The 144,179-nt window shown below is 41.4% G+C and overlaps 3 protein-coding genes and 6 long non-coding RNA genes across 12 annotated transcripts; 6 read left to right on the forward strand and 3 right to left on the reverse strand.

Moving 5' to 3' along the window:
- Positions 1–5,638: 5,638 nt before the first annotated feature.
- LOC138980660 (uncharacterized) lies at positions 5,639–6,619 on the reverse strand. Its single transcript, XM_070353569.1, has one exon. It carries the CDS (start codon positions 6,524–6,526, stop codon positions 5,639–5,641), a length of 888 nt encoding a protein of 295 aa, XP_070209670.1. The 5' UTR covers positions 6,527–6,619.
- Positions 6,620–27,776: 21,157 nt separating this feature from the next.
- LOC138979700 (uncharacterized) lies at positions 27,777–45,064 on the forward strand. The gene is made up of 3 exons (XR_011460102.1): positions 27,777–28,166; positions 42,131–42,354; positions 43,385–45,064. It is a non-coding gene; the product is annotated as an uncharacterized lncRNA (long non-coding RNA).
- Positions 28,182–31,620, forward strand: LOC138979701 (uncharacterized). Its single transcript, XR_011460103.1, has 3 exons — positions 28,182–28,736; positions 29,829–29,951; positions 31,311–31,620. It is a non-coding gene; the product is annotated as an uncharacterized lncRNA (long non-coding RNA).
- On the reverse strand, positions 42,377–47,047 carry LOC138979699 (uncharacterized). 3 transcript variants are annotated; one of them, XR_011460100.1, is made up of 3 exons: positions 46,036–47,047; positions 45,205–45,361; positions 42,377–44,997 (listed from the first exon to the last, which is right to left on the reverse strand). It is a non-coding gene; the product is annotated as an uncharacterized lncRNA (long non-coding RNA). The 3 variants fall into 3 exon arrangements; XR_011460101.1 differs by having other exon boundaries at positions 42,377–43,709; positions 44,733–44,997; positions 45,205–46,744; XR_011460099.1 differs by having other exon boundaries at positions 45,205–47,047.
- An 865-nt stretch (positions 47,048–47,912) lies between these two features.
- On the forward strand, positions 47,913–48,671 carry LOC138979702 (uncharacterized). Its single transcript, XR_011460104.1, has 2 exons — positions 47,913–48,047; positions 48,328–48,671. It is a non-coding gene; the product is annotated as an uncharacterized lncRNA (long non-coding RNA).
- A 7,138-nt stretch (positions 48,672–55,809) lies between these two features.
- LOC138980836 (uncharacterized) lies at positions 55,810–62,536 on the forward strand. The gene is made up of 6 exons (XM_070353717.1): positions 55,810–57,354; positions 58,123–58,538; positions 58,758–59,051; positions 59,343–59,600; positions 61,196–61,315; positions 62,437–62,536. The coding sequence occupies exons 1-6, from the start codon at positions 55,810–55,812 to the stop codon at positions 62,534–62,536; spliced, it is 2,733 nt and encodes a 910-aa protein (XP_070209818.1).
- A 9,121-nt stretch (positions 62,537–71,657) lies between these two features.
- Positions 71,658–78,476, forward strand: LOC138979687 (uncharacterized). Of its 2 annotated transcripts, XR_011460095.1 has the most exons (4): positions 71,658–71,955; positions 73,175–73,409; positions 74,134–74,278; positions 78,326–78,470. It is a non-coding gene; the product is annotated as an uncharacterized lncRNA (long non-coding RNA). The 2 variants fall into 2 exon arrangements; XR_011460094.1 differs by lacking the exon at positions 71,658–71,955 and having other exon boundaries at positions 72,764–73,409; positions 78,326–78,476.
- LOC138979686 (uncharacterized) lies at positions 73,856–81,747 on the reverse strand. The gene is made up of 3 exons (XR_011460093.1): positions 80,991–81,747; positions 80,203–80,253; positions 73,856–74,338 (listed from the first exon to the last, which is right to left on the reverse strand). It is a non-coding gene; the product is annotated as an uncharacterized lncRNA (long non-coding RNA).
- Positions 81,748–83,581: 1,834 nt separating this feature from the next.
- LOC138980837 (uncharacterized) lies at positions 83,582–84,739 on the forward strand. The gene has a single exon (XM_070353718.1). The coding sequence runs from the start codon at positions 83,582–83,584 to the stop codon at positions 84,737–84,739; it is 1,158 nt and encodes a 385-aa protein (XP_070209819.1).
- Positions 84,740–144,179: the final 59,440 nt, after the last annotated feature.

Raw genomic sequence — 144,179 nt, forward strand, 5'->3', positions numbered from 1 at the left:
CAAATTTACGTTTATCTTATTCTCCATCATTTGCTGATTCCAAAAACATATAAATATGTTATATTCGGATTAAAAACAAGCTCTGAAAATTAAATATATAAAAATTATTATCAAAATTAAATTGTCCAAATCAATTTAAAAACACTTTCATCTTGGTTTAAACAGTGTTTATTCAACAATTCATATGTATTTGAACATGATACATGTTACGGATCATCAACAAGCTCAAGCTTATGGTGGTGACCCTAACGGGAGAATTAAACATATGGATTACAATAACTTGCGACGAGACTTCGACAAGTACTTTCCAAACCAAAACAAATGAGAAACAAACAAAATGTGCAAAACATACATGTATATATATATGTATACATATTTGACAAAAAGCAAAGGCATAATGGAGACAGGACACGACAATAGAGTGGACAAAGAATATAAAAGGAAAAGAGAGAGAGGAAAGGAGAGGGCGAGAGAGAGAGTAAGCGAGAGAGAGAGAGAGTAAGTCGGGAGAGAAAGAGAGAGAGGGATAGAAAGAGGGAGAGAGGGAGAGAGAGAGAGAGAGAGAGAGAGAGAGAGAGAGAGAGAGAGAGAGAGAGAGAGAGTGAGAGAGAGAGTACATTAGTATACATCACAATTGCATATATATACCAAAAACAATCGCTATAACTTCTTAATTAAATTTAGACTTAGATTATCTATAATGAATGGGGCATACTGCACTCAAATTCGTTTTGCCCCAAGTCGGCCGGTTGAAATAATGTATTCCTGGACTTTATCAAAAACAGATTCGTTTGATTCTTTTGACAATCGTGCATCACCAAATAAGAGTGTTGCTATCGTAATTTGGTCAGTGGGGAGAGTACCTATTGTTCTGGTTCGGTCTCTATCGTATTGAGGGCAATCTAAAAGAAAGTGTTTTACGTCTTCTGATGCGTTGCCACAGGCACACGCTGGATTATTGCTCAAATGCCTATCGACTAGGTGCTGGTTTAAATCGGTCATGCCTAACCTTAATTTACTGTGAATCACTTGGACCTGTCGTTCTCCAATGTAAAAATACGGTGGCACAACTGGATCGTTAGCAGTTAGATATCTTTTAAATTGGCTTATGGATTCAGTAAGTTTGATTGCATCAGGCAAGGCATTCCACAAATGTGTTGTTGATGGGAAAAACGATGATTTATACAATTCAGTTTTGTACGGTGGAATCTTGCGTTCTAATGGGCGTCTCCTGTGATACGGGTTTTCCGCAGATACGAGAGGTGGGAGTTCAGCACTTAAATATGGGGGAACTTTGTTATGAACAATTTTATGAAATAATATTAATTTATGGCGTTTGCGTCGTTCAGAAAGTGTAGTAAAACCCGATTCTTGATATAATTTTCGGTGACTTGTTCCTCGAACTGTTCCAATAATAATTCGTATTGCCTCTAAGTGAAGACCTTCTAATTCATCTGCCAATCCGGTAGTGCAATTATCCCATACAACGTCTGCGTAATCAATACTTGGCAATATGAATGATTTATACATGTTTTCTAGGGATTTTCTGCTTAATCTATATTTATATGAGCGCAGACAAGAAATCAATAAGCGGCATTTGGCTACGATAGATTTTGTTTGGGACTCCCATTTACAATTATTTTGAACGATTACACCTAGGTGCTTGTGCTTTTCTACATCTTGTAATGTGATATCGCCAAACTTTAATTCAGTAAAATCCGGATTCTGTTGTCTGCCTAAATTTAATAATTCGGTTTTAGTTTGATTGAAAAGAACTTTCCACTTTTTTGCCCATTTAAAAATTTTACTCAGGTCTGAATTTAGAATCTCGGCTCTGAGAACATGATTTTCAACGGATAAATACATACTTGTGTCATCAGCGAATAATTTAATAACAGATTCAATATTTTTCACTATATCGTTAATATAAACGAGGAACAACGTAGGGCCTAATACTGATCCTTGTGGGACTCCTGCTGAGACGGGTAAATATGTTGACTTATTTCCTTTTAAAACAACTGCCTGTTTACGCCCAAAGAGGTAATCTTGGAACCAGATTAAGAGCCGTCCACGTATTCCGATTGCTTCCAGTTTCCTAATGAGGCCCTTGTGCCATACTTTATCAAACGCTTTAGATATGTCAAAGAATACGGCTTGGGTAGGAATATTATTGTCCAGAGATTTACACAAGTCATTATACAAAGAAATTAACTGGTAGGTGGTGGAATCTTTTGGTATGAATCCAGACTGGTAAGGCGTAAGAATGCTGTTGAGAGTTAAGTATTCAAATACTCGTGACTGGACACATTTTTCAAACACCTTTCCGATACAGCTTAGGAGAGAAATGGGTCGATAATTTGAACAATCAGTTTTATCTCCTTTTTTAAAAATCGGTGATACATGGGCTTTTTTCCATTCCATTGGAAACCTGCCTTCCTGGAGAGATCTGTTATACAAGAGGGTTAAAGCTTCTGAGATGTGCCTGGCACTAGATATCAAAATTCTGTTGTGCACCTGGTCGGGACCAGCGGCTTTTGTTTTATCAAGGTTTATTAAAATTGTTTCTACTTCCTGAGTACGTAGGATCACATCGTCCAAAACACTATCTAATCTGTCAACGTCAGGAGCGTTGTCATCATCATCTGGTAATTTTGACTGTTCAACAAAGAAATTGTTGAAGAGTGTTGCTTTTTCTTCATTTCCATAATGTGTTACACCATCAAATATTAAGGGTGGAATTGCGTCAGCGTTTGAACCTCTTTTCGCCAAGAACGATTTAACTAATTTCCACCAATTTTTTGTCCCGAAATTATTCATTTCTGATACTCGATCGTCAATTTCTTTTAAATATTCTAATTTCCGGGTTCGTATAGCATCTGTGTAGTCGTTGCGGATATTGCGAAAGGTTTCCCAAGCATCGGGTGTATCCAAACGAGCTGCTATTGTATGAACAACTCTTTTCTTATTCCGTAATTTCAGTATGTCTGATGTTAACCAGGGGGCATCGTTTTCACGCACAGTTACCGTTTTAACAGGCATACATTTCTTTGCTGATAATAATAAATTTTCTGAAAACGTCTGTGCTGCCTTGTCAATACAATCTTGACTCGCGATCTCTATCCAATTAACGTTCTGTAATTCAATCGTTAGTGCATCAACGTTTAATTTATTATAATCAAAAATAACACGTTTAAATCTATTCTCTTTCGGAATGTGATTTTTCAACTTCAGTAATGGAACTGAGTGATCACTACAAACTGGTGGCAGGACCAAGACCTCATCAACAATGTCCGTACTTGCTGTTAGAATCAAATCGATACAAGTTTTGGAAATTTCGGTTATTCGGGTAGGGAATTCAACCAATTGGTGTAAATTATTCAGAAAAATAATATCTAATAAGTGAGTGGAGGGATTATTACTGTAATCAGAATTAAAATCTCCGAGAACAAAATATTTGTGGGGTAAGTTGCCAACCGTTCTAATTGACTGGTCGACCAACTTCCAGTAATCTACGGTTGAATTTGGAGGTCTGTAAAAGGAACCAACAAGAATTGTCTCCTGATTCAATTTCGTTTCAATCCAGACAGCTTCTAAATCTTTAACATCTAAATCAGGTCTGTATTTGCAAACTAAATTGTTCTTAACATAGACTGCAACCCCACCGTGTGGATCATTTTGTCGATCTTTTCGTACTGGTAAATGAAAATCTTGAATACAAATTTCATTATCACTGACTGCTTCTGATAACCAAGTCTCAGACATGGTAACAATATCAAAGTGCTTCATTTCAAATTCTAAAATATCCAGTTTATGTCTTAGACTTCTCACGTTCATGTGTACGACAACCAATTCCCCCGAAGGCCTTGTGTCCCGAGGTCCAGGATTTAAATGCACATCACCAGCCAGCAATATTAAATTCAATATATGCAATAAAACAAAAACTACAGAGATTGCCATAAAAATAAATACACGACTAAACCTGTCAAGGGTACGTGTTATAGTAAAGTCTGTCTGGACCGGAGGACATGTGTTTGTTTTACAATGTGAAGTGGGAGTCAAGGAATTCAGGAAGAAAAACAGCATTAGTGCCACAACACAACCGTCATCACCTTGAAAGAAGAGAACTAAAAATGCCGGGATCTGTTCCTTATTCAGGAAGGATAATTTTCGTGAAAGTCTGTTTGCAGTGGGGCAAAACCCGCCGATTCTAGCCCTGTGACTTTGGACATGTATTGGCATTACGTGATAGCATCTTTGAAAAGTTTAGCATGTAGTCTGGGCCAGAAAGGCGGAATGCATGCCTGGGAAAATACATTTTTTAAGTAAGAAGTACAACATTCTCTGAAATACATGGTACAATAAGAAATATCACATCTCTCTGAAAATTCAAAACTCTGGGAATATTTGTGCAGACACATAGTATTAGACAAGGGACATAAGAAAAAGAGAGAGTAAACAACACAATAGACAACTTAGCAATGAAATATAACTAAATTCTAAAAGTTCTAAAAATGTAAAGAACACAATTTGGAAAAACAAGACTTGGTTATTACTGCGAAACTTTGCCTGGTCAAGGAGACGGCTTTGTTTCGCAACATATAACGGAACATTGGACATTAATATCTGAAGAAAAGACAGAAGAGCATGAACTTAGATGGCAGAGACTACATTTTCTGACGCAAAGTGGAGCCGCTGCGTATTTTCACATAGTTATGTCAGTGCAGCGTTAAATTCCTTTCCACATGAAAAAGGGTGAGAAGGACGAAAGAATATATAATGGTTAGCCACTCGATCGCTCATACATTAACGTTAGGGAATGAAAACTCGCATTGATACATTGTACATGAAACGCATAGCCACATACACTCAATACGGCAAGAACACATCATTTGCTGTTTGTCTCGCGACACGCCCTACAAAACACCAACGTACATGGGCGGCACACCGCACGAGGACTGAGTCGTACATTCCCCAGCAAGCTCGAGTGTGAAAAACGTGCCACGCTAGATGTCAAACACAGTGTCAGTGAGGGAAGGGGATTCCCCTATGGCAGAGGCGTAACAGGCATATGCATGTATCGTAAAATTAAAATAAATGCGCTCACGTGCGAGCAAGAACACACACACATACACTGACTCTCTCTCACCGTGGCACACATGCACATACACACGCTCGCAGTTCCGTAAAGCAGCTGTAATACATGAATCAGCACCAACTGTTGCCCACTGTTGACATCTCACATGATTGTACTGTTTGGGAGCAGTTTTCCCACACACAACAAGAGGGTCACTTCCATCCAGGTTAATACGTGACGGATGATACATGACACTCAAGCGAAGAATATACCAGCACACATTCGAAGCACAACAGGCCTTCCTAAAAAGCACAGGCGCACCATATAAACATCTCTCCCGGGCTACACAGATTCAAGGCACGATGGGGCTTCCTACCACAAAACAAGTTAAATGATGACGCCTCCCCCGGGCCTCACATGGCAGGATGGTCAAATCTATCCAGGAAATAAACAAACATGACACATGACTATTAGCGCCTCCTTCAGAAGTATCGACCAGCACAGATATGTATGGCACAATTAGTGGGCCTTTCTTGGGAACACAGGCGCATTATCGAGACAGATTTAGGTGTCTAGGACTTCCAGCTCGCGCAGGGTGGTGACTCTGTGGAATGCGTCGCCTAGGCTCTTGACGAAAATCACGCCGTCCCTGGTCCAGGTGTCGGTGATCTTCTTGTCGCGCTTTAGTTGCCTCGCCTTTGCAGCCACGCTAGCCCGCGTCCTGGTGAGGTCCTCGTTGATGAAGACCTTTGGTGCCAGCGCGGTGCCACGAGATCCAGGCGAATGGCGGTTCGCTGCTCCGGTCAGCACCGGCCAGTGGGCACTCGGGACCACCTTGGTCACGTTCACTTCGCGTAGCTTTTTCCTAGCCTTCATGATGGCTGCTTTGAAGCGGTAAGAGGTGAGTTTTACTATAATGGGGCGAGGGTTCGGGTCCGTGGGACTTGGCGGCTTCCCGATACGATGGCTCCTGTCGATAGCTTCGCCAATGTCGACCCCAATACTCTTCGCAATTGCTGTTGCGATGTCGTCAGTATTTTCGTGGTCCGACTCCGGGATTGGACCTATGCGGATGCAGTTTCGTCGACTATACTGTTCCAGATTGTCAACTTCATCCTTCAAGAGCAGAATCTCACGATCTTTCTTGGCGATTAGCTTTTTCAAGTCAGATATCTCTGATCTCATTTGGGCGGACACTTGGACAGCTACGGCCTTAGATATGATATCCAGCAGCTCTGGATCGCGTAGGGCTGATTTTAGTTCGTCTTTTATTGACATGGCTGCGCCGACGTCAAGTATGGTGCTGCTCAGAAACGCCTTGTCTACTATCGTGGCGTCCGGATCAAACAGATAGCTACTGTCAGCACTATCATCACAGGACCTCTTAGGTATTTCGTCATCAGATAGCGGTGAAGACGCAGGCCTCTTGTCTCGACCACTGGGCGTCGACATAGGTCAATTTCAATGTTCGATAGAATAACAGTGAGGTGAGGAATAACAGGTGAGACTCGGCGTATCAAACAGTACAGTACAGTGTACAACAAGCGCTAGTGCTGTTCACGCGAACTCACATAACACAATGACACACAACACGGCACACAACGGCAGTTCATGTGCAAGGCGTGCAAGGTGAAACATCACGCGTCACGCTTCACCGGTCTAGATTTAGACCAGGTAACCATAATCTTCGCAGGAGTGCAGACAACTTATAAAAGTACGTACATACATCAGGTAAAATGTTCCCTCATAGAAAAGTCAGACAGCTACTCCGGTCGTTTGCACAATATGACAACATGAATGTCCACAAATGTTGAAAAATACACTTAAAAGCACAAAATCCGCCACTGACCAGGCATCACTCAACCACTCGCCGCCATAGCCACTTTCATCTTATTCCTTGTCGGTTCCTGATTCCAAAAACATATAGATATGATATGTTTGGATTAAAAACACGCTCAGAAAGTTAAAACAAAGAGAGGTACAGAAAAGCGTGCTATCCTTCTTAGCGCAACTACTACCCCGCTCTTCTTGTCAATTTCACTGCCTTTGCCTTGAGCGGTGGCCTGACGATGCTACGAGTAAAATGGCATTGCGTTCAGTTTCATTCTGTGAGTTCGACAGCTACTTGACTAAATATTGTATTTTCGCTTTACGCGACTTGTTACATTTAGTCAAGTTTTGACTAAATGTTTTAACATCGAGGGGGAATCGAAACGAGGGTCGTGGTGTATGTGTGTGTGTGTGTGTGTGTGTGTGTGTGTGTGTGTGTGTGTGTGTGTGTGTGTGTGTGTGTGCGTGCGTGCGTGTGTGTAGAGCGATTCAGACCAAACTACTGGACCGATCTTTATGAAATTTTACATGAGAGTTCCTGGGATTGATATCCCCGAACGTTTTTTTCTTTTTTATATTTAGTCAAGTTTTGACTAAATATTTTAACATCGAGGGGGAATCGAAACGAGGGTCGTGGTGTATGTGCGTGTGTGTGTGCGTGTGTGTGTCTGTGTGTGTGTGTGTGTGTGTAGAGCGATTCAGACTAAACTACTGGACCGATCTTTATGAAATTTGACATGAGAGTTCCTGGGTATGAAATCCCCGAACACTTTTTTCATTTTTTTGATAAATGTCTTTGATGACGTCACATCCGGCTTTTCGTGAAAGTTGAGGCGGCACTGTCACGCCCTCATTTTTCAACCAAATTGGTTGAAATTTTGGTCAAGTACTCTTCGACGAAGCCCGGGGTTCGGTATTGCATTTCAGCTTGGTGGCTTAAAAATTAATTAATGACTTTGGTCATTAAAAATCTGAAAATTGTAAAAAAAAATAAAAATTTATAAAACGATCCAAATTTACGTTTATCTTATTCTCCATCATTTGCTGATTCCAAAAACATATAAATATGTTATATTCGGATTAAAAACAAGCTCTGAAAATTAAATATATAAAAATTATTATCAAATTTTTTTTTTCGAAATCAATTTAAAATCACTTTCATCTTATTCCTTGTCGGTTCCTGATTCCAAAAATATATAGATATGATATGTTTGGATTAAAAACACGCTCAGAAAGTTAAAACAAAGAGAGGTACAGAAAAGCGTGCTATCCTTCTCAGCGCAACGAATACCCCGCTCTTCTTGTCAATTCCACGTGCACTGCCTTTGCCACGGGCGGTGGAGTGACGATGCTACGAGTATACGGTCTTGCTGCGTTGCGTTGCGTTCAGTTTCATTCTGTGAGTTCGACAGCTACTTGACTAAATATTGTATTTTCGCCTTACGCGACTTGTTTTGATAAATGTCTTTGATGACGTCATATCTGGCTTTTTGTAAAAGTTGAGGCCGCACTGTCACGCTCTCATTTTGTGACCAAATTCGTCGACATTGTGGTCAAGTAATCTTCGACGAAGCCCGGACTTCGGTATTGCATTTCAGCTTGGTGGCTTAAAAATTAATTAATGACTTTGGTCATTAAAAATTGTAAAAAACATTTTTTTTTTTAAACGATTCAAATTTACGTTCATCTTATTCTCCATTATTTTCTGATTCCAAAAACATATAAATATGTTATATTTGGATTAAAAACAAGCTCTGAAAATTAAATATATAAAAATTATGATCAAAATTAAATTTTTGAAATCAATTTAAAAACACTTTCATCTTATTCCTTGTCGGTTCCTGATTCCAAAAACATATAGATATGATATGTTTGGATAAAAAAACACGCTCAGAAAGTTAAAACGAACAGAGGTACAGAAAAGCGTGCTATCCTTCTCAGCGCAAGTACTACCCCGCTCTTCTTGTCAATTTCACTGCCTTTGCCGTGCGCGGTGGACTGACGATGCTACGAGTATACGGTCTTGCTGCGTTGCATTGCGTTCAGTTTCATTCTGTGAGTTCGACAGCAACTTGACTAAAATGTTGTATTTTCGCCTTACGCGACTTGTTGTTACATTTAGTCAAGTTTTGACTAAATGTTTTAACATAGAGGGTGAATCGAAACGAGGGTCGTGGTGTGTGTGTGTGTGTGTGTGTGTGTGTGTGTGCGTGCGTGCGTGTAGAGCGATTCAGACCAAACTACTGGACTGATCTTTATGAAATTTTACATGAGAGTTCCTGGGAAAGATATCCCCGAACATTTTTTTTTCGTTTTTTCGACAAATGTCTTTGATGACGTCATATCCGGCTTTTCGTGAAAGTTGAGGCGGCACTGTCACGCTCTCATTTTTCAACCAAATTGGTTGAAAGTTTGGTCAAGTAGTCTTCGACGAAGCCTGGACTTCGGTATTGCATTTCAGCGTGGTGGCCTAAAAATTAATTAATGACTTTGGTCATTAAAAATCTGAAAATTGTAAAAAAAAAATAAAAAGTTATAAAACGATCCAAATTTACGTTTATCTTATTCTCCATCATTTTCTGATTATAAAAACATATAAATATGTTATATTCGGATTAAAAACAAGCTCTGAAAATTAAAAATATAAAAATTATTATTAAAATTAAATTGTCGAAATCAATTTAAAAACACTTTCATCTTATTCCTTGTCGGTTCCTGATTCCAAAAACATACACTGCCCAAAATAAGTTAAGGACCAAAAGCCATTTTTCGATCCCAACGTTGATTGTGCAAAAATCACACACATCGGCGACAATGACCCTCAACGCTTTGTGGTCGTCTTGACAGCTTCCCTGCCTTTGCTGTGACAGCAAAAACCGGCACTCAGACTGTGCCTGTATCTCTGTGCAGGCGAGCAAAGAATCCGCAATATTGCGAAAAACGCACGTGAAAGTAACCCTCCTGCAGAGCTCAGCACAGGTGATTTTTTCCCAATCAATCTTTTTTACGTCCTCTGAGAGTGAACTGTCGTCACCAAAAATGCTTTATAAGGCTAGGCAAAATCACAGCAGGCCACCAAACAACCATGCCCCCAAGACTTCATCTGAACCTTGTCGACCGCGGACGAGTTCTAGCCTGGGTTCAAGAGGGTATCCGGCTCCGAGAGATTGCTGCAAGACTTGGCTGCTCCCATTCCATCATCGTGAGGCTGCGGCAGCGCTTTCTGGCCACTGGAAGTGTGGAAACCAGACCCCGGTCTGGGCGCCCTCGAAGCACCACACAACGTCAATACCGCTACATCACACGCCAGGCGTTGCAGACCAGGACGACCACTGCCAGCACCATCAGACGAAGGCTTGGGGTGGCAACCAACACTGCCAGCACCATCAGACGAAGGCTTGGGGTGGCAACCAACACTGACATCAACGAGCAGACCGTCCGCAGCCGCCTTCATGACCAGACGCTGCACGCAAGGCGTCAACTTGGCCGCATTTTACTGACGCCACGTCACATGATGGCAAGACTGGCCTGGTCCACCCGCCATTTGAGATGGAATCGACAGCAGTGGGCCCAGGTACTGTTTTCCGATGAATCTCGATTCAGTCTGGAGCATGATCCCTGGATGCGTGAGGGAGTGAAGAGCCTACCGGGGAGGGTCAGTGATGGTGTGGGCTGGGATCAGCGATATGCTGCGTCAGATTGGGCCCCATGCAGTGCTACATGACGATAATGCTCCCCCACATCGAGCACGGCTTGTGGACGCCTTCCTGCAGCAAGTACAGATCAACAGGATGGATTGGCCAGCCAACAGTCCCGACATGAACCCTATCGAGCATGCGTGGGACATGTTGGGCCGTCGTGTTCGCGAGAATCATGCTCCACCTGCAAACCTCCAACAGCTGCTCGTTCTTTTTCAGCAAGAGTGGCAGGCCATCCCCCAGGCTGATCTGGTAACCATTGTCCACTCAATGAGGGATCGCTGCAACGAGTGCCGCCAGAATCGTGGGGGTTATACCCATTATTGAACTTTGGGAACCTGTGAAACATTGGAATTGACAATCTGCAAAGACTTGCGACTTTTGATTTTGACCCCCCCTTCACTTAAGAGACAGTAACTCAATTGTTTATGAATGGAATTCAATGCACTTTGGCGTGTTTGTTGTTGAATGATTTGACCACAACATATTACAAGTTCCATGTTTTGGGTTGATCGGTTTTTACGTAATTTGTGTTCGGATTTTTGGTCCTTGACTTATTTTGAGCAGTGTATAGGTATGATATGTTTGGATTAAAAACACGCTCAGAAAGTTAAAACGAAGAGAGGTATAGAAAAGCGTGCTATCCTTCTCAGCGCAACTACTAAACCGCTCTTCTTGTCAATTTCACTGCCTTTGCCATGAGCATGAGCGGTGGACTGACGATGCTACGAGTATACGGTCTTGCTGAAAAAATGCATTGCGTTCAGTTTCATTCTGTGAGTTCGACAGCTACTTGACTAAATGTTGTATTTTTGCCTTACTCGACTTGTTACATTTTCTGCACGCAATGAGAGTGTTGTTGCTTCGTTTTGCTGTTGCGTCCCTAGTAATATGTGTCGATGAACAGAATCAGGACCCTAACGTAAAAGAGTTCTGCGAACTGCACGCACCCATGTTTCAATGTATTGAACATTTTCAGAATTTAAAAACTAGCTGGTTTGTTGTTGTTCGATTCTATATTTTTCAACATGAGAGATTTCTTCTGATATTTTTCTTACACCCCAAGCTCTTTTAGTTGATATAATGCACAATGTGATCTTCTCTGTATCAGTATTTAACAAGAATGTTACTAAAAGACGCATATACCGAGCAAAGCTTTTGATTTAAGTTGCCCATCTACTGTGTACTTGCAAGACTTTCACTGTTTTCTTTTTATACTTTATCGAATACAAAATAGGCATTTCCAAGTTGTGTATGCACTTGGGTTTGTCCCGAAGCAAAATTATTTAGGGCTGCCGATCGTGGAAAAATATTGATACGAAGAACAAAATATTGCGTTAATATCGATACGGTTCTTTGTACCAATAAACAATTCTATTACTCGTCATAAAAAAGTAGGCAGATGCGTTTGAGGGCAGATCTTTTTGATGATGCCATTTATTGTAAAACCAGTTATCTGACTGAAAAGGCCATTTATTCCCCTACCATATTCAGAAAACAGATTTATATGCCGTAGTGTCTATACAGTGGAACCTACACCACAGACACCCCCCAAACTCAAATTCGCAAAATTAAAGTTCCCGCGCTAAAATCAACAAACAAATCAGAACAACTGACACGAAACATGTTCTGTATGTCATAAGACAGAACAATCACATATGCATCTAAAACAGCCAGTCTTGTTCTCATATCTCGTCTAACATGACGTGCAGTGTAGGTGTCAATCCTCTCAGAAGGCATAAAAGGCAGTATTTTTTAAGCCGTTTTAGCGAGTAATGATCCCGCAGTGGGGCACTGCGGTTATGAAATTAAAGGCCCCTCCTGTTTTTGGAACCGCAGGAGCTTTCTAGTTTGCTGTTAGGTAGATTTTTGGTTCCTCTTTCCTGTCATGCTCTCTTTTTCTTCATGAATTCTTTTCTTTTTTCTGCCTTCTTACTCATTCACCTGTATTTTTTCCAAAAATCTCTTCTCTTGCCGCTTGTCTCGCGATTCATGTATAGTTTAATCTGTTAGTGTTCTGATGTAAGTCCAGCAGTAGATAGGTTAAGCCTATTTTAACATATTGGAAACTGGTAATCTTCCAGTAGGTATTAATTTAGTTTTACTAAAGCCTGCTGGGACACAAGTAATGGGTTAGTGCATTTGTAAACAGGAATCGCTTGACAAGTGGCCCCCTTCATCCCCCCCCCCCTTCCTCGTCCTGATATGGCTCTGCGTAGTCGGCTGGACGTTAAGCAACAAATAAACAAACAAAAAGCGAGTAATAAGACAAAAACGGTACATTTCAGTAACTCTTCAATGCATTGCCTTTAAACTTTCAGTAGTTTGTGCTAATAGTATAACACATGTCGTAAAATACACACGGAATCTTAAGTCATTGGAGATATTAGGGCTGCTGCTATGCGACATGCCAGAACAAGTTTTTAACATAAATATGTACTCTGTCTGACTGAACAGAATTTGTTATAAAATAGCAGGCATAAAGAAAAATGAAAGCTTCAAAATACACTTCAATTTAATACATTTTCAACGTATATGGCTGTTCACAGCAACGCGCTAAAAATTCTCGGAAACTGCGAGTAAGCAGTGAGCATTGCTAGGCGTAGGCTGACAGTTGTGGTCAGCGTTCTGAATGAGTCAACTTCTTAAATATTACTTTCGCATTAAAATCCTTATACCATCCATGTCTGATAAAATATGTACACGAAATCACCGAAAGTTTGAAGGCAATGCGTTGAGGAGTTACTGAAATGTACCTATTTTTGTCGCATTACCCACTAAAACGGCCTCTAAAACCACCTTTTACGGCTTCTCAGAGCAATAACACCTGCACCATTCAGCATGCCATAATGTCATTGTTAGACCAGATAAGTGACCCAAACTGGCTGTTTTTGATGCCGATAAGAATGTTCTTTCTACTGACATGTAGAACATGTTCCGTTTTAGCAGTTCTGATTTGTTGTTAATTTTAACGCGAGAACCTTGATTTTGCGAATTTGATTTTGGGGGGTGTCTGAGTTGAAAGTTCCGCTATATTTATGAACACTACGTCATGTAAACTCAAACTGTTTCTGAATAAGGTAGGGGAATGCGAGGCCTTTTCAGTCATATAATTGATTTTACAATAAACGACCTCATCACAAAGATCCGCCCTCAAACGCATCTGCCTAATTTGTTTTTATGACGTGTAGTATAGAAGGCAGCAAATGCAATACGAGATCCGCAAAGAAGCAACAAAAGTTGATATTGAAACAGCCTCTTTAACAAGATCTAGGAAGAGGAACAAATCCCGGCTGAGCGGAAGGGGCTGCGGAGGAAGGGGGACCTCCAGGACTGAAGTCACAACCCTCGACAAACCATGATCTGATCAGTGTCAGACAAAGTCCTTCACACAGACTGTGCCAACAAATAAAAATACATATTGCGACAACCATCTTCCCCCAATTATAGCATTCATTCCCGTGTCATTTCATTCAAACTGCTACTTAGGTTTCGAACTGAGAAGGTCTCATCAGACAATCTCACGGCATGAAATCGAGAAGAATTCTCAAAATCCTAGGCAAAAGAGAAAAACACATTTCTATGGTAGACTCTCTGCATGGAAGACTAAGTACGTTTCTATTTAGGGGTGTCAAGTGAGCATTAACAATTGTATTTTTATTCCAACTGTTTTGATATTTTTCGCATTAAAACAGTTTTTAGGTTTTTGTTTTTTTATAAAGCCATTTAATAAGCATTGTTGTGAAATCTGTTTCATATATTTTTGACATCATGATTTTTGCGCAAGAATTTGTTCGAACAAGAGACAATTTCTGAGATCACTGACAGCAGCGTTACATGTGTCGCCCGATCAGTTTCGGGAATTACAGCGTGACTAAGCGGTTTTCAATCAAGACGCACGGGGTTAACCTAAGGGTAAACCTCAATTGAAAACGTCTTTTAAAACGGATCAAAAAAATATAATCTAACCAGTGTACACAGCAATGGTTGCTGAACAAAGGTTTTGCTTGATGTTAAAGGCACAGAGCCCCTCCCGTAAACCATCACAGATACTGTCAGGCATTTACACACAGTACAAACACCCTTCCATTTGAACGCTCACCAAACGGGAACATCCTAGGTGCCCTACGTAAAGAGCGAGCAATTTTCAAAGAATTAATTTTGCGGATTGTCTCAAAGACAATCAGAGTTCAGACCGTGGTGCGTTTTGGCGCTGGACCTAACTTTTAAAATCTAAATAATAAATTGACAGCTTGTTACACAAACATTCTTAAATCATAAAAGAATTCTTTTTTCATCAAGACAAGATCAGTAGGCCTACAATTCGAAGTTTTGAAAGTTTGAAAAAAGAAAAGCCCGGAAGCAGGGTCACGCAAGGTCGTGGTTCTCGTAGCAGACGACGGTTTATGCCTATCGCCAGTTCCTCTGAACAGTCAAAAGTCATCGCGAGAGTTCTTGTGAATAGTCAGAGGTACATTATAACGTGCTATTGCAGATAAGCTCACAGCGAGTGGCATTCAAATTACTAACTGACGACTACATTGTGAAAAAGGGAAACTTGATCACACGGGTTCACGATGGCTCAGGGGTAAGATAAACCACAAAACAATAAATTCTTTGAAAATTGCTCGCTCTTTACGGAGGGCACCAAGGATGTTCTCAAGCGGTGAGTGTTTAAATGAAAGGGTGTTTGTACTGTGTGTAAAAGCCTGACAGTATCTGTGATGGTTTACGGGAGGCTTACTGTGCCTTTAAAGGATTCTAAATTGCTTACTGCAAATTACTCCGACGTCAAATGTTTGGTTGAGACGCGTATACATCATAAAACGCTCAATCGTCCAATTCATTCCGTCTCTTGCTGTGTCAAGGCGTTTAAAGCTTATATATCCTCTTTTAATAGAGGCAGGAATCTATTTTTTGGCAAGCACCGTCTGTACCCCGATTCCAAGCTACACACCAAATGTCCACCCATAAGTACCAGAGATCTAATCTTAGTCTGAACAAACAGACAGACATACAGAATGAAACCTATTCACCCCGTATTATACAGGGGTGTAATAACCTGAACGGTAAAGGACGGCCGGCCTGCTCATTCCTAAGACTCGATCCTGATCAGTCAGGCGAGTCAAAAATTAAGGAAATCAAAAGTGATGCTTACCTTCTACTTGCAGGGAGCACTTGCTGCTTATGGTACCAATAGCAGCAGAATTATTATGAAAGCAAGAATAATCTCCGGCAAAACGTGTGTCCACTTCAGAAATCTCCAAGATCAAAGGAACTGCTAGCGGATTACTACACTGATAACCCCTTTCCGGCTTGCACGTTTTTTCCCCGTTGTACTTTGTAAAGCACACGAGGACTTGATCACCTGTTGGTGGTTAGAAGATTTAAGATGTAAGGTCATACAACAGTGCAGGCAGAGTAGAGAACAGGTCGCTTCCAGAATACAGAATATCTTTTTGCCCAAGGTTGCGAATTCGTTTTGACAATTGTGGCGCACAAACACAGACACGGACACACACAAACAGACACACACATACCAAATCAAGTGTCCACAAGAGGGAAAAGTATAAAATAACAAGTCGCGTAAGGCGAAATTACAACATTTAGTTAAGCTGTCGAACTAACAGAATGAAACTGAACTCACTGCATTTTTACAGCAAGAGCGTATACTCGTAGCATCGTCAGTCCACCGCTCGATGCAAAGGCAGTGAAATTGACAAGAAGAGCGGGGTAGTAGTTGCGCTGAGAAGGATAGCACGCTTTTCTTTATCTCTATTCTTTTTAACTTTCTGAGCGTGTTTCTAATCCAAATATATCACATCTATATGTTTTTGGAATCAGTAACCCACAAGGAATAAGATGAAATTGTTTTTAAATCGATTTTGGACATTTTATTTTAATAATAATTTTTATATTTTTAATTTTCAGAGCTTGTTTTTAATCCGAATATAACATATTTATATGTTTTTGGAATCAGAAAATGATGAAGAATAAGATGAACGTAAATTTGGATCGTTTTAAAAAGAAATTATTTTTTTTACAATTTTCAGATTTTTAATGACCAAAGTCATTAATTAATTTTTAAGCCACCAAGCTGAAATGCAATACCGAAGTCCGATCCGGCCTTTGTCGAAGATTGCTTGGCCAAAATGTAAATCAATTTGATTGAAAAATGAGGATGTGACAGTCCCAGCCAGCAAGACATTAGCGGCCGATAATCGGCCGAACACCCTTCAAAAAGTCGGGCCGGTGACGTCAAAACATACGACGCGGGTGTTGGCCCGACTAACTTTTGCAAAGAGGCAACGATGCGGCCGATAGGCAGCCGAACACCTGCACTATGGCGGCACGCATCCGGTCCGATGTTAATCGGCCCGATGACTTGTTTGACCTGCGGTCCGACACCTTATGCCGACATCGGGAAGATATCGATTTCAGCGGGAAGACATCGGGACGATGTCGGCATAAGGTGTCGGGCCGCAGGTCCAACAAGCCATCGGGCCGATTAACATCGGACCGGATGCGTGCCGCCATAGTACAGGTGTTCGGCCGCCTGTCGGCCGCCTCGTTGCCTCTTTGCAAAAGTTAGTCGGGCCAACACCCGCGTCGTATCTTTTGACGTCACCTGCCCGACTTTTTGAAGGGTGTTCGGCCGACTATCGGCCGCTAATGTCTTGCTGGCTGGGTGCAGCTACAGATACAGCAGTATGTACCACCACCACCCCCCCCCCCCCAAGTGTAACAGTGCAAAATTCACTTACAGCTACAGCTACAGCAGTATAACCCCCCTTCCCCCCAGTGTTACAGTTGCAAACAAACCTACAGATACAGCAGTGTGTACAACCCCCCCCCCCCCCCCCAGTGTAACAGTGCAAAACAAATCACCAGCTAGAGATACAGCAGTATGTAGAACCCCCCGCCCCTACCGCGTACCGCCCTCACTGTAACAGTACAAAACACACCTACAGCTACAGATACAGCCGTATACACCCCCCCCCCCCCCTCAGTATTACAGTATAAAACACACCTACAGCAACAGATTCAGCAGTATATACAACCCCCCAAGTGTAACAGTGCAAAAATTACTTACAGCTACAGCTACAGCAGTATGTACACCTCCCCTCCCCCTTAGTAACAGTGCAAAACACACCTACAGCTACAGCAGTATGTACAACCCCCAACCCCCCCCGCCACCACTGTAACAGTACAAAACTCATTTACAGCTACAGATTCAGAATTATGTACATCCCCCTCCCCCCGCTGCCACCACTGTAACAGTACCAAACATACAACACTCCACCCCCTTCCCTCGTGTAGAGCGCAAAACACACCTAGAGCTACAGATACAGCAGTATACAACCCCAATCCCCCCCCCCCCCCCCCCCTGTGTGCAAAACACACCAACAGCTACAAAAACAGCAGTATGTTCACCCCCCCCTCCCCCTACTGTAACAGTACATAACACACCTACAGCTTCAGCTAGTTACATCTATGCTTGGCGCTGGTGGACAATATTCACTTTTTTTTGGCAAAAACCGCCAGTTTTGGCCAAAAAAGACAAAGATTTGGCCAAAACAACCCACACATTTGGCCAAATAAAATAGATTTGGCTATAACTTTTTTTGGGCCAAAACTTTCTATGTAAAAGTTTTGGCCAAAACTGTTTATGTTAGCTAAAACGGGAGATTTGGCCAAACTTCTGCCACAAAAAGATTTGGCCAAAAAAAGATTTGGCCAAACAAAAAAGATTTGGCCAAATCTTCACTTTTTGGCCAAATCTTTTTTGTTTGGCCAAATCTTTTTTTGGCAAAATCTTTTGTATTTGCTGGCGCTGGTGGACAATATTCACTTTTTTGGCCAAATCTCTTTTTGGCCAAAACTTTGCTTTTTTGGCCAAAACTTTGCTTTTTTGGCCAATACCGCCAGTTTTGGCCAAAAAAGTGTGTTTTTGGCAAAATAAGTGAATATTGTCCACCAGCGCCAAGCAGCTTGGCGCTGGTGAACAATATTCACTTTTTTGGCCAAAAACGCACTTTTTTGGCCAAAACTGGCGGTTTTGGCCAAAACTGGCGTTTTTGGCCGAAACTATACTTTTTTGGCCAAAACTTTGCTTTTTTGGCCAAAAATGTACGTTTTTGGCCAAAAAAGTGTGTTTTTGGCAAAAAAAGTGAATATTGTCCACCAGCGCCAAGCAGCTTGGCGCTGGTGGACAATATTCACTATTTTGGCCAAAAACACACTTTTTTTGCCAAAACTGGTGGTTTTGGCCAAAACTGGCGTTTTTGGCCAAAACTGGCGTTTTTGGCCAAAACTATACTTTTTTGGCCAAAACTTTGCTTTTTTGGCCAAAACCGCCAGTTTTGGCAAAAAAAGTGTGTTTTTGGCCAAAAAAGTGAATATTGTCCACCAGCGCCAAGCTGCTTGGCGCTGGTGGACAATATTCACTTTTTTGGCCAAAAACGCACTTTTTTGGCCAAAACTGGCGGTTTTGGCCAAAACTATACTTTTTTGGCCAAAACTTTGCTTTTTTGGCCAAAACTGGTGGTTTTGGCCAAAACTGGCGGTTTTGGCCAAAACTGGCGGTTTTGGCCAAAACTGGCGTTTTTGGCCAAAACTATACTTTTTTGGCCAAAACTTTGCTTTTTTGGCCCAAAACGCCAGTTTTGGCCAAAAAAGTGTGTTTTGGGCAAAAAAAGTGAATATTGTCCACCAGCGCCAAGCAGCTTGGCGCTGGTGGACAATTTTCACTTTTTTGGCCAAAACTATAATTTTTTGGCCAAAACTGGCGGTTTTGGCCAAAACTGGCGTTTTTGGCCAAAACTGGCGTTTTTGGCCAAAACTGGCGTTTTTGGCCAAAACTGGCGTTTTTGGCCAAAACTGGCGTTTTTGGCCAAAACTGGCGTTTTTGGCCAAAACTGGCGTTTTTGGCCAAAACCGGCGTTTTTGGCCAAAACTGGCGTTTTTGGCCAAAAGTATACTTTTTTGGCCAAAACTTTGCTTTTATGGCCAAAACTGGCGTTTTGGGCAAAAAATATGAATATTGTCTATCAGCGCCAAGGGGTACTCAAAGATTTGGCCAAAAAATGAAGTTTTGGCCAAAACTATTTTTTGGCCAAAACTTTCAATGCAAAAGTTTTGGCCAAAAAAAGATTTGGCCAAATCTAAAACATTTGGCCAAAAAAGTGAAGATTTGGCCAAATGTTTTAGATTTGGCCAAATATTTTTTTGGCCAAAACTTTGCACTTAAAAGTTTTGGCCAAAACATGTTTTTGGCCCAAAACACACTTTTTGGCCAATAATGTACGTTTTTGGCCAAAAAAGTGTGTTTTGGGCCAAAAAAGTGAATATTGTCCACCAGCGCCAAGCATATACATCAGTATGCACACCCCCCCCCCCCCCCCCCAAGTGTAACAGTACAAAACACACCTACAGCTACAGATTCAGCAGTATGTACAACCCCCTCCCCCCCCCCCCCCAGTGTCACTGTGCAGAACACACATACAGCTACAGATTCAGCAGTTAGTATGTACACCCCCCCCCCCCAAGTGTGTAACAGTGCAAAACACACCACCAGCTACAGATAGATCAGTATGTACACCCCCCCCCCCCACCCCAAGTGTTACAATGCAATACACGTCACACCTACAGCTACAGATACATCAGTATGTACACCCCCCCCCCCCCAAGTGTAACAGTGCAAACCACACTTACAGCTACAGATTCAGCAGTATGTACTCCACCCCCCCCCCCCCCCCCCCAGTGTAACAGTGCAAAAATCACCAACAACTACTGCAGTATGTACCCCCCCCTCCCCCTACAGCTACAGAAGTATGTTACCCCCCCCCCCCTGTAACAGGACAATACACACCTACATCTACAGCAGTATGTACACACACACCCCCCCCCCCCCCCCACTGTAACAAGACAAAACACACCTACATCTATATTTACAGCAGTGTGTACAACACCCCCCTCCCCCACTGTAACAGGACAAAACACACCTACATCTACATAATTATACAGAATAAGATACAGCAGTATGTACTCCCCCCCCCCCCCCCCCCCCTCACTGTAACAGCAAAACTAACATTGAGAGCCAAAAAAAACCGAAATCACTAATTACTCGCTCCATCCGTCGGTTGTCCTCGAGTTGACGTCTGAATCTGATTGTCATTGCCAAGAGCCTGACTCACTGGCTACACAACTATTCTCACCGCCACCACGTGGCACTGGGACCAGCACTCAGATTGAGATCCCGAGGCGACATTCGTCTCGGATAACATATCATCAATGTGCTGTCCAACATTCCCAAAAATGTCTCTTCTTTCGATATTAACTTGAACTAAGAAAACAAATAAAATTCGCTCACGCGGGAAAGCAGCAGCCATTTGCACACTCAATCTTGTTTACCGTAAGGAAAGCTATTTGAATATTTCAGTCAAGTAAATGATGGCGTATTTTTAAAATGTAAAACTCATGATTTGAGCTCATGCTGTATTTGATTGCAAATATGCAAATAAAACTTACAATTAATTATCCTACTCCTATGTGAAAAAGTCAACAAATATGAATAATTTAGTTTCGCATTTGCATGGTCAGTCTCATAATGTCACGCCGTTGCTGGACCGACGCTTGAACAGGGGACGTAACAAATGTTAAAATAATGATCATCAATTTGTTATCTCCCGTAACTCTGCATAATTTTATCGACAGCAACATTGCGTCGGGCCGATGTCGGGGTTTATTACGTACATTTATACACAGTCAAACGGTATCGGCGCGACAACGGACGACGACACACGACATATGACGACGTCACCCGACTGAAATCGTCAGTCGGCCGACGAAAGCTTGCTAGCTGGGGTGCCGCCTCAACTTTTACAAAAAGCCGGATATGACGTCATCAAAGGTATTTATCGAAAAAAAGAAAAAATATCCGGGGATATCATTCCCAGGAACTCTCATGTCAAATTTCATAAAGATCGGTCCAGTAGTTTGGTCTGAATCGCTCTATACACACACACGCACAGATAGACAGACAGACACACATAGAATGTTGGTCAAGGCCTGCCGGACGGCCCGATCAAGATCAGCGACAGTTGTGGGCCTTGGGACCACCCTGTTGAGCTGTGTCTGGAGCAAGTCCCAAAATTGCTCAATAGGGTTCATGTCAGGAGATAACGCTGGCCAAGGCATCACCTGGATGCCTGAGCGGTGCAGGAGATCCTGAGTGGCCCTGGCGGTGTGGGGGCGCGCGTTGTCGTGCTGGAAAACCCAGTTTCCATGGGCTTGAAAAAAGGGCAGCACATGAGGGTGCAGCACCTGGTCCATATAGCGCTGCGCTGTTACGCCGTTGCCGGGTCCAGGACCCAGGCCTTGGAAGATGACGGGACCTAGCACCTGGTTGTGGCCGATGGCGCCCCACAACATGAGGCTGGGCCCACCCCAGGCGTTGTTCTCCACGACACAGTTGTCAGCATAGCGGTAACCACTTCTTCTCCATACCCGAACACGCCCGTCGGCATGGTCAATGCAGAAACGGCTTTCATCGCTGAAAAGCACGTTCTGCCAGCGAACATTGTTCCAATTGAGGTGGCCTTGCGCCCAATGCAGGCGTGCCTGTCTATGGCGCACGGTGAGGACGGGTCCCCTGGCTGGACGGCAGTTCCTCAGCCCCCTGAAGCGCAGTCGCCGGCTGGCCGTTTGCCTAGAAATGGGTGCCTGGTGTGTCCCTATAACAGTTCTGGCTGTTTCTGCAGCTGTTGTGAAGGGATGTGCAACATGGCTGCGGAAAATGTGCCGATCTTGCCTTGGCGTCGTCACTCGGGGTCTGCCGCTTCGCTCGGCATCAGCAGTAGAGCCAGTTATCACAAACCGCTGCAGGAGACGATAAATGGTGGATATGTGACATTGGAAAGTCGCAGCCACGGCTTCCGGCGTGTCCCCAGCCTCCAGACGTCCAATGGCTCTCTCGCGTTCAGCCGAAGTGAGTCTTGGCATGGTGATAGCGTCGAATGAGGGACTGATGAAACCTGTAACTTTGTGCCATTTTTATCCTCTAGTGATAGTGAACACCACTCACTGATCAGCTTTTGTGCTTTTGTTGCACGTGCAGCTGAACTGCACAAGAAAAATGTCTCCGCTAACTCGGGCTTTACGTGGATTGCAAGTGCGCTGATGCGGTAAAATTCACAATTTACCTTCCTCAGACATCGGTCTTGATATACTGGCTGCCAAAAATAACGCAACTTTTGTTAATCCAGAAAAAAATTATTTGTAAAATAAATAATATTTTTCGCGTTTCTTTTGGACGTCAGTATATACACCACGACTCTCGTCTCGATTCCCCCTCTACGTTAAAACATTTAGTCAAAACTTGACTAAATGTAAAAAGGACATTCACACTGCGTTTTTCTCGTGCATATCAAACCGAATGACGGACTGACCTAAAGTAAACACACACACACACACACACACACACACACACACACACACACACAAACACACACACACACACACACACACATACATACACACACCCGGAATATTTTGAAAAAAAGGATGCAAAATGGTGCAATCTGGTGCATTCTGAGGATGATCATTACCAGTTTCAGGCAGCAGATTTTGTCACTGATTAACACCCCCAAACAAAAACAACCCCCCAAAAAACACAATTTTTTATTTTTATTTTTTTGATCCGGAAACCCCAGAACCCCCCCCCCCCCCCCCCTCGTCCGCCCCTGCACACACATGCACACACACACACACACACAAGCGCACGCGCAGTCATTGATACTACGAACGTTAATGATATGCACCTATATATGTGTCAGGAGCACCCTTAGGATAGTGTACAACGAAGATCTCCCCAGAGTTACTATCTTCAGTAAAGTTGCAAATCACAAAAGCTTGTTGCCCTGCCGTGTAGTTACCAGCTGTACACGGACTTGCTCCAGAGGTTGTGCTAGCAGCCTGCGGGATTAACGACAGCAATGTCAGCACTCTCAGGATTTCCATTGTCGCATGGTTCAGTCTGAAAATGTGACACAAAAGTGTGAGAAAATTAAACTGAAACTGAACTTTATTTTAACTAAGGTTTCAGGCATAGCGTTTCAAGTGTACCAACACTATAGAATTACATTCACTACATGTGACATGGTCTTTCGTACATGACTACTGTCGTGTTTTTCCTTTCGTCACTCTCAGTCGCAAAGGAGACACAACGATTTGTGTAGGTTCTGTAGATTTATTAACAGCTGGAACAACGGTGACAATATCTCTCAGCACAGTGTAAGAAAGAACAAGTGCAAGACTGGTAAAGAACAACAATACGTGTGCGCAGCCCTACTTATATAGTTAATGGACATACGAGAATATTCGGGAAACATCGACACTAATCTGGTTAGATCTACACAGTTCCATCTGTTCGATGAGCGTCTACGCTTACGTCATGAGTGACTGCGCACTTAATCAAAGTAAGTTCCATAATGTTCTTTATCCTTCCATTCGATTCCAGTGGTATCTAGCGATCTCCACAACACCTCCCCACCTAAACTGATGCTACTCCTGAAGCATCAACAGCAAAGTCTCTCTGTGGGTTTGCGTGTTCTCTTTGACCGTCTTGGATTGTCTGGTCCATACTCTGGAACGGATGGAGTACCTTTGGGTTTGGTCTGTCTCCGAGTTTGTGGCACAGTTTCCAAGATCTCCATGGGGTGATCTGTTACAAGTTCAGAAACAGTGTCCACTTCCTCACCAGGTTCATTGTCTTCCTCAGTGGTGTAGCGTGGCTGTAGCTGTTCCCAGTGTCGTCTCCATACTGGACCATGAGGAATGACCATGACGTTGAAGCAGCGAGTACCCAGAGACTTCTTGATGACTGCTGGTACCCATCGGGGTTGTTTGTCTCGGCGAGGTCCATGGTACAGAGCATACACAGGATCTCCGGCCTTGTACTGTCTGGTTACCTTGACGACAGCTTTCAAGTCTGGAGTCATCTGAGACTTGGATGCCTCCTTGGATTGCTTGCCCTGAGCGATGTGGGCTGGCGAGGGCAGCAGAGTGTCGATCCTTTCCTTGTGGATTTGGCTGTAGTTCCTTTCTGCAGCCGTGAGAGTCTTGGACACGTTGGCGATTGGGCGCTCGCTTCCATCTGGATAGCGATGAAATAGGACTGCTCCAATTCCAACGTTGGACGCGTCACAAGCTTGTCCCAAAGTCTTGTTTGGATTGAAGTGTACCAGAACTTGATCCGAGGAAAGCACATTTTTCAACTGTTCAAATGCTGCCTGTTCCTCATCTCCCCACTTCCAGGGGTTCGCCTTCTTCGTCAGGCGGTAGAGCGGCTCTGCCATGCTGGCCAGGTTAGGGATGAACTTCCCGTAAAACTGAACTGAGCCCAAGAAAGACTTCAAGCTTGAGACGTCCGTAGGGGCTGGCATTTTCAAAACTGCCTCGACCTTCGATCCTTTGGAGATCCCTTCGGCCGATAAGGTATGTCCAAGGTATTCCACACTGGCTTGTGCGAACTCGCACTTTTCACGACGACATCTGAGTCCTTTGTCGTTCAGACGAGTGAGCAAACGTTCCAGGTTGCTCAGGTGGTCGTTGGCGTCCTTCCCGCTGACGAGTATATCATCTTGGAAGACGGCAACACCAGGTAGATCACAGGTCAGGTTTTCCATGATCTCTTGAAAGTAACCAGGTGCTGACTTTATCCCGAAAGGAAGTCGTTGCTGCAGGAGTACCCCACGGTGAGTGCTGAGGGCTAGCCTGCGTTGACTCTCTGGTGCCAGCTTGATCTGGTTGTAGGCATCAGCAAGATCGATCTTGGTGTATCCGAATCCACCTCCTAGCTTCTGCATCAGTTCCTCTGGGAGTGGCATTGGATGACGGTGATCTTCAAGCTGATCATTGATGCCCACTGAGTAGTCACCACAGATCCGTAGCTTGGGCTTCAGGGTGCCCGAGGTTTGTGCCTTACGAATTGGTACCGCTGGCGTTCCGTATTCGTTGAACTGGACTGGCTTCCAGACTCCTTTGGCGATGCCTTCTTCGTAGCCTTTGGCGAGGTCATCACGAAGAGCGAAAGGTACCGGACGTGCCTTGTGAAAAACCGGCTTCGCATCAGACTTGAACTTCACGTCCAGTTCGAAGTCCTTGAGACATCCCAATTCTTGTTTGAAGAGATTTGGGAATTTATCAGACAGTCTGTGACAATCTCGTTGCAGGGCAGCATAAGGCGCGTTGGAGGTCGCTGGATGCGTAGGTTTTGCACCCTCACTCTTAGCGTGACTCTCTATGCTCCTCAGTCCTAGAGCATTGTCCACAGAAATTCCCAGAGTCTGGATTGCGTTGCGTCCTAGCAGATTCAGATGAGGGATCTTGGTGACGATGTACGGAATTGAGCTTTGCTTACCAGTCACTGGATCCTTGGTTTGGCCCATGAAAGTTCCCAGCACGGGCAGGTCGTGCTTGCTGGCAGACTCGTAACGATGTGTGACGTCATCCAGCTTCGGTTTTCCTAGTTGTCTCCAGACCGGAAAAGAAACAAAATTTCCCGTAGTTGCGGTGTCCAGTTCCATGGTGAACTGTCGGTCCTGGATTGTTATGGGTACATCCAACCTAGGAGTATCTTGGGGAACTTCACCGAGGATCGCGTTGACAAGCTCTGCTTTCGTGACTCTCTTCACGGAAGCCTGGGAATGTCGTTCCCGATTCTGATGTTGCTTTTTTCTACAGACAGCTTCCAAATGTCCTGTGACGTCACAGTATCGGCATTTGGCGTCTTTGTAGGGGCAGTCTGTTGCTTTGTGGGCCTTTCCACATCGGTAGCACTTCCTGTCTGTGGAATTAGACTGCTTGTGGTTCTTTCGTGGACCCGTAGTCTTGTTCTGGTGGACCTTGTTGACTGGCATGGTCTTGGAACCGTAGACAGTTTCCTTGGCAACCTTCGCTGCGTCTTCAGTCTCAATCGCGACTTGGACAGCACGTGCGAAATCCAGCTCTGTGTCCTTGATCTTGAATAGAGCCTTTAAGACAGCCTCATTGTTGACAGAACATATGAATCTCTGTCTCAGAGCTTCGTCTTGTGGGTTTTTGATCGAAGGAAAGTCACAGGTAGCGGCGTCTTGGCGTATGCGCGCTGCTAACTCCTGGAGAGTTTCGCCTGGCTTCCGTTTCATGTCACTCCAGAACTTGAAACGTTCTCGCACTATGAAGAGTTTCGGGTCGAACTGTTCTTTCATGAATTTGACAATCTCGTCCATTGTCAAACTGTTGATGTCCTTGGGCGGATTTTGCTGAGTAGCCAGATTTGCCAGTTGTTTGTAGACCGTAGCAGTCTGATTCGTCAAGAAAACTTGAGCCTTGCGCTGCTCCGGTACGGAGTTGGCGACCACAAACGTGCAAAATCTTGACCAGTAGTCAGGCCACAGTTCCGATGTTGCATCAAACGCAACAAAAGATGGGATTGCAGCTGCCTGTGTAGTAATGGGAAAACGTAGATTCGAAGCACTCGGATCGTCGTAGCTTTCCTCCCTGGCAGAAGCTGCGGCACCACTGAACACTTTCATCATCATCTCCATCTGGTGCATTTGTTGCTCCATATCTTCCTTGTGCTGGCGTTGCTGTTGCTCCAACTGCTCCCTTAGAAGCGTTATCAGCTGCTCTGTTTCCGTCATTTTGCAGTAATAAGTCACTCCGAATAGACAAGGGAAGTAACTGTCGGCGACGCCAGTTGTCGTGTTTTTCCTTTCGTCACTCTCAGTCGCAAAGGAGACACAACGATTTGTGTAGGTTCTGTAGATTTATTAACAGCTGGAACAACGGTGACAATATCTCTCAGCACAGTGTAAGAAAGAACAAGTGCAAGACTGGTAAAGAACAACAATACGTGTGCGCAGCCCTACTTATATAGTTAATGGACATACGAGAATATTCGGGAAACATCGACACTAATCTGGTTAGATCTACACAGTTCCATCTGTTCGATGAGCGTCTACGCTTACGTCATGAGTGACTGCGCACTTAATCAAAGTAAGTTCCATAATGTTCTTTATCCTTCCATTCGATTCCAGTGGTATCTAGCGATCTCCACAACAACTACTTCTTCCGTACTGGTCAAGACTGATGGTCACGATGTAAGAAATGTTACAACTACAAGGATTCCTTTTTTTAAAGGAAAAGTCCAAGGTTTAGGGTCACTTTTGATACGTTGACACTTTTAATTCATTAACCACAATTGTATGTGTAAAAATGAACACAGAAGCCCCAAAAGTATACTTTGAAACCTTTTTTTGCTGTTCCGAATTGTTCCACCGCGCGCGCAGTCTTGGCTCATGACCTTTTGCACACGTGTTTACTACGTCACACACTGCTCGAACAAATATGGCCACTCACAGTATTTACAGCAGCGAGGAAGAGGAGGAGTACGACGGACCACGTTTGAGCCAGGCTATCGTTCTTCCTACCAGTTTGAACCACGGAAGAAAGACGAGGAAAGAAGGCCACAAGACGCTGCTCGTAACAGAGCCAGCATGCAGAATCGGCAACACTGACTGGTATGTGATTACTATTGTTGTCGCTATCTTCTATGGAACGCGAAAAGGGTCAAATGATCGATCAGAATGATCGATCACAATGATCGATCATTTTTGCGTTTGACCCTTTCCGCCACGCGCGCGGAAAGGGTCAAACGATCGATCAAAATGATCGATCAAAATGATCGATCATTTTAGTGGATCCGGTGTCGACAAAAAGTGTAACCGGAATTTTACCGGCACACAGTCTGGAGTTCACAGTTTCGAACTATTGCAAAAACAAAAATGGCGGCCGCCATGACAGTCTTTGATTTTGCTGTACAAAAAAATCAAATATTCAGCAGTCCGACGCATGAACCAAAGAATGATGTCGACAAAGAAGTTGAAACATTGATTGCGCTTTGGAGGGGGTTCAAATACAAGTCGTGAAGTGACCGGCACAGCTGATTTGGGACACGATCTACCTTGAGTCGGGAGATTTGCTATGAATACAATACTGACTACATTTCCACTTTCTACATCAGCGACTGTACAAATTTGGCTTGTACATCTTCCTGTCGCTAATTTTAATCGGTTTGGATCATCCAACAGGTAAGAGCAAGATTCATCCGTTGTGTGCGTGTAGTTTGCGTGTCCCACGGTGTGTGTGTTCGTTTGCGCGCCTCGGTGTGTGAGTGTGTGTCAGATTATATTGCAATAATAAATTTTTTAGAAAGTGAGAGCAAGGGTAGATCTAGATCTATGGGCCAGGCAGTACTGTCTGAGTGTCTCCGAAAGCGTGTTCAGTGTCATAGGAAAATAGGCCTACGAGCCATTGTGTAGTGGTGACGATGAAAGATACAGTTGTTGTTTTTCTGACAGTGACATTGACAATAAACGATCGTCAATGCATCAATGATTATGCACAGCAGCATCGGTTTCTTCAGAACTGCGCACTGTTGACTGAATTTCCCACGGTGGAGCAATGAACAGTAGACACTAAAACACAGCAAATCTAATGCATTGTTCACAGCATTGCTGTAGATCTATCTCGTTCAACTAACAATATAATGCAGTGAATGGCAAATCTATCTCTGAATAAACTGTTGTGATCCTTATTTTTAAACTGTAAATGCCATGGCTCACACCGCACTCCCAACATTAGAAGTATGTGTTCTAAGCTGAATGCATGTATAATTTGATATAGTAAGTGTGTAAAGCCAAGAGTAACACTAACTGGCCCAAAACAATTTTTTGTGTGTACAAATGAAGAAAGAAACTGACTTCACTTGAATCACTGCCACTGAAAGTGTGTCTATTGTGTATTTTTAGAAGGGTTATTCAACAATGACTTATTTTTCTGTTTAAATACTTGACATTTACTCTGCATGAACAGAGTCAGAGGTAAATTATTTTATTATTATTATTATGGTGAGCTTATATAGTGCGAACCACAAGTGCTCTCCGCGCTTTACATATTAATTTCTGCCGTTTGAAATGGAATTTTTTACAGACAGACAGACAAACAGACATTTTTTTACACACAATTTGCTGCTGTATAAACTATGATTGTGAAAGAGGGGATAAAAGAATCAATGTGCGAGTGGTTTAATTATAATACAGTTATTATTTATTGTTAATTAATTATTTTATGGTGATCTGAACAACGAAGTGACACCACTATTTTATGGTGATTTTTTTCAGGCCTCCTAAGAAACCAGAGGTGATGTGTGGTGAAGTGTTCATACAGCTCTTGCCTTCAGATATATGGATTCTGGAGAGGATTCAAACCGAGTGGGCATGCTGCTTTACAGACTACCCTGAAGAGTAAGTTACACATTTCTGTACCACTACCAAGTACTATACCTGCTTGTGCCTATTAAATTGTTATTGTAAAATTGATTTATGATATAAATTGGCACTGGTGATGGTAGTTTGAAGCTGTGTAGATGTTTTTGGCAGACTTTTGTACTTTGTGTTGTAAAGAGTCTATCTGTGTTTCACATTAGATGCACTTACAATCTAGATACATGTAGATACATTCAGCTATGTCAACACTTGTTACACCTGAATCTGAGAGTAGTGGCAGGAGATGCAAGTTTATTGACACAAAGACATTACGGCTTTGTATAAAATAAATTCTTACATCTGTATGTATCCTTGCATGGTACAATATGTACTATTTATACAAAATGGTACATAAAGCTTGGTTTTAGTTCTCTTTCTCTTCTCAAATCTTTTGCCACTATTCTTAAAGTAAATTACACAGTGTGAATGAACTATTGCAGTACAGGAAAGTAAAACAAAAATTCAAGATAAAATGAAATCATTACTAATTTACTGGAATTATTTTAAAGGCACATACAGTTATTCTTCCCTTGGCTCACCATCCTAGATCTTGCCAGGCTTTTACATGGAATAAGAATGAATCTGTTCACTCGAATACTTCTACATTCAACACCCTGGCTTCTTCCTGCTCAGAGTTAGATTTTGTTGTGGAAACCATTCTCAGATTAACAAACATGTTACTTCTTTTAGTGACTGTTGAGAAATTCGTTCATAAACAAAATTCAACTATGCACATAAAGCACTGACTGTCAGGATGTCAATATTTGATGTGTCTGGGTGAAGTTATGTTCCTATCCCATGTACAACTACAACTCTGGCCAGATCTGAAATGGCCAAAATCAATGGGATCAACACACATCCCCAGTATCTTCATCACTGGAAAATGTGGTGGGTTGAATGTATTTTAATTGGAAAAAAAGGCTGACAGGCGAGTGCTTTGGATCCTGAAAGTTCTGTTTTGGACTGAAATCGAGACACATTTCCCAATGAAACTGTATAGCGTTGATGCTGAAGAGCGAAACTCCGAAAGTGTGTGGGTTGAGGGCACACTTGTTTTTGACTAAAATCGAGGAACATTTCTGCCGAGCACAAAGTTCATACACGCACAGATTTTTTTTAATAGTTTAGATTACAATATCACACACACTATCCCCGATCCCAATAGTCATGTGAAGAGCAAGTGCATCCTCCTCCCCCCCCCCCTACACACACACACTGCTCAACAGTACACACCTTCTCCCCCCCAACACACACCCTCCCCTCGCTAACCAAAACTAACCAAAACCCATCCCCGTGAATACTGAACTTGCTCAGTTATATGTTTTCTTTATTTTTCAGGAAGGACCGCTACATTAGGGGAAGGCTGCTTGCACCTTGGTTCCTGGGTTCGCTGGGGGCGATGATCAAATTCAGAGTACCATCACCATTCTGTGCTTTTCCATCTGATTCGGCTGAGAATGCTTCCAGAGGTTTCTACACTACCCGTCATAAAAAAAAGTAGGCAGATGCGTTTGAGGGCAGATCTTACTGATGAGGCTGTTGATTGAAAAACCAAGTATATGACTGAAAAGGCCATTACTTTCCCTACTTTATTCAGAAACTAAATTGGGTTTTCATGACGTAATGTCTATGCAGTGGAACCTACAACACAGACTGAGACTCCCCCCCCCCCCCCCCCCCCTCCCCCGAATCAAATTCACAAAATCAAGCTTCCCGTGCTAAAATCAACAACACAAATCAGAACAACTAAACCGAAACATGTTTTGCATGTCATTAGACAGAACCAATCAAATCTGCATCCAAAACTGTCAGTTTTGTTCACATATCTTGTCTAACATGAACGCTATGGCATGCTGAGCGGTGCAGTTGTCAATCCTCTCAGAAGGCAGTTTTTAAAGTCGTTTTAGCGGGTAATGAGACCAAGAATGGTACATTTCAGAACTCCTCAACGCATTGTCTTAAAACTGTCAGTGATTTGTGCTAACACATGTTGTTAAGTACAAAACTGAGACCAAAAAATGGTACATTTCAGTAACTCCTCAACGCATTGTCTTAAAACTTGTCAGTGATTTGGGCTAACACATGTCGTTAAGTACACACAGAATCTCAAGTCATGTGAGATATTAGTTCTGCTGGTGTGCGACATGCCAGAACGAATTTTAAAAATAAAAATGTACCCTGTCCAATGAACTGAATTTGTAAAAAAAATTAGCATGCATTAAGAAAAATGAAAGCTTCAATGTACCTTTAATTTCATACATTTTCAACTATGACTGTTCACAGCGCACTTGTACGCACACACACATTCTTGGAAAATGAAAGAGCCATGATCAGTTAAGCGTGTCAGCCGTGAGCTTTGCTAGGCGTAGGCCGACATTTGCGCTCAGCGCTCTGAATGAGTCAAATTCTTAAAGATTAATTTTCGCGTTGAAATCCTCATACCGCCCATGTCTGATAAAATATGTACATGAAATTTAATTGTGTGGCGTATCTGTTATTGTTCTTGAAGATAACAACAAATTGTTTTTCAATGAGTCAGCAAAGACCTACCATCAATTTAAGAACTCTTTCTGGCATGTCAATTAACAGCAGACCTAATGTCTCAAATGACTTTAAAATCCGTATGAACTTTTCCACATGTGTTAGCACAAATCACCGCAACGTTGAAGGCAATGCGTTGAGAAGTTACGAAAACGTACCGGTTTTTGTCTCATTACCCACTAAAACATCCTCAAAAACCACCTTTTACAGCTTCTCAGAGGAATGACACCAACACCAATCAACATGCCTTAATGTCAGTGTTAGACCAGATATGTGAACACAACTGACTGATTTGGATGCAGGTTTTTCTATTGCCGTGCAGAAGATGTTTTGTTTTAGGCAGTTCTGATTTTTTGTCAATTTTAACGCGGGAACATTGATTTTGCGAATTTGATTTTGCGGGGTGTCTGTGTTGTTGGTTCCACTGTATAGACACTATGTCATATAAACCCAATCTGTTTTCTGAATAGGTTTGGGGAATGAATGGCTTTTTCAGTCATATACAGGATAAACCCAAAAAATGTAACCCTAAAACAATGCTAATAACTTCTACATCTGTTGACTGAATCACTTTATTTTTAAGGTACATAAACCGCAGCCAGTGCATGACCCTTCCACAAAGTGGACATTTTGTAGATCAAATGTAACTGGTCAAATGGTCTGACTTTTGTGCTCTATTTCAAAAATAAATTCCAAATTCGGCGGTCGACTCACTAAAACGAAGTTTGACCATGAGCGGTATCAATACTTACTTAATTTAAACCCTCCAGACTTTTAGCTTATATATTATCTGAATGTCTGAGTATACACCCCCTAGATCATCGGTGACCTGAAGAAAGCAGTTAGCTAGGTTCAGAGCAATCACTATACAGGAAAACTTTCGTTCCATTGACAATTTAGGATGTGTAATTTGGAACACATTTTTGAGAAATTGTAAATGTCGGACCATTCTACCTACAGACTCGGAACTTTGTAGAATGGTCGTGGAAGAACTGAAGTTCATGCACAACAACTTCCTCCGAAAACGGCGTATGGCTGCCTAAATGGCGGGGTAAAAAACGGCCATACACGTAAAATTCCACTCATGCAAAAACACGAGTGTACATGGGAGTTTCAGCCCACGAACGCAGAAGAAGAATGCACAACAACTATGAAAATATTTACTAAACTCAAATGACTGGAACATTAACCCCTTTGTTGTAAAGTGCAATGTCGCGCAATTTTCATCAATGAAATGCATGCCTTCATCCACAGGAAATGTCCTGATCTTGTATAATTGCTGTATTCAAGTCACTGATTGTCTAATGTTCAGACCTGGGAACCCATACGATTTCGCCGTATTTTGTACGCATGATTGTCTAGAATACTTTTCTTTATTTGGTGTTTAACGTCGTTTTCAACCACGAAGGTTATATCGCGACGGAGGGAAGGGGGGAGATGGGATAGAGCCACTTGTCAATTGTTTCTTGTTCACAAAAGCACTAATCAAAAATTTGCTCCAGGGGCTTGCAACGTAGTACAATATACATGTATTACCTTACTGGGAGAATGCAAATTTCCAGTACAAAGGACTTAACATTTCTTACATACTGCTTGACTAAAATCTTTACAAAAATTGACTATATTCTATACAAGAAACACTTAACAAGGGTAAAAGGAGAAACAGTCGTCCAACCAATATGGGACTCCCCCTAACCCGCGTTTGTTTGTTTGTTTGTTTGTTTGCTTAACGCCCAGCCGACCACGAAGGGCCATATCAGGGCGGTGCTGCTTTGACATATAACGTGCGCCACACACAAGACAGAAGTCGCAGCACAGGCTTCATGTCTCACCCAGTCACATTATTCTGACACCGGACCAACCAGTCCTAGCACTAACCCCATAATGCCAGACGCCAGGCGGAGCAGCCACTAGATTGCCAATTTTAAAGTCTTTGGTATGACCCGGCCGGGATTCGAACCCACGACCTCCCGATCACGGGGCGGACGCCTTACCACTAGGCCAACCGTGCCGGTCCTAACCCGCGTGGGGTGTCTAGAATACTATCCAGTGGAAAAACAAATACGACGATTAATATTCCTCGACTACTTTTCTTCACAGGCGCAACCCGAAGCAGATCCAGTACTTTGTCTTTGATTCATGATTACAAAATAGTAACCTTAATTAACAGTGCGACAGACGCGTGTGAAGCATGTTTAAATGTGGAGTACGCTCATTTAAAAATAAAATACAAGTTTGTTTGAGAATACTCCAAGTGCAAAACAGGGATTCCCAGGTCTGAATGTTGATTAAGGTATACTTTTGTGATTCGAATTGCCCCGAATGTTACAATCTTGAGCGCTTAGATCGGGCAAGTTTGGCTACCGCTCAATTTTAAAACCCGTACCGTTGAGTGGATCCCCGAAATTGGAAACTTAATTTAAAATTGCACAAAAGTCAGCCTATTTGATCTTCAAAATTGTCACTTTGTAGAAGGGTCATGCATAGGCTGAAGTTTATGTCCACAAATGTAGAAGTTTTTAACCTTTTTATGGGTTGCATTGTTTTTGGGTCAACCTGTATTTTTTTTTTTTTTTTAATAAACGGACTCATCATAAAGATTTGCCCTCAAACGCATCTGCCTACTTTTTATGACGAGTATTATAGTTGGCTCAGTGGCTAAAGAAACATTCTACAGGATGAATAAACAAACAAACAAATCTCATGATTCTCTATGTGTTTTAATGTGTGTGTGTGTGTGTGTGTGTGTGTGTGTGTGTGTGTGTGTGTGTGTGTGTGTGTGTGTGTTTTGGGGAGTTTGTTTTGGTTTTTAGTGAGAGGATGATGGCTGGTGGTTTGGATGGGGTGAAAACCCGAGTCACTGTGATTGTGGATAATTAAATTGTTGTTGTTGTTGCTGCTGTCAGTTTCAAGGCACCGTTCTTCTTGCAAACGCCAAGTTTGGCTTACTATTTTATAACTGCAAGGGCTCTTACATGAGGTTAGGCCATCTATACACTTTGATACATACCAAACATTTACATTCTGACTGGGTCGTGTGCAAAGTTGGAATGTTTAAATGAATACATTTAGCGGATTGATGCCAGTAGAAGTTAAACAAATTAATTGATCAAACATTCCAACACTTCAAAGTAAACACACGGGTTTTTGACAGCTGGTATATGTTAAAGTGGAGGGATGGTCTTACTCCACGTGAAGCCTGTCACAAACTCTGCCCAAGTCCAGCCATGACTTATTTTGTAATTCGTGCATGAGCTGGGTTTCGTGCGGTTTTGGCGTAGATGAGTGCCTATACAGTGACTTAGTGTGTGTCCGTGGATATGGACAGCCAATCGCGGGAGGGTATTCACGCACGTGGTGTTGCGTGGTGCGTGAACGAGTCACAGGCTCGAAGGTCACTGCTGTGTAAAACTGTGAAGGAAACGGATGGTTGATGTGAATGCTCTATCCGGCCGACCGGCGTGTTGATGTTTTATACAACCCCGGAGACAAGTTGTGTTCCAGCTGTCTTGGTGTGGCTTCAAGGGTTTCTACGGGTGGTCAGTCCTCGAACGGCAAGGTGTGTTGAAATTCTGTAGTTTTTCTCTCCTTCCGTGCTCAGGGTCAAAATTTGTTGGTTCGAAAATGTTTGTGTATGAGAGAGTTTTAGTTTTTTAGTTTCCTTGGTTGGTGTCATTTTATGTGTAGGGTGTCTGGGGTAGAAAGGGGAGAGGGGGAATGGGAAACGAGGGAAAGGGGGTGGACAGTTTTTCATTGTGCAAGAAGTGGGGAGAGCGAGTAGGCTGGTGGAAAGAAGAAAAGAGGTGTCAGCAGTTACTGCGAGTGAACTCATGTGTGGGAAGGATTTATTTTTATGGAGGGTGAATTTAAGGTAGAGAGCGTTAACTCCAGAGAATGAGTCGTGTAGTAGTTGCAAGTGCGGAAAATTGGACACGAGGTACGGGAGGTGTAAACGGGAGTTCACTGTCAAGCATAGAAGACGGGGGGTTGGTTTTGAATATGTGACGTCATCACGGTTAGAGAAAGAGGGAAGAACAAGGGGCCACTATGTAATATGACTTAAATTCATAAGGGGTGAGGGAATTGGCGTTGTTGTGAAGGGGCTGCTTTTGAATGGTTGGGTCAAATAATGGAATAGGAATTGTTTATTATGGGGGCAGCCATGTTGTATTGATTTTGTGAAATGGGAGTTGTAAATACTTTGTACATTTATATTGATGATGGTGTATTTACAATTGTATAAAAGTAAAGACTATAATTAGGTATTTAAGGGAGTGAAAATTGTAAGAATTATTACATAATTGGTCATGTTGGGACTCTGGTATTTTGATAATGATGGTGTGGTTAAAGTTAAATAGTAACTTTGATGAGATGGCCAGGATGGGTAATTAAGTAATTAGTTATGGTAATTAGTGAGTAATTAAGTAAAGAGGGAACTTTGTAAGTTGATGAGAATTGATAATTATGGGAAGTCAAATGAAGGAGATATTGTTGTTAGGAGAGTCAATTTATGGACTTTGTGGGTAAGGGGAGATAATTGAAGTATTGTTGGGGGAACAAGTAGTTATACTTGGCTTTGTTCCTACGACAGCGTTCAAGCACAGAAGTGTGAGCTGTGGAGCGTTCAAGCATAGAAGTGTGAGCTGTGGAGCGTTCAAGCATAGAAGTGTGAGCTGTGGAGCGTTCAAGCACAGAAGCGGGGCTGTGGGAGAGTCCAAGCCAGGAGAGACGAACGACATAAGAGACAGCATGAGGTTCCGGGTGCAAGATGTTTCCGGCTCTATACCCGGGATGAAGGCGTGTTAGTTGGTGGGGTTTTTTGACCACCGGTGTGTCGCAAGTGTGAGCTGTGGAGGTGAGGTGGCCCACCGTCAGTGGGTAAAGTGGTGGAAGGTGCTGGCATTCTATTGCCACGAGCAGTCTGTGCACAAGAATATATTATGGCATCTGTGTGCCTGAGTTATGCAGCTGTGGCTTCAATAAGCACTGTGACCTATAAGTGAGTTTAAATACATTAAAGACATGGAGATTGTGCAAGTTTTAGCGGAAACCAGGTAGAAATTGACTATTAATTAAATATTAGGTTAGAAATTTAGTACCAGGCCTGGTTAATTACATTTCAACGGGATTAATCTGGAGTGTCTTTATTTTTTCGAGCGACGTTTGATTTTGTGGATCGGCGAGATTTGAAACTGGACTTTGATGTGAAACGTCATGATCACTACGCACGAAGAGAAAATTATGTAGTGATATTGTAATTTGTTGTTATGAAGTAAGGTTGTTACGTGGTGGATTAATGTGAGTGTGTTATTGATGAATTAATGTTCGTACCATTTATTGTGTTGAAATAAGTGGAAGAGAATTGAGGGTTTTGTTATTTAAAGTTAAGTTAATTAGTATTACTGGTGGCTGGGCCTACTGGTTTCATGTGTAGCTGCGTTTGGCGTTGATCTTATGCATCAAGGTTGAAGGCAGTGTAGCAGTAAACGTCGGTAGTCCCTATCACGAGGTATTAGTGTAAATGTAAGTTAGAAATAATAGTTAGTTAATAAATAACGGGGTTAATTGATCACTGTAGGTGAAGATAAGCGGATTTTGAGTTGAGATAAATTTATAAAGAGACATCTTGATTTTTCGGGATTAGGGAATTAAGGTGGTAAATGGTAATATTTAGGGGTATTTACAGTTCTCGTAGTATCAAGTTATAAATTCTCATAGCCATTTTGTTTCGTTAAAACTTTAAGATAATTCTTCCTTCTTCATCTATCTTTTATTTTGAGCGATTGTGATTGGGTGTGAATGTGAATGCGGTGATGTCGTGTGTGTAAATAATAAACTTTGGTTTGAATGTTGCCTGGTTGTGGAGTCAGTGATTAGAGTAAGAGTGGTTGACTGTGTCTGAGTGTTTTGTACGTTAAAAGGTATTCCTATACCTCTCCCAAAACTTAGGGGAGTTACAAAGCCTGCATGCCACATCTGAGTCGGTGAGCGAAATCGTTTACACTAAGTATGCAATCATTGTTCATCATTATTATTGAAACGTTCATACACAATGACACAACAAATGTTGTCGGAAACTCGAAAGAACACAAAAGAATAAAACATGATCAATGCAGCAAAACGCGCTACTTGTACAGAGTGGGTTACAATTTCATTCCTTGTTTAATTTAGCCTTCACATTTCCCTTATCATATCTTATATTTTAACATCGTTCTGTTCTTGTCAGCTTGAAAAGTTTGTAGTTTTTACTCACGAAACAGGCCAGTCTTCTGAAGTCAGTGCAACATCAAAGCTAAAATTTCACACAATCATGAGATGCATTTTGATGATCAGCTCTACCATACCGAAGCAATGCATTTAAACTGGCGCAGATTAATGTTCAAATGATGTTCAAGCAACAGCTAGCTTCCTTATAGACAGAGTGTCCAAGTTACAAAATAGTCATCTCAGTATCCAACTTCATTACCTCTGTTTCTTTGCTTGCTTAGAAGAACTTCTCAGAGTGTTTGCGGCATTCATCAAACAAGATCATACACATTAAAATATTGTCACTTCCTACTCATTGAATAATGTATTCATTGTATCTAATTATTCACGTTAAAGACCAGCACACAATTGCAATCATTTAAATATGTCACTGACATAAAGTATTCTACCCGATCTGGAAAAAAAGCAGAAAATCATAAGTGCATGATTCAAGTCACTGAGGATGTCTTGTAATTCGGTAGTGTTTCCATTTAATCTTTTCTCTTTACATCTCACAATTCTTTTACTAGTTTATTTTGTAAGCAGAACACCAGGCCAAAACGTTGTTGGCTCCTTTTGTACCTATTATGACATCACACATTTTTAAGGATTTGTTAAATTTTTTTTATCTCGGCTCACCATCCAGAAATAAAACTACTCCATAAACACTCAAACATGTCTATTGAAAGACGAAAGAAGAGTGTATACTTGCATGTTTCTTGAATACAAGAATGAATGCTTGCATGTTGCTGTTAAATGTGTTCGTTCAACTTTAGCAGTAGGATTCCAAAAAGTATGTGTGTATGTGTGTGTGTCGAAAGAAGTGTTGTTATAATTTTGAATGCAGATTATTAGTTAAGTGTGTTTTTCTCTATATTGTTGTTGCTAAATTGTATTGTTGTACATTGGTATGAATTAGTAACATATGGAGGTGTTTAATGAAAGATTTAATTTGAAATAAATATATATGAAGGATAATGATATAATTACTCATGTGTGACTTCTTCAATGGTTTGGAAGTATACACATGCAGGTATGAGATGTGGAATGATCCTGAGTATATGGCTTCTGAAAATAAAAATATAAATAAGAATATGTCTTGTGATGAACACTAGAACCTGTAAACAATTAGTTACTTTGTTGAAAAAAAATGTGTGCATAAAATATGCAGCAGGAGTGTATTATCTGCTTAATTTTCAATCAATTCGATTAGCTTTTTGATCAACTTATAATTGCACATATGGGTCAAGCTCGGTTGCCCTACTCAGTCTCTGTACTGTACACAGATGTCACTGCACTTGGTGCTCTTTGTGTGCTAGCTAACTGGGAACCTAAGCCTGCAAATTAGATTATTTGGATAGCCTGAACGACTGCAGAGTCCACTTCTTGAAAAGATAAATTCTAACTTCACTCTCAACATAAACCACAAAGTACAATTGGGTTAAATATGTTTTGCTGTGGCATTACTGTTCATTGATGAAAAATAGCAAGAAAGATATCACTGTAAGCATGCAAGAACCCTGATTGTATATCCTTCTCTGCAAGCGTCTCGTGCTGTGTGCATTATCTGACCTGACTCCTTTGCTATCGTTCTACATCAACAACCAACCCGTAACTGATGTGGATGGGAAACAAAATTTCTCTCTTTCCTCTCTATCCCAGTCCCTCCCTCTCTGTTATGGTGCGCAATTTTGGACAGACATTGAGAAAAGCTCCATAAAAATAACAGTCTTGAGCAACAAAAACAATCTTACTACATTTCATTCAAGATTGCAACGTTAGTACATGTACACGTAACCAACCTTATGTTTTCTTAACTCTACAACAGATCTACACGTCAGATTTCGCGCAATATTTTTCCTTCAGCCAATGAAGGCACAGCTTGTTGTCTTGGTTTGATTATAAGGGGAAGTAAGTCATACGTAACTTCCGTTCGGTCTAGAACAACGTGGGTTTTTGTGTGCCAAAATCCGTGCCGTTTTGCAAAATAACAGCCGTAGCAACGTCTAATTGGTATAAATCTGTAGCTGCCTGATAGTTTAATGTATACTTGATTTTATCATAGCCCCTGTTTTGCTTTGCTAAGCTGTGTATGGCAGGAATGCGAAGTTTGCCGACGAGGTCGAGAGACTCAGTATCATACCTTGTATAAACCATAAGAAAAGACCCCCCGTCCATCACAAGTGACAGCCATAGGCCACGCCCACCTCGTGACGAGTGCCTGTGGTATCTAACACTGCATGCATTGTGAAACCGCGACTAATGGTACTGTTCATGTTGTTTCTGTAAAGCATGGTAAGTTTTGTGCACATGTTCTGCGCGAACTTAGAATCCGGTTTCATTCTAGAATGGACCGGGTCCAGGTTGGAATTCTAACCCTGCGCAAGTACAGGGGTGCCATTCTAGAATGAAACCCTTGAATAAAGGGGGCCGTAATGTTTGTAGATAAGACAGAGTTGTCTTCCCTTGAATTATCTCCACCTGCACCTTCCCTTTGATAAAATGGGGCTGATTTGTCTACCCCTGAAAAAAATCCTTTGGCGATCTTGCGATGTCATGTCATGTCAAGAAAGTTGACACTCCTGAGTACGCAATAAACAAAGGCAGACCATAGCAAGGGGGTAATGTTTGCAGGGCAGTTGTTTTTGTGATGAGAGCCGGTTGCGGCCGCTTGCAATGTCAGCGCTGTCTCCCTCTCGGAAATGTCCGGTTTTTTGACAATTTTTTTGACAGACAGACAGACATGACGGTCAGACCGACTAACCGACAGACAGACCAACAGAAGGACAGAGTGAGTTATAGAGCTGTTGTCACAGGTTTAAAAAAAAGTTGACATTATATCTTCACAATTCAGAAGACCAACTTCATGTATATGAATAAGATTAAAAGTTACAAGCGAGATCGGCAAAACACTGTCAGTCCGGAAATTTCCGTTCGTAGCGATCAGTGCTGAGTGTCTCTCAAAATCGTAATCACTTTCAGAACATCACAATCCCAATTCACGATGTCTTTGAGTAAAGTGTAAAAAACCCGAGAAAAAAAACCCCAACCAAACACACAAAAAACAAAAACAAACAGAAAATCCACATTTGTGGCTTTGGCTGTGTGATAGTCTAACTGAAATGACTATTCCAACTTGGACCCAAATTCCAACCTTGCGCACGGCCGATTCTAGAATGGACCAGCAACAAGGGTTTCATTCTAGAATGGCACCCCTGTACTTGCGCAGGGTTAGAATTCCAACCTGGACCCGGTCCATTCTAGAATGAAACCGGATTCTAAGTTCGCGCAGAACACATACATAAGAATCACCCGGTTTTTGTGTGTGTCTCCTATGTGAACGGGGCATGCTGTTATGATTACTGTTTCAGGTGTCAGTGCGGACATTGCTGCCGGATGCCAACTTCTGTTGAGTGTGTGTGTTGCCACGACGTCAGACAAATCAAACAGAAGGTAGAAGACCTGGAAGAGCAGGTATAGGCTGCATCACAGCACATCCTGGCTTTCGTACCGTGTGCCTGGACATCTACTGCCTGGAGACCGCATACTATGCGTACAAGCAGGACTACGGGCGTCTAAACTTCGATCTGCATGAGTATGTAACACAACACAAATCAGAAGATTATCATTCGGATATATTTGCATATTCTTACACTGACAAGAGAGTGAAATACCCTGTAGTACATTGTATTACACAAATAAACAGATCGGATACGTAAACTAGACACAAATACATCGAATCTAATTAAATCTTCATTATAAACATTAACAGTGGAAAATAACAGCAACTGGGAAACAATAGCATTTGTGTGAAATAAATACAAAACCTATTGTAAGACTGAACACCCACCCACAAACTTTTCAAGATACAATTTCATTGATGTGGGATTCTTCAGTATGTACACTTCTTACTTGCCGGTGTAGCACGATATTAATCCTACGAGATTTTTACTCCGGAGTAAAAAATTCGTACGAATATGTTACTCTACTCATACGTGAGAAAGTTACTCCCCACGACAGGTGTACTCCGATTAAAAAAAATGACGAACAAAATTGTAACTCCCCTGACAAATAATTAACTAATACATTAATCCACCCTATCCACATAATTATCAGTATGATTAGAGCTTGTTCATTTTTCTTAAGTTTTGACATCGGAAATGTACCTCATTGCTTAGAATGGGTGTGTAGCTGATGATCGTTGGTGAAAGCCTACAGTAATAGAACTTGGCGGACATTGGTCATAGTTCGATAACTGCCTGCATACAGTATACCTACATAACAGATTCCAACACAAATTTCTAAAGTGAACATGTCATATCTTTATATTTATGGATGAAGAAAAGGAGGTTTCCGCCTGACATTTATCGAAAAAAAAAGGAAGACATCTTCTGGAAGGTTTTAGATGCAAAGTTTCATGAAGATCTCAGCAATCATTTTCAAGGAATCGCTCCACACGCTTTCTATACGATTTTCGTATGAAATTGTAATCTATTTTCTTGCTACGGGTTATTGATATATAGATTTTAAATATTTGCCTATATTATATTTGTGACAAAAATGCAGTGTGTTCAATGTTATTCTGGGATTGCTTTACACCACTTGTTTCTTTCTTGCTTTCGCAGGAAATACAGATATGTCGCCTACAGGCAGCTGGTGCGATGGTGTTGGGGTTTTCTAGGCAAAAGCATCAGGGTGCCTCTACCAGCTTGTGCCGTGAAAACGATCAGGGACACTTTCCCAGACGGAGGAAGAGTGGGGTTCAAACTCCCCCAGCTGGAGGGAATCGTGTGACCCTGTGTTGAACAGCTTCCTGCATGGTGGGACGATGGTACTGGGATGCCAGGTGGTCTGGTACATGGTCCACATGATCCCACAAACTTAGTTCCAGGTTCCTGGGGCTGTTGGTGTACTCCCGCATCAGATACTCTGTGAGCCGGTCAGCATAGCCTGTGCCCCGCAAATAGAAATACAAATTAAATCGATGAATTTGACTCAAGAAATAACTGTTTGTGGTGATATGCATCGGTATGAATGTATAACGGGTACATTAAATATACCCCCCCCCTTCCCCCTCTTGTGTTACAACGTTCACTACCTTTCTTGGTTAAATGAACTGCTTGAAGTTAAACTTTTAGAAATTTACCCTCACTATTATATATTTTTCTAATTTCTAAGATTTGATTTTGTTACATATCTTTTTTAGGACATAGAGTGGGAGTTCCACTAAACTCAGGTCTGTCAAAACTTTTGCATCAGATAGTGAATTTATGACTCAGAAACATACTCATAAGGGAGAGATCATTGAAACTGAAAGCAGAGGTTATTTGTGGAATTCCCCAAGTCTTCGTGCATGCGAGTGTCCGACAAACAAAACTGTAGCACGTTCAACCATCTTGACAGAAGGAACAAATACCCACGCTTCCAAAGTAGGTTAGAACTGTTGCAGAGTAGTACAGGAAGGTTTTTCACACTATAACTACCACTCTCATGAAGTTTTTCACTTCAATTGAAAGCCCATGATAGTGGTACGATATCAAAACAGAAAAGCTTAAAAAACAATGATACTCGCCGGGATTATTGTCGCTTTTCTACTCCTCAAAAACTCAGCTAATATTTCGGCTGTCACTGTTTACAGTCAGGATGATTGTGGGCTATATTTATAATGTACCCATCATCCTCTGTTTCACCCCACCCCGTGTCATCCGGGTTGCTCCAAAACAACATTGTCTGCTTCAGGAGCAGACGACATAGAAATAGTATACATCACAATCACATACGGACATGATCTGTTGCATAAATTCCCTTTTCTTTCTTTTTATCTTTTTTTTTCTTTCGTGGGGGGTGGGAATGTTTACAACAATGTACATGAGATATAGCGAAATTCGTGATTAAGCGTGAAACGGGACATTGGGCATTTCCCCATGTTCAACTAAGAAACAGCGACAGAAGATTCATGACAAAAGCTTGTACCTTCCAGTGATAACTGTGTCACAGCTCTCCTCGGATTGGTTACTGAGTTCCCAGTCCTCGTTTTCTCGATCTGTCACCATTCCCTCCTCCTCGTCTGACTCGCTGACGGGCTCTTCCTCCATAACTTTGAAAAGATGTTCATGCACTGCTAGCGGTTGTCGGTTTCCTTTGGGTTCTTCAGGATCCGTCTGCTGGCAGAAGTCAACCTTTTTCATGTGAACAAGAGGTGCTGGGTGTAGGCCTACCTTATCATCAGTTTGTGACCCTTTAAAACAGAAAGAACACTTCATCCTTTGCAACTTTCATGCTCATAATAAAAACATGAAATTCTATATTTAGCGCGCATGTGCGTGTGTGTGTGTGTGTGTGTGTGTGTGTGTGTGTGTGTGTGTGTGTGTGTTTGTGTGTGTACATGTGTGTGTGTGTGTGTGTGTGTGTATCAATGTGTGTGTGTGTGTGTGTGTGTACGTACACCTTTCACATTGCTGTGGGTTGACTGTCTGTGCACAGGCAAATATTTTGATGACTGGCGGTTTTTCGTGACAGCGGCAAGTACAGCAGGGCTTGTTATGGAGTGTCCTTTTGTTCTCATCGTTTGCCGTTGGGAATCGTGACAGTTCCCTTTTCCTCTGGAAGTAAAAGAAGAAAGACACTTAGTCTAATGATAATTTGATTTGAAAGTATGCTTGGTCTGGTATTGTCTATTGACCTATTCAGAACATTGAAAATTGAAATACCCACTGAAAGACGTATGGATATTATCATGTGTGTATCCATGCGTAAGTTTCAACACATAAGCTGGTTTTACGTGTCTCAGTCAATGCAGACAAATCACATGCACGATTCTCACATCTCTCGTCTTTCAGTAGCAAAAACTGCACGCTTACAATAGATATTTTATACATAGTGAATTATAATTCAAGCAAACACTGTCAATGTCATGGATTTACATTTGGAGTTTGCGATCATATTTACCCCACGCTTGGCACATATATTGTGTAATGTCTCCACACAAAAAACTGACAACGTGTTACTCTTAATCTGCCGCGCCACCCCCCACCCCTATCACCCCCACCCGCTCTTGTTCCTGCCCAGCCCCCATTTTCCACAGCTCAGCTCAGACCGTTATGCAACAGTGTTGCCTGTGGCGCTTCGACGTCAATACATCATCTTTGTAATCCAGCAGTAATAGCCGGACCAAGACACACTAATCTGCACCAATTCACATTTGCTGCGCACCAATATGTGGGTGCATGGTCAAAACAAAAAACATCTACTACATCTACAATCAAAGTACACTGACCTTCAAGCAGCTTTGAACGGAGGGTACTGCCAATCGCGACAATACTCTTTTCGGTTGAAACCCCAACCTGTTTTGCTCAAAGTTGATGAAGTCGGTTTGCACGAAATGTTCACTGCAAATGAACCTGCTTTTGCCAGACACTTTTAAATGCGCACGCTTTAGCTGTGGAAACATCTCCCATTTCGATAACAAACTTAGGTTTTTGGTAGGAAATCTGTGGAAGGAAATGCCGCTTGTTGTTTGCGTGTTTTTGTAGTTTGCGGCTGCACACCTACGAGGCATTCTTCCGGACCCAGTTATCACTCTTACACATGTATGCATTCATGAACACCACGCTGGTTGAACCAAAACAAACACTGTGACGTCACAGTGAACCGACGTCACAGTGAACCAAAAATCACGTGACCACAACATGACCCCAGGCGGCTTGTCTTGGTTAGCCCACCAATAATAAATGTTCAATTACAACAACAACAAAATTTTTAATAATTTTTAAAATATTTTTCCTGAGATGTTTATAACATTTGGCATTCGATATTCAAGCTTTTGGAGATATTTCAAAACCTTGGACTTGTCCTTTAAGACATTGTTATTTACAGCATATTTCAGAAATGATCAGGCTATACATTTGTGTAGTTTGTACCAGATATGATTTCTATTTGGGCACAAAACTACAAGAAAGTGGTGAAATTGGCGGCAAAAAAAGGGGAACCCATAGATATGCTTACTTTGTGTGAATGGTGTGCCTAGACTTCTTATTTCTGTGTTGCTGTCTTGGATGTATAAGTTACAGCTCCGTCCATCCATGGTATCGCGTGATATTTTGTCGAGACTGGGTCAATGAATATGATGACGTCACTCGAGGCTCTGCCGAGAGTGACGTCATTATATTCTTTCACCCCGTCGAGACAAAATATCACGCGATACCATGGATGGACGGAGCTGTAACGTATATATGGCATGACCAAAGTAAAGAGAATTTGTCATGGGATGTGGAAACAAATCATTGGAAATTCACCATGGGCAATCAACCCAAGCCTAGAAGTTGTAGAACTATATTTTGTTTCAGTCTTGGCAAGGCCAGTTTTGTCCAGTTCTGGAAAAGACATAATGAATTCATTCACTCTGCTGAGACGAAAAAAACAATTCCATGGATGAAAACGTATAAGCTTATTATCCCGTGACGCATCAAAGCTAAAATTTTTTTTTAAATGTCACTACAACGTACAGATAACTTATAACGACATAATCGCCTTCACAAGACAGGAAAAACGCACACTTTGTTTTTCGTCTGCTACAAATCTAGTCTTGTTGGTTGACGGAGAGAATAAAGCTTCAATCGTACCTTCATCAACAGGAATAAATGCTCAATCCGCTGTCAGTTCGCAACTGAACCTTGTTTTTTTCTTTAACTTTTTGGTTAACATTGAAACGGCAATCCAAAAGAGTGTTTCAGCTGTTTCAAGACACAGGCTTAGCTCCTTCTTTTGAGTTGCTTTTCAGTATAAAATGACACCGGAAGCGAACAAATTGTCGCGTATACTGTCGTCACAAAAAGACGTCATGACAAAGTTACACGCAAGGCGAAAGAGACTTTGACGTCATTGTTACGAAGCGGTTTACTCGTATTTGTGGTAATGTGTATTGTTGTAAATAGAATAGACTATAGCGATGGTCAGACATTGGAAAGGGCTATAGGCTGCATACCGTCGCGTTGACCGCAGTGGAACCTTTGTGTAACTGACAAGGTTTTTCACGTGCAAGTAATGCAGGCGACAGCTCACTGGCAATGTCATAGCAAGAACGACTTTGTAAAATCAGTCGCCGTCAAGGAGCCAAGCTCGACTCATGTTTTTCGTAACACGTTAGCAGACGGGCTCCTGTTTTAGGTATCTGACTGAAGAAGGATGAAGACTGACGAACTTTCCCTATCAGCTTACATGATATCTTCCATTTTCATATTCATGCCAGGCCGGCGACTGTACTAAATGTTGGCTTTACACTCTTTTGAGGTATGTTTGAAACCGGTTATATTTTCATGTCATGTTGTCGTATGTGAGAAGAGTGACTGTTTCTGTGTTTAATGTTATTGTGTAGGCCTAAGCTATTGTGCTACACTGCTTAAACATGTGAGGGTTTTACGTAACGTTTTCTTGGCTTTAGAAAACAGGAATTAACGTGTAAATAATTATATTGGCTCATGCAGCTTAATATGTTGGACGAGTGAGTATTTTTATTGTGCGAGTGAAAGAAACTAAAGACAAGTTGATTTATGGACTATAAACTTTACAGTGTTCCAACTGGAGGGTTTTCATCGCCGGAGGCTGAACTGAACCAGTCAACTGCGGCTTGGTGTACATGACCATGGCATGGAGAGCTGGCAGGGTTCTACAGTTAGCCGCCGAGACGAACTGGAAGGATCAAGGACTACGTCAAGCAATAGTTGCGATGTCGTGAGGACTGGTGCACCCTTGTCAGTCGTCTGAAGGACTTACAGCCATACCAACATCTTGAGGGCCGAAAGATGGCAGTAGGGTAACGTACAGTAGAATACCTATTCGTCTTACCTGTTAAGCTGCTTTGTTTGAGCCAAAAGGTGTCTGCGTCTTGGACTGTAGAGTTTCTTGCGGTGTTGTCGGCCTAGAGTACTGGTCGAAGCCCGGAAATGATTTTGTGATGTAAAAAGCTTTGTAAACTAATAAGTAGTCTTGGCAGTGTCAAGATCCATTTAACACCAGGTTTTTGCGTGTGTGAGTGCGTGTGCGCTTGTGCCTTGTAAGCTACGGTAGCGGACAACTATTCAGATTACATTCAAGTCTGTAAACAAATACTAAATTTATAGAGTTGTGTAGAGGCATTTATGATTGTCTAAAAACCGGCCAATAAAGGACCATAACATCTGGCGCCCAATAGTGTTTGTTTGTTTGACCCTTTAGCAGTATTGTTTCTATCTCAAGGCACGTGCGCTTACACGGGTGTGAATGATTGTTTTGTTTGTCCTGTTTATCCAGTAACATTTTCAGATTTGATTTGATTTTTGATTTGATGTGTTGACTGGTATATTCTTGCAAGGCCAAGGTCTTACTCGAGTTTCGTTCATGATATTTTTTTAAACAGCTTCTGAACATGACCCCAGTGTATAATTCTTTTGATTTTTTGGATAATCTCTGATCGAGATTCAGAAAATTTCATCGTTTTTTCAACAATTCATTTTCTTTTGAGGAAAGGGGGTGATGTTACGAAGCGGTTTACTCGTATTTGTGGTAATGTGTATTGTTGTAAATAGAATAGACTATAGCGATGGTCAGACATTGGAAAGGGCTATAGGCTGCATACCGTCGCGTTGACCGCAGTGGAACCTTTGTGTAACTGACAAGGTTTTTCACGTGCAAGTAATGCAGGCGACAGCTCACTGGCAATGTCATAGCAAGAACGACTTTGTAAAATCAGTCGCCGTCAAGGAGCCAAGCTCGACTCATGTTTTTCGTAACACGTTAGCAGACGGGCTCCTGTTTTAGGTATCTGACTGAAGAAGGATGAAGACTGACGAACTTTCCCTATCAGCGTACATGATATCTTCCATTTTCATATTCATGCCAGGCCGGCGACTGCATGCACTAAATGTTGGCTTTACACTCTTTTGAGGTATGTTTGAAACCGGTTATATTTTCATGTCAGGTTGTATGTGAGAAGAGTGACTGTTTCTGTGTTTAATGTTATTGTGTAGGCCTAAGCTATTGTGCTACACTGCATGTGAGGGTTTTACGTAACGTTTTCTTGGCTTTAGAAAACAGGAATTAACCTGTAAATAATTATATTGGCTCATGCAGCTTAATATGTTGGACGAGTGAGTATTTTTATTGTGCGAGTGAAAGAAACTAAAGACAAGTTGATTTATGGACTATAAACTTTACAGTGTTCCAACTGGAGGGTTTTCATCGCCGGAGGCTGAACTGAACCAGTCAACTGCGGCTTGGTGTACATGACCATGGCATGGAGAGCTGGCAGGGTTCTACAGTTAGCCGCCGAGACGGACTGGAAGGATCAAGGACTACGTCAAGCAATAGTTGCGATGTCGTGAGGACTGGTGCACCCTTGTCAGTCGTCTGAAGGACTTACAGCCATACCAACATCTTGAAAGCCGAAAGATGGCAGTAGGGTAACGTACAGTAGAATACCTATTCGTCTTACCTGTTAAGCTGCTTTGTTTGAGCCAAAAGGTGTCTGCGTCTTGGACTGTAGAGTTTCTTGCGGTGTTGTCGGCCTAGAGTACTGGTCGAAGCCCGGAAATGATTTTGTGATGTAAAAAGCTTTGTAAACTAATAATTAGTCTTGGCAGTGTCAAGATCCATTTAACACCTGGTTTTTGCGTGTGTGAGTGCGTGTGCGCTTGTGCCTTGTAAGCTACGGTAGCGGACAACTATTCCGATTACTTTCAAGTCTGTAAACAAATACTAAATTTATAGAGTTGTGTAGAGGCATTTATGATTGTCTAAAAACCCAAAACGTCTTTGTTCTCTAATCACATTGCAGCTAAGAAATAATCAGTCTTGTGTCTCGGTCGTGTAGGTACAGAGTTTGCTTCTGCAATCATTGTGTTCGTGTTGATGACGGCTTCATAAGACAAATCAGCGAATCCATCGCGAGGAAGACGTTTATGTACAAATCACCGAACCCAACCCATTTTTTGTGTGCATTTTTCTGAAGAATAAACTGCATGTGGTTAATTTCATCCGTTTAATATTGCTGGGCCATCTGATCACAGATGAGGTCGCAGTTTGTAGGTTGAATCTATGAATCGGCCAGAGATAGATCTGCATTTCTGGTACGACCTTCCAGATTATCAACAGCGGGTTCATGGTCGGAATCAAGAGGTCAAATTTGCGTGGCTCCCAATCATTTCATAAAAGATTTCCATTTCCTTGTTTCTGCGGCTGCGCAAGTTATTTTGCCTAGGTCATGGCCGAACTTTAGGCCTACGGAGAAATATCGCTGGATATTGTCTCCCTAGATTAACAGAGACAAAGAAGGGAAGTCATGCTGTATCATGCTGTACATAATGGATCAATTAAACATAATTAGTATTTGGTATGAACGTCCGGTAGGGCATTTCCGCGTACGTAATTCGTTTGTTAAGCGTCACGGGTGCATACAGTTGTGTTCCACGATCAGCAAACTGTTGTTCCGTTCATCTTAGAAAAAGTGAAGTAAATGTGTCCATTCTCAGAACTTCACCCATGTATCATGCAATGCCGATTTTAAAGAATATGGTTGGTTCAGAACGAAACACGAACGCTCCGAACGCATCGTTTCCCGAAGGATGCACCCGTGAGGTTTCTGATTTGAGCATCATAAAAAAATCGAAAGCCGAAGTGTTATCCCTTTTCGATGCTTTAGGGTGATTCCTCGTGCATGAAATCCAATGATACTGACGGTTTAGTGCGCATATCCCTTTGCGCATATATCCACGGAAATCACCGAACATTGAAGAATCCACGGACATGTATCACAAAAAAGATACGAGATAACCGGATGTTTATGCCAGGTTTCATATGACGTCACGTATTATGTTTGCCGACGTATTATCTAAGTAATATTCGAAAGTCTGACTTCTGTAGTGGAATGCATGAATGGAGACTACCAAGCTAGTTGGGAACTAAATCCAAAGTTCGAAACTACTGCTCTAGTGCGCAATGCATGGCACGATATTTTCAAAAGTTCCGACCTAAGTTGGTGACTAACTTGCCCAAATTTAGCCCTCTTCCGAGGAGGACAAAATTCCTTAGTTTCGAACTTTTGCAAAAACTAAAATGGCGGCCGCCATGACAGTCTCTGATTTTGCTGTACGAAAAAATCAAATATTCGGCAGTCCGACGCATGAACCAAAGAATGATATCGACAAAGATGTTTAAACATTGATTGCGCTTTGGAGGGGGTTTAAATACAAGTCGTGAAGTGACCGGCACAGCTGATTTGGGACACGATCTACCTTGAGTCGGGAGATTTGCTATGAATATTGACTACATTTCCACTTTCTACATCAGCGACTGCACAAATTTGGCTTGTACATCTTCCTGTCGCTAATTTTAATCGGTTTGGATCATCCAACAGGTAAGAGCAAGATTCATCCGTTGCGTGCGTGTAGTTTGTGTGTCCCACGGTGTGTGTGTTCGTTTGCGCGCCTTGGTGTGTGAGTGTGTGTCAGATTATATTGCAATAATAAATTTGTTAGAAAGTGAGGGCAAGGGTAGATCTAGATCTATGGGCCAGGCAGTACTGTCTGAATGTCTCCGAAAGCGTGTATGGGAAAATAGGCCTACGAGCCATTGTGTAGTGGTGACGATGAAAGATACAGTGGGTTTTTTCTGACAGTGACAGTGACATTGACAATGAACGATCGTCAATGCATCAATGATTATGCACAGCAGCATCGGTTTCTTCGGAACTGTGCACTGTTGACTGAATTTCCCACGGTGGAGCAATGAACAGTAGACACTAAAACAAAGCAAATCTAATGCATTGAAGCATCGCTGTTGATCTATCTCATAACAATATAATGCAGTGAATGGCAAATCTATCTCTGAATAAACTGTTGTGTATCCTTATTTTTAAACTGTAAATGTCATGGCTCACAGTCACATTGCACTCCCAACATTAGAAGTATGTGTTCTAAGCTGAATGCATGTATAATTTGATATAGTAAGTGTGTAAAGCCAAGAGTAACACTAACTGGCCCAAAACTATTTTTTGTGTATACAAATGAAGAAAGAAACTGACTTCACTTGAATCACTGCCACTGAAAGTGTCTATTTTTAGAAGGGTTATTCAACAATGACTTATTTTTCTGTTTAAATACTTGATATTTACTCTGCATGAACAGAGTCAGAGGTAAATGCTGCTGTATAAACTATGATTGTGAAAGAGGGGATATGTCACGATCTAGTGACATGGATCAAGAAAGTGTCACTCGGTGGGGTGCCTTCTCTTGGTCAATTGCGACAGAAAGCGCCTGTGCGTGAGTCTGAGCTACGGCAGATTTTTGCTAACCATGCATAGCCGAGCACGGGTTTCACGGGGATGATTTCTGCTGTCGAAGCAGAACTCAGCTATAGCTGAACTTGATATGTGACAAGGTTAGTCACGTGTTTTCGTCAAGGTTGTCTGTGTGAGGACAAGAATCTAGACAATCGAACACTCAGCGCTGGGGAGGACGGTCGTGTCTTATATTTCCTGCGAGCTTTGATGGATTTCATCGCTTTGATTTCAATGCGCCGTTCTGCATGTACAGGAGGGGCTCCAGGAAACTTCAGTTGAGACCACCTTCTCTCTTTTTACATGCGGTCTGACGGACGGGTCGTCAATTTCTCTTCGCCGTGCGGGGATGGTTCTTCACCGCATAAAGTATTCGGCAAGAGGTTGAATGGTGTGTCGCTGTTGACGAACAGAGGCCATTCAAAGGAGGAAGCGGTTTTTGCTTCCATGAGAGTGCTACATTCATAGGCTTTTTGAGCCTTTCTTCATTTCTATCTTCCGTTGCTGCCCATCTGCGGGACGCTGTTGTCTGCGGGACGCTGTTTCTGCGGGACGCTACATCAAGATCGTCCGCGGAGTGATTTAACCAGCTAACCGGCTAACCAGCGACTGGGTGTGGCGCCTGATGCCTCCACTTTTCCCTGCTTCGTAACAACGCCAGCCGGCACTACATTCTACGGAGCAGTTGTGGAGACTATGAACTAATTACAGGCCGTCCACTCAGTGGCAAAACAAAGCTAAGTGCACCATGTCTTTGCACCCTGTTTGCCACCGTTGTCATCTTTTCTATTCATGATTACATTCGAGCGGTGACAACGTGGGGTGTGTGACACCTGCATTAACCAGCACTTTAGGCAGATCAGCTATACTTTCCTAGCTATACACGGGATCAGCGTGTTACTATAATTTTCTATACTTTAACTGGCATTTTTGTCAGTGACACATGGTGTTTACGTTTTGAACGTAAAAGAACATATTTTGAGTGAAGTCTCGAGGGAGGTGGCGAGTTATTACATTAACAGGCGTCTGAAACCTATACTTTTGTTGATTCTATTTAATTGTATGACTGCGAGAGTGGATCGTGGTGTGGTTAGTTAGTTAGAAGTAACTAACCGTTTCATAATCACCTTATGTGATATAGTGAAACGTGACACATGGGGGCCAAGCCGGGATTTACTCAGTTAATTTCCAACTGATAAAGACCCACCAATTAAGGATAACTAAGAGCAGATAATCTCGTCAGTGCTCGACTTATTTCTGCTTGGAGCTACCCTTTTTTGTATAGTTTTGATCATATACCACACCTTAAGCGATTCACATCTTGCAGGAAATGTAAATTGTAATTTGTGAGTTATTGTATGCGCTAACTGTGATTATTTCCCTTTCCTTTGTTTGTGAATTTTTGTTGTTGTGCGTTCAGAGTTTTCCGTTGCAGAGAGCTGAGCGGGGTCAGCGGATTTGTTATTCGTTTTGCTCAGTGTTCTCTACTTTGTTGTTTCGCATTCTGTAACAGGTTACATTTCTACTGTCTTGTTTTACTTGGATTTTTCTCCATATTTTGACTTTGTTGGAATGGGGGGGGGGGGGGGGGGGGGAGGGTCCGAGGACTGCTGTCCTAACCACGGCTGTGGGGAACACTTTGTTTCACCGCAAAAAGCAGCCGATAAAGTAGGCCACGGCTGTGGGAAACACTCTTTTTTTTTTTTTTTTTTTTTTTCTCTTTTTTTTTTTTTGACCTCAGTTGCATGCAGGGTGCTTCAACCCATATTTTTTGCCCGAGTTTTGTAATTTTTTTTTTTTAAGGCGGGGAGCATCCTTCTTCCTTGGTCTTTTTCTGTATAACATAATCATCTTTATATTATACAAAACATAAACTTCTGTCTAATGTTTAACTCTAATTCCAATAAAATACGTAAGTCTAACTTCTTCCCATACTTAAATTTTCCTATGGTCATTTTTGTTATCAAAATACAATAATTTATAAAGTAAATTTGATCGTTTTTTAAATTTTCATTCCAAAAACCAAATAATATATCTGTTTCATTCAAAGTTATATTATAATAAATTTGCTTAAAAATAAAGTCTTTACATAGTTTGCAAACGTTCCTCACCTCTTGACAATGAAAAAAGAAGTGGGAAACACTCTGTTTTACCGCAAAAAGCAGCCATAAATTAGGCTACGCGTTTTGTTCTACACCGTTTGGATTTTTCTTCTGCGTTTTCTGGTTGCTGGATTTTTGTATCCATTGTTTCATCACCGCGGGTTCTAGCTATAGCTGCGTTAGACTTACCTTTGTGATAAAGCTTTTCCAAACTAACTAAACGGCTGCAGAGGGATCTCCTACGAAGAGACTAACTTTCGAAACTTCTGGTAGTGAGGAACAGACAGAGCGAGATGCACGCACTAGAGCGCGTAGCTTGGTTAAACGCAAAGAGTTAGAACGGAAGGAAGAATTGGAGCGACAGATAAGGAAAGAAGAGCTTGACAGACAAGAACGACAGGCCGAACGTGACAGACAGGACAAGAAAGAGAAAGACGAACTTGACAGACAAGAAAGAGAACGAGACAGACAAGAAAAGAAAGAGAAAGACGAACTTGACAGACAAGAAAGGGAACGACAGGCCGAACATGACAGACAGGACAAACAGGCCGAACGCGAGCACCAGCTAGAGCTAGCTAGGCTACAGGCCGAGAAGGGTACACCTACTCAGGCTAGCGCGCCGACGTTTGTTACTGACCGGATGAGACTACCGACGTTCGACGATGACAAAGACGAGCTCGACGACTTTCTACGCAGATTTGAACGTTTGGCCTCTGACCAGCGATGGGAAGAGGATACGTGGGCCAGTCGTCTCAGCACCTGTTTAAAAGGACGCGCTTTGCAACTATACAACGCTTTGGATGACGACGAGGCGAGGAACTATCAAGCTCTGAAGAAGGCGTTACTGCAACGTTTCAACTTGACAGCCGAAGCGTACCGACGACGACTACGGAACTGCAAAAGACTGAGCGGCGAGCTAAGTCATCAATTTGTGGCACGTCTTAATCTCTACCTGCGGCGCTGGGTGGAGATGGCCGAGAAGAATTGGACCGTCGACGACCTCGCCGACCTGATTGTAATGAAACAGTTGATGTCCAGCCTTCGACCTGAGGTGGTGACCTTCGTGCAGGAGCACCAGCCAAAGACTACTCAGGAGGCGGCAAACTGGATCAGGGTTCACGAGGACGCCCAGGCGATCTCCGGGAAATCTTCAGGCCCACGGCCGGGCAAATCAGGAAACTCAGGTTCTTCAGGACCCAAGGACGGGAAGGACGATCAGGGACACAAGGGATCAAGTTCCAGGAGCGACATCCTTTGTTTCTACTGTAACAAGCGGGGCCACGTGAAAAAGGACTGCCATAAGCGACAGTCTGACCAGAAGGGCGTACATTTTGTTGGCAGTGAAGAGTTCAGGGACGTCACGAGCACTTGTACTATTCCACAACTCTGCGTTCCGTGCTCCAGGAAACACTTCCAGCCGCACTGCAACGTCTACGTCAACGGAGTGAAAGGCGAGGGTCTGCGAGATACTGGGGCAGACATGATAGTGGTTCGGGCGAGTCTAGTTCCGGCTATGGCCTACACAGGAGACAGTATCAGAGTGAGAATGGCCGAGGCATCTCACGCTTACGACATGAACACAGCCGTGATCAAGGTCGTAACACCGTTGTTCACGGGGACCATTGTGGCCGTCGTCATGGACGATCCTCCATGCGACCTGCTTATAGGGAACCGTGTTCAGTTTGTTGACGGCGTCACCAGGGAAGTTCCCGTCTATCGGTCTCCCGACGTCATTTCAGTGCTCACGCGGGCACGGGCGGAGCGAGAGAACAAACCTCTCAAACCCCTACCTGCCGTAAGAGCTACCCTGGGGAACGTGACCCCCGCGCTTCTCGCGAAGGCTCAGGAATCTGACCCGACATTAGCGACTCCTCGTGAGCACGCGAAGTCGGGGAAGGTGAAGCTGAGCAGGAAGCATGGGAAGTCAAAGTTCCTCAGGGAGAAGAAGTTGCTTTACCGCGAGTTCAGCAACAGAGAAGGATCTTTCAAACAGGTTGTCGTGCCTCGCGAGTTTCGCGAGGGTGTCATGGCAACGGCACACGACTCAATTCTTGGAGGTCATCTTGGCACCAAGAAGACCACGGACCGTGTGTGGCGCCACTTTTATTGGCCAGGCATCTGTACGGATATCCGACGTTTCTGTGCGTCATGCGACAAGTGCCAGAAAGTGGTTGCCAAAGGAAGGGTGAGGAAGGTCCCCTTAGAAAAGATGCCGCTCATCGACGAACCCTTTCGTCGGGTGGCAGTTGACATCATCGGGCCCATCTTGCCTGCGTCTGAGGACGGAAACAGATACATCTTGACCATGGTGGACTACGCCACTCGATACCCAGAGGCGATTCCTCTGAAATCGATCGAAGCTACGCGAGTAGCTGAAGCACTGGTTACCATGTGGTCCCGGCTGGGAATTCCATCAGAAGTTCTCACCGACAGAGGCACTCAGTTCACGGGAGGAGTGATGGCGGAGGCAGCACGACTGCTATCGCTGGAGCAGCACTTCACCACTCCTTACCATGCTCAGTGCAACGGACTGGTGGAAAGGTTCAATGGTACCTTGAAAACCATGCTGAGGAAACTAGCTCAGGAGAAACCACGCACGTGGGACAGGTACATCCCAGCACTGCTTTTTGCATACCGCGAGGTTCCTCAGGAGAGCTTGGGTTTTTCCCCATTTGAGCTGTTGTACGGCAGACAGGTACGCGGTCCCATGGCTATCCTACGTCAGGCTTGGACGGACGAAGAAGCTGACGAGGAAGTGCAAACGACAGCGACCTACATCGTAGAACTCAGGAACAGGATTGAAGAGACCTGCAAACTGGCTCAAGAGAACCTGGGAAGAGCAGCACAGCGTTACGCGCGAGGATTCGACCGCAAGGCACGGCCGCGCAGCTTCAAGATTGGAGAACGAGTGTTGCTACTTCTACCTGTCAAATACAACAAGCTACAACTTCAGTGGCAAGGACCTTTTGAGGTGACAGCAAAGGTGGGCCAGAACGACTACCGAATTGTGATGAACGGGAAAGCACGCCTGTACCACGCCAACCTGCTGCGCGCCTACATAGAAAGGACTGCCTACGGGGAGAAGAACAAAGACGAGAAGGACAAAGACAAAGAGACAGAGAAGGTAGCTGTCGTGATGGACGAGACAACGGAGGAACCGGGAGGAGGTCGTGTACCAGTTTGTCCGCTGGAGGCTAGTGAGACTTACACGGACGTGCACATCTCAGTTGAACTTGGGGACGACCAGCAGGCGGACCTGCAAGAGATCCTGAAGGATGCAGCACGTGTCCTTACAGATATACCACTTCAGACGCATCTAGACGAATTTACCTTCGACTTGCTGGAGAAGCAGCCAGTGAGGACGAAGCAGTATCCCATGCCTCATGCACAGAAGGAGGTGGTCAGGAAGGAAATCGCCGACATGACGAAGTTGGGCGTCATCGAGCCAGCGAACTCTCCTTACAGTTCACCAATTGTACTTGTGAAGAAGAAGGATGGACGCGTCAGGTTCTGTGTCGACTACCGGAAGCTGAACAAGATTACGGCGTTTGATGCGGAACCCATGCCTGATGTGGACTACCTCTTCAGTCACTTGGCCAAGGCCAAGTATTTTTCCAAACTAGACCTCACAAAAGGATACTGGCAAATTCCGGTTGCCGAGGAAGATCGCCTGAAGACTGCATTCACCACTCCATTCGGCCAGTTCCAGTGGACAGTCATGCCTTTTGGGCTACAGAATGCAGGAGCCGTCTTCACTCGCATGATGAGGACACTTTTGGAACCATTGAAGCGCGAGGACATCAGCAGTTTCATCGACGATGTGCTGATCGCGACTGAGACATGGTCTGAGCATCTCGACACCCTGCGCGACGTGTTCAGGAGGTTGAAGGACGGAAATTTGGGAGCTAAACTGTCAAAGTGCTACTTGGGATTTCGGGAATTGTCTTTCCTGGGTCATGTTGTCGGCGAGGGATTGCTCGTTCCAGAGGATGACAAGATCCAGAAGATTCGGGAGGCGGAGCCACCGCGCACGAAGAAAGAAGTCAGGTCTTTCCTGGGCCTTGCCAGCTTCTACAGACGCTTCATCCCGCACTTCGCCGAAATCGCACTTACACAGACCAACCTTACCAAGAAACTACAACCGACCGTTGTAGTGTGGACTGATGAATGCAGCTCCGCATTCAACACACTAAAGAGGCGACTCACCAGTCAGCCTATACTCCGGCTACCGGACCTGAAGAAGGACTTCGTGCTGAGGACAGACGCTTCAGGGAAAAGACTTGGGGCAGTGTTGCTTCAGGAGACAGAGGGGTTTTTGCACCCTGTTTGCTTCGCCAGCCGTAAGCTGACCTTGGCCGAGGCAGCATATGCAACGGTTGAGCGGGAGTGTCTCGCCATTGTCTGGGGCATCCAGAAGTTCGAGGCGTACCTGTACGGACGACCTTTCTGTCTGGAGACGGACCATCAACCTCTGCAATATCTTCAGGTTGCAAGGTTGGCGAACGCCAGACTTATGCGCTGGGCGTTGATTCCCCAACCGTACCAATTCACGGTACGCGTCATTCCGGACGCCAACAATGTTGGAGCTGATTTTCTCTCTCGGGCTGTAGAGGAGAACATGACTGGGAGCGAAACCGAGGTTTCGTCTTGAAGAGGGGAGGTGTGTCACGATCTAGTGACATGGATCAAGAAAATGTCACTCGGTGGGGTGCCTTCTCTTGGTCAATTGCGACAGAAAGCGCCTGTGCGTGAGTCTGGGCTACGACAGATTTTTGCTAACCATGCATAGCGAGCACGGATTTCACGGGGATGATTTCTGCTGTCGAAGCAGAACTCAGCTATAGCTGAACTTGATATGTGACAAGGTTAGTCACGTGTTTTCGTCAAGGTTGTCTGTGTGAGGACAAGTATCTAGACACTCGAACACTCAGCGCTGGGGAGGACGGTCGTGTCTTATATTTCCTGCGAGCTTTGATGGATTTCATCGCTTTGATTTCAACGCACCGTTCTGCATGTACAGGAGGGGCTCCAGGAAACTTCAGTTGAGATCACCTTCTCTCTTTTTACATGCGGTCTGACGGACGGGTCGTCAATTTCTCTTCGCCGTGCGGGGATGGTTCTTCACCGCATAAAGTATTCGGCAAGAGGTTGAATGGTGTGTCGCTGTTGACGAACAGAGGCCATTCAAAGGAGGAAGCGGTTTTTGCTTCCATGAGAGTGCTACATTCATAGGCTTTTTGAGCCTTTCTATCTTCTGTTGCTGCCTGTCTGCGGGACGCTGTTGTCTGCGGGACGCTGTTATCTGCGGGACACTCATTACAAGATCGTCCGTGGAGTGATTTAACCAGCTAACCAGCGACTGGGTGAGGCGCCTGATGTCTCCACTTTTCCCTGCTTCGTAACAACGCCAGCCGGCACTACATTCTACGGAGCAGTTGTGGAGACTATGAACTAATTACAGGCCGTCCACTCAGTGGCAAAACAAAGCTAAGTGCACCATGTCTTTGCACCCTGTTTACCACCGTTGTCATCTTTTATATTTGTGATTATATTCGAGTGGTGACAACGTGGGGTGTGTGACACCTGCATTAACCAGCACTTTAGGCAGATCAGTCATATTTCCTAGCTATACACGGGATCAGCGTGTTACTATAATTTTCTATACTTTAACTGGCATTTTTGTCAGTGACACATGGTGTTTACGTTTTGAACGAAAAAAGAACATATTTTGAGTGAAGTCTCGAGGGAGGTGGCGAGTTATTACATAAACAGGCGTCTGAAACTTATACTTTTGTTGTCTCTATTTAATTGTATGACTGCGAGAGTGGATCGTGGTGTGGTTAGTTAGTTAGAAGTAACTAACCGTTTCATAATCACCTTATGTGATATAGTGAAACGTGACAGGATAAAAGAATCAATGTGCGAGTGGTTTAATTATAATACAGTTATTATTTATTGTTAATTAATTATTTTATGGTGATCTGAACAACGAAGTGACACCACTATTTTATGGTGATTTTTTTCAGGCCTCCTAACAAACCAGAGATGATGTGTGATGAAGTGTTCATACAGCTCTTGCCTTCAGATGGATTCTGGAGAGGATTCAGACTTGAGTGGGCATGCTGCTTTACAGGCTACCCTGAAGAGTAAGTTACACATTTCTGTACCACTACCTGCTTGTGCCTGTTAAATTGTTATTGTAAAATTGATTTATGATATGTAAATTGGCACTGGTGATGGTAGTTTGAAGCTGTGTAGATGTTTTTGGCAGACTTTTGTACTTTGTGTTGTAAAGAGATCTGTGTTTCACATTAGATGCTCTTACAATCTAGATAGATACATTCAGCTATGTCAACACTTGTTACACCTGAATCTGAGAGTAGTGGCAGGAGATGCAAGTTTATTGACACAAAAACATTACGGCTTTGTATAAAATAAATTCTTACATCTTTATGTATCCTTGCATGGTACAATATACATGTACTATTTATACAAAATGGTACATAAAGCTTGGTTTTAGTTCTCTTTCTCTTCTCAAATCCTTTGCCACTATTCTTCAAGGAAATTACACAGTGTGAATGAACTATTGCAGCACAACACAGGAAAGTAAAACAAAATTGCAAGATAAAATGAAATCATTACTAATTTACTGGAATTATTTTTACCCTTACGCTGCCAATCAAAACTTGCGTATGTGCATTCCTGACTGCCAGGGAATATTGGAGTTCGGGGTGTAATAATTCACAAAAAATTCTAGTTCCAAACTGGCAGTAGGTAGGTCAGTAAAGCCTATGTTATTTTTAAGGGAAATTGAACCAAGAATCTGTTTTTAGTGTCTAATCATGGAAATAATAATTAGTTTGGCTTATAATGATGTTTAAATATGAACTTTTGAAAAATCAGTCCGGCGCATCTTCCGGTGCCTGTGGATCAAACACAGGTGGCTGTTTTGCTCGCTCCAAGAAAGGATTATAATCACTATCATCTACCTGTTTGCAACGAATCGTCCGAAAGAAGATCTCCCCCTTCCCCTGTCAGTATCCATAGTCATTTGCACCCCCTGTAGCGTCAGTCCGGCTTTGTTTTTTCCTACCGTGGCCCGGTCGACTTCCACCGTTTGCCATTTTGACGAGTCGAGATTTCTCTCCCCTATCCTGTCGCCAAGGCCGAAAACAGCCTTCAGACGCAAAACCGCGTCACCATTTATGTTTATTCATGAGAATGAGGTATCCTACCAAGCCATTGGCTGCTATTTTTGTGTCGGCAGTGACATCGCACTTCTGGAAAATCCCGGAACCGTCAAGACGGGTAAACCCGTCCTAAGGCGCTGCGGCTGCACAAGCGCAGGACGGGTATACCCGTCCTAAGGCAGGCAAGTGGTAAAGGCACATACAGTTATTCTTCCCTTGGCTCACCATCCTAGATCTTGCCAGGCTTTTACATGGAATAAGAATGAATCTGTTCACTCGGATACTTCTACATTCAACACCCTGGCTTCTTCCTGCTCAGAGTTAGATTTTGTTGTGGAAACCACTCTCATATTAACACATTGTTACTTCTTTACTTCTGCTAGTGACTGTTGAGAAATTCGTTCATAAACAAAATTCAACTATGCACATAAAGCAGTCACTGACTGTCAGGATGTCAATATTTTATGTGTCTGGGTGGGTGAAGTTATGTTCCTATCCCATGTACAACTCTGGCCAGATCTGAAATGGCCAAAATCTATGGGATCAACACACATCCGCAGAATCTTCATCACTGGAAAATGTGGTGGGTTGAATGTATTTTAATAAAAAGGCTGACAGGCGAGTGCTTTGGATCCTGAAAGTTCTGCTTTGGACTGAAATCGAGACACAATCCCAATGAAACTGTATAGCGTTGATGCTGAAGAGCGAAAGTGTGTGGGTTGAGGGCACACTTGTTTTTGACTAAAGTCGAGGAACATTTCTGCCGAGCACAAAGTTCATACACGCACAGATTTTTTTAATAGTTTAGATTACAATATATCACACACACCATCCCCGATCCCAATGGTCATGTGAAGAGCAAATGCTTCCTCACCCCCCCCCCCCCCCCACACTGCTCAACAGCACACACCTTCTCCCCCCAACACACCCTCCCCTCGCTAACCAAAACTAACCAAAACCCATCCCCGTGAATACTGAACGTGCTCAGTTATGTGCTTTCTTTATTTTTCAGGAAGGACCGCTACATTAGGGGAAGGCTGCTTGCACCTTGGTTCCTGGATTTGCTGGGGACGATGATCAAATTCAGAGTACCAACTCAACTCAACTCAACTCAAATTTATTAATCCATATGGAAATTATGTTGTAACAATACTCATTTCCAATCAAAAGAATAAGAATGCATACTAAACACAGTCTCACTAACGCAAACAGTCATCCGTCAAGTCAAGTCTGCCAACTCACAACTCACTCACACAGCAACAGCAATACAAATTAACAAAAACCATAATTCCAATAACAAAAAGACGTCCAAGAGTCCACCTCCACATCCACGCACACACAAGGTTTACAAAGCACCACATGTCGACTAGAACACCGCACATTTGGGCTACGGTAATACAGTTACTAAAAATACATACATTACAGATAACCCAGCAACAGAGTACAGTAATAATTATGACAGAGAAACATGATAGAGGCCTCTAACATGTGATTGGTTGAAAGCATGGATAGCTCTGGGAACAAAAGAATTGCGGAAACGTGACGTTCTAGCAACCATAGCCCTCAGTCTACCACTCCTGTCAATGCGTCGAGAGTCAAATTCAGGTTTCAGTGGGTGTGTCTCGTCAGCCAAAATTGAGGTCAGTCGGTCAGTCAGTCGTCTCTGGCAAACTGATTCAATGGTCTCTTGTTTCCTGCCTACAACAGATCCAGCCTTCTTGACTAGCTTTTCTAGCCTGTCACTATCCTGTTTACTAAGGTTACCCCCCAGCACACACATGCATATGTCAACACGCTACCAACAGTGGACAGATAGAACATTTGCAGGATGTCATTACGAACAGAGAACGATCTAAGCTTCCTTAGACAGTACATGCGCGTGTGCGCTTTCTTCAAGATTTGGTCAGTGTTGGCATGCCAAGACAGCTTGTTGTCGATCACTACACCTAGGTAGCGATAGCTTTCAACCTGTTCGACTTCAACACCAGCTATCACGATAGGCTTGTGTGCTACCTTTTTTCTTCTAGTGTCAAAAATCATTTCTTTAGTTTTTCCTGTGTTCAAGTCCAGGTAATTCTCGTCGCACCAGTCCACAAAGCTGCTAACTTCTTGTCTGTAGTGTGTGTCATTGTCGTCAGTAATCTGTCCTGTAAGTCCAGTATCGTCAGCAAATTTGTCGATGAAGCACGACCCGTGAGAACTCCTGCAGTCAGCAGTATACAGGGAGAACACTGTGCTTTTCACCATTCTGTGCTTTTCCATCTGATTCTTTCTTTCTTTGTTTGGTGTTTAACGTCGTTTTCAACCACGAAGGTTATATCGCGACGAGGGAAAGGGGGGAGATGGGATAGGGGAAAGGGGGGAGATGGGATAGAGCCACTTGTTAAGTGTTTCTTGTTCACAAAAGCACTAATCAAAAAATTGCGCAACGTAGTACAATATATGACCTTACTGGGAGAATGCAAGTTTCCAGTACAAAGGACTAAACATTTCTTACATACTGCTAAGTGCTTGACTAAAATCTTTACAAACATTGACTATATTCTATACAAGAACCACTCAACAAGGGTAAAATGAGAAACAGAATCCGTTAGTCGCCTCATACGACATGCGGGGTGCAGAGAAATAAGGATGTGGAAAAGAAGACTTTTGGTAAGTGAAATAAAGGTGATGGATCCAGTCAGGTAGAAATAAGACAACAAGAAAAGAATTGGAAAACTGCAGGGAATAGTAGGGAGAGTTTTCTTGGAAGGAAATATAGGTGAAAGGACTGGAAAGGCAGAAATAAGACAAAAGAAGAGAAGAAACAGAACCGTTAGTCGCCTCTTACGACATGCTGGATAGCATCGGGTAAATTCTTTCTAGTCCCAACCAATATGGGACTCCCCCTAACCCGCGGGGGGTTTCCATCTGATTCGGCTGAGAATGCTTCCAGAGGTTTCTACACTACCCGTCATAAAAAGTAGGCAGATGCGTTTGAGGGCAGAATGATCTTACTGATGAGGCTGTTGATTGAAAAACCAAGTATATGACTGAAAAGGCCATTAATTTCCCAACTTTATTCAGAAACAAAATTGGGTTTTCATGACGTAGTGTCTATGCAGTGGAACCTGCAACACAGACCCCCCCCCCCCTCCCCCAAATCAAATTCACAAAATCAAGCTTCCCGTGTTAAAATCAACAACACAAATCGGAACAACTAAACCGAAACATGTTTTGCATGTCATTAGACAGAACAATCAAATCTTTATCCAAAACCAAGGGCGGATCTGGGGGGGGGGTTACACGGGTTACGTACCCCCCCCCCCCCACCCCCCCCCCGAAAAAAGAGGTAATTTATTGGCTCAGGATGCACCAGATAGCTCTATTTTGCTTCTTTGGATAACAAAAAATTTCGGGGGGGCATGCCCCCGGACCCCCCTAGAGGCTTAGGCGCCTTCGGCGCCGTCAAATTGTATCTTCGCAGTCATTTTGTAACCCCCCCCCCTCCAAAGTGAATTGATCCGCCCTTGAAAACAGTCAGTTTTGTTCACATTTATCTTGTCTAACATGAACGTTATGACATGCTGAGCGGTGTAGTTGTCAATCCTCTCAGAAGGCAGTTTTTAAAGTCGTTTTAGCGGGTAAAGAGACCAAAAATGGTACATTTCAGAACTCCTCAACGCATTGTCTTAAAACTGTCAGTGATTTGTGCTAACACATGTCGTTAAGTACAAAAATGAGACCAAAAAATAGTACATTTCAGTGACTCCTCAACGCATTTTCTTAACACTTGTCAGTGATTTGGGCTAACACATGTCGTTAAGTACACACGGAATCTCAAGTCATGTGAGATATTAGTTCTGCTGTTGTGCGACATGCCAGAACGAATTAAAAAAAAAAATGTACCCTGTCCAATAAACTGAATTTGTAAAAAAAAATTAGCATGCATTAAGAAAAATAAAAGCTTCAATTTATCTTTAATTTCATACATTTTCAACTATGACTGTTCACAGCGCACTTGCATGGGTGCAACTCTGCCGGCTACACGCCGGCAGCCGGTTTTTGGTTTCATCGGCTGCCGATGTTTTTGTTCCAGGAGAGGTTGGTTTTTTTGCATTTTAAATACTAAAAAAGCTGGACCCCAACTTTTGCCGGTTTTTGGAATTTTCCAGGTTGCACCCATGCACTTGTACGCACACACACATTCTTGGAAAATGAAAGAGCCATGATCAGTTAAGCGTGTCAGCCGTGAGCTTTGTTAGACGAAGGCTGACATTTGCGCTCAGTGCTCTGAAAGAGTCCACTTCTTAAAGATTACTTTCGCGTTGAAATCTTCATACCACCAATGTCTGATAAATATATACATGAAATATGAGTATGTGGCGCATTTGTTAGTGTTCTCGAAGATAACAACAATTTGTATTTTCGATGAGTCATCAAAGACCTACCGTCAATTTAAGAACTCTTTTTGGCATGTCAAATAACAGCAGACCTAATGGCTCAAATGACTTTAAAATCCGTATGAACTTTTCCACATGTGTTAGCACAAATCACCGCAACGTTGAAGGCAATGCGTTGAGGAGTTACGAAAACGTACCGGTTTTTGTTTCATTACCCACTAAAACGTCCTCAAAAACCACCTTTTACAGCTTCTCAGAGGAATGACACCTACACCAATTAACATGCCTTAATGTCAGTGTTAGACCAGATATGTGAACACAACTGACTGATTTGGATGCAGATTTGATTGGTTTTTCTATTGACGTGCAGAAGATGTTTTGTTTTGGGCAGTTCTGATTTTTTTGTCAATTTTAACGCGGGAACATTGATTTTGCGAATTGGATTTTGCGGGGTGTCTGTGTTGTAGGTTTCACTGTATAGACACTATGTCATATAAACCCAATCTGTTTTCTGAATAGGTTTGGGGAATGAATGGCTTTTTCAGTCATATACAGGATAAACCAAAAAAATGTAACCCTAAAACAATGCTAATAACTTCTACATCTGTTGACCGAATCACTTTATTTTTAAGGTACATAAACCGCAGCCAGTACATGACCCTTCCACAAAGTGGACATTTTGTAGATCAAATGGTCTGACTTTTGTGCTCTATTTCAAAAATAAATTCCAAATTCGGCGGTCGACTCACTAAAACGAAGTTTGACCATGAGCGGTATCAATACTTACTTAATTTAAACCCTCCAGACTTTTAGCTTATAATTATATTATCTGAATGTCTGAGTATACACCCCCTAGATCATCGGTGACCTGAAGAAAGCAGTTATATATAGCTTGGTTCAGGGCAATCATTCTACAGGAAAACTGTCGTTCCATTGACAATTTAAGAGGTGTAATTTGGAACACATTTTTGAGAAATTGTAAATGTGGGACCATTTTACCTACAGACTCGGAACTTTGTAGAATGGTCGTGGAAGAACTGAAGTTCATGCACAACAACTATGAAAATATTTGCTAAACTCAATTGACTGGAACATTAACCCCTTTGTTGTAAAGTGCAATGTCGCGCAATTTTCATCAATGCACGCATTCATCCACAGGAAAAGTCCTGATCTTGTCTATAATTGCTGTATTCAAGTCACTGATTGTCTAATGTTCAGACCTGGGAACCCACACGATTTTGCCGTATTGCGTACGCATGATTGTCTTGAATACTTTTCTTTATTTGGTGTTTAACGTCGTTTTCAACCACGAAGGTTATATCGCGACAGAGGGAGATGGGATAGAGCCACTTGTCAATTGTTTCTTGTTCACAAAAGCACTAATCAAAAATTTGCTCCAGGGGCTTGCAACGTAGTACAATATATTACCTTACTGGGAGAATGCAAGTTTCCAGTACAAAGGACTTAAAGACCAACCAGAGTGCAAACTTTTTATTGTGCCACTGGAAAGGGCTTTATAACAGGACCGCAAAAATATAATTATATCAAGTTCCATCTCCTCCGATCGCGCGTAATTGGCTATTGAAAGTGCTCATTCTCACCTGTAATTAACTATAAGGGAAACAATCTTAAAATTTTGCCATCGCTTAACTCCCCTGGCTAGTGACGTCAAACGTGGAACACACTGAGCGAGTAAACATGGCGTCAGCGAAGCAGAGAGAGACGTTGCATTGCAACTCTCGTGTGAAAGCAGCGATTTCTTACATGCTGCTTGACTAAAATTTTTACAAAAATTGACTATATTTTATACAAGAAACACTTAACAAGGGTAAAAGGAGAAACAGAATCCGTTAGTCGCCTCTTACGACATGCTGGGGAGCATCGGGTAAATTCTTTCTCGTCCCAACCAATATGGGACTCCCCCTAACCCGCGGGGGGTGTCTAGAATACTATCCAGTGGAAAAACAAATACGACGAGTAATATTCCTCGACTACTTTTCTTCACAAGCGCAACCCGAAGCAGATCCAGTACTTTGATTCATGATTACAAAATAGTAACCTTAATTAACAGTGCGACAGACCCGTGTGAAGCATGTTTAAATGTGGAGTACGCTCATTTAAAAAAGAAATACACCAAGTTTGTTTGAGAATACTCCAAGTGCAAAACAGGGATTCCCAGGTCTGAATGTTGATTAAGGTATACTTTCGTGATTCGAATTGCCCCGAATGTTACAATCTTGAGCGCTTAGATCGGGCAAGTTTGGCTACCGCTCAATTTTAAAACTCGTACCGTTGAGTCGATCCCCGAAATTGGAAACTTAATTTAAAATTGCACAAAAGTCAGCCTATTTGATCTTCAAAATTGTCACTTTGCAAAAGGGTCATGCATAGGCTGAAGTTTATGTCCACAAATGTAGAAGTTATTAACTTTTTGTGGGTTGCATTGTTTTGGGTCAACCTGTATTTGTTTTTTTAATAAACGGCCCCATAAAGATTTGCCCTCAAACGCATCTGCCTACTTTTTTATGACGAGTAATATAGTTGGTTCAGTGGCTAAAGAAAAATTCTACAGGATGAATAAACAAACAAACAAATCTCACGATTCTCTGTGTTTTAATGTGTGTGTGTGTGTGTTTTGGGGAGTTTGTTTTGGATTTTAGTGAGAGGATGGCTGGTGGTTTGGATGGGGTGAAAAGCTGAGTGTCACTGTGATTGTGGATAATTAAATTGTTGTTGTTGTTGCTGCTGTCAGTTTCAAGGCACCGTTCTTCTTGCAAACGCCAAGTTTGGCTTACTATTTTATAACTGCAAGGGCTCTTACATGAGGTTAGGCCATCTATACACTTTGATACATACCAAACATTTACATTCTGACTGGGTCATGTGCAAAGTTGGAATATTTGAATGAATACATTTTGCGGATTGATGCCAGTAGAAGTTAAACAAATTAATTGATCAAACATTCCAACACTTCAAAGTAAACACACGGGTTTTTGACAGCTGGTATATGTTAAAGTGGAGGGATGGTCTTATTCCACGTGAAGCCTGCATGCCACATCTGAGACGGTGAGCGAAATCGTTTACACTAAATATGCAATCATTGTTCATCATTATATAAATTGAAATGTTCATACACAATGACACAACAAATGTTGTCGGAAACTCGAAAGAAGACATGAAAGAATAAAACATGATCAATGCAGCAAAACGCACCACTTGTACAGAGTGGGTTACAATTTCATTCCTTGTTTAATTTAGCCTTCACATTTCCCTTATCATATCTTATATTTTAACATCGTTCTGTTCTTGTCAGCTTGAAATGTTTGCAGTTTTTACCAACGAAACAGGTAAGTCTTCTGAAGTCAGTGCAACATCAAAGCTAAAATTTCACACATGAGATGCATTTTGATGATCAGCTCTACTGAAGCAATGCATTTAAACTTTCTTTCTTTATTTGGTGTTTAACGTCGTTTTCAACAATTCAAGGTTATATCGCGACGGAGCATTTAAACTGGCGCAGATTAATTTTCAAATTATGTTCAAGCAACAGCTAGCTTCCTTATAGACAGAGTGTCTAAGTTATAAAATATAGTCATCTCAGTATCCAACTTCATTACCTCTGTTTCTTTCTTTGCTTAGAAGAACTTCTCAGAGTGTTTGCGGCATTCATCAAACAAGATCATACACATTACAATGTTGTCACTTCCTACTCATTGAATAATGTATTCATTGTATCTAATTATTCAGGTTAAAGACCAGCACAAAATTGCAATCATTTAAATATGTCACTGACATAAAGTATTCTACCCGATCTGGAAAAAAGAAGAAAATCACAAGTGCATGATTCAAATCACTGATGATGTCTTGTAATTCGATAGTGTTTCCAGTTAATCTTTTCTCTTTACATCTCAAAATTCTTTTACTAGTTTATTTTGTAAGTAGAACGTTGTTGGCTCCTTTTGTACCTATATGACATCACACATTTGCAAGGATTTGCTTGCTAACTTGCTTGTTTCTTAATTTGTTTAATCATAATGATCGCTCCAAATTACATTCCTTCCTTTGTCTGGCACTCTTGTTCTTAACTCTCTCCCTCCCTCTTAGCGGTTTAGAGAGAAGGAGAGAGAGAGAGTGTGTTCGTGTGTGTGTATGCGTGTGTGTGTGTGTGAGAGAGAGAGAGAGAGCTAGAGACTGAGAGAGAGAAAGAGAAAGAGAGAGCTGATCTATTATGTCTTGATTCCCTCATTTAATTTTCTTTTGTTGTATAGTGTAGAACTTAGAAAGCTTCAGGACATACCCGTGGTGCGGTTTTATGGTCGTTTAACTCTTCATCGGTGAACCATGCAATTATTTCTTTTCAACGATTGACTCGGTCTCTGCTGACAACTCTAAACTACAAAACACGACTTTTTTCAGTTCAGAAATGTCAAGTCTCGCTCCCTTAAATTGAGACACAAACTTAAATACATCCATACATCATTGTCTGTTACAAAGTTCCAGCTTTGCTTTAAATGCACAATCATTATGAGGGACACGGACCTTTTCCCAGGACATATATATACCGACTGAGCCATCACTCAAATCTTCGACGACACTGACTCAGCCTGGATCTCCCCGGCCGGGCAGTTTTAGCTCTTGTAATGTGCGGAAGAACTGAGAGAAACGTTTGCGTTCCGCTTATGTTTGTCTTGTTTGATTGCCAAAATAATATTGCATCGATCAACCACTTTCGCACTGTTACCATGCTCCCATGCTGGTTTGTTTACCACTTTCGAAGGTGAAGAGTTCACCGCGCCTGCGCAGTGACGGGGATTTCCCTATGACGTCACCTGAAAGTTATGACCTACTCTTTTAGTTGGTAACTAAGTAGTCTCGACTACAAGTTCGCTCTCATGCATTGTAGACTGACTAAATCTTTAGTTAAAGGTCCTCGTCTACATTTTCTGACAGAAATTGAGATTTGACCGCTAAAATGTTTAATCCATTCACTAACACTTTCAAAAAAACACCCCCCTCCGATCAGAAAGGACGGAGCAAGTGTAGCCGTTTGAAAATTCATTGATGTATTCCATTGTAGTAGGATATCCTTATTTGGAACATAATCGTAGTAGGATATCCTTATTTGGAACATAATGTAAAGCGGAAGTTTTCAAAGTGCTCAACCACCCAGAATTCCTAGCGGTGAGCAGCCGCTGGCTTGACGAAAGTTCTCTGGTAAGTTCTTTTTATCAATTATGCAATACATTCTTGTCGTATAAGACTTTTAAGTGGCTGCAAACAAGGCTTCATTATGCAACAAAACAGTTTCAAGCAATGTGTTTGCTCTGTTCACGTACTGTGTTCGTCATTCGTAGATTTTAAATCTTAGCCGAGTTGACGCATTTCAGGGAACCTCTCAAAAGTCAGATTTACGCTTTCAGCATTGCACATCACGGTACTTTGTTTTATGGCGGTTTACAAAGAGGCTCTGCTTAATGATTCGGTTCAGGAATTAAGGAGTCATCATAAAAATAAAGCAAAAGCATAGGTCTAACGCTAACTGAATGTTTCGAGAGGCACAGTTCCGACACAGTCACAGTCCGACACAGTCACAGTGACACACGTACACTGACAATGAAATCTAAAACGCTTGCAATCGATCTAAATTTGTATTTCTGCACACACAAAACATTTCGACTACAAAATAAGGATCGGAATAAAAAAAAATGGTCTTTTCCAACAAGAGTCCTTGATTTGTGTGCTTTCATTTATCATGAGTTTACGCCGGTAGACTACTACCCGCAACATCGATGTCAGAATCGCCATTGATTTTCCTGCAAGACTGACTAACAACTACAGATCTAACTGAATCAGTTGAATCAGAGATCTAGATTCTCCGGTCGAATCTTAGAATGCAGCTGGTTTTTATTTTTGTATTTCTTAGGTCTATATGTGTGTGCCGTATGTGTATAAAATGTGCGTGTGCATGCGTATGTCTGTAGATGTGTGTGTTTGTGCGTGTGTGTGTGTGCATGTGTGTGTACGTAGATGCGTGCGTACGCGCGTGCGTGCGTGTGTCAGTGTGTGTGTGTGTGTGTGACATTCACGTGGTAGTACGAGTGATTGAGTGAATCGGAGTATCTGTACGTGTTTGTTTTCTTATACCTGATCATGTTTTCTTATACCTGATCATGTTTTAGACGATTCATGTATGCATTTATAGTTCTTAAAAATGCCAAACGTGTAACTCATTATACATTTGCCCCTTATGGCATAAATAAACTAATACTGTACTGTATTGCATGGTAGGTATAAGCCACGTATTTTATTCAGTTATGATTCATGTCCGTCAAGTATACGAATACGAATACGAATACTTTATTATCTCATACAGAGAAATTTGTCCATGTCTTTTAACAGTTTTGTTTTGTTGTTTCTTTTTTTTCTGCAAAAGCTGTCCATTTCGATACTCAGGTCGAACAAAGTACGCTTATCTCATGTCTCAACTCTGAGCAAAACATCGTCTCCACCGGTCAGAAGAGGCAGGGCAGGGCCAGCAGGTGCGGCAGTGTTACATTGTTTGTCAGCGCAATCGGGAATCAAGGACACAGAGTCCGCATGCGGACAGCAACTCAAGAAGCTGCCGCCAAGAGTTATCGGGAAGAAAGATCCAGTCTCTTAGTCTTACAGTGAGTTTGTGTAGTTACAAATGTAATGGTTTGAAGATTTCTTATCTCTGTTATTGCTTGAGTGCTTATGTTAATCTCAGTTATTCAAGTATGGGCTGTATATTGTAAATGCGTGTGTGTGCATATGAGAGAGAGAGAGAGAGAGAGAGAGAGAGAGAGAGAGAGAGAGAGAGAGAGAGAGAGAGAGAGAGAGAGAGAGAGGGGGGGGGGGGGGGGGCGGTGGTGACACACTATACTTCCGTTTGCTGTTTAAAAGGATACTTACAAAATCGACAATCCCATCAATCAGTCGAGACACAATTTATTAACAACAGAATTTTAATTATATGCCAACTTAGTTAATGCATACACTCTTACATACGTATACATCTGAATGCATAAAGCACACACACACAAACATGTACAAAGTACCCCCCCCCCCCCCCCAAAAACAAAACAAAAAAACCCCAGAAAAAAACAGAAAAAAAACATGCCACCCATTAAAATGCTGATAACTCATGAATTACTTATGCAACTTACTTCAAATTTGGTGTACATTGGCCTGAGATATGGAATGATAATTCCACAAAGTTTCATGAATGCCGGTCAAGTGCGCATGGCTTATAATTATATCTATATGCCGCTGGTTTCATAATACTACATCTACTAAAACAGATAAAATGGATAAAAATTTGAATGCATCACATTATTTCATGACAATAGGACTTTTAACTGTGTTGGTCAGAACATGATTAACGAGATGACAGCGGGGGAGCTAGCTGGTCCTGTCCAATGCTGAGCGGCTCGCTCCCATCCCCGGTTTTGGGCATGGCCTGCAGAGGATCCTTCCCAGAGGAGCCTACTTCAAGTGCAGCCACATGTCCTTCCAGGTGTGTTTGTCATCACTACCAAGATAGGTGAAGGGAGGTTGATAACCACCCGTCAAAGACCTGTAATTACAAAAATAGTACTTAAAAATCTGAAACAGTTTCAAAACTGTTAGCACACTGCTGTTAATCGCCATAAGTTGTGCATGACTCGACTATGATGTGCCGTAATTATGCATTAAAATTATGATGAAAAAACAACAACCTGAAAAGTGATGGGCGTGTCAGGATAGGGCGGATAATCGTTATATGAAATCTTTAGAAATGTGTCCTGTTTCAGTTATTAATCTTTAAATGTTATAACAACATCCTGGAAATTCACTTCGTAATACAAAAGTAGAAATGGCCCAGTCAGGCTGATTTTTTGGCAAATACAGGTTGACCTTAAAAAAATGCAACCCTCAAAAATGTTAATAACTTCTACATCTGTTGACCAAATCACTTTATATTTGGGGGACATAAACTTAAGCCTATGCTGCATGCATGACCCTTCCACATCTTGGCAACTTTTTTTTTTTTAAATAGCACAAAAGTCTGACCATTTGATCTACAAAATTGCCCCTTTGTGAAAGTGTCACGGTAGCTGAAGTTTATGTCACCCAAATATAAAGTGATTCGGTCAACAGATGTAGAAGTTATTAGCATTTTTGAGGGTTGCATTTTTGGGGGGTCACCTGTCACCCAGTCTTCTTCAAATTGGCAAAACAACACTGCTAGGCACAACAGCTGGAACAAATCAATTTGTGTGGGCAAAAAATGAGTTGTTCTTCAATTTGAGGTAATAATAAAAAAACAAACAGGGTCACTCTTGCTCACACAATCAAATCTGCATCCAAATCAGTATGTGTTGTTCACATATCTTGTCTAACATGGACGCTATGGCATGCTGAGCGGTGTAGGTGTCAATACTCTCAGCAGGCATAAAAGGCAGTTTTGAAGCCATTTTAGCGGGTAATAAGACAAAGAATGGTACATTTGAGTAACTCGCAAACGCATTGCCTTCAAACTTTCGGAGATTTGTGTTAACACATGTCGTAAAGTACACACGAAATCTCAAGTCATGTGAGGTATTAGTTCTGCTGTTATGCGACATCCCAGAAAGAGTTTTAAATATAAAGATGTACCCTGTCCGATTGAACAGAATTTTTTTTAGAATTAGCATGCATTTAGAAAAATGAAAGCTTCAATTTACCCTTAAATTTAATACAGTTTCACCAATGGCTGTTCAAAGTGCACTTGTTTAAACTCACACACACATTTTTGGAAAATGCTTTTTCAAGAGCCATTGATCAGTTAAGCGTGTTGGCAGTGAGCTTTGCTATGCGTAGGCCGACATTTGCGCTCAGCGCTCTGAATGAGTCAACTTCTTAAAAAAACTACTTTCGCGTTGAAATCCTCATACCACCCATGTCTGATAAAATATGTACATGAAATTTTAGTATGTGGCGCATCTGTCATTGTTCTTGAAGATTTCAAAACATAAAATTTGTTCAATGATTCAGCAAAAACCTATCGTCAATTTAAGAACTGTTTCTGACATGACAAATAACAGCAGACCTAATGTCTCAAATTACTTGAAATTCCGAAAGTACTTTACAACATGTGTTAGCACAACTCTCCGAAAGTTTGAAGGCAACGCGTTAGCGAGTTACTGTTAACCCGTGGTTTGTAAAAATGTAAAAACATTTTACAAATCACGTCGAACCTAAAACCGCGATTTGTAAAAATGTAAAAATATCGCATTCCACAAAGTAATGCATGCCTTTTATTTTTATTAATTTTTCTTGTTTAGAGCCTCTACGCTGAGTGGTGGGGGTGGTTTTAGTTCCACATCCCATGTTGGTGCAATCCCATTTTGCCACCGTCCCATTTTTTGCCCCATCCCATTTTTGCGACATTTCACAAGCCAAGCGTCGTTTTACAAACATGTCATAACAATAGCGCGACATCCCATTTTGACACCATATCCCATTTGGCCGCCATGCCGTTTCACCGCATTCAATTTCGCCCCCATCCCATTGTCGCGACATTTCACAAGCCAAGCGTCATTTTACTACCGTGTCATAACAATAGCGCGACATCCCATTTTGACACCATCCCATTTGGCCGCCATCCCATTTTTTATTTATTCTTCTTGCCAAGCCTCACTATACTACTATACTGCGTTATTCAACTAGGAAGACATGGGGCCCGGGTAGCTCAGGTGGTAGAGCACTAGACTTGTGATCGAAAGGTCGCTGGTTCGAATCCGGGCCGGGACGGACACGGGTCAACTTTATGCGCAGACCCAGAGACGGTATCCATCTCCCACCCCCATGTCACCAAAATGGCACGTTAAAGATCTTGGTCATTCTACCATAAGTGCAGATGGCTGATACCACCTAAACACGCATACATCAAAAGCCGTGAGGGCGTAAAAACTCGAATCGTATAAACCAATTCATGTCCAATATAGGCAATTAAGACCTGACGGACAATAAGCCCCTTATAAAAAAAAGGAAGACATTCCGTTTACGCCAAATCCCATTTTTGCCACAATCCAAAATGTCATGAAATAGGGATGGCGGCGAAATGGGATGACGGCATGGCGACAAAATGGAATGTGGCGCTAGTGGTATGACACGGTGGTAAAATGACATTTGGCCTGTGAAATGTCGCGAAAATGGGATGGGGGCAAAATGGGATAACGGCGAAACGGGATTGCGCCAAATGGGGATGTGGAGCTAATGGTACATGATATGGTGGTAAAATGACACTTGGCCTGTAAAATGTCGCGAAAATGGGATGGGGGCGAAATGGGCTAACGGCGAAACGGGATTGCGCCAAAATGGGATGTGGAGCTAATGGTACATGATATGGTGGTAAAATGACACTTGGCCTAAGAAATGTCGCCAAAATGGGATGGGGGCGAATTGGGATAACGGCGAAAGGGGACTAATAGATCCCTTGACTTTGGGGTAGTGCGACTCTGTCACTGCTAGCTTTCCACTGGGAGGAAGCGACCGGAATTTCCCAACGATGGGACCTCCGAGTAATGAAAATAAAAATAAAAAATAAAAATCTTAAAATTAACAGTAACAGAGTCGCGCTACCCCAAAAGTCAAGGGATTTCGTATTAGTCCCTTGACTTTGGAGTTGACAAGAAAATATCGGGCGCAAAAACGTGATTTGTAAAAATGTTTACCGTGATTTGTACAATTTTTTTGTCTCATTACCCGCTAATGCGGCTTTAAAAACTGCCTTTTATGCTTGCTGAGAGGATTGACACCTACACCGCTCAGCATGCCATAGCGTCCATGTTAGACAAGATATGTGAACAAAACTTACTGATTTGGATGCACATTTGATTGTTTTGTCTAAGAACATGCTAAACATGTTTTGTTTTAGCAGTTCTGATTCGTTGTCAATTTTAACGCGGGAACCTTGATTTTGCGAATTTGATTTTGGGGTGTGTTTGTGTTGTAGGCTTCACTGTATCGACACTACGTCATGTAAACTCAATCTGTTTTCTGAATAAGTCAGGGGCATAAAAGGCCTTTCCAGTCATATAATTGGTTTTACGATAAACGGCCTCATCATAAAGATCTGCCCTCAAACGCATCTGTAAAGTTTTTTTATGACGAGTAGTGTAGAACAATCACCATCTTGCACATCTGATCGCAAGATTATGCATCCCCTAAAAATTCTGCTATGTCTCCGGCGCATCAGTATCTGTCCGAAGTGTTTGAAAACAACTAATTACAACACACACACCCCCCCTCCCAACCTCCACCACCACCCCCACACCCCTCCCAACCTCCACCACCCCACCCCCCCCTTCCCACCTCCACCACCACCACCCCCCCTTCCCACCCAAGAAAAAAAAAGAAGAAAAGAATAAACACATTGATAAATACAAGGAGAAGGAAAGAATTAATTTACTTTTTTTTTCAATTGTTTTTGATAACAAATCTATTGCTTCTAGGTCATCATTATCAGGCCGATGATTAAACCAAAGCTTAGTCACGGAAATGCATATATGGACTAAAAATGACGTGTTTTTTCTTGCAGGACAATGGCTTGGACACTTATGGCTTCATCCTGAATCGGCAGAGCAGCGATGTATTCTTACATGGATGCCATGGACGCCTTCCACCTAGCGGGCACACAGATGGTTCACAAATCTACCCACTTGTATCTTGCATACCTACCCCCTCACTCTCAACCATTGCTCCTTCAGTTCTGTAGTAAAACATAGAGCGATCATTTCTGAAAATATTGTAAGCCATTAGCTTCTTTACTTCTGCAGCTGCATCAAAACACACACACACACACACACACACACACACACACACACACACACTTGATACCGATGCCACATTTCAAGTAATCGGGCTGCATGTATATTTGTTGTCTTCTGACACGGCTATGCATGCTAAAGTCCACAATCAGAATGGCAGGAGCTATTGGAAAACCCGTTTTCTTTTTTTTGCATTTTACAGTAAATACATTTTTGTCTTTGATCTTCAGGCTTCCATAACAGTTCTCTAAATGTCTTGAGAATACGCCTGAAACGTTACATGAACCAAAACAACAACCGAAAAACAAACGCTGTGCACAGGGAACACAAATATCGATGATAATCTGCTAATAATTTAGCAGGGAGTATCAGCCGGGACATTATTTATTATTCTGAATAGATCAACATTCATATATGCATCAAGTGTACTAATTGATCCTGCTAAATAGTTGTATTTGTTTGTGACTGATGCACTTTTTATTCACTTTGCACATGTATCACGTAAGACAAATCAAGGGAGGTAATTTTGCTCGGATTAGATGGTTCCCTCCCCTGATAACAAAAGCACACAAATTAATTTTCCCCCCCTTCTCGTATGTGTTATTCAGACGTTTTGTTGGTTTTTGTTGAATATTGATGTGAAAGGTTCAGTCCTTCCCGAGTAAACTATTCGATTTACAGTCTCAGAACAGACCAGGCCTGAAAAGACCATCGCTAAACACATCAACTAATCAGCCTGGGTGCAGTTTGTGATTGTTTTTTATTGACTGATTTGTGAACGAACTCAAGCAGGAATCTGTGATGATAACACATCAAAATAAATTATCACTTTGCGCATGAAGCAGCCAGGTTGTCGAATCTAAGTCTTTGTTCATGTATAATCTTGTCTAAATCTGAGATGGTGAGCCAAAAGCTTTCATGGGAACGACTGTGCCTTTCTGTGTCTCTCAATTTTTACACCACTTGCTACTCATGATTGCATGACACTAAGAACAGGCAAGATGTGGATATCGTGGTTTTAATGATACATTCGGACATACAAATGGTTACCGCTGTTTTCTTAGATACGTGTGATCTCTCTTTTTCCCCTGGTCCTTTCTTTTTGATGTTATTTAGCCTGAAGTTTGTTGCAACTATTGGTCCGCTTGCATTTGTTGTTATAGTAATTGTGGATATGTTATTTAATTTGTCTGTGTTCCCTTATTATGTTGTCACTGTCAGCTTGATGAATAAAGGCTATGAGAAAAAAAATGTTACCCTTCACTATTAGCTATGATACTAAATATTTCTGATACCTTGACCAAATACGATGTTTATTTTTGCGTGTTCTCGTTTTTTCAGAGCGAACACACACACACACACACACACACACACACACACACACACACACACACACACACACACACACACACACACAGTCTCTCTCTCTCTCTCTCTCTCTCTCTGTCTTTCTCTCTCTCTCCCACCCACACACACACACGTACACGTATACACACACACACACACACACACACAGTTTCAATGTTAAAAACTTGAAACAGTATCCCTGTAGCATCGATGAAGGTTGTGTACAGGAACATCATAAAAGCTTGCTTACAAACGGACTCGCTGTAATCGAATAAAACAGCTTTCGAATAAAATAGCTTACCGTTGCTTGCTCAAACTGCGGCTTCCTTGTCCACATTCCTGGCGCACAGATCTGCAATGTGCAACGTTACTGTTGAATATACACAATTTATGTTGAAGTCAGAGGGCACAGACAGACATATCCCCCCCCCCCCCCTACACACACACATACACACACGCGCGCGCGCGACTGCGTGAAGATGCACGTCACCTTATCATTTAATCACACAATGTAAAAACGTGGTGGTTAAAACTGAATAGTATCATGAATCTCTGAAGAGAATTTTTTTTCAACAGTCCTTTGTGTAAGGCACACGCAGATTGAATGTAGCTGAAGCCATACCGTAAAAACTAAGAACAGATCTATAAGATTCTAAAAAAAAATGTGACATTTTAGTTCTATTCATCTGGATGAGCTTGATCTGTCCATAGATGACGAGTTAGCGATACCGTCTGTATAGATCTATGATCTGTCCGAAGTAGAATCGGCCACTGAAAATGCAACTCCCCCCTCCCTTTCCCACGACACACACCACGACACGACACTAGCTGAGAAAAGGAAAAAGTGTGGAGGAATACATAATGTAAAAACCAAATCTAAAAGTAAGCCCGGTTTAAGATTTCAAACCGCCTTTGAGTATGAAATGTTCGGACGCGCCCTTTCAGCCTACAGTGAAATGGTAATCATGTACGTACAAGCTTTGTTTCAGAACTGTGAAACGTAATAACTAGGTTTGAATTCAAATATACAAGTAAAGTTAATGGAAGATCAAAGTAAAGGTTGGGTGTAATGTCAACAATTATACTTACATTCCGTTTCAGCATGCTCTTCCACAGGAAAAACTCCCAGGGCTTTGTCCTGCTTGCGATTTTGCCAAAAGTACTTTGAGCACACCCCCGACGTAACTTTCAATGAGCATCATAGTGTTTTTGCCACTTGCCGGTTGAATTTGGCGCCTAATTCCAACTTCGCTGCATCTCAGGGTTGTTTCTGGTCCCCCAAATGTACACATTCAGACCTATGCCGCCCTGATCGATCACAATTTTGCTTTTTACGTAACTGGCGCAAGATGGCAGACATCTTTGGACCATAAATGACTCTTTGCGCATGCGCCGCGAATAATTTGATTGGTCGATATTTTTAGGCAGAGCACATGGTCTCAGAAAACAGAAAAGTAAACATTGGAAGCGTGAGTCACGCTCCCAAAAAATAGAAACTTTTTTTACATATATGTTTTTTTCTGTAACTTTTTGCCCCATGGTTCATTCATCATCTGAAATAACTTTTTAGCGAAATCTAACCATACGATTATTGGAAAAAAGTCAAAATGTAGACGACCACCTTTAAAGCCGGTAAGTCGACTACGCGTAGCTCACTTCGCGATGCTACCGGAACTAGACTTCGTCGCAGTCCAAGGGAAGGCACTATGTCGGAAAAGAGAGTTATCTTTTCATGTCTTGGCGTCTCAAATGCGCGTTGTCTCGGCCAGCGCGTGGTGTGCTTCTTTCTGAGTACTTTACGTCACAAATTGTACTTTACGTACTTGATGATGACGTAAGTTAATGGTATTAGTGGGGCTCGTATGTTGCAGACGCACTAATCAATCATTCACATCTTGCAACAAACATCATACTTTGTGATATTGTTCCTTATAATTATTTAAGAGATTTCAGATACAGAGCCTTTTCAGAAATCGGTTTTTGGCTCACGTAAGTGTAGCCTATGCGATCGTAACTTTGTCTGTCTGTGCGTGCGTGCGTATGTGCGTATGTGCGTGCGTGCGTGCGTGTGTATGTCTGTGGTAGAAACTCTAACATTTGAAGACGTCACATTACATTGACGTCACATTATGACGTAAGAGGGTTAGACGTCACGCGAAGGAAGTACTGAAAGTCTCGGTCATTATTATTTTGAGCGGGCCGAGACTAGTGTACATGCAGACAGACAGATCTAGATCTAGTGTCTCGCTTTCTTGCACAGTTTCACCTATGCTCTTTCTGTGTGTGTGTGTGTGTGTGTGTGTGTGTGTGTGTGTGTGTGTGTGTGTGTGTGTGTGTGTGTGTGTGTGTGTGTGTGTGTGTGTATGTGTGACGGAGTGATTGAGTTTGTGTTACTGTTTGTCGATTTCTTACGTGAGCCTTGATGGCTTCGCCTCTTGTTTTGTTTTTGATAGGGAATAAAAGGCTGCATTTACAGCAGACGAAATTCGTACCAAAAGCGCTCAGCAGTAAATATTCCCAACTCAGCAAATGTAAAATTCAATGGTTTACCATGCACCAGAAGTTGTCTGCTGATAACACATGCATGACATAAATACGCTTATGGGTATTTTTGTGTTCTGATATTTAATTTGATCGTTTTTTTGGCTCACGAAGTGTAGCCTATGCGATCTTAACTTTGTCTGTCTGTGCGTGTGTGTGTGTGTGTGTGTGTGTGTGTGTGTGTGTGTGTGCGTGCGTGCGTGTGCGTGTATGTCTGTGGTAGAAACTTTAACATTTCCGAGTCTATGTGTGAGTGGTTATCCAAGACTATGGATAAAGCTCGCATAAGATTACGTCACGGTCAAAAGTGTTTGACGTCAATTAATGCATCATGACGGCATGCCTCCCTGTAGTCTTTCTCTCTCGCGTGGTGTGTGTGGTCTCGGTCATTGTTATTTTGAGCGGGCCGAGACTATTTGGCAGTCGTGTCCCTGTAAGTAGGCTACATGCAGACACAGACAGATCTAGATCTAGTGTCTCTCTTGCACAGTGTCACCTAAGCTTACTGTGTGTGTGGGTGTGTATGTGTGACGGAGTGATTGAGTTTGTGTTACTGTTTTTCTAGTTCTTACGTGAGCCTTGAAGGCTTCGCCTCTTGTTAGAATTGTATATATATCCCCCTCGACCAAAAACAGATCGCAAATACAATTAAAGAACAGATCAAACACAACAATCTTCCCGCCACTGCCAAACTTCTGCTGAAGTCTGACGCTAAACAGCCCACTTTCTACCTCCTCCCGAAAATACACAAACCCAACACCCCAGGCAGACCCATCGTTTCTGCCTGCAGCTGTCCAACGGAGTTCATTTCAGAATACTTGGACTTCCTCCTTCAACCCATTGTACAGTCACTGCCAACGTACGTCAAAGACACAACACATACCCTCAACCTTCTTGAACATCTCAACAGCCATCCCAGTTTTCAGCCTCAATTGTTGTTCACGTTGGATGTTGTGTCCCTGTACACATCCATACCCCACACTGACGGACTCAAAGCCCTTACATTCTTTCTGGATCGTCGTCCCACTGATTCTGCCTACCCACCAACCACAACACTTGTTCGCCTGGCTGAGCTTGTTCTCACTTTGAACACTTTTGAGTTTGATGGACAGGTTTTTGAGCAGATCAGCGGAGTCGCCATGGGTACGAAGATGGGACCCAGTTATGCATGTCTTTTCATGGGTCATCTTGAGCACCTCATTCTACAGTCTTATTCTGGCCCAGTTCCAGAGCTGTACAAGAGGTTCATCGACGATGGTTTGGGTGCCACTTCTCTGTCTGAACCCCTCCTTCTCGATTTCATTCACTTCATCCAAGCATTCCATCCCAGCATCAAGTTCACATTCAACATCTCTTCCTCATCTGTGGTCTTTCTTGACATCTCCATCTCCATCTTGCATGGTCGCTTCACCACCTCTGTCTTCTACAAAGAAACTGACGCTCATTCATACCTTGATTTCAACTCTTCTCATCATCCTGCCAACAAAAGCAGCATTCCTTTCTCTCAATTCCTTCGTCTTCGGAGGCTCTGCTCTGAAGACGACGACTTCCACCAACAGTCTGTCTTGATGACGTCTTTCTTTTTGGCCCGCAACTACCCTGATGCACTCGTCCGTGACGCCCTTCTGCGTGTTACCCAGGTCTGTCGAGAGTCCGCCCTCAGTCCTACACCATCTAGGGACAGTGACAGACCCGTCGTTTCCCTACTGTTTCATCCCCACAACATGCCAGTAAGCAGAATCCTGAAATCAAACTGGCACATCCTTCAAGGAAGTGACTCTGTTGGTTCGATCTTTGCTCAAAAACCACTCTGTGCTTTCAGAAAAGACCGCAGCGTTCGCGACCTCTTGGTGAGATCCCGTCTTCGCAGTCCCACCAACCCCACAGCCCCTGGGACATTTCCTTGTTCCAAACGAAATTGCAAATCTTGTCCCTTCCTCCACCCTGACACCTGCCTCCAAGGCCCTCGTGGCTCCTTCACGGTCAAGAGAACGTTTGACTGTCAAAGTCACAACGTTGTCTATGCGATCGTCTGCCTCTCTTGTCGCCAGATTTATATCGGAGAAACCGCGCGCACCCTTGAGGTGCGTTTCTCCGAGCATCTGGCCGACATCCGTCATTCCCGCAATAGGCCAGTATCCCTTCATTTCACCGCCGCTGGTCACTCACTTGATCATGTCAGAGTCATGGCTCTGTGGCAAGTACGTGGCGACTCCTTCGAGCGCAAACTCAGGGAGTCCCACATCATTTCATCCCTCGGCACTACCTGCCCCGATGGAATTAACATTCGCCGTTAATTCATTCATCTCTACCTTCCCCCCGCTGTTCCACCTTGTGTGTATGTGTGTGTGTGTGTGTGTGCGCGTGTGTGTGTGTGTGTGTGTGTGTGTGTCCGCACGGGTACGTGAGTCTCCTCTTTCGTTCCCTTTCACGCAACCCCCCCCCCCCCACACACATTTTGTTTGGTCTACAGACCTCAAAACTGCCGCTTTTCATTCCCCTCGGGTAGCTTCCCTTGCTTCTCTGTCTTTGTCACCTGTTGGTTTGTGCAGTGCAGTTGTTTTGTCAGTTGTTCTCCTCTTTATTTGTTCTATCGTCTTCCTTCTTTTTTGTGTGTGTATTTTTGTGTTTTTGTGCCTGAAGAAGACCCTTAGGTCGAAACGTCGCCGTTATTCGTTCCGTGTTCGTCATTTTAACGTGAGTACATTGCTTTTTGGTCTCTTTATTGTTCCCTCTCACGTGCAGTCGCCATTGTTTAATACTATATCCGCAGCATGAAAATTCAAGATGGCGGCCTCCGCAACATTGCGTGTTTTGATTTGAGCAAAAACAACGTTTCTGAAGGTAAGTTTTCAAGAATACGCATCCATTCACCAATGTCACATCATTTTACTGTTTAATTCTCCCCTGGTGTCTGTTATTCATCGGGTGAAGCGCTGAAATGCAGAGACTTTGTTTAATCTTGCAATAGCTCATCAGCTGGATCGTGATGCTGATAGATCTAGATCTATCTGTTGATTACAAGTAAGGAAATCATGATCGCCACGCTGGTGATTTTAAACAGATTAGGTCTAAACGAACTTTGAATAAAAGGCGAGGAGAAAGAGATTGTTCATGGTATGATCAATGATTAGTCCTGCCTACGTTAAGGACTTCCATAAGTCTCTAAACGGCTGAGGTGGGGAGGGGTAGAGTCAAAAACTGAGTGAGGGTAGGCCAGATAGTAGGATGACCAGCTGGAGATAAAAACACCCCACTCCCCATGTCTTTACAGTGTTGTGATCAAACTTTCAAAGACGGTAGGTAACAGACAAAAGCATACAGTGTATGCTAATCAAATGAGATAAGTGGTTTTGAAAAATGAAGAGGTACCGCTCTTTAAGTTTTACAATTTTGGTTTGTTGCTTGTTTCTCATCCTTTTGCTTATTTTAAGTTGACCGTGCATTGGTGTGAATTTTATTTTTACAGGATATATACAAGAGTTACACCACATGCCAGTTCCTGGGAACAAGCGTTCTGCAATTATTCCGGTGCCACAGAAGGGAGCTGATTTCACTAGTACTACTGTATCAAGGTTTGTTACCTAATGCATCCTGTCTAGCTTAACAGTAAGATTTTTTTATTTGTATTAATTGGAACATGTTTGCACATCATTTGTAAGCGACCTCTGTGAGTTTGATGGGTTTAACGTACCCTCACTATGGTCAACATTCTGTTAGCGACTGTTTGAAGCGAATAAATGTAGCGGTCAGAAAGATTCCAGAATCAGTTGGGTGACTGGAAACTGTGTTTGTTTGTTTTTTAACCTGAAACAGTAAGAATTATACGAATTCATGAAATACAATTTTCTTTCATTTTGGTCTTTTGTGTGAAGACTTGCCCCGGCTTTGACCGACTCTCTGAGATAGTAAACATTATTCAAATACATTCAAATAAAAATGTCACTTTTCATCTTTTGTGTGAAGGGTACCCCAGGCTGATTTCCTGCACCATGGATGTAGAGGAGGCCAGACAGTCTGCTTCTCATTCCAGCTGTGTTGCGTTTTTTTCTGCTCGTGAAGTGTATTGCCACATTGCCAAAGCCATTGGCCAAGGGAAGTCACCCTGTCTGCCCATTTTGCATAGCCTTACAGGCCGTGACACTATGTCGTTCTTCAATGGTATTGGGGAATCAGAAGGCTTGGGAAGTATGGCAAGCATTTGAAGACGTCACTCAAACTTTCTTCAGGTTGTCTGCTCCTCTTTGTAAGCTGAGTACCACTGACAGGGCAGCACAAGAGCTTTTTGGTGTACATTTGTAGGACAAAACCAGCAACGTACTAGGTGTAAACAGTGCTAGACGGTACCTCTTCAGTAAAAAGAGCTGCCAAATTGACCATAATCCCCTTACAAGTGAGGTGCTGCTGCAGGACATGAGATTGAGAAGAGCCATCTACCTATTAGACTACCCAACTCTGTGGGCTGGCAGTTCAAGGCTGGAAAGTGGGAGTCATTCTGGACGAGCTTTTAAGGTGTTACGAGTGTGTTCGGGTTGCGGTTCTTGCTCATGTTTATACTCACTGAGTTACTTCCCTTGGATCTGGATCTGGATCTGGATCTGGATAACCCGCCTGGGTTGGTGGTTTGCGGGTGCGAATGCGTATACGCACGGTTCAGTGTGCTTTCGCGAAAGGGTGTGTCATATGCACGGCTAGAACTAAGATACTTCTTGATTTCAGTAAATAGTTTCATTACATGTCAACTAGTTCGTTTTTAAATGATTTTTTAGAGATCGCCAAATGGTATTGTGTGAATAACATCATTCGATCGATTGTACGCACGGCGCCGTGCTTCTAGTAGCTCAGTCCATTCCTTCTTTCCGGTGTGGAAACAGACGTGTTTCTGGCGAAAGAATCGGCGTTTTCAACTCGCCATATCTTCATATTCATTCGGACTAGAACAACGAAATATAAATTTCTTGTAAAATAAATCCCGAGCCTTGCGACTCTGGTAATCATTTTCTTACGCGAAGCGGCCTTTGGTAGGTACGACAGTTTTAGTCACCCAAGTATATATCTAAAACGCACGTGGACGAGTTTTCAATGGCGTATTTGAAGTCTGTGAATGTTGTGATTACAAATCATTTCGGGGCACCCCTCAGTCTATACGTACAGACAAACAAATTGCATGGAACGAAAGTTGAGAGGCTGGACTGTAAGTTGTTGTTTTGACTTCTACAAATCTCGCAGGTCTTTTATGCAAAACAGACTCAAAATTGCATTGTTCACGCAAGTGTAGATGACGAGACTATCGAAGGAATGGAATACACTTGCCTATACAGATATAATAGACAGACACTGTCTATTTATATCTATGACTTACCCTAGCCCATATGTTAGAATAAAGAACATACTTTGCTCTTTTGAATGATGTATGATTTGGCACTGTACACAGGATTTTAGACCTGCCCCCGAAGTGATTTTTCCATAAACCCGTCAAAAAGCTCACTCTGTTTTGGCCGTAAAAAGCGCCCAAATGAAGTCAATTTCTAACCTGTGTCGTGTGTTCGAAGGAGTACATCTCAGCGATGCCATTGCCTTGCAACCTCAAAGAAATATATTTTGATAACCCGCTAAATGAACGGTTTTTTAGTGTGAAATAAAAGCCGGAGATTTGCTTCGTTTCTTTGCTGCGACACAAAACCAAAACCAACTATAGATCTGCGGTGACATTATGAGTTCGTTTTCGACATTGCAGTGAAGTTGCGTGGATCTTCGACGATTCCCGTTCGGTTTAATGTGGATAGAGCTTTGATTGAATGTAACTGCTTTGAAAAGTTACAACATGAGTCCTTGGGATCGATGTTTTTCGGTAAACTTCTTCGTATCCTTGACTTTACTTTTGACTTGAACAGATCCAGATCGGCTGGGGCTGTTGATCGCCTGCACAGATCTATATGAAGTTGACTCGACACGGCGAACCGCCGAATCCGTGCCCTCTCGTCGGTCCTACCCCCAAATCCCTTACCAGCCTCAGACCCCACCTCACCATTCTAACCTCACTGGCGTACTATGTGTGATTATCCCTTCCTCATGAAAGAGAAAGTGGAGAAAGGGGGAAAATGAAGAAAAAGATGAGAAATATTCATAACAAATTCAGTTTTGGGTCTTTTTCAAATCTGTTTGATGCATTTTTTCTGTGACCATTGTGGCTATGCACTGACACACAAATAAGTGGAGAAAAGGGAGAAATGAAGATTTTTTCTTACTGCACAACAGTCGGGGATTAGTGTTACATGTTTACATGTTTACAGTCAGGGATAGTCAGGGATTGTTGACATGTACATTGTCAAGAGGTCAAAACAAATTTTAAAAGCTGTTGGACACTGCACTAGTGTTGCTCTAATCAAGGCGAGTCTGGAACAATAGGTCCACCCCACCAAAAGTCAACATGGAATTAGTTATGATTTTTTTTGCCTTTTTGCTTGGGTACGGCCAAGTCAAAAAGGTGAGAGGGGTTACAAATAGTCATAACAAGTTCAGTTTGGGGTCTTTTTCAAATCTGTTTGCTGCATCTTTTCTGTGACCATTGTGGCTATGCACTGACAGTCAAAAAGGTGAAGAAGGGAAAAATGAAGATTTTGGGTGTTGTTTTTTTTTTGGACAAATTTTGAAGAAGGGAAAAATGAAGATTTTGGGTGTTGTTTTTTTTGGACACATTTTTTTAAGTCCAAAAAAGATGAGAAATATTCATAACAAATTCAGTTTTGGGTCTTTTTCAAATCTGTTTGATGCATCTTTTCTGTGACCATTGTGGCTATGCACTGACACACAAAAAAGTGGAGAAAGGGGAGAAATGAAGATTTGTTCTTACTGCACAACAGTCAGGGATTAGGGTTACATGTTTACATGTACATTGTCAAGAGGTCAAAACAAATTTTAAAAGCTGTTGAACACTGCACTAGTGTTGCTCTAATCAAGGCGAGTCTGGAACAATAGGTCCACCCCACCAAAAAGTCAACATGGAATTAGTTATGATTTTTTGGCTTGGGTACGGCCAAGTGAACAAGGTAGGAAAGGTTAGAAATAGTCATAACAAGTTCACTTTTGGGTCTTTTTCAAATCTGTTTGCTGCATCTTTTCTGTGACCATTGTGGCTATGCACTGACACTCAAAAAGGTGGAGAAAGGGGAAAAATGAAGATTTTTTTCTTACTACACAACAGTCAGGGATTGTTGACATGTACATTGTCAAGAGGTCAAAACAAATTTTAAAAGCTGTTGGACACTGCACTAGTGTTGCTTTAATCAAGGCGAGTCTGGAACAATAGGTCCACCCCACCAAAAATCAACATGGAATTAGTTATGATTTTGTTTGCCTTTTTGCTTGGGTACGGCCAAGTCAAAAAGGTGAGAGGGGTTACAAATAGTCATAACAAGTTCAGTTTGGGGTCTTTTTCAAATCTGTTTGCTGCATCTTGTCTGTGACCATTGTGGCTATGCACTCAAAGTCAAAAAAGTGCAGAAAGGTGACAAATGAAGATTTTTCCTTCTTTCAAGACAATGTGTGATTTGGCACATTTTGCCTCAGTCTTTATCAAGAGCCTGTCTAACCCACTTTGAAGCTGTTAGAGACTGCAGTAGTGTTCCTTACATCAAGGCGAGTGCACAATGGTGCATTTCGAACCCTCCCCCCCTAATGTTCACTTTAATATCAATAAATCAATAGATATTCAGTCACAGTTTAACTAACTCATTCACCCTCATCACTCACTCATCCATCCATCACAACAACATTGTTTGATGCACAAACTGCCTGCCTTCCGCACTGGGAAGCCGCTTCGCTTCGCAACAACAACAACACTGAAAACTCGCCGGGAAATACCCCCACCACACGTGTCACACGTGTGCTTGTTTCTTCCGACTAATATCAATTTTGGAGAAAAAAAAGGACAAAACTGGATGAAAAATTCTACGGCCCCAGCAATCTCATTACTCTGAAAGGGGAACCGGAAGTGGCTGGTCCTCAGGTTTCAAAGTTGACCGATATTCCCACTAAAGTGACCTAGATCCAAAGCCAGCCATCCATTAGAATGTAGGTCCTTGCTCCCACAGTCCAATGCCGCGAATTGTTGTTACAGCCCCTGATTTTTTTATGTACGGAATCCGGTAGTCTTTTTGTTGTTGTTAAATAATTATATTGCCAAACGTTATGACATTTTGAGATAATTGAACAAGTTTCAATACACATTGGCTGAGCACCTGTGTGCTCAAAGGAAATGTCGCTTGTTTTTATCAAAAACTAATTTTCAATGGTCATTCGTGCAAACCGTCACACAAACATGCGTGCCTCTGTGTCTCTGTGAGTATGCGTGTGGCTGCTTTCATAGTTAGGGTGCAGGCGTTTTAATCATTTACCCCACAACAAAAGCCCCCCCCCCCCACACCACCAACCCCCCCCCCCCCCCCCCACACACACACACACACACACCCCGATACCTGTCAAATTCCCTCAGAATGCATGAACAATTCCGTTACCTCAGATCATCACCAGGAAAAATTCCTCCGCATCCAAAATATCAGGACTTTAGATATCAGATACCGACTTTATGTAATGCGCTTCAAAATCATATTCGCAAAGACAGAGAGAGAGAGAGAGAGAGAGAGAGAGAGAGCTGGACACGAAGAAGGGAAGCTACAATCGCCCCAGGCCATATATATTATATATACGTGTGTGTGTGTGTGGTGTGCGATTCATAGAAATTTACTGGACAGATCTTCATGAAACTTTGCACACAAATGTTCCGACCCCCAACCCTTCACCCTGATTCAAACTCATGTATCACAAGTCCAGCGCTCCCAAATTATTTCTTTTTATCATTTTTGTCAGTCAAGATGATAATGGGGGTGGGGTTGGTACGGGAATAATTGTGAAGCAGACACTAAGGCAACAACTTATTTTGTTTACAGGTATTGTATATGTATACAGTGAACTTAGCTGTGTTTAAGTTTAGTTATGTTTCTGTCGAGCGAATTTTTTTTAAATACGTTTTTACTACTAAAGGAGTGATAATTTTATGTGTACGCCCTCGAGAAACCTCGATCATTTTCTGAAAATGCACGTTGATAAGTACCGTTTTATGATAAAGTTATACTCTCCATTCATTTATATACACAAACTAATGTTTCATTTATCATTTGTAGAGCTAAATATGTCAATCGGGATCATGTTAAGAATCGCAGTGTTTTTCGCAAAATCGTACTTGACAACCCCCAGTAAAAAAATTCTAAAACAAAAGTTAATACGTCAACCTCTTTTTTTCTTTGCACAGATGTGTCCATATTGCTTAGAGGAACCTGTGCACAAAATGTGTAATGTTTCTTTCACGCGATTTGAACACACAAGTAACCCCTTAAGAATCGCAGTGTTTTTCGCAAAATCGTACTTGACAACCCCCGGTAAAAAAATTCTAAAAAAAAAATTAATACGTCGACCCCCTTTTTTCTTTGCACAGATGTGTCCATATTGCTTAGAGGAACCTGTGCACAAAATGTGTAAAGTTTCTTTCACGCGAATTTTTTTTAAATACGTTTTTACTACTAAAGGAGTGATAATTTTATGTGTACGCCCTCGATAAACCTCGATCATTTTCTGAAAATGCACGTTGATAAGTACCGTTTTATGATAAAGTTATACTCTCCATTCATTTATATACACAAACTAATGTCTCATTTATTATTTGTAGAGCTAAATATGTCAGTTGGGATCATGTTAAAAATCGCAGTGTTTTTCGCAAAATCGTACTTGACAACCCCCAGTAAAAAAATTCTAAAAAAAAAGTTAATACGTCGACCCCCTTTTTTCTTTGCACAGATGTGTCCATATTGCTTAAAGGAACCTGTGCACAAAATGTGTAATGTTTCTTTCACGCGATTTGAACACACAAGTAACCCCTTAAGAGGTATCCAGCGTGTGCCGAGAACTCAACAAGAGCTGTACAACAAAACGCTGCAAATGCTGCTAAGTAGGACTGCAGAGCACAGCTCTCTGCAAATGTGCTTGCATGCCTGTGAAAACTGTCAGCATCTAATCTGTGCAAAAATATTATTGCACCCATTTTCATACCCCAACTCAAACATTTATTCCTGTGTCATTTTATTCAAACTGTCTATGCCACAAATTAAAGGCTCGCATCTTCGCTATCTGGCACTTTTTTTTTTTTACATATATAGGTTACACACTCCGAGTTCTGAATATCGTGCATATTTTCCCTAGGGTCGATTTTCAGGTATTACCGAGCCTCTGGCGAGGTAATACCTGTAAATCGACCCGAGGGAAAATATGCACGATATTCAGGACGAGGTGTGTAAGCTGTTTATCCCATTACTCCGAAGTTTTCATTAAAAAACCGAACTTTTTGACATAAACTCTGCGAGTGTCTGTTTACTGCTCATCATACCTTCTGCCACCAAAAATCGTGTCATGATATTCATGTGCAAAACGAGTCCCCTTTTGTCTTTTGGTTTCCAGGAAAACGACGTTAAACACCAAATAAAGAAAGAAAGAAAGAAAAAGAAAGATTGTGCTGTTGAATGCATTTGATACTGTGCAGTTACCGGCCGGTTTCAGTCGGTTACCCGAGCTGGCATTCGTCAAAACTGCGGAAGACCGCATTCTGATAAGCTTCGCTTTACTTCAGCTAGCGACGGGAGAGAATGATACCCGAAGGGAAGTAACTCATTTTTGACCTGAGTTCAGCGGGATTCGAAAGACCGCGTGTGTGATTTTACAAGCGATGAAGATGATTGCTGAGTTTGTGCTTATTCGAGCCTTTGTGCTTCAGTGTTCAAATTTGTATTACCTACTTCTTCAATCGTCACTTACTGTCGTTGTCTTAGGCGAGGTATCTGTCTGGGGGAAAACGGCGCACCACTGTCGAGTTGTTTTTATGCGGCAACCAAGGAGCTCTCTATCATACAGTTGGCCTTCTCCTTGGCGGCAACGCATGTAGCCTAGTGGTCTCTGTATGTCCAAGATCCGACCTTCTTCGCCACCTTTTATTCTAACAGTATCACCAACTTTGAAAATGGCAATTTCCATGCTGGTCAACTTGAGCCGAAGATACTACATGTATAGCAAACGACAGATCCTGCAGCAGACGACAGATCTGTAGCAGACGACTGATGAGACAGCCTTGTTCTGTTGAACCATATTTAGCAATCAATGCTCTAAAAGCGATAACAAATGAACAAAACTATAAGCATACTGTTTTAGTGTAAGTTTTATTTTGTCGCTCAAGATTTTGAATCAGGATGCTCTTCGGATTGATCAAAGCGGTTGCCCATGAAGCGTACCTCGTTACGACAACTTTATATTACTAGAGTTGTGCGCCTTGAATCACTGTGTGTCTCTGTCGCTCTCTCTCGTGCTCTCTGTCTCTCTCTCAGTCTCACCGCGTCGGACAACTCATAATCTTCACTCAGCTCTATTCACCCAAACAGATTATGTACATTCTTTGTTGTTTTCTTTATTTCTTCAATGATAATGTTTGTAGATCGTTAGCCAAACGTCAGTTCGACTTTTATACCGCAGAATATCTCAATCGTTTTGCTGAAAAAAAAGTAGTCCCGAGTTAACGATAAATATGCAGATGACCTCTATAAATTATTCAGTTGTACTCTGAGACCAAAGACAAAGACCAATGACAGGTGAGATCGAGACTCGGTTGTGATGGATAATTCATATGGTTGTGATGGATAATCCAGAATAATCCCCTCCTCAGCTAACAGAGACAAAGAGGCAGGTCATGGGATAACATCATTTACGCCGTCAAAATAAGGATAGTCATACCCTTGACGTGACAAAGAGATGTGACAAAAACTTCGGGTACCTTTTAAAAAGCCGACGACAATTCCTGAGGCACAACTGGGTCACTGTTGTATACGAAGAGAAAGTCAACTTGATTATCCCTCCAGAACAGGTTGTTTTATATCGCCATCTTGCATATTTCTAGTGTTGTGCCATTGTACCTTCTGATGTATGTGTCCATCTCACGAATGAGATGTTTATGTGTCAAATTTGAGGGATACCCAAGTCAACTAAAATCCATGTATTATAGCAATGACAAAGTGGGTTGCAACTTTCAGGAATGTGTGTCTACACACGAGGCGTAGTTCAACCGTTTGAGTACACTTTCAAATCTTCACGAAATAATATTTTAAAAATTGTCACAGGTTTTGTTGACCTACATCCCACATATTTTTGACTTCGCATGTATATATATGACAGATGGTTGTTTCAAGTCCTGCCAAAGTTTCTTTTGAGTATGGACACTTGCTGGAATGTGCTAGTTGTGTAAACACATGAGAACAAACAACGTTTTCGAAATACAGCGATTATGAATTTTAGTCGACTTTTGAGTTGATACATTACATTTTTATCAGTTTTATTTTGGGGGTACCCTTATTTGGGCGGCGGTCAAATAACCCATGTAAAGGCCACCTTTTATCTTAAAAGTGTTCCAGTTAGCCAAGTTGAGTGCCCTCAATAGCATACATTGAATACAACAGCACAGGAATGAATGTTTTCGTTTTGGTATGAAAATTGGTGCAATATATTTATTTTTGCACAGTTTAGGTAATCCACAAATTCTTCAACCCTGCCACCCACACCGTCCAATCATTCTCTGCACCAACAATACATGTATTGTTTTGTTTAAAAATGTTTTTGTGTTAGTTTCTATTGCAAGAGAATGTCTTGTAGCATCAAAAATGCCTAAATACCCTTTTATTGGCGGCCATTTTGAAAATTGTTAAAAAACTACTGATTTCTTAATTTTTTCACGGTGGCTCTGTATCAGGTTTTGTTAAGCAAAAGCAAATGTCCATTTACGCCAAATTTGCTGTTAATCACATGAAGTGAAATATGCCTAACATACCCAACCGTTTACACTGGCGGCCATTTTGAAAAATTGTTTAAAAACTACCCATTTTTTTATTTTTCGCGGTGGCTCTGTATCAGGTTTTGTTAAGCACATAAAACTCTTCATATTTGCTAAATTTGGTGTTTGTTGCATAATTTGAATGATTTTGCAACATAGGAGCCCCACTATATGTGTTCTATTTCGTTGACTGAGCACGGCCGGGACCAGTTGGCGTGAGCGCTGGGATTTCGAGTTTCATTCGACATGTCAATGCATCGCAGTATGAAATAATACAGGAAGGAGGTTAGTTCTTGTACTTTGGGTCAACCAAAATCGATAAATGCATTCTTCACTATGGTATTGAGTCTGATTTTGTCGTCCATCTTGAATCGAAAAGCACTCTTCTCACAAAAAAACCAACTTCGTTGCGAGCTACGGCGAAGCTTCGCATGTCAAAACTTGAGAAGCGATGTTGGGGTCAAAGTAGCACGCCGTAGCTGCGGGTTTTTGGTATTAAGACTTCGCGAAGCTTCGTGCAGTCGACTACGGGCTCAATTATGTGCAGACCCAGAGACGGAAGCCATGTCCCACCCCCGTGTCATCACAATGGCACGTAAAAGACCTTGTCATTCTGCCATAAGTGCAGGTGGCTGAATACACCTAAACACGCAGACACCTGGGTAGCGCGACTCCGTTGCTGCTAGCTTTCCACTGGGAGGAAGCGACCCGAATTTCCCAGCGATGGGACAATAAAGTAATGAAAATGAAATGAAATTAAGGACGGGCTTTACGGACTGCTTAGTTCGAACCTACGTTTAGTTGCTAACTATAATAGTCTCAATTCATGCATTCCACTACAGATGAGGCTACTCGGATTCGCGTGATGAAGACTGCGGTTAATTTGTAGATGATAAGAGAACAATGATTGTTTCAGAAGAAAGTCAACGACTAAATGTTTCAGACCGGTAACTTCATGTCAACATTGCATACAGTGGTCGTTGCATAGGGAAAGGAGAATTTGCTGATTCTGTGCTAAACATTAAAAAGACCGTCTGCTAGAATGCAGCTAGGGGAAGCTAGGGCTCCTAATAGGGACCCCTTGTTGTTTCATGCTGATAACTAGCTTGTTTTCTTGCGAAGAAGTTTCATTTTGTGTTTGGTAGTCCTTCTCTATTAGGTTAACCGTTAGGCCCAATTAGAGTGAATAAGCTTTGATAGACTTTCAGCAAAAATAAAATACAGAAACAATCACAAATGGTCCATATTAGGAGCCTGGGCGCCCAATATGGACCGGTGAAGCGGCCTTCACGAATTACGGTAAAAAGCCCCCTATACTTCATATTAAATAACATGATACAACTTAGTGTGCAAGTCAGACTAATTCAACTATGCTTTAGATTTATCTGTTTCGGGTTGATGAGAGCAATATTTGAAGCACACCAGGAAACTAAAGAAGCTTGTCAAAAACAGAGTGACTATTTGTTATATTTTTTTTAAATCTCGAGAGCTAGTTATAGGTTATTTTCAGGAAGCTTCTGAATTAATTAATTAAAATTGCCTTTAGCTTTTATTTTCTTCGATTTGTTGAAGGTGGTCCATATTAGGGGACTCACACATATACTTTGAGGTTTTGCTATTATTTTTTGTTTGCAGTAGAAACTCGGTGTGAACACTGCTAAAATGTAACAAATACGGTCTCAGCTGTCATATCTAGCCATTTTTGTGTGATAAAAGCTTTGGCTGTGAACAGAAACGAGTCCGTTAATTTTAGGCGGCAAATTTAGAGTGAACGCTGCCAAAAGTGAAACAAAGCGAAAAGGCCTAACGGTTTTGAGGTTTGTGTTCCTGCAACAGTTTTGACATGTGCAACTTATCCAGAGAGGGTGACTAAAGCGAATGCAATTGTTTTGAGCGCTCTAGCGCCGTTAGTTTGTCAGAACAGTAGGTGGTCCATATTAGGAGCCGGTCCATATTAGGAGCCTTTCCCCTACTTGAATTTTGCAAGGTTTGTTGCCTGTTAGATTTTACACGGAATGTATTTCACGTTCGGTAAGAAAAATAAACAAGTTGCGTAAGGCAAATCTACAACATTTAGTCAATCTGTCAAACTCACAGAATGAAACTGAACGCACTGCATATTTTCAGCAGTCCACCGCTCGTGGCAAAGGCAGTGACATTGACAAGCCAGAATAGCGCGGTAGTGGTTGCGTTGAGAAGGATAGCACGCTTTTCTGCATCTCTATTCTTTTAAACTTTCTGAGCTTGTTTTTTTTATGGAATCAGGAACCGACAAGTAATAAGACGAAACTGTTTTTAAATCGATTTCGGACATTTTATTTTATTCATAATTTTTATATTTTTAATTTTCAGAGCTTGTTTTTAATCCGAATATGACATATTTGTATGTTTTTGGAATTAGCAAATGGTGAAAAATAAGATGCAATTGTGTTTTAATCGTTTTATAAAATAAATAATTTTAATTACAATTTTCATTTTTTTTAATGACCAAACTCATTAATTAATTTGTAATCCTCCAAGCTGAAATGCAATACCAAAGTCCGGCCTTTGTCGAACATTGCTTGGCCAAAATTTTAATCAATTTCATTGAAAAATTAGGGTGTGACAGTGCTGCCTTACGTTTTACAAAAAGCCGGATATGACGTCATCAAACACATTTATTGAAGAAATGAAAACAAGTCTGGGAACTCGCATGTAAAATGTCATAAAGATCGGTCCAGTAGTTTACTTTCAGGGGGCGGATCCAGGGGGGGGGGGGGGGGTTCGGACCCCCCCCCCCCCCCCTAGCCTAAAAAAATTTAAAAAGAGAAGAAAGAAAAGTTTTAAACAAAATTGAAAATAAAGAAAAGCTTATGGCTCAGATTGCTCTAATATCCTTGATTTTTATCAAAAAATGTCCCCCGGACCCCCTGAGGAGCCGGCCTTTCTTTTTTAAGTTGCGATTTCAGAAAGTAGTTGAGTCATTTGTTGGCTCAGGTTACACAAGATCGGTGCATTTTCCTTGTTTTGATCTAAATTTGTCTTCTTAAATAGACTTTTTGAAAGGTGTATTAGGGGAAGTTTCTTGGCCCAGATTGCCCTAGTTTGCTACATTTTCCTTGTTCGTATCAAAAATGTTAGGGGGGGGGGGTGCCCCCGGACCCCCCTAGGAGGTTCGAACGCTTCACGCCCTCAACTAATCGCTTCGCGTCGCCTCCCCTCCCCCTAAAAAATGATGTAATCCGCCCCTGACTTTGAATCGCCCTACACACACGAACACACACACACACACACACACACACACACACACACACACACACACACACACACACACACACATACACCACGACCCTCGTCTCGATTCCCCCTCTACGTTAAAATATTTAGTCAAAACTTGACTAAATATAAAAAGCAAATTGCATCGTCGGTAAACCATTCGAAGAAGCAGACCTGGCCAGGTGGGTGAGAACCAAAAGGTCGAGGGTCAAAAGGTCGAGGCACAAAAGGTCGAAGACATTTGGTCAAGAGTCAAAAGGTCGAGTGCGACAAAAGGTCGAGGGTGACAAAGGGTCAACAGAAAAACGTCTACGGGACAAAAGGTGGAGGATTAAAAAAAAGGTCAAGGAAAAAAAATGTCCGTGTCCATTCGTGATGAAAATTCTGCTTTGAGTGCCTATTGTGCGCATCACAGGGGTGATTTGTGAATATGATCACACACACACACACACACACACACACACACACACACACACACACACACACACACACACACACACACACACACACACACACAATAACGCTCGAACGCGCGCACACGCACAGACATATTCTTAGTATATGTTTTAACAATTTTGGATGTAAGACAAAACGACAGCAGTAACCTTTGTGTACTGCCTTGTCGTTTCCTTTCTGTGACTTGACGAGGTAAAGTCTGTGTCTGTGACCCTGTCCGAATGTAACTCTCTCTTCGTTTGCAAATGCTTTCAAAATTTAAATATGGGAAAGAAAAAAGAAGTAAACAAAAACTCAAGCTTTTAGCGTATCAGTGACATGCTTCAGCAACAACAATCTGTTGAGTGTCGAGCTGTATTCATCGTTGACCACACTACGCTTCATTTACCGATAAAGTCGTGGGTCCGTGAACACAAACACCCGTCACTCAAGGCACTCTTTGTACGAACACTGTTTTGAATAACTAAACAAATAACACAACATTTATAAATGCACACACAGCAACGTTTTCTCCAAGCAATAAAAAAAGAAAAAAGAATTTAACACACACGTAAACGTAAACAGAAAATTATGCCGACAGTTTTTTAATCCTCGACCTCTTTTTAATCCTTGACATTTTTATAATCCTCGACCTTTTTCAATCCTCGACCTTTTGTCCCTTAGAAGTTTTGCTGGCGACCTTTTGTCACCTTCGACCTTTTGTCGCCCTCGACCTTTTGACTCTTGACCAAATGTCCTCGACCTTTTGTGCCTCGACATTGTAAAACTCGACCTTTTGTCGCACACCCGGCCAGGTATGCGCGTGCTTCATACATGTCGAAGAAACCGGAAACACGCGTCTTTGTTATTGCGAATCATCCTGAACTCAGGTCAAAATGAGTTCGGCTCATTCTCTCCCTGACAGGATGCCTTGAGTTTCCTTGTCTGGCAAGGAAACCGATTTTTTGTGTGTGCATATGTAGAGCTTTTTGTAATGTATTATTGATATTTTTATAAGCAGATTCGCGATCGTCGATAATGATTTTTTATGGTGTTGTGTAATTTTTAAATTACAAAGGAATTGATATGTAAGACAGTTTCAAGGGAACTATTTTTTCGCGGCTGTATTTACTGTGCAAACAACTCTAAATATGGCAAAAGTGTCACGTGATAATCAACCGTTTGGTTTCGGCGTTCGCTGAAGCAGACGATTTTTTCTGTAGTGATGCAACCTTACGGTCTCCTTCCAGCAGCAGTCCCAAAATTTCGACTTGTTTTGACCTTAGAACGATGTCTTTATCATAACTGTGAAGAACAGAACGGAGATCACTGTCGAAGTCGGCCAATCTGCAATCATTTTCGTCTCGCGAACACTGATCTCAAATTTAGATCAGTGCTCGCGAAAAACATATGGGAGATAACTCTGTATTCCTAGTTTTGATAGATTCGCGTAGGACTGTCGCGTCCGGTCAGGGAGAGAATGAGCCGAACTCATTTTGACCTGAGTTCAGGATGATTGCGAATATGATAGCATATTCGCAAACTTGCGGAATATGGCCCGATGATCGGAATAGGGCTGTGTGAGTCTATCCACGTGTCTATCAGAATAGCAATATTGTTTTATTCTTTATTTTTTGTTTGATAATTTATGCTGCATTTTTGTAGAAAGAAAACATTGAATGTATTTATTTCTTCTGTACAGATTCTTCAATGGGCATGCAAAGAATATTTCAAAGTGGTGGTACACATGCAGAATTTCTACATTTATTTGTTGGCCAAATTCCCACTTTTAGTGACCAGGACTAAAGGAGTAGTCACATTCATATCATCCGCCGGAAGTGTCAGGTCGACTCCATGTGTTCTAACTGTCGTTATGTCATGGAACATAATGCTAAACATCAGTGATGCTTTTACTGAGCCATGAAGCAGCCCATGCCAACCTTGTGAATGAATGATTTGACACCTTTATAATCCGTTTGAAAGGATTGGTTCAGCAAAAAAAGTGTTATGTATTTAAACATAATATCGCTGATGCCTGATCGGGACAGCCTTTGTGAAATGTTTTGGCACTTTAGTGAGTGCTTGTAAAGTGCTGGTCTCCCGAAGCAGAACAAGAGTATATCTTAATACGTAAGTGTATGGTAATTAAGATGCACAGAAATGTCAAGAAACGCGAACACTGAGCTACGTTTTTTCAAAAAGCACTTGATGCATTAAACGGAGGAATTTATTAGGTGTATCAACTGTCGTCACAACATGCAGTTTTTGAAGCGGTTAAGTGATATGTCTTGACCTACTATTCTTCTTTTGCTTATGCAGACCGTATATTGTGCGTTGCAGGGCCGGTGTAACACGACATTTTTACTCCACGAAAAATTTACTCCGGAGTAAATATTTCGTACGAAATTCTTACTCCGAGTACACTTTTCGTACGAGAAAAGAACTCCCCAAGGCACGAAAAAATTACTCCCTCCACAAAATTTTTACTCCCCATTTTTTTTACTTCCAGTAAAAATCTCGTACGCAAAAATGGGATGCGGGCGAAGGGATAATGCCAATAAGTGATCTCGCGCACACGAATGTCGCGCTACCCTCCTTCCACCCCTTCCACCACCAAGACTAACAGGGGACAAGGGAGTAAAAATTTCGTACACCTGGCATGGGAAGTTAAATTGCTCGTGTTGGGGTGAAGTAATTTATTCGTTATTTATTCGTCAGGGGAGTAACGTTTAAACGAAATGTTTACTCGGAACTCACCTGTCTTGGGGAGTAATTTTCTCGTGCAATGGGGAAATGATCTTTTCGTAAAGGGAGTAACATTTTCGTACGAAATGTTTACTCCGGAGTAAAAATCTCGTGGGAGTAATTTTCTCGTGTTACACCGGACCAAATGAGTTGTAAGGGGGGGTTCCTCCTTTTTTGGGGGGGCAAATCAGCGAAGTGGCAAAGCCGCAAGCGCGCGCCTGCTTTGCAGGCGCGCGAACTAGGGGGGTAAAAACGGTTAAAATCTGTGCAATCTGGTGCATTCTGGGCCTTGTTTTGAGGGTTAAGAGCAGCATTGTTTTGGTGCTAAAACTAGTAAAAGTCAAAGCAAGGTACATGCTTTTTCCAGGGGTGGGGTTCCGGAACCCCTGGAACACCCCCCTGGGTCCGGCCCTGCGTTATGACAGCAAAACACGCTGTATCTATTTACCCGGCGTGGGAAGGTCCTGCGTGTGCGCATTGCGTGCTTGTTGGAAGTGCTGCGCGAGTCGTGAGCATCATTCAAATTATTTTGCTGTGTGCACAATTAAGCTTTAATTTTGTCTTCCTTGAATACGTGTAAGCCTGAGTCAACTGCTGGATTTGTAAGGTTTTGTGGGATTATGCCGTATCAAAATACAACACGGTTAGCTAACTATAAGGTACGTCTATGTCGTTTAAGTAAGTGTGTGTGTGTGTGTGTGTATGTGTGTGTGTGTGTGTATGTGTGTGTGTGTGTGTGTGTGTGTGTGTGTGTGTGTGTGTGTGTGTGTATGATATTTGAAAGATGTGTTTTAGATGTGTTCTCACCAGTGCTGGAATACGTGCGCTTATGTGTGTGTCCCTACGTTGTTTTCTATCCGTCTGTCTGTTTGTTTGAGTCTAACTTCTTGGTCTTGATTTTCGGAAGTGTGTGTGAATCTGTATTTACATTAGTGTGTATCTTGCAGGGTGATAACCATGAGAACAAGGTCGATCCTGCTGGCCCTGTTCTTTGCCTTGTCCGTCAGGGAAAGTGATTCCACGGAATTCAAAACATCACCATTCCTCTGCACGGCCGGAAACTATTCTGAGGGACAAAGCGCTAATGTAAGCTGTAGTTTCAATGGACAGGTCAACCAGTTTCACGTAATAAAATATCCGCTTGATGCCACGGTCAACTCCAACTCCAACGGTTCGTACCCAGATCTCTCTCTTTTTATATTTAGTCAAGTTTTGACTAAATATTTTAACATCGAGGGGGAATCGAAACGAGGGTCGTGGTGTATGTGCGTGTGTGTGTGTGTGTGTGTGTGTGTGTGTGTGTGTGTGTGTGTGTGTGTGTGTGTGTGTGTGTAGAGCGATTCAGACTAAACTACTTGACCGATCTTTATGAAATTTGACATGAGAGTTCCTGGGTATGAAATCCCCGAACGTTTTTTTCATTTTTTTGATAAATGTCTTTGATGACGTCATATCCGGCTTTTCGTGAAAGTTGAGGCGGCACTGTCACGCCCTCATTTTTCAACCAAATTGGTTGAAATTTTGGTCAAGTAATCTTCGACGAAGCCCGGACTTCGGTATTGCATTTCAGCTTGGTGGCTTAAAAATTAATTAATTAATTTGGTCATTAAAAATCTGAACATTGTAAAAAAAAAAAAAAAAACATTTATAAAACGATCCAAATTTACGTTTATCTTATTCTCCATCATTTGCTGATTCCAAAAACATATAAACATGTTATATTCGGATTAAAAACAAGCTCTGAAAATTAAATATATAAAAATTATTATCAAAATTAAATTGTCGAAATCAATTTAAAAACACTTTCATCTTATTCCTTGTCGGTGTGTGGCGCACTTAAGGAACTTAATTGTCACTTTCAGCACTCTTTGGAACAATGCCCATTGCAGGCCTAAATACGTTCTCAAAACAGCGTTAGTGTGTAAGTGGCAAAGATCTCCCTTGCTTATGACGTAATATCTAAATTTCGATTGGAAATTGCAGGCGATTGAGTGCACTTTTTCGGCTTTTTAACGGCGCTCTCATACTTAGATTATAAATATTATGTATATAGGTTTACGCCAAAAGATAGAATGCGGAATTATTACTTCATAAACAAGGGAGATCATCCTTTACTCTGTGTGTAGGAAAAGGTTGCCTAATACGAACCACTGCCATATATGGACCACCTCCTGGAGCGCTTAAACAATTCAATTCGTTGTATTTACCCTCTCTGGATAACTTGCACATTTCAAAACAGAAACAACAAACCTCAAAACCGTTAGGATTGTTCTCTTTTTTACATTTAGTCAAGTTTGGGCTAAATGTTTTTAACATAGACGGGGAATCGAGACGAGGGTCGTGATGTATGTGTATGTATGTGTGTGTGTGTGTGTGTGTGTGTGTGTGTGTGTGTGTGTGTGTGTGTGTGTGTGTGTGTGTGTGTGTGTACATTGCTTCAGAGAAAACTACTCGACCGATCGCGAAATTATTTTTCACACGTCTGTTACAGGCTTTCAATCTCGAAGGCTATTTCCGAGTAGCTACGAACGTAAACGGAAGTTCCGATGTGTACGGATGCTTATCGATTAGACTTTGTTTGTTTGTTTGTTTGCTTAACGCCCAGCCGACCACGAAGGGCCATATGCAGGGCGGTGCTGCTTTGACATATAACGTGCGCCACACACAAGACAGAAGTTGCAGCACAGGCTTCATGTCTCACCCAGTCACATTATTCTGACACCGGACCAACCAGTCCTAGCACTAACCCCATAATGCCAGACGCCAGGCGGAGCAGCCACTAGATTGCCAATTTTAAAGTCTTAGGTATGACCCGGCCGGGGTTCGAACCCACGACCTCCCGATCACGGGGCGGACGCCTTACCACTAGGCCAACCGTGCCGGTCGATCGATTAGAATTGTCGTTCGTGTCTCGCTAACCCAGTACGGGTGGTATACGATCCTTACTATTTCATGTACATGTCATACCGCGTCATTTTCCGGGAAAATCTGGAAACCTTTTTTAAGAGACAAGGATAGGAAATTGCGGAAGTGTATTTATAGACGAACGGCGTGCTTGCCTTGTGTATTTTAAGTCACAAACAAGCGAAACAAATCCCGACTAAAGTTATTACGAAACTGTTTCTCAAGATTATAAGTAAGTGTATAATCTGATTATCATTATCAGTTATGATTATTATGATTACTATTATTATGATTATGTGAATCGAGAGAGGGGAGGCACCGAGAGATAGAGTGAGCTTTCAAAAGAAAAAACAAGTCGCGAAAGGCGAAATTACTACATTTAGTCAAGCTGTGGAACTCACAGAATGAAACTGAACGCACTGCATTTCTTCACAATGACCGCAGTCCGCCGCTAGTGCAAAAGGCAGTGAAAGTGACAAGCCTGTTCAGCGCGGTGCTGGTAGCGGTTGCGCTGTGCTGCATAGCACGCTTTAACTTTCTGAGCGTGTTTTTAATCCAAACATATCATACCTATATGTTTTTGGAATCAGGAACCGACAAGGAATAAGATGAAATTGTTTTTAAAACGATTTCGGAAATTTAATTTTAATCATAATTTTTATATTTTTAATTTTCAGAGCTTGTTTTTAATCCGAATATAACATATTTATATGTTTTTTGGAATCAGAACATGATGAAGAATAAAATAAAAGTAATTTTGGATCGTTTAAAAAAAAAATGTAATTACAATTTTCAGATTTTTAATGACCAAAGTCATCAATTAATTTTTAAGCCTCCATGCTGAAATGCAATACCGAAGTCCGGCCTTTGTCGAAGATTGCTTGGCCAAAATTTCAATCAATTTGATTGAAAAATGAAGGTGTGACAGTGCCGCCTCAACTTTTACAAAAAGCCGGATATGACGTCATCAAAGACATTTATCGAAAAAATGAAAAAAACCATCTGGGGATATCATACCCAGGAACTCTCATGTCAAATTTCATAAAGATCGGTCCAGTAGTTTAGTCTGAATCACTCCACACACACACGCACAGACACACACACACACACACACACACACACACACACACACACACACACACACACACACACACACACACACACACACACACGTACACACATACATACACCACGACCCTCGTCTCGATTCCCCCTCTATGTTAAAACATTTAGTCAAAACTTGACTAAATGTAAAAACATAAAACAAAACAAAAACAAAACAAACAAGTCGCGTAAGGCGAAATTACTACATTTAGTCAAGCTGTGGAACTCACAGAATGAAACTGCATTTTTTCACAATGACCGCAGTCCGCCGCTTGTGCAAAACGGAGTGAAACTGACGAGCCTGTTTAGCGCGGTAGTGGTTTCGCTGTGTTGCATAGCACGCTTTTCTGTGCCTCTCTTCGTTTTAACTTTCTGAGCGTGTTTTTAATCCAAACATATCATATCTATATGTTTATGGAATCAGGAACCGACAAGAATCAGATGAAATTGTTTTTAAATCGATTTTGGAAATTTAATTTTGATCATAATTTTTATATTTTTAATTTTTGGAGATTGTTTTTAATACAAATATAACATATTTATATGTTTTTGGAATCGGGAAATGATGTAAAATAAAATGAACGTAGTTTTGGATCGTTTTATATTAAAAAAAATGTTAGGACAGTAAGGACACACAACACAGATAGTAAGGACACACAACCAGTGTGCATGAGATAGTAAGGACACAGAACTAGTGTGCATGAGATAGTAAGGACACAGAACCAGTGTGCATGAGATAGTAAGTACACAAAACTAGTGTGCATGATATGGTAAGGACACAAAACTAGTGTGCACGATATGGTAAGGACACAAAAATAGTGTGCACGATATGGTAAGGACACAAAACTAGTGTGCATGATATAGTAAGGACACAAAACGAGTGTGCACGAGATAGTAAGGACACAGAACCAGTGTGCATGAGATAGTAAGGACACAGAACTAGTGTGCATGAGATAGTAAGGACACAGAACCAGTGTGCACGAGATAGTAAGGACACAGAACCAGTGTGCACGAGATAGTAAGGACACAGAACTAGTGTGCACGAGATAGTAAGGACACAGAACCAGTGTGCATGAGATAGTAAGGACACAGAACTAGTGTGCATGAGATAGTAAGGACACAGAACTAGTATGCATGAGATAGTAAGGACACAGAACTAGTGTGCATGAGATAGTAAGGACACAGAACCAGTGTGCATGAGATAGTAAGGACACAAAACGAGTGTGCACGAGATAGTAAGGACACAGAACCAGTGTGCATGAGATAGTAAGGACACAGAACTAGTGTGCATGAGATAGTAAGGACACAGAACCAGTGTGCATAAGATAGTAAGGACACAGAACTAGTGTGCATGAGATAGTAAGGACACAGAACCAGTGTGCACGAGATAGTAAGGACACAGAACCAGTGTGCACGAGATAGTAAGGACACAGAACCAGTGTGCACGAGATAGTAAGGACACAGAACCCGTGTGCATGAGATAGTAAGGACACAGAACTAATGTGCATATGATAGTAAGGACACAGAACTAGTATGCATGAGATAGTAAGGACACAGAACTAGTGTGCATGAGATAGTAAGGACACAGAACCAGTGTGCATGAGATAGTAAGGACACAAAACGAGTGTGCATGTTATGGTAAGGACACCAAACTAGTGTGCATGATATGGTAAGGACACCAAACTAGTGTGCATGATATGGTAAGGACACCAAACTAGTGTGCATGATATGGTAAGGACACAAAACTAGTGTGCACGAGATAGTAAGGACACATAACAAGTGTGCATGAGATAGTAAGGATACAGAACAAGTGTGCACGAGATAGTAAGGACACAGAACTAGTGTGCATGAGATAGTAAGGACACAGAACTAGTGTGCATGAGATAGTAAGGATACAGAACTAGTGTGCACGAGATAGTAAGGACACACAACCAGTGTGCACGAGATAGTAAGGACACAGAACTAGTGTGCATGAGATAGTAAGGACACAGAACCAGTGTGCACATGATAGTAAGGACACAGAACTAATGTGCATATGATAGTAAGGACACAGAACCAGTGTGCACGAGATAGTAAGGACACAGAACTAGTGTGCATGAGATAGTAAGGACACAGAACCAGTGTGCACGAGATAGTAAGGACACAGAACCAGTGTGCACGAGATAGTAAGGACACAGAACTAGTGTGCACATGATAGTAAAGACACAGAACTAGTGTGCACATGATAGTAAGGACACATAACTAGTGTGCACATGATAGTAAAGACACAGAACTAGTGTGCACATGATAATAAGGACACAGAACTAATGTGCACATGATAGTAAGGACACAGAACTAATGTGCACATGATAGTAAGGACACAGAACAGTGTGCACATGATAGTAAGGACACAGAACAGTGTGCACATGATAGTAAGGACACAGAACAGTGTGCACATGATAGTAAGGACACAGAACTAGTGTGCACATGATAGTAAGGACACAGAACAGTGTGCACAAAACATCCAAAATGTCCGTTTTAGATGTTGAACATGTGTTGCACACAGCAAACATTTTGAAATCTCCGAAGCTGCTTGCATACAGATGACGCAGAGATCTGTACAGTATCTCTGGATGACGCAAGGATAGTGTTCGACTCGTCTCTATTCCCCCTCTGTGTTAAAACATTTAGTCAAAACTTGACTAAATGCAAAAAACGAATTGTTCAACTTCCTGGTCTGCACCAGAAAGTAGGAGCATAATTAGATTGTACATGATAGAAAGGACACAGAACCAGTGTGCACGAAATAGTAAGGATACATAACAAGTGTGCACGAGATAGTAAGGACACAGAACCAGTGTGCACGAGATAGTAAGGACACAGAACCAGTGTGCACGAGATAGTAAGGACACAGAACTAGTGTGCACGAGATAGTAAGGACACAGAACCAGTGTGCACGAGATAGTAAGGACACAGAACCAGTGTGCACGAGATAGTAAGGACACAGAACCAGTGTGCACGAGATAGTAAGGACACAGAACCAGTGTGCACGAGATAGTAAGGACACAGAACTAGTGTGCACGAGATAGTAAGGACATAGAACCAGTGTGCATGAGATAGTAAGGACACAGAGTTTCTACAAAATAATAGCACTGATGATCTAACGTGATCAAGTTCAGTTAGATCTAAGTTGTAACAGTTTACAGAAGCACCAGCATCAGCGTGTGCCCGTATGCATGCGGTTTGTGGCTCCTATACGCGTGCACGCTTTTCAATTAGAGGGTGTATTTTAGTTTTACGACAAGAAAAAGAAGTTATTTCCTTCAAAACATCCAAAATATCCGTTTTAGATGTTGAACATGTGTTGCACACAGCAAACATTTTGAAATCTCCGAAGCTGCTTGCATACAGATGACGCAGAGATCTGTACAGTATCTCTGGATGACGCAAGGATAGTGTTCGACTCGGCTCTTTGACTTGGAAAACATCGGAACTTCCGATTACGTTCGTAGTTACTCGGAACCAGCCTTCGGGATAGGAAAAGCCCGTAACTGACGTGTGAAAAAAAATTCGCGGACCGATCTTCATGAAATTTCACATGAGAGTTCCTGGGTATAATACCCCCAGACGTTTTTTCAATGTTTCGATAAATATCTTTGATGACGTCATATTCGGCTTTTTGTAAAAGTTGAGGCCGCACTATCACGCCCTCATTTTTCAATGAAATTAATTGAAATTTTGGTCAAGCATTTTTCGACGAAGTCCGGACTACGGAGTTGAATTTCAGCTCGGCAGCGTGAAAATTAGTTAATTAGTTTGCTCATTAAACTTGTCGTTAAAATCGAATTTCCACAGCAGATTTAAAAATAATTGCATCGTATTCCTCAATTTCTCCTGATTTCAAAAATATATACATATGTCATGTTAACTATTAAAATGTGCTCAGAATTAAAGAAAATAAGAAATAAGAAAACAAGTACTGCGCTCGCTCGCAACGCGGAGACGAGCGTGACTAGTCTCGGGTTTTCCGTGTGGTTAGTCAAGACATTCTTAATATTGTCTCGGCGATGACTGTTTTTTGTGTGTTAATCTGTTTCTGTTAAAGGTCCTTGTCTACATTTTTATGCCGAAATCGCCATTTGACCATTAAAATGCAGAGTCTATTATCTACAATTATCAACAATACACCCCCTTTCGATCAGGAAAGACGAAGCCAGTGTAGCCGTTTGAAAATTCATTGTAGTATTCCAGCGTAGTACTCATAGTAGGATATCCTTATTTGGAAAATGCCAAGCGCATAACTCCTCTCAAATCCCGTGCATTTACTGTGTTTAAAAAACAAGCGTGGACAGCGCCCCAGTTTGGGCGTGGCTATAAGCATAGTGACATGAATTTGATTTGTCAGTATTTTTAGGCAAAGCACATGTTCTCAGCAAACAGAAAACAAAATATTGGATGCGTGAGTCACGCTACCCAAAAATAAAATCTTTTTTTACATATATTTTTTTTCTATAACTTTTTTCCGCATGGTTCATTCATCATCTGACATAACTTTTTAGCGAAATCTAACCATAAGATTATTGAAAAAATGCAAAAATGTAGACGACCACCTTTAAGCCAACAGCTTGACTAAATGTGTTTATATTGCTTCACACGACTTGTTTACACTTCTGGCAGCGTTCACTCTAAATTTGACGCTTGAAACAAATACTAGTTTCTGTCCACAGCCAAAGCTTTTATCACTCAAAAATGTCAAGAAATCAAGTTATTTATCAGCAAGAAACAAAAATAAGGTCCATACTGGGCAACCTTCCCCTATTTGCTGCTTACACACCCACGTTAAGTTTTGAAAAAAGCAAGCACACTATTCGAAAAGGAAGAGAAGGGGGGGGGGGGGGGGGGGTGTAGAAATAGATCTACAAAGAATTCTTCACAGGCAAGCCCACTGGGCACATCAAACCTTTTCCGAGCCGATTGCAACACTGATTGAATAGAATGGCATATCCCACGACAAGGTTATCCTCGGACCACCTCAGTACCTCAGTGTGCAGGGGAGCTAGGGGAAGGTTTCCTAATAATATTATGGACCGGCTCCTAATATGGACACCCTCTTTTTGTGACAAACTAACGGTGCTAGAGCGCTTAAAACAATTCCATTCGCTGTATTTACCCTCTATGGATAACTTGCACATGTCAAAACAGTTGAAGAAACACAAACCTTAAAACCGTTAGGCTTTTTCTCTTTTTTACATTTAGTCAAGTTATGACTAAACGTTTTAATTAACATCGAGGGGGGAATCGAGACGAGGGTCGTGGTGTATGTGTGTGTGTGTGTGTGTGTGTGTGTGTGTGTGCGTGTAGAGCGATTCAGACGAAACTACTAGACCGATCTTTATGAAATTTGACATGAAAGTTCCTGGGTATGATATCCCCATACGTTTTTTTCATTTTTTTGATAAATGTCTTTGATGACGTCATATCCGGCTTTTCGTGAAAGTTGAGGCGGCACTGTCACGCCCTCATTTTTCAACCAAATTGGTTTAAATTTTTGTCAAGTATTGTTCGACAAAGCCCGGACTTCGGTATTGCATTTCAGCGTGGTGGCTTAAAAATTAATTAATGACTTTGGTCATTAAAAATCGGAAAATTGTAAAAAAAATATTTCTTTTATAAAACGATCCAAATTTACGTTCATCTTATTCTCCATCATTTGCTGATTCCAAAAACATATAAATATGTTATATTTGGATTAAAAACAAGCTCTGAAAATTAAATATATAAAAATTATTATCAAAATTAAATTGTCGAAATCAATTTAAAAACACTTTTATCTTATTCCTTGTCGGTTCCTGATTCCAAAAACATATAGATATATGTTTGGATTAAAAACACGCTCAGAAAGTTAAAACGAAGAGAGGTACAGAAAAGCGTGCTATCGTTCTCAGCGCAACTACTACCCCGCTCTTCTTGTCAATTTCACTGCCTTTGCCGTGAGCGGTGGACTGACGATGTTACGAGTATACGGTCTTGCTGCGTTGCATTGCGTTTAGTTTCATTCTGTGAGTTCGACAGCTACTTGACTAAATGTTGTATTTTCGCCTTACGCGACTTGTTTACACTTTGGTAGCGCTCACTCTACATCATTCTGGCGCTTAAAACGAACTAGTTTCTGTCCAAAGCAAAAGCTGTAATCACACAAAAATAATTATTGCTCTCTCTATATATATATATATGTCGTGCCGAATTCACGAAATTGCCGAATTCGCGGAATCAGTCGACAACATTTTTTCCCATTTCGCGTAATCGGCAAAACGCTGTTCATTACGTGAAATCGGCAGCGTTTGTGTCGTCAGACTAGCTTTTTTGTCGGTCCTCGGGGGGCATATCGACTTTTCTTTCATATTTGTTGACCGCGGCCTTAGGCCTTGGTCAATAAATATGAAACAACAGACGATATGCTCCCCCTCGGACCGACAAAAAAGCATCAAACATCTTATAGTGTCTTTGCACTTATTCTTGTAGAAACACTCAAATGATGTCGTACAGAGGGCTTCATGACTTCTTCATAAGTCACTAACTTAACGAAATTGCGAGTAAAAAACTGAATCGAAGTCCGCCATCTTCTTTTAGGCGTCAAATTAAGTGTGAACGCTGCCACACGTGCAAAAAAGAGAAAAAGCCAAACGGTTTTGAGGTTTGTGTTTCTGCAACTGTTTTGACGCGTGCAAGTTATCAAGAGAGGGTGAATGCATGCAGCGAATAAAATTGTTTTAAGCGTTTTAGCACCGTTAGTTTGTCAGAACATGAGGTGGTCCCTATAAGGCAGTGGTCCTCATTAGGCAACCGTCCCCTATATACTAGGTGTACTCGTTTTTCGAAAACCTCTTCAGAAATGTATTGCAACTGACCTTGACGATTGTTTGTTTCCTTGTTGAATGTCAAAGGATTCTTTCCGACAGTACACACACACACACACACACACACACACACACACACACACACACACACACACACACACACACACACACACACTACTGGACCGATCTTCATGAAACTTCTGCATAAGAGTTCCTGAAAATGATATTCCCAGACGGTTTATTTTTAATTTTTTTGATAAATGACTCGGATGACGTCATATTCGTTTTTGTGTGAAAGTTGAGGACGCACAGTCACATCCTCATTTTTCAATCAAATTTATTGAAATTTTGGTCAAGTAATCTACGACGAAGCCCAGACTATAGGATTGCATTTCACACTTGGAAGCTTAAAAATTAATTGATTAGTTCAGTCATTAAAAATCTGAAAATTATAATTACACTTTAAATTTCAGTGTAAGTATTTCAACCAAAAATGATATTCTTTATCGTTTTCTGATTCCAAAAACACATAGATATGTTATGTTTGGGTTAAAAACAAGCTGAGAAAGATAACAAGTCTTAAAGAAAAGCGTCTCTCAGTTCGTATTTGTGTACTGTTCTCTATATCTCACTGTTCGGGGCTAATTCAGTTCATAACTGACCCTACTCTCCTGGTCACTTCGTATAAGTTTGGAAAGCAATAATTATGAAGTAGCGATAATTTCAAGCGTGACCGGCATGATTGATACGAAATGCATTGACTAATTTCCGAAAGGTGCTGACGTCATTGCAGGAAAAATACCCAACATCCTCTATTCTCAATGACATACTAAGGAGTTCTATGGACGGTTTATTATATAAAGGGAAGCAAGCGGTTAAACACGGGCGTCGATAGAGCCAATGAACAAGGATGGGAACTTGTAGTATTTTATTCACTTGTGATGAAAACTAAATGAATAATGATGACGACCGGAAGTCCGGACTCCTGACAGGAGAGCTGGGCGAAGCAAACCGCTCAATGATTAAAATTCATTTAATTATTTAATTGGCATAGTTTTGGAGCAGATTTGAGCAAATCATATTGCAGGTGTTTCTAAATTACAGTACAGCGGATGCCCCTTGAACTTTTTAAGGTCAAAATCGTAAAATAAACTTTCCAAAAAGGCGCCTTCGGTAAACTATCTTTAAATGCCCGTGAAAAAACTGAAGACGCACTAAATCCAATAATGACATGAACTCTTTCTTTTACCATATTTAACAAAGTAAAATTCCATGGTCTGTTGAGCACCTTTTCAAGAGTGGTTCATTTAACATTTCTTATCTTACGCAGGTACAACCGTGCTGAACTGTTTTACAAGACATAATGGTGACATTTTATGCCGCAAGGAAAAAGGGTATGTGCATCATAGTTCTCAACTTTGGACCTTGGAGATCCCAAAAATGAATGCAAGCTTTGAAGGACGTTATTCGTGTCAGCTTGACCAAACTCGGGGCCAACCAAAAACAATGTGCGATCTTCGTGTGATAAGTAAGTGTTTTATTTCTTCTTTCTTTTTACATTCAGTTAATATTTGACCGAATGATTTAACGAGGGCGAAGGAGGGCTTTGTCCCCCGAAGTGTGTGTTAGTGTTACTGTTAGTGTGTGTGTGTGTGTGTGTGTGTGTGTGTGTGTGTGTGTGTGTGTGTGTGTGTGTGTGTGTGTGTGTGTGTGTGTTTCTATACTAATAGACACGTTGGGGAATGGGAAGGGCCTTGTGATTGGATAGGCTCACATAACCCTACACGATAATTTCATATTTCTACAGAAGTCGTTCCACAAACCACACATTGTTCCGTTTCAACTCGAGCAGACGGTCTTTTCTTCGCTCTCATAAAGTCAAAGACATACAATTCTACTTTCCAATGCTTGCCAACTCTAACGGAGATTATGGATTGCGCAAGTAGGCTTACTTTCCGACGAACCATGACATAGATATAGAGAATACTACATGGCTTGTTGTGTCATACCAGACAATGTGTCGTATGATGTAGGTGTGTGTAGGGGTGGTGATCACACCAATCAACTAAGTAGAAGTGCAATGGCAAGGCACTGCATACCCCCAGCGAAGGACACATACGGCCAAAGCGGCCTTGGGTGACGTTTGCTCAAAATACGGGGGCGCCCATGTCACATGTGAACTTTCATCTCCAACTGTAGGCCCTGATCGGGCACAAAGAATTCTTCTTTTTCATGCATTATCGGCATGAACATTTCTCAAGTCGATTACAGCATAGCGTTCGTGGGATACCTGCAGCTTCGCTGGGATATAAAAAAACAACCCAATTAAAACAATCTTTATCCCAGCGAAGCTGGAGGTATCCCACACACGCTATTACTGTAATCGAATTGAGAAATGCTCATCCCGATAATAGGGGAAGGGCCCCTAATATGGACCACTTTTTGTTTATTGCTGATAACTAGCTTGTTTTCATGCGAAGTTTCATTTTGTGGTTGGTAGTCCTTCTCTCTTAGTTTAACCGTTAGGCCTAATTAGAGTGAAATAGCTTTGATAGACCTTCAGCAAAAATTAGATACAGAAAAAATCACAAATGGTCCATATTAGGAGCCTGGGCGCCCAATATGGACCAGTGAAGCGGCCTTCACGAATCACTGTAAAAAGCCCCCTAAACTTCAAAATAACATGATACAACTTAGTGTGCAAGTCAGACTAATTCAAATATGCTTTAGATTTAGCTGTTTCGGGTTGATGAGAGCATTATTTGAAGCACACCAGGAAACTGAAGAAGCTTATCAAAAACAGAGTGAAAATGAGTGAAATTATCAACTTCCATACAAAAAAGACTATTTGATATATTTTTTTGAAATCTCGAGGGCTAGTTATAGGTTATTTTCAGCAAGCTTCTTAATGATATAATTGCCTTGAGCTTTTATTTTCTTCGTTTTGTTGAAGGTGGTCCATATTAGGGGACTCACGCATACTTTGAGGTTTTGCTATTATTTGTTGTATGCAGTAGAAACTCGGGGTAACTACTGCTAAAATGTAACAAATACGGTCTAAGCTGTCATATATAGCCATATTTGTGTGACAAAAGCTTTGGCTGTGGACAGAAACGAGTCCGTTTTAGACGGCAAATTTAGAGTGAACGCTGCCAAAAGTGAAAAAAAGCGAAAAAGCCTAACGGTTTTCAGGTTTGTGTTTTTGCAACTGTTTTGACATGTGCAACTTATCCAGAGAGAGCGAATAAAGCGAATGAAATTGTTTTGAGCGCTCTAGCGCCGTTAGTTTGTCAGAACAGGAGGTGGTCCATATTAGGAGCCGGTCCATATCAGGAGCCTTTCCCCTACATGATTAAGTAGAAGTGCAATGCCAAGGCACTGCATACCCCCCGCGAAGGACAAATCGCCACCCCCCTCCTCTCTCTCACACACACACACAAATACACACACACGCTCTCTTTTTTTTGTTTACCTCTCCCTCTCTTATACACACACACTCACACATACACACACGCACAAGCACATACACACATCATTTTAATGCACACAAAACACACACGCACATGAACAGAGACAGACACATAGGCCTACAAACACTCACACACACGCACTCACCCACACACACTCAGATATAGGCTACTTTATCTCTCTTACACACACACACACACACACACACACACACACACACACACACACACACACACACACACACACACACATGTACACATAAACACACAAACACACACACACAGGACACACGCGCGAGAGAATGGCCCCAGAGAGGGGAATGACGTTACGATGCATTGACGTAAAAACATCGTCTAATTGCGCGAACATAAATGCTGTAGTCTTGGAAATTCTACCCCAACAAAGCGGTGGTGTTGAATCAAAAATCGAAGAATTGGTCGGCACCCACCGTATTTTAGTTATTATTCCCCCCTCTGCTTCTTTCTCTCTGTAAACTTGTAGGGCTAGTTATTTTTCGGTAACTTACCCAACAACCAAAATCACTTACCCAACAACGGGCCTGAATCCTCGATAGCTCATGGGTAGAGACTGTACACATTGTGGATCTACTTTTTGCGACTCAAAAGTTCAGAACATTCTAATGTACAAAATATACATTTCTGGAGCAAACAATACAACCATACCGCATTTAAACCAGCAACTACAGGCTTGAACACATGAATCTCAATATAAAATCCATGAGTTTGGTTGTTTTCTGAATTCAGATCTGCCGTGCACAATCGTTTATCGCTAGCAAGATTCCAAGGAAAAGTAACTCTCATACTTTGTCTAGCGACACGAGTAGTTCCCCTTCCAGATTTCGGCTGCATCGACAAGACTGCAATCCGACGGTCAGTTTTCAACAATATTTCATTTTATAAACAGATCACACACAATCAACTTAAAGAACATGCAGCGGTTTCATACACTATTTTGCCCCAGAAAACTGAACTTCATACAGTTTTTAACGTTGGAACACGGGTGTAAAACTTCGTCTGCTAGTCACATTCGAGGAAAGAACATTTCCTGAGCGATACCAAAACATGAACAGAACACACACTATCTGCCTTTACCGCCACAGCAGAATGACAACATAACTGTGTACTTGATTTTAGTTCAAAACATGGAAACTGACAAGAAGTGTTAACAGAATTGAATGATTTGCACGGAACTATACAACCGCGCATTAATCGATCGCCTGCGCAGGTAGACTGGTTGGGTGAATATGATTCGATCAAACTTTCGCACAAAAACTCCTTTTCTTTGAATAACTGAAAAAAGGAGGAATAAAGAGGTTACATACCTCGTCTCAGTGATTATCAAAAATAATGGTCTCAGTTCGCGGTCATGAAAAAGCTCGCTGAAGCTCGCATTTTTCATGATCCGCTAACTTCGACCATTATTTTTGATAATCACTGAGACTCAGCATGTAACCTCTACTTATCCCCCCCCCCCCCGTCTGCTTCTTTCTCTCTGTAAACTTGTAGGGCTAGTTATTTTTCAGTAACTTACCCAACAACCAAAATCACTTACCCAACAACGGGCCTGAATCCTCGATAGCTCATGGGTAGAGACTGTACACATTGTGGATCTACTTTTTGCGACTCAAAAGTTCAGAACACTCTAATGTACAAAATATACATTTCTGGAGCAAACAATACAACCATACCGCATTTAAACCAGCAACTACAGGCTTGAACACATGAATCTCAATATAAAATCCATGAGTTTGGTTGTTTTCTGAATTCAGATCTGCCGTGCACAATCGTTTATCGCTAGCAAGATTCCAAGGAAAAGTAACTCTCATACTTTGTCTAGCGACACGAGTAGTTCCCCTTCCAGATTTCGGCTGCATCTACAAGACTGCAATCCGACGGTCAGTTTTCAACAATATTTCATTTTATAAACAGATCACACGCAATCAATTACAAACATTTAATCAACTTGAAGAACATGCAGTGGTTTCATACACTATTTTGCCACAGAAAACTAAACTTCATACAGTTTTTAGCGTTGGAACACGGGTGTAAAACTTCGTCTGCTAGTCACATTCGAGGAAAGAACATTTCCTGAGCGATACCAAAACATGAACAGAACACACACTATCTGCCTTTACCGCCACAGCAGAATGACAACATAACTGTGTACTTGATTTTAGTTCAAAACATGGAAACTGACAAGAAGTGTTAACAAAATTGAATGATTTGCACGGAACTATTCAACCGCGCATTAATCGATCGCCTGCGCAGGTAGACTGGTTGGGTGAATATGATTCGATCAAACGTTCGCACAAAAACTCCTCTTTTCTTTGAATAACTGAAGAAAAGAGGTTACATACCTCGTCTCAGTGATTATCAAAAATAATGGTCGAGGTTAGTGGATCATAAAAAATGCGAGGATCCGCTAACTTCGACCATTATTTTTGATAATCACTGAGACTCGGCATGTAACCTCTACGTATATTCCCAATTATTCGTGAACTTCTATCCCCAACTGTAGCCTGAGTTAGGGCACAAAGATTCCTTCTTTATCATGTATTATCAGCATGAACAGTTCTCAAGTTGATTACAGTATAGCGTTCTTGGGATACCTACAGCTTCGCTGTGATCAAACAAAATACAAGGAAATATTAGGCAACAGAAAAACTACCTATCACAGCTCTTCCAACGCACGCACACACACACACACACACACACACACACACACACACACACACACACACACACACACACACACACACACACACACACACACACACACACACACACACACACACACACACACACATTCAAAGGTAACTTTATACACAGATACGTTCATACGTCCAAACGCCGATTTCTCAGATGAGTGAACACATTTTCAGATATTCAAACTGGACATAGCGTTAAAAATGTTACAATATGCAGTATATGTAGAGCTTACATGCCGAGTCTCAGTGATTTTTAAAAATAATGGTCGAAGTTAGCGGATCATGAAAAATGCCAGCTTCAGCGAGCTTTTTCATGACCGCGAACTGAGACCATTATTTTTAATAATCACTGAGACGAGACTCCTAATCTTTATTCCTCCTTTCTTCAGTTATTCAAAGAAAACAGGAGTTTTTGTGCGAAAGTTTGATCGAATCCGAATCACTCAACCAGTCAACCTGCGCAGGCGATCGATTAATGCGCGGTTGTATAGTTCCGTGCAAATCATTCCATTCTGTTAACACTTCTTGTCAGTTTCCCTGTTTTGGACTAAAATCAAGTACACAGATATGCTGTTATTCTGCTGTGGCGGTAAAGGCAGGTATTGTGTGTTCTGTTTATGTTTTAGTATCGCTTAGGATAATGTTCTTTCGTCAAATTGGACTAGCAGACGAACTTTTGCACCCGTGCTCCAACGTTAATTACTGTATGAAGTTCAGTTTTCTGGGGAAAATAGTGTATGAAACCGCTTTATGTTGTTTAAATTGATTAGATGTGTGCATTTGGTTGCGTGTGATCTGTTTATAAAATGAAATATTGTTGAAAACTGACCGTGGAATACACCAGTTAACAGTTTCGGCACTTACATGGTACAAAGAAGGAAAACTCACGTGATACCCAAAGCGATTCTGGTTGGACGAGAAATTTCGGTCGAGCAACCGCTGCATCGTCTGCTCAACGTGATGGTAGCAATTGAACGGGACGGTGTGTTTTCCTCTACGTTATAACAAAAACCTCACGTTACATCCAAATTAGCGATGGCGTCAACATGCTGTGTTATTGGTTGCAGTAATGGGAGTAACCGACTTAAAAAATGGTGGTCGGAAGATTGCAAAATTCATTACGTGCCTCGACGGTCGTTAGTGTGTGGTTGCGAATCACCATTCAGGTGGGCATTTGTTATCGTCTGTGTGTCGTGTTTTGACAAACTTTTAGTACGACTGATGTGAGCCGAATTTATTGGGGAAAGTTCAATGAATGCAAAAATTTATGCCAAATAGTAGTTTGTCATGTTTCCTTTGCGTTGGGTTGTGGTCAAATACACAGCGGTTATCTGTTTGCGAGTTGCCTGGAACACGGTTTTTGACTCACATGCGAAGCAAAAGTGAGTCTATGTACTCACCCGAGTCGTCCGTCCGTCCGTCCGTCCGTCCGTCCGTCCGTCCGTCCGTCCGGAAAACTTTAACGTTGGATATTTCTTGGACACTATTCAGTCTATCAGTACCAAATTTGGCAAGATGGTGTATGATGACAAGGCCCCAAAAAACATACATAGCATCTTGACCTTGCTTCAAGGTCAAGGTCGCAGGGGCCATGAATGTTGCCTAAAAACAGCTATTTTTCACATTTTTCCCATTTTCTCTGAAGTTTTTGAGATTGAATACCTCACCTATATATGATATATAGGGCAAAGTAAGCCCCATCTTTTGATACCAGTTTGGTTTACCTTGCTTCAAGGTCAAGGTCACAGGAGCTCTTCAAAGTTGGATTGTATACATATTTTGAAGTGACCTTGACCCTGAACTATGGAAGATAACTGTTTCAAACTTAAAAATTATGTGGGGCACATGTTATGCTTTCATCATGAGACACATTTGGTCACATATGATCAAGGTCAAGGTCACTTTGACCCTTATGAAATGTGACCAAAATAAGGTAGTGAACCACTAAAAGTGACCATATCTCATGGTAGAAAGAGCCAATAAGCACCATTGCACTTCCTATGTCTTGAATTAACAACTTTGTGTTGCATGACCTTGGATGACCTTGACCTTGGGTCAAGGTCACATGTATTTTGGTAGGAAAAATGTGTAAAGCATGTGAGTCGTATGGGCTTTGCCCTTCTTGTTTAATAACATCTCTCGATCTTCACATATTTTGTCATGTGAATAAGAACAGAACAAGTTCGTCAAACATATTTCTTATTTTATCTGCATTGAATGAATTTACAACGTCCTTCTTGTTAATTGTTTATTCATAAAGACCACTTGTACTGAAGAAAATGTTTCCCCCTTTCAACGGGTAGAGTAGTGCGCCGGAGTAGTGTCCCTTGCGTAGAAACGTGGGCGAATAACACGATCTGCGTGCGGTGAAATCAACCGGAAAAGGAAAAAGACATAAACATGCCGAAAAACGATATGCGCATCACCCGGAACTCGCAATAAGAGAAGTGCGCATGTGCGAGATCTAAAATGGCCGCGGAACTGTTAACTGATGTATTGCCAGTGTTGTCGAAGAAACTGAGTAAAAAGAAGGGGAACTACTCTTGTTGCTAGACAAAGTATGAGTTACTTGCCTTGGGAATTTGCTTGTGATGAACGTTTGTGCACGGCAGATCTAGATTCAGAAAACATGATTTAATATGGAGATTCATGTGTTGAGGCCTGTAGTTGTTAATTTAAATGCGGTATGTTTGTATTGTTTGCTCCAGAGATGTATACTTGGTACGTATAGAGCGTTCGGAACTTTTCAGTCGCAAAAGTAGTACCGAAACAGAACAGCTTCTCAACCCATTGCACTATCGAGGATTCAGGCTGTTGCTGGCTCGTTATTTGTTTGGTTGCTGGGTCATTATCGAAAAATAACTAGCTCTACAAGTTTACAGAGGTAAAGAAGCAGAGGGGGGAATAAGTATAAGTTACAGCTCCGTCCATCCATGGTATCGCGTGATATATTGTCGAGACTGGGTCAATTAATATGATGACGTCATTATATTATTTCACCCCGTCGAGACAAAATATCACCTATACCATGGATGAGCCTGAGCTGTAAAGTATATAATTTATGGCATGACCAAAGTAAGGAGAATTTGTCATGGGATGTGGAAACAAAGCATGGGAAATTCACCATGGGCAGAATAATCAACGCAAGCCTAGAAGTTGTAGAACTATATTTTGTTTCAGTCTTGGCAAGGCCAGTTTTGGCCGAAAAAGACATCATGAATTCATTCACCCTGCCGAGACAAAATACCAATTCCATGGATGAAAACGTATATATCCCGTGACGCATCAAAGTTAAATTTTGTTTTGAAATTCATTCACAACGTACAGATAATTTATAAGGGCATAATCGTCATCACATGACAGGAAAAACGCATACTTTGTCGTCTGCTACAAATCTAGTCGTGTTGGTTGACGGAGTGAATAGAAGCTTCAATCGTACCTTCATCAACCAGAATAAATGCTCAGTCCGCTGTCATTTCGCAACTGAACATTGTTGTTTTTTCTTTAACTTTTTGGTTAACATTAAAACGGCAACCCAAAAGAATGTTTCAGCTGTTTCAAGACACAAGCTCAGCTACTTTTTTTGAGTTGCTTTTCAGTCTAAAATGACACCGGAAGCGAAACATTGTCGCGCATACTGTCACAAAAAGACGTCATGACAAAGTTACACGCAATAGATTTTGACGTCATTTACTTTTGTTCGGACTTTTCCGTCTGTTCCTAGCATGTCAGTGAAGACTTGACGTGAGTAAGCTTACCCAAAACGTATTTTAGTTCTCTGTTCGCATTGCAGCTGTGAAATAACCCGTCTTGTGTCTCGGTCGTGTAGGTACAGAGTTTGCCTCTGCAATCGTTGTGTTCGAGTTGATGACGGCTTCGAAAGACAAATCAGCGAATCTATCGTGCGAAAGATATTTCTGTACAAAATACCGAACCCAACAGGCTGTATTGATGCGTTTGCAATTTTGTAAGAAATAAACTGCATGTGGTTAATTTCATCCGTTTAATGCTTGTCGAAACGAGCCATAAGGCTTTAGAATAAAAGATTCCACGCATTGCTTGGCCATCTGATCACAGATGAGGTCGCAGTTTGTAGGTTGAATCTATGAATCGGCCAGAGATAGATCTGCATTTCTGGTACGACCTTCCAGATTATCAACAGCGGGTTCATGGTCGGAATCAAGAGGTCAAATTTGCGTGGCTCCCAATCATTTCATAAAAGATTTCCATTTTCTTGTTTCTGCGGCTGCGCAAGTTATTTTGCCTAGGTCATGGCCGAACTTTAGGCCTACGGAGAAATATCGCTGGATATTTTCTCACTAGAATAACAGAGACAAAGAAGGGAAGTCATGCTATATGTTCTGTTAAAGTGAAGAGAATCATTGCTTCCTCAAATTCAACGTACGACTAAACGATTTTTGACCATAAATAGACGCAGAATGCCGGAAAGAACTACGTTTTGGAGATACAGCCGCCGAAGGCATTGATTCTGAAGATTAGTTCAAAAACTGTCTTGATTGTACTTGGAATTCTGATCAAGAATGTGTGTATATTGTTGTTGTTTCCAGGAAAGTTGACCACCAGACCTATTTGGTCGGTTGTAAGCGATCCTTCAACGACTGCCGCAAAATTCAAATCAACAAGTGAAGGGACACACAAAGCGTTGGCTTCTACCACATTTGATATGCCTGCTCACTCCAGTGATGTGCCGGTGACTACGGCCAAACCTGAACCACCAGTCACACGGACTGATTTATTATTTTTCCTGGGTGGCGTTGGAGGACTTCTCATTCTCGTCGCCTGTTTTTTTGGTTTTCTTCACAAACGAAGAGGTAATCAGGGCAGTGACTCAAACACGCTTTTTGTCATAAAACAGATTACACTTGTCCTTCAGCAATGTACACGACTAGTCTCCAAAATCAGAATGACTCAAAAACAAAAGAACTCACTCTTAGAAATGATGGGGACTTGGTAAATAAATAGCAAAGTGAGTTGCCATTGGGCTCACACAAATGAAAATGGCAACCTCTAAAGGCGTTTGTCTACAGAGTTTGTTAGGATGCTTCATCATATTAATCACACATTATAATTCAACGTTAAGAGCATATTTATTTATGTTATTCTGTATTTATTATAGGTTAAACACGTAATAATTGAAAAGGGCGAATCTACAAGATGGTTGACGTTGAGTGGACTTTATCAACAGTTGTTCCATTGATTTTATTATTGCTACCTATTACCATGTCAGAGCATCATATAGCTATCTGACCAGGACTAAGCCAAGGTGACCTGCTGAATGTTATAACTGTCAGGCCGGTGTCACGAACTGAAACCTCTGCTGAACAATCCTTCTCATTGCGGTCAATGCGCATGCGCCAATCTTGGACTTAAAAAATGCGACCCTTTGACCGAAGGAACTATGGGTTAGGCAGGGCCGGACTACCGGGGGGGTTATGGGGGTTGCGCAACCCCCCCCCCCCCCAGCCTAAACATGTACCTCACATATTTAAATAACATTTTTTATTATTGTTTATTTTATGCCGTTTCATGCAAGGAGCGACCATTTCGCTATCTCAGATTATGACCTACCCATCAGCTTCAGGGGGCTTCGCCCCCTGACCCCCACTGGCAACCCCCCCCCTCCTCTTAGCCTAGTCCGGCCCTGTTAGGGTTAGGATTTGGGTTAGGATTAGGGTAAGGGTTAGGGTTAGGGTTAGGGTTAGGTTGTTCACGACCTGATTAATCTCCCCATGTTCGGGCATGCGCATTGACCTCAATGAGAAGGATTGGTCAGGCTGAGTTTTCAGTTTGTGACACCGGGACCCTTTTTACATTCAGTCAAGTTTTGACTAAATGTTTTAACGTAGAGGGGGAATCGAGATGAGGGTCGTGGTGTATGTGTGTCTGTCTGTGTGTCTGTGAGTGTGTGTGTGTGTGTGTGTGTGTGTGTGTGTGTGTGTGTGTGTGTGTGTGTGTGTAGAGCGATTCAGAGAAAACTACTGGACCGATCTTCATGAAACTTAACATGAGAGGTCATGAGTATGGCATCCCCAGATGTTGTTTTCAATTTTATTTTATCAATGTCTTTCATGACGTCATATCCGGCTTTTTGTGAAAGTTGAGGCGGCACTGTCACGCTCTCATTTTACAACCAAATTGGTTGAAATTTTGGTCAAGTAATCTTCGACGAAGCCCGGACTTTGGTATTGTATGTTCAGCTTGGAGGCTTAGAAATTAATTAATGAGTTTGAATTTGATTGCATCGTATTCTTCATCAAATTTTTAATCTAAGAATATATACATATGCCATGTTTACTCTTAAAATGTGATCACAATTAACGAAAATAGATTAATCAGTACTACAATTAAAATGTATGAAATTGATCCACAAATTATTTCATCTTATTCTTTATTATTTCCTGATTCCAAAAAACATATCGATATGATATGTTGTATTCAAAACCAGCTCAGAAAGTTAACAAGAATACAGAAAAGCGCGCTTTCCTGCTTAGCGCAATACGCAAACGCGCAATTCTTGCTTGTCAATTTCACTGCGTTTTGCAGGTGGGGGGTGAGCGATGTCCTTCTCGCGGCGATTGACGAAGCTATATTGTCTTGGTGAAAAAAATGCAGTGCGTTCAGTTTCATTCCGTGAGTTTGACAGCTTGACTAAATGTAGTAATTTAGCCTTACGCGACTTGTTGTTTATTACGCTTAAATAACCGAACAGTTTGAATCGGCAATATCAACGTGATTTATTCCAAGGAATTACATTTTTGATTTGTAACAATAATACACTTTACTCTGTTAAAATTACGAAAACAACAAGTTTTTCGATGGGGGTCGTGGTAAAGAACGAAAAGCATTGGCCACCCTCTCATAATGCCATGCGCAAAACTATGGCAATCCGTTTGTAAAGAAATTACGTTTTTTCCTGTTGATCTAAATAATAAATTATTTAACTAAATAATTCATTATATAGCTAAATAATTCATTATTTAACTAAATAATTTATTATTTACACAAAACTAAAAAGTGTGATTGTTGTAATTAAAGAAATCTTTTATTTACTAAACAATTCATTATTTAATAAAAAAAAAAATCCATTATTTACTATATAATGCATTATATACTATAGAATGCATTCTATAATATAGAATGCATTGTATACTATAGAATGCATTCTATAATATAGAATGCATTCTATAATATAGAATGCATTCTATAATATAGAATGCATTGTATACTATAGAATGCATTCTATATTATAGAATGCATTCTATATTATATAGAATGCATTCTATATTATAGAATGAATATAGAATGCATTCTATAATAACGTTACGAAACTACTCTCTGTGTCTCTGTCTCTCTATGTTTCTCTCTCTCTCTCTCTCTCCCTCTCTCTCTCTCTCTTTCTCTCTATTCAATTAAACTGTGTCAGTGTCTCTGTCTCTCTTTGTCTCTCTCTGTCTCTCAGTCTATCTCTGTCTCTGTCTGTCTGTCTGTCTCTCTCCCTCTCTCTCTCTCCGTTTCTCTCTCTCTGTTTCTGTCTCTCTGTGTGTCTCTCTCTCTCTCTGTCTCTCTGTGTCTCTGTCTCTCTCTGTTTCTCTCTCTCTCCCTCTCTCTCTCTCTCTCTCTCTCTCTCTCTCTCTCCGTTTCTCAGTCTCTCTCTGTTTCTGTCTCTCTGTGTGTCTCTCTCTCTGTCTCTCTGTGTCTCTGTCTCTCTCTGTTTCTCTCTCCCTCTCTCTCTCCCTCTCTCTCTCTCTCTCCCTCTCTCTCTCTCTCTCCCTCTCTCTCTCTCTCTCTCTCTCTCTCTCTCTCTCTCTCTCTCTCTCTCTCTCTCTCTCTCTCTCTCTCTCTCTCTCTCTCTCTCTCTCTGTGTTACTGTATTGTATACTATAGAATGCATTCTATAATATAGAATGCATTGTATACTATAGAATGCATTCTATAGTATAGAATGAATATACAATGCATTGTATACTATAGAATGCATTCTATAGTATATAATGCATTATATAGTAAATAATGGATTTTTTTAATTAAATAATGAATTGTTTAGTAAATAAAAGATTTCTTTAATTACAACAATCACACTTTTTATTTTTGTGTAAATAATGAATTATTTAGTTAAATAATGAATTATTTAGCTATATAATGAATTATTTAGTTAAATAATTCATTATTTAGATCAACAGGAAAAAACGTAATTTCTTTACAAACGGATTGCCATACAAAACTCTTGTAAATTGCATTGCCGAAATCCTGAGGAATTAATTGAAATTGCATACTCAGTTTACACCCAACCTCCCGGTCTGTCGCATCTTACGCTCGAACTGGCATATTCTTCAACCCAGCAATTTTGTCGGGGCCCACCTTCTCAAAGCCTCGCGCCCCCTAATTGGCGTAGAGGCGCGTCCCCCGGGTGGATGGGGGAGCCTTCTCTACTAACTTCTGAGAGAAGGTCGCATCACTCTCGATGCCGTGAACCTAATTAGGATCTTTTTCTTGTTTCTTCTCTATTTCTGCCTCCCCAAAGTCCTTTTACTTTCCTTTTCTCACCCATAAAATTCTTCACTTATTACCCTTGTTAAGTGGTTCTTGTATAGAATATAGTCAATGTTTGTAAAGATTTTAGTCAAGCAGTATGTAAGAAATGTTTAGTCTGTTGTACTGGAAACTTGCATTCTCCCAGTAAGGTCATATATTGTACTACGTTGCAAGCCCCTGGAGCAATTTTTTGATTAGTGCTTTTGTGAACAAGAAACACTTAACAAGTGGCTCTATCCCATCTCCCCCCTTTCCCCTATCCCATCTCCCCCCTTTCCCTCGTCGCGATATAACCTTCGTGGTTGAAAACGACGTTAAACACCTAATAAAGAAAGACCTTCTCAGAGACTTACTAGTGAAGTCTTTTTTTCCAAACCAAACAGCGTAAAAAAATGTATAACTTGTCCACACCTCTGCCCAACAACAAAAATTCAGGAACCCAAAGGTGAAATGAAAATATTACGCAGTTTCAAATGTAAAAGCACGAGCATCGTGTATGCCATCAACTGTCAAGCCAGTGAAAAAATCTACATCGGGGAGACATCACGCTTCCTCAAACTCGGTTCGGTGAACATTTCGCCGATGTTCGCCATAACCGACAAAAACCTGTTTCTCTCAAACCACACCATCAGAGACTTGCGTGGGAAAGGTCTCTGGCAGGTTTAGGGTGATTGTGTCGAGCGTATACTGATCGAATCACACATCATTCAAAAACTCGGCACAGTGCCACCCAATGGCATCAATGTTTAAAGCACTAGGTTCTGCTCTCTGTGCTCAATCGGGGCTCATCTGCTTCACAGAATGCGATTGAATGTGTGTGTGTGTGTGTGTGTGTGTGTGTGTGTGTGTGTGTGTGTGTGTGTGTGTGTGTGTGTGTGTGTGTGTGTGTGTATGTGTGCACTTTCTCTCTCCTTCCCTCTCTCTCCCCCATTCACCCACCCCCCAACAAAAAAAGGAAAAATGTTTGTAGGAGCACAGGAAATGGGTTAATCCATGGTGTAGATCTATACTACAATAATTAAGTGGAAGACAGGCCCGACAGTTGTTGGAGGGTTCTACTTCGTTGCTGTTCACAGAGGGAGGGTGGCTTAATTCTAACCATATTTTCCTTATTTTAAATTATTGAGTAAACAAGAAGAGCAAACGCTCGATCGAGTCACTTTCGCAGTTCTGAATATTATATGAGGCATCAGATGGACAGGAAGAAATTGCTATTCACAACACAATGAGTCACGTTCACATAAAATTTGAGCCCGGTCACTTTTATAGTTTCCGAGAAAAGCCCAACGTTAAGTTGTGTGTTGCCGAACAGAAAAGGCTAGTTATCTCCCTTGTTTTTCTGATAACGTTCGTAAAAGGCTACAGATGTAAATACTTTGATGTAAAGAATAATCCTACAAAGTTTCAATCACATCCGATGAACTTTGTCAAAGATATAAAATGTCTAATTTTTCCTTTGACGCTGACCTGTGACCTTGAAAAAGGTCAAAGGTCAACGAAACCATCGTTAAAGTGTAGAGGTCATTGGAGGTCACGACTAAACAAAATATGAGCCCGATCGCTTTGATAGTTTCCGAGAAAAGTCCAACGTTAAGGTGGTGTCTACGGACGGCCGGCCGGCCGGCCGGACGGCCGGCCGGACAGACTAACACTGACCGATTACATAGAGTCACATTTTCTCAAGTGACTCAAAAAGGCTTCAAACAGAGTTGGTGTTGTCGTACCCTTTTTGAACACCATTTTAGATTTGTTTTAAACACTTTCATCCCGTTTTATCCACATAGCCAGGAAATGCTCAGACTGTACTTCTTTGTGCTGTTTTTTCAGCTTTCCACACACACATGCGAATTAAATTTCAAAAGGTATCGTTATAGCTGATTACTAATCGCTTTAAAAGACAGCCACCCACTGCTGTCACCAATGGCGAATAATGATTCTGACTGTTGATTCTGAATAAATTCCTTTCTCTTTCACAAGAAAAAACAAAGCAATCTAAAGGCATGTTCTACTAGAGTGAGATTGTAGAGTGAAACCTTTTCACCTGTTCATATTTAAGACGTCAGGTGAGTGATTGGCTGCATTAAGGTTAACGGCAAATTTCCTTGAAATCTAGATAATTTTGCAAATTTAAAAACAACAATAATCCTGTTTAGTAAATGTATCAAAAAGTAGAATGCAAAATTAGGGAAATGGTTCTAAAATATGAATGAATTGACACATTTACTCAAAATGTTTCCTGTTTGCAAAAAAGCATCTGCATGCAACATTTGGAAAATGTCAACTTTTTCTGTGAAACTGAAGAATTTGATACATTTTATACACCTGTTTTACTTGTTTAGTAAATTTATCCAAAACAACATGCAACATTCAGAAACTTTACAAAATCTCTCCGTTTTAAAATGTTCAGGAAATGTGTAGATTTCCTTGAGTTAAGAATTACCTGCACCATCTGTACCTGAAGACCATAAGGTTAAACTGTTGAGAATTGTGACTTTGAATGTCGAGCAGAGTTTTTCTCCGGGACAATATCAAAGTTATTTCCTGCTAGGCAATATCGCACCAGATTTGATCACTAGAATAGCAGTCTAAGAAGCAAAGGCATAGGATATAGTTACGGACGAATCCCAGCAATGGAGTAATGAAAATGAAACACACAAATTAACAGGAGAACCGAATGAATGCATCGGAGTTCCAAAACGATTAGATGAAATTCTGTTTTCAAAAGACGAATTCTGAAAATAACTCTTTCGGATTAGTATGGGCTGTGAAAGAGTGAATATCCTTGCTTTTTACTGGTACAAACATTGGAGGGGCCAATTACTAGCGCGGTGTGTGTCGGAAACACTAGGACAAGCGCACGTGTGAAGTTATTTGTCATATGAAAAGCAAGGGTATTCACTCTTTTCAACCCATGCAAATCCGACGGAGTTATTTTCGAAAACCGTTTATTGCTCAATAAAATTGCATGCGTTCTAATGTATGCAAACCTTTAAAATTGTTTTTTTTATCTTGTCTATTTGTCAGACGGATCTCCAAGCAGTTTGCCTCAACCTCTGCCTCTGAACCGTAGAATTCCTGCGGCGATTGTTGGGGTTGTGGGACAAGTTCCACCTGCAATACAAGAGGACAGTGTTTCTTTCGCCAGTTTCTCCTCGCACTTTTATGATGAAATTCCTGAAAACACAGAAAACAGTACGATGTTTTCTGTATTATGTGTTTTTGTAACAACTCAAATAGATAGTGTCTTCTTTGTACGTTTTAAATGTTGTTCAAAATGCTGTTACTGTTGCAAAATCAGATACAACCCAAACTGCATAATACACCTTGTCAACCCCCACACATCTTTCTAGGCTGTTGCTCGGAATACGATCATCCTTCCATTTGAACACTTAACCAAAATCTGCGTAGTGGTTGCTTTCTGGGGAGAAGTATTTTGCAAGAATTAATTCATGTCAATCTGCAAAATAAATTCAGTACACAAGCACAATCATCTTATTTTGCAGCCTCGCTGTTGATTGTGAGTATATGCCCAAATGGAAAGATGCTCGTATCCCATGTAAAACAAACTGCAGAGATCTTTGGTGATGGACATGTTTTACGGGAGGAGGGTTGTATCATAAATGTAATCTAATAAATTGTGCAAAACATTATTGCGACAACTTTCATACCCAAACGTAAGCATTCATTCCCGGATCATTGGTTGACCGACGATTTTATTTGCACTAATTTTTTTCTTACCGTACATGAAATACATTCTGGGTAAAATCAATTTTTTTGGATAGGCAACACCCCTTGCAAAACCCCTTGCAAAACTCTAGTAGCTGCAGTCTAGCAGACGGTCTTTCCAATGTTTTACACTGAATCAGCCAACTCTTCTTTCCTTATTCAACGTCCATTGCTGTGTGTGCCTTTAACCGAAGAACTTAAAACTTCGATTCAAGTAAACTATTCTTGAAGTCCTGTTCAAAGCTATATTGCACTTGTTTCAGCTTCGTCAGAAATTAGTAGTCTATTTTCGGACTCACCGTTTTCATCAGACACCACTCTCCAAGATGACTACCTGCACCCAGTATCTTCTACTTTAGAAACAAAACATCCGGAACAAAATGCGCCATCGTCTTCCCAAAAAACAACCACAGACGAGCCTACAGGAGATGTTCATGAGACAGTCTATGAAAACACAACAAGCGTACCCGATGCCACAGCTGCACTCACCGTTAGTGCTGCAGGTAAAGTTATTTGACAAGAGAAATGAAAATTATGAAGTGAATGAGCAGGACTCTGAAACACACAGACGCACGCACGCATGCACGCACGCACGCACGCACGCACGCACGCACGCACACACACACACACACACACACACACACACACACACACACACACACACACACACACACACACACACACACACACACACACCTTCCCAAATGAAAGAGACTACACATACAGTTTGTTGTTTAACCCCGTCACGGTAAAACCAAGACCGCACAAGCACCACAAATTATCTTAAATTGTTTTAGATCCAGTCGTATGTGTACCAAGCATGCCCAAAGTTCATAGAGCAAAACAAAAACAAGTCGCGTAAGGCGAAAATACAATATTTAGTCAAGTAGCTGTCGAACTCACAGAATGAAACTGAACGCAATGCCATTTTTCAGCAAGACCGTATACTCGTAGCATCGTCAGTCCACCGCTCATGGCAAAGGCAGTGAAATTGACAAGAAGAGCGGGGTTAGTAGTTGCGCTAAGAAGGATAGCACGCTTTTCTGTACCTCTCTTTGTTTTAACTTTCTGAGCGTGTTTTTAATCCAAACATATCATATCTATATGTTTTTGGAATCAGGAACCGACAAGGAATAAGATGAAAGTGTTTTTAAATTGATTTGGACAATTTAATTTTGATAATAATTTTTATATATTTAATTTTCAGAGCTTGTTTTTAATCCGAATATAACATATTTATATGTTTTTGGAATCAGCAAATGATGGAGAATAAGATAAACGTAAATTCGGATCGTTTTATAAATTTTTATTTTGTTTTACAATTTTCAGATTTTTAATGACCAAAGTCATTAATTAATTTTTAAGCCACCAAGCTGAAATGCAATACCTAAGTCCGGGCTTCGTCGAAGATTACTTGACCAAAATTTCAACCAATTTGGTTGAAAAATGAGGGCGTGACAGTGCCGCCTCAACTTTCACGAAAAGCCGGATATGACGTCATCAAAGACATTTATCACAAAAAGGAAAAAACCGTATGGGGATTTCATACCCAGGAACTCTCATGTCAAATTTCATAAAGATCGGTCCAGTAGTTTAGTCTGAATCGCTCTACACACACACACAGACAGACAGACAGACACACGCACATACACCACGACCCTCGTTTCGATTCCCCCTCGATGTTAAAATATTTAGTCAAAACTTGACTAAATATAAAAAGAGCTTGACGTGTCAAAAAAGTTTAATTTGAACTGTTTTAACAATTTTTAGTGTGAAGGCTCCCTGGTACACCTTTGGATTGACTATGTCTCACAGAAAGTGACAGCCGTTCAAAGGAGAATGCGCCCAAACTTGACCCGACAAAAACAAGAAAATAAGGTTCCAATTCAAAACTCGACAAAAATTTAGAAAAGACAAAAGTGTACATACATGTAATGAAATGCTATACGACAAACAGTAGTGTCTTTGAGCATTGACTAATTGGATCGCTTTTAAACTTTCAGGATAGTATGATCACGTGCAAGAGGCACTTAAGTAACATTTTAGGACATTACATTTCTTTCTTAAATAGTTTCATTTTAAGAAATTGTCACAAGTTTTGGGGCGTTTACAAAATGCAGGACTTTGGAAACTTTTATGCTGTTCAGAAGTGACAGCGATTGCCGCTTAGTGCCTCTCAAAAACAATAAATGTTTAAATGACCAGACATTTTACTTGAAAGCATCTCTTGTATATAATCCATTGTCTTATTTATGAAAGGCAGCGTTGTTTGTCGTGTAACCCCTATTAATGAACGCAAAATCCTCCCGTTTTCAACCAGTTTATCCATTTACCACCTACCGTAAAGTACATTGGAAGCGCCCAGTTTCGAGTACACGCCCACCCCCCACTTTACACCATTGAAAGCAGGGGAAATCAAAATATCGGACTTGATCTGCTAGTTTTGAGAATGATTTGCCTTCCTTGCAAACCCTCTGCGACATTGACGTTTTCTGAAGTCATCACATCTTATGTCCTCAATGTTAAAGATAGTATACCGAAGGTGCCATTTTGGAAAGTATTTTTGACGATTTGGACCTTAAAAAGTTCAAGGGATATTCGCTGTACCGTAATTTAGAAACACCTGCAATAATTTGCTTAAAACTGCTCCGAAACTATCCTAAATAATTGAATTCATTTTAATCAGCGAGCAGTTTGGTTCGCCCAGCTCTCCTGTCAGGAGTCCGGACTCCCGGTCGTCATTATTATTTATTTAGTTTTCATAGATAACCATTCGTCAAAGCAGATTAAGACCGTTGGATTGAGGAAGTCAAACCTACAGTCTAGATTACACATGCAAATGTTGTGCCATACAGGGCTATAACGCTTTGCATAACAGAAAACAGACACAATGTCCGTTCGAGAATATCATCGTGTGCAATTGACAAGTGGCTCTATCCCCTCTCACCCCTTTCCCTGTCGCGATATAACCTTCGTGGTTGAAAACGACGTTAAACACCAAATAGAGAAAGAAAGATTGTGTGCAATTACTACCAAACACAACATTCGGATTTGAAACATAAAACACTCCAACACTCATTCTAAGACCTTCCGTGTGTGTGTGTTGTCATCTATTCAACTCCCAAAACGAACTCTGCAACTCTCGGCTCAATTTTAAATCTGTATCTTTAGGATTAGCGCTTGAAATAGTCAGGGTCGAAAAGCAGGACGAAAATAAGGAGTTGCGCAAATAACGTCACAATGAGAATTAAAGTCTGGAGTGCCCACTCAAAACACAGCCGTTTTCTATTTGAGAACCTGAGCGCTCAAACGTTTATTTTAATTTATTCCTGGGTGTGGTCACATAATTACAATCCCCAACCTGAGCTGAATAGCTCTTGGGGCGATGAGAGATATGTTTTTATGCTAGATTATATCACTTCAAGCGCCTTGCAAATTGTTGTACAATAAGCACAAGGTTTGTAAAAAAAGGAGTCGTTCTGTTCAACATGAGGCTTGTTTGAAACAAACACTTTAAAGGGATTATATCTAACAGGAAAACTGTCTGAAATCGCGCCAAGAGCCGTATACAGTTCAGGTTGGGGGTTGTAATTATGTTACCACGCACCAGGAATACCTCAAAATAAACGTTTGAGCGTAGAATTAGTGTTTGAGAGTTCTATTTTTCAAATCTAAATGCTGTGTTGGGTTGTCTTTTCAGACTGATACTCTTCAACGGGCAGAGGATTTGTTTATGGTATGCAAAGCGTTTTTTTGGCCCTGTATGGCACGAAATGTGCATGCGTTTGCTGATTATAAGTTTGATTTCCTGAATCCAACGGTTTGCATCCGCTTTGACGAATGGGTATCTATGAGGACTAAATAAAATATGATGAAGAACGGAAGTCCGGACTCCTGACACAGGAGAGTTAAAGAAGCAAACAGCTCGCTGATTAAAGTTTATTTAATTATTTTACATAGCCTTGGAGCAGTTTTGAGCAAATCATTGCAGGTTTTTCTTAATTACAGTACAGTGAATGTCCCTTGAACTTGTTCAGGTCCAAATCGTCAGAAAACCTTCCAAAATTATGCCTTATGTGTACTAACTTTAACATTACATGACCAGAAAGCAAGGTTTTCTAGTGAAGAACCGCACATGCTGCAATGAACTTGTTACTTAGTAAATGTACAAAACACAAGAGATATATATTTACTAACTCACAACAAGATTGAATGATATAAGTAAGGGTTTTTGTATACGCTGCCTCATCAGTTCTAAGCAAACTTTTGTTTTTACTTGTGTGTATCAGATACCACTCTGGATCATCCCCATTCCTCCAACTCTTGTCTTGGTGTGGCAAAGCCCAAGGACCCCCTGCCTGATGATTACCTTCACCCTACTGCCTCTCGTCTTGAAGCAGCAACTGCCGCAATGAAAAGATCTGCTAGTAGAACACCTACGACTGAAAAGGCGTCCATGGCAGCAACCAATTCATGCCCAGTGAGGCGTTCGAAAAGAAAGGCAATGGCTCCAAGCAAGAGAAGTGTTGAGAAAGCAGCGGCAACTTCCAAAAATAAGGTAGTTGAGTCACCTTATGAAAATGACTAAAGCCTTTTAGTGTAAGAGAAATCAAGCTCAAACATAATTTGCATTCCCAGTTTTAGACCTAACACCTTCGGTGACAGCTCTTTTTCTTTTGCTGTCCCTGAACAATGGAACCCCTCCCACATAACATTTGCTACATTAAGTCAACCTCTGCGTTTAAGACCCAGATTCAAATTCGATTCAGCAACTCTCTCTACCTGTCCTTGCTGTGTTGAATACGAATACGAATAAATCTTATTGTCATGAAACCTATTGTTCATAAGACATGAGAAGAAAAAGCAAGAATAGAATTATTTCATCATTCCTTTTTGAGTCACTTGAGAAAATGTGACTATGTAATCGGTCAGTGTTAGTCTGTCCGGCCGGCCGTCCGGCCGGCCGTCCGTAGACACCACCTTAACGTTGGACTTTTCTCGGAAACTATCAAAGCGATCGGGCTCATATTTTGTTTAGTCGTGACCTCCAATGACCTCTACACTTTAACGATGGTTTCGTTGACCTTTGACCTTTTTCAAGGTCACAGGTCAGCGTCAAAGGAAAAATTAGACATTTTATATCTTTGACAAAGTTCATCGGATGTGATTGAAACTTTGTAGGATTATTCTTTACATCAAAGTTTTTACATCTGTAGCCTTTTACGAACGTTATCAGAAAAACAAGGGAGATAACTAGCCTTTTCTGTTCGGCAACACACAACTTAACGTTGGGCTTTTCTCGGAAACTATAAAAGTGACCGGGCTCACATTTTATGTGAACGTGACTCCCAGTGACCTCTACACTTTGACGTCTGCTTTGGTGACCTTTGACCTTTTTCAAGGTCACAGGTATGCTTCAGGTATGCATTGTGTTGTGAATAGCAATTTCTTCCTGTCCATCTGATGCCTCATATAATATTCAGAACTGCGAAAGTGACTCGATCGAGCGTTTGCTCTTCTTGTTTTAGGGAACAATTGCATACACATTCCCCAACTTTTGTCTGTAGGGTGTCTACTTGCAAAAGTTGACTGTGTACAGCATATAAATATACAGGTCGATTGATTTCACTCCTGAGAGTTCGTTGTTTTCTATGCAATTTATTTTGTCCTCTACTATTCCACATTTTTCACATAATCTGTTTTCCCAAGTTGTATTGGTGTACCTACCAGTTTCTAATTTCGGTCGTGGATAATATTGCTTAGTTTGCACAATGATAGATATGATACAGTTTTCTGATGTGTTACTATTCTCCAATAAAAAAAAACATAACCGCGGTAAACCGTTTATTTGAGCTTTCCAGAATGTTATATATTACAGTTCAAATGTTTGTTATAGAACGTATTTTAAGCTTTTTACATTAAAAGTAAACTGATTTTCCACACATGATTCAGTCCAACAACTTGTAACACTTGTTTTACAAATAATATCCAAGGTTATTTTTAATTTCTTTTGGTGTACATATAAAGATTATACATTTAACTTTGATGCGATTTTTGTGAAGATCCTAATTGTGTAGCCAGTATGTAATGATATTACATATTATTGTTAATGCTCACTGGGAATCTTCCTAATGTTTCTAGTGCTGGTAATACCATATCTTTCATTGGTACCCTAAGAATCTGTTCACAGAATGTTGAATGAACCTTTTCATGTTGATATCTACAAGTCACACATCCTTTAGAAATGTCCGATAAATCAAATTGTTTATTAGTATTAATTTTGTGTTGAACCAGCTTGCTCTTGGATCAATATTTTTCACTTTGTAAAAATGCATTTATTCTTACATTGATTATTATGCTAAAAAACGTTTCCATGGGTACTAGTTAATGTTATTCCACGATGATTATTTGTATCTGTTGGATTATTGCCTTTGTATATATATGAGTAGTTATACCGTTCTTCTTATTAATTTTGTTGGATAGACACCTGTCATTAATACAATATTTAATATTTCGTGAATAAGCGATAACAATGTTGGAAGACTCGCTTTAATCATTTCACTTGTTATCCATTCTTTTCCTGGACTTTTTTTAAAATTCGTTTAATGACAACACGCATCTTTTTATTTTCTTTGTCTGAAATTGTCCTATCCATTATTGATGAAGAATTGGAACGTCATATTTTTATGTTTTGTGTTTGTTCTTGATTCACCTGGGTTTCTATCCCAAAGATCAGAAATCAATTTTGAAGTACTTAAATGGTGGGTGTTAGTATTTCTGTCACCCATCGTTTGTAAGTCCTTTAGGATTGTCCATGCAGTGTTTAAACCTTTGTTAAAATCGTCATTAAGTTTATTGACCAATACATCTTTCTACTTGCATTCCTTTGCTTTATCTAACTATTGTAGAAAAAACATTTGGCGAAGTATTTTTGTTGCAAAACCTTATCAAATGGTTGTCTGTTAAAAGTGTTCAATCTTGATTTGATGTCTTTTTTGAGTTTCAGACGACTTTTTACGGGTTATTTCCTCACGCTTTTGCGTCTAAATATTTCTGTCCAGGCTTATATCTGCAGCTGTTTTAAAAGGTCCTGTCATTTCATTTACCATCGCACATATAGAATTAGCGGGAAGTGGTTAATTTGGAATGTTGTTTACATTGTTCTCCAAATGAACAATCTGATCCTTAACCCACGACATATTGAGTGCTTTAATTAATTTTACTTCTAATAATACGTTCTATTTAGCTTTTGTGTGTCCTTGTCACTTGACAAGGAATTTCAATACTTTGGATTTTTAGACAAGTTCTTGGGCTGTTTACTTCAACATGCCAGGTATAAAACTCTATTTGACAATGATCTGAACAGTCATTGAGGGAATGAATTTTCATTCTAAGAACGTCTTGTTTCTTTGTTTGTGAACAAATAAAGTAATCCACAACACTACTACCATGTTGATAAAAACATATAAAGCGTTCGTTTAGATCCCCTAAAGTCCTCCCATTTAAAATAAGTTACTGTCCTAGCACATTGACATTCTTTGACTCACATGCGAAGCAAAAGTGAGTCTATGTACTCACCCGAAACGTCCGTCCGTCCGTCCGGACGTCCGTCCGTCCGGAAAACTTTAACGTTGGATATTTCTTGGACACTATTCAGTCTATCAGTACCAAATTTGGCAAGATTGTGTATGATGACAAGGCCCCAAAAAACATACATAGCATCTTGACCTTGCTTCAAGGTCAAGGTCGCAGGGGCCATAAATGTTGTCTAAAAAACAGCTATTTTTCACATTTTTCCCATTTTCTCTGGAGTTTTTGAGATTCAAGACCTCACCTATATATGATATATAGGGCAAAGTAAGCCCCATCTTTTGATACCAGTTTGGTTTACCTTGCTTCAAGGTCAAGGTCACAGGAGCTCTTCAAAGTTGGATTGTATACATATTTTGAAGTGACCTTGACCCTGAACTATGGAAGATAACTGTTTCAAACTTAAAAATTATGTGGGGCACATGTTATGCTTTCATCATGAGACACATTTGGTCACATATGATCAAGGTCAAGGTCACTTTGACCCTTATGAAATGTGACCAAAATAAGGTAGTGAACCACTAAAAGTGACCATATCTCTTGGTAGAAAGAGCCAATAAGCACCATTGTACTTCCTATGTCTTGAATTAACAGCTTTGTGTTGCATGACCTTGCATGACATGTATTTTGGTAGGAAAAATGTGTAAAGCAGTTCTTAGTGTATGATGTCATTGCTAGGTTTAGTTATTTGACCTTGACCCTGAAGGTCAAGGTCATGTAAAGGTCAAGCATGTGAGTCGTATGGGCTTTGCCCTTCTTGTTACATTTAGTCAAGTTTTGACTAAATGTTTTAACATAGAGGGGGGAATCGAGACGAGGGTCGTGGTGTATGTGTGTGTGTGTCTGTCTGTCTGTGTGTGTGTGTAGAGCGATTCAGACTAAACTACTGGACCGATCTTTATGAAATTTGACATGAGAGTTCCTGGGTATGATATCCTCAGAAGTTTTTTTCATTTTTTTGATAAATGTCTTTGATGACGTCATATCCGGCTTTTCGTGAAAGTTGAGGCGGCACTGTCACGCTCTCATTTTTCAACCAAATTGGTTGAAATTTTGGTCAAGTAATCTCCGACGAAGCCCGGACTTCGGTATTGCATTTCAGCTTGGTGGCTTAAAAATTAATTAATGACTTTGGTCATTAAAAATCTGAAAATTGTAAAAAAACCAAATTTTTTATAAAACGATCCAAATTTACGTTCATCTTATTTTCCATCATTTTCTGATTCCAAAAACATATAAATATGTTATATTTGGATTAAAAACAAGCTCTGAAAATTAAAAATATAAAAATTATGATCAAAATTAAATTTTCGAAATCAATTTAAAAACACTTTCATCTTAGTCCTTGTCGGTTCCTGATTCCAAAAACATATAGATATGATATGTTTGGATTGAAAACACGCTCAGAAAGTTAAAACGAAGAGAGGTACAGAAAAGCGTGCTATCCTTCTCAGCGCAACTACTACCCCGCTCTTCTTGTCAATTTCACTGCCTTTGCCATGAGCGGTGGACTGACGATGCTACGAGTATACGGTCTTGCTGCGTTGCATTGCGTTCAGTTTCATTCTGTGAGTTCGACAGCTAATTGACTAAATGTTGTATTTTCGCCTTACGCGACTTGTTTTATATTAAGGTAGCCATATAATTTGATTGAGTAAATCATCTAACATGTAACAACAAGATTTGTTTGTCGATCCACAGTGAGAATGTCGCCTTCTGATTAATTTTCATCAAACAAAGCCTCCGGCCTTCGTCGATAGAGATGAAACAGAAGAAGATGATTATGCTCCCCTTTACTCACCATGGCGAGTAGAAAAAATGATCCGGCGAGTAAAAACGTAAATCTACTCGCCAAATGCGAGTAAACACACAACCTGCCAGGGCAGTGCCACCCACCCCCTACTTTTTTGGGAGGTGTGAAGTGGCTGTCAGCAAGGACGTCCTGCCACTGACCCTAGTCTACAGACATGAAAGGAACCACCATCATCTCTCTTGGTTGGCCTATTTTACCTCTGCTGCCACCCAACCCCTTTTCACTATCCCAACTCCCCACTTTCTAATTGTTGTGGGCCAGCTACAATTAACAAGATGCCACCCACTACTGCTTTTCTCCCCCCATTCCCATACCTTTTATTGTTGTTAGCCAGCTCTAAGATGATACCAAGTACAACAATCTCCTCTTTCTCATTGACCTCCACCCCCTCCCTTCCCTACCATTTCTGTGGTCAAGATGATGCCCCTTAATATACCTCTTAATATACGTTTATCGTAAAACCAATTACACGACTGGAAAGGCCGTTTATTTCGCTAACTTATTCACAAAAAAGATTGAGTTTATATGACGAAGTGTCCATACAGTGGAACCTACAACACTGACTGACACCCCCAAAAATCAAATTCGCAATTTGTAATGAGACCAACAAATGGTACATTTGAATAACTCCCTAACGCATTGTCTTTAAACTTTCGGAGATTTGTGCTAAAGTACATACGGAATTTCAAGTCATTTGTTTGTTTGTTCGTTCATGGGCTGAAACTCCCACGGCTTTTACGTGTATGACCGTTTTTACCCCGCCATTTAGGCAGCCATATGCCGCTTTCGGAGGAAGCATGCTGGGTATTTTCGTGTTTCTATAACCCACCGAACTCTGACATGGATTACAGGATCTTTTTCGTGCGCACTTGGTCTTGTGCTTGCGTGTACACACGGGGGTGTTCGGACACCGAGGAGAGTCTGCACACAAAGTTGACTCTGCGAAATAAATCTCTCGCCGAACGTGGGGACGAACTCACGCTGACAGCGGCCAACTGGATACAAATCCAGCGCGCTACCGACTGAGCTACATCCCCGCCCTATTTCAAGTCATTTGAGCCATTAGGTCTGCTGTTATTTGACATGCCAAAAAGAGTTCTTAAATTGACGGTAGGTTTTTGTTGAAATCTTCGAGAACACTAACAAATGCGCCACATACTCATATTTCATGTATATATTTATCAGACATTGGTGGTATGAAGATTTCAACGCGAAAGTACTTTTTAAGAAGCTGACTCATTCAGAGCGCTAGGCGCAAAATGTCGACCTACGCCTAGCAAAGCTGCTGACACGCTTAACTGATCAATGGCTCTTGAAAAAGCATTTTCCAAGAATTTTTGTGTGCGTATAAACAAGTGCGCTGTGCAGCCATTGTTGAAACTGTATTAAATTTAAGGGTAAATTGAAGCTTTTATTGTTCTAAATGCATGCTAATTTTAAATGTTTTCTGTTTAATCGGACAGGGTACATCTGTATTTTTATAACTCTGTTTGGCATGTCGCATAACAGCCGAACTATAATATCTGAAACAACTTAAGATTATGTGTGTACTTTACGACATGTGTTAGCACAAACCACTGAAAGTTTGACGGTAATGCGTCAAAAAGTTACTAATTGTACCATTTGTGTCTCATTACCTGCTAAAACGGCTTCAAAAACTGCCTTTTATGCCTTCTGAGAGGATTGACACCTACATCGCTCAGCATGCCTTAGCGTCTATGTTCGACAAGATATGTGAACAAAACTGACTGTTTTAGGTGCAGATGTGATTGTTCTATCTAATGTCATGCTTAACATGTTTCGATTTAGTTCAGATTTTTTATCGATTTTATCGCGTGAACCTTGATTTTGCGAATTTGATTTTGGGGGGTGTCTGTGTTGTAGGTTCCACTGTATTGACAGTACGTCATGTAAACTCAATCTGTTTTGTGAACAGGGTAGGGGAATCGATGGCCTTTTCAGTCATATACTTGGTTTTACAATCAACAGCCTTATCAGAAAGATCTGCCCTCAAACGAATCTGTATAGTTTTTTATGACGAGTAGTGTAGATATATAATTAAACTGACTTTTTCCTCGTATCCAATAGTTGGCAAGGTGTGCCTATTCTTATTTTTCGTTAATTTTGTAATCAGTACCTTAAGTAATTTTGTCGGGGCGATTTTTGGGCTAAGTTTAGTTAAGACTTTAGCTAGCAAAACCTTATTTCTATATGACTGAACAAATAATGCAAAGTTCGAACGCAGGATGTCATGTTGGGTGAAATGTCAAAACACGTTCTTCCGTGTGTACTATCTGTAAGCCCAAATCAAAGAAAATAAACGATCGTAGACAACACGGCGATTGTTTGACGTTGGACTTGTGCCAGTTTCGATTGTAACTCAAAACCGTGTGGTTGATAGCACATGGCGAAATCTTCAATGTGGTATATCGATTCAATCACATAACGTTGTATCAAGCATTCATTTTGCTTCCTGCTACCCCAAAATAACAAAATCCACAGGACACAAGCAACATTACAGTAAACTGTTCCTCTTAAATGTGTCACTTATGCCAATGCACTGTTTGGTTGTCAGTTAGACTTCTGGCAAAATGTCAAGTCTTATAGTTCAACGTCTATATATTATCAAACTAGCCCTGAGGTACAATCAACATGATACCTACTTACACACAAAGACCGTAGAGAAAAGCCGCAAAACAAAATATATTTGAACAAAAATCACGCAGACAGGGGTTGAACCCGGCTCTCACCATGATACTCTGAGATGTTTGGTGGCTTTCTGTCAGGCCAGTTTTTTTGTCGGTCCGAGGGGAGCATATCCTCTTCTGTTTCATCTTTATTGACCAAGGCTGAAGGCCAAGGTTGATAACGATGTAACAGCAGGCGATATGCTTCCGGAGGACCGACAAAAAAAATACTGGTTTAACAACATCGTTTTTGTCATCATTTTGGAAGAGCAAAAGTACGCACAACGATATTTGGGGAGCCGTATTTGGAACGTCATTTTTAGAATACAATTCAGGGCCCCAAGGCTCTTCTTCTCAATTCACTGAACACACAATTTGTGTGACCCCACCTGTAGTGTATTGCCTTTCTGTAGCAGACGAAGTATGTTGGATGATTAGACTTATCTCCCCTGAATATATGTGTCGCTGCTGGCTGCTGCTTGTACAATGATGGAAGCCAATACATGTGCTTGAACTCCCGAGTTCGTATTATTGTATTTTGTTTTACAACAACGTACTGAATGGTTGTATGCATGAGCCTGATAAAGTATGTTACACCACCAAATGGTATGCACCTCTGCCTTGTATCGATCTGTTTAAGTCAATTCAGGGCCCCAAGGCTCTTTCTCAATTTATTTCACACAATGTATTAGACACCACTAAATTGTATGCACCTATGCCTCGTATCGATCTTTATAAGTCAAGCCTGCTCTTTTCTAAGACTAATTTCTGAAATTCTTTTCGAAACGTTCTCAGACACTCCGTCAATGTCAAGACTTTTAAAGAAAGATATTTGTCATTCCTTTTCCATGGCACATTTCGTTCTCAGTTCGCCAGAAGGTGTTCATATTTGTTATGCTTTATTTATTTTACCTTTCATGCGTATCATATCAGTAGATAAATGTACTTCATTGATTTTATGGCATGACTGTCTT

Source organism: Littorina saxatilis, linkage group LG11, assembly GCF_037325665.1.
Source record: "Littorina saxatilis isolate snail1 linkage group LG11, US_GU_Lsax_2.0, whole genome shotgun sequence".
Taxonomy (NCBI): domain Eukaryota; kingdom Metazoa; phylum Mollusca; class Gastropoda; order Littorinimorpha; family Littorinidae; genus Littorina; species Littorina saxatilis.

Coding starts and splice junctions, on each gene's coding strand:
- LOC138980660 (XM_070353569.1), bottom strand. CDS start 6,526: ATGTCGACGCCCAGTGGTCGAGACAAGAGGCCTGCGTCTTCACCGCTA.
- LOC138980836 (XM_070353717.1), top strand. CDS start 55,810: ATGAGACTACCGACGTTCGACGATGACAAAGACGAGCTCGACGACTTT. Junction 59,052..59,342: donor CTGCGCGACGTGTTCAGGAG/GTTGAAGGACGG, acceptor TGATGAATGCAG/CTCCGCATTCAACACACTAA. Junction 61,316..62,436: donor TTTACAGGCTACCCTGAAGA/GTAAGTTACACA, acceptor TTGTGTCGGCAG/TGACATCGCACTTCTGGAAA.
- LOC138980837 (XM_070353718.1), top strand. CDS start 83,582: ATGGGTACGAAGATGGGACCCAGTTATGCATGTCTTTTCATGGGTCAT.